We start from the raw sequence: 104,491 nt of genomic DNA on the forward strand, positions 1-104,491 counted from the left end.
ATGGCTGCCGAATTGCTCGGCAATTTGACTAGCTTCTTGGCACTAGCGTGGTAGAATTCTGCCAATGGCGATGGACATGGCAATCCAGTGAACAATTCAACCGGAGCTCGGTTGTCGAGCGATGGAACAGCAGTATGGTTCATGCTAGATTGCACTAGAGGTACTAGGTAAACACATTCCTTAGCAGAGATTTTGTACTCTAGAATCAAAGCACGGATCACCTGTAAGATGTCGCGGTTGACGCGCTCTACAGAGCCGTTGATCCAAGGGCTGTATGCCAATTTAAAAGTTTGCTGGCTTTTGAGTCTCTTGGAGAGCTCAGCCACAACTTCATTTTTGAAGTGGCTACCTTTATCGCTGGCCCATACTGATGGGACACCGAATCGGCTGTGCCAGTCCAGAATGGCTGCCGTAGCAACTGCACTGTCCGCAGTGTCGCACACTACTAGCTCGCGAAAGTGCGTGGCGTGGTCTTTGAGCACCAGCAAGTACTTGCTGGTACCAAACGTGTAACGGGGTTACACGTACAAGTGGCTGCAAGCCACTTGTGAATTTAACAGATAGGTTATCTGTTAAAAGTTTTGGATACTTCCTCACCTTGGTGTAAGACACACCAATGGATACATTGAAGTGGGCCACCGTAATTAGTGGTCCACACATACCCAAAGATCCTATTGGTAGAAAGCAGCATCTTTCTACCAATCAGAGACATGCATATTAGCGGGGCTCTGACAGCCAGCCGCTGTCAACACCTTTCATAGCTGATAAACAGTATTAGCAGATTTTAGAGGAAGATCAATTTACAAACAATACAGTTCTCATTTTACCTAATCTAAGTCACTTGGAATCCTTTTGTTACTTAACTTATATTTGTGTATTCAAATATAATTAACCTAAGTAATTACTAAGTACTTACGCTTCCTCATACACGTAGCGCAACGTGTAAGCTAAAGTAGTGAGTCAAGTTAGACCCACTACACCTGGTAGCACTTTGTAGTCCGTCCAACGACCGACTGCTTGACGTTCGTACGCGGCGTACGAACGCGGAGCCGAGAACCACATGAGCACGGAGGTGCCCATGGAGAGCTCCAACACGCCTGCAACGCATGTTGCACGCGCTGACTGCCCCCACCTGTCTGACCCAGAGTGGGAGGCCCTCCAACGACTGTCAACAGTCATTGGAGAAGCGGCGATAGCTACAATGCTGCGTACGCTATCGCCGACGGAGCAACATGGTGTTGCTCTGGGCTTCATCATGAAGGAGCAGCGTGATGCTGCTTCCTCAGTGACGGCGTCGTCAGGGACGACACCGCGTGCTCAACCATTAAAGTTGAGCGTAAGCAATTACGTGGGAAGAGAGGGCGAGCCTCTCCTCCGATGGCTTGTCGAGCTCGACACAGCCATAGCGGCTCGACGCATCGTCGACCCGCTGTCGAAGGTCGCGTTCGCCATGTCCTGCCTTGGCGGACGCGCAAGGAGTTGGGCGTATGGACGCCGACTCTCCGATCCTACGTGCTTCAGCACGTACGAAGTATTCAAGGAGGAGCTCAAACAAGCGTTTGAGCCGCCGCAAAACGAGTTCCGGTCGAGGGCGGAGTTCCTCGACCTTCAGCAGGGTAAGCATGACGTCCATGCTTACGCGCAGCGCGCACGATATTTGGTATCAAATATCGTGACTAACCCAATTGACGAGGCGACCAAGGTCGTCACGTTCATGAAGGGGCTTAGAGATGGGCCTGTGAAGACCTATCTCTTCCGAGAGTACCCGAGTACTCTCGAAGCTGCAATCACTCTTGCCATGCAAGAAGAGTTTAGCCTGCGGCAGGCTAAACTGCATGTGAACGTACCGAGGCCGCAACCGCGCCCGGTAGCGAGGACGGGAGGTCCGGAACCAATGGACCTCTCGAACGCAACAACTGCTGGTTACCAGCAGCAGGGAGGTAACGTGCGATGCTTCCGTTGCGGAAGGATCGGTCACTTTGCACGGGAGTGTACAGCTCCCATGCCCCGTGGAGGTGGCCGTCGTGGCGATGCTAGGCATCGCCGCGGACCAACAAAAAACGCGAACATCCAGTAGGCGCGGGGCGCCCTACTGGTAATGCAGTCGCGCGTGCCGACATCGGGCACGCGACACTGAGGACTGCAGCCCCCAGTGAGACCAGCTCTCACTGCAAGAAACAAGATGACAGGCCGAACCTAGTCATCTTGAAGGTTTACTCGAAGAGAGCGAATGACTCTCTTCGAGCTTTGGTAGATTCAGGCGCGTCGAACAACTTTGTTCGACTACGAAGCCTGCCGAGACTTGACTTTCGAGGAGGTAGATACCCCTCGAAATCTTCTGGAGGTACGACTGGCAACAGGTGCCATCGTAAAGACCGAGAAGCGCGTCGTGAACGTGCGCTTCTCGTACAAACAACGAGTGTTTGTCGAACACTTTATCGTCCTGGACCTGGACGATAAGTTCGACGCAGTAATGGGCATGCCGTGGCTTGCACGGCATGATCCGGTGATAGACTGGAAGAAGCGCACGCTCGTGCGCTTCGGCCGCGACAGCGGAACAGAGAGCGATGGCCCTGTTACCGCAGCGCACGCACCAACAGGTGCGCGCGGCTCACCAGTCGAGACAGCGCTTTATGCTGCTGTCCCGGAGTGCCCAAGAAGTGCGCGAGGGCGCGCACAAGTGAGACCCACGTCGGCAATACGGCCGACGTCAGAAGAAAAAGATGTGTTGGTTCCGGGAACCAACACCCACGTTCAAGCGTGTAAGGGACAGTCCCTGACCCGAAGAGGTCAGGTCGACAACGACGCGTCGACTCCCACAGTCGACGCACCCTTAATCATTAAGGACTCCGCCAATGAATGGCGTCGAGGTGACGAAGGCGTGTCAACTCCGGGGGTTGACGCTGCAAACAGTGCGGACGGTTGCAAACGTACCGCACTGACGCAATTTGCATGCTGTCGTGCAGCCGGGCTGCACGACGAAGCGCCATGCGGTCAAGCCGGGCTTGATACCGCGCGCCCGCGGACAGGGTCCGCCGGCGAACAACTGTCCACGACCGGGCCTGGACCAGAAGAACAACTGTGCGGAGCCGAGCTCCGCACAACAAGAAGACGGCGCAAGCGGAAAACGCTGCGCAAGTCTCGGTCCGGGACCGAGACGCAACAAGAACAGTCTGCTGGGCAGACTGGGGCGGTGACGCCGGACGTCGAGACGCTAAGCGTCTTGACGCGCACCGATACTGGATTCCAGTATCGCGAGATGAAACTCGCTAGTCCTCCGACGACGGCGTCGGAGTTGACTTCGCTTCCAGCCATGAGCTGGAAGCGCTTCACGCGCGACTTGCACGATGGACGCATCGAGCAAGTCTGCGTTCTTTCGGACAGCGAAAGAACGGAGAGCGAGAGCGAAGAGCTGAGGCAGCTCTTCATGGGGAGTACCACCGAGAGTGAAGACACTCTCAGTGCGAAGACGAAGCGAGAGCGCTTCGAGGATCAAGGTTGGGACTCGTTAAAGTCGAGTAGTCCCTATTACGAATTGTTGAGGGAGTACAAAGACGTACTCCCGGAAGAGATTCCTGCGGAGCTTCCGCAGGATAAGGGTATTCAGCACGAGATTGATCTCGTGCCGGGCACGAAGTACTGTGTCACGCGGCAGTGGCCACTGCCGCGAGAGCAAGTAAAAGCGATCGACGACTTCTTTGAAAGTCGTCGCAAAGCAGGACAAGTGCGGGAATCAAAGTCCCCGCACAGTGCTCCGACGTTCTGTGTCAAAAAGCCACAGGGCGGATGGCGCATCGTTCATGCGTATAACAAGCTGAACGATGCGACGGTACCGGCGCAGACGCCGATACCGCGAAAAGATGTTATCATCGATTCGATGGCCGGGAGCACCGTTTACAGTGCTCTCGACTTGCGATATGGATTTTACCAAATCCTAATGCGTGAGAGCGATATCCCCCTCACGGCCGTGAGCACGCCAAGCGGCATGCTCTGGGAATGGCTAGTAATGCCACAGGGGCTTAAGAATGCCCCTGCGACTTTCAACAGGTGCGTGACGCATTTGTTGCGCTCGGTGCGCGACTTCGCACCGAGCTACTTCGATGATGTATTCATCCACAGCCGGGCTGTGGACGGGAAGACCGACATTGAGATGCACAGGGTGCATCTCCGGAAGCTACTTGAGCTTATGCGAAAGCATAAGCTCTACGCGAACCTGAAGAAGTGTATCTTCGGGGCGAGCGAGATACCCGTCCTCGGGTGTCTCGTAGGAAAAAATGGTGTTCGCCCTGACCCAGAAAAGGTCAGAGTGATTAACGAATGGCCAACGCCTTCAAGTGTCAAGGAACTGAGGCAGTTCCTTGGCTTGGCCACGTACTTGTGCAAGTACGTGGAGGATTATGCGGGCAAGATCCGCCCGCTGTCACAGCTTCTTAAGAAAGAAGCTGTGTGGAATTGGACACCCGATTGCCAAAAGGCATTCGATGCAGTCAAGCGGGGCTTGACTGAGGCGCCGATCTTGGCAGTGGCTGACCAAGATCGCCCATTTCACGTAGTGTGTGACGCATCCGATTTCGCGATCGGATGCGCGTTAATGCAGCACGATCACGAGGGCCGTGATCGTGTCGTCTACCAATCGCGTCAGCTGAAGCCAGCTGAGCGCAACTATCCGGTGCATGACAAGGAACTCCTTGCCATGAAGTATGCACTCGCAAAGTTCCGAGTGTACTTGCTTGGGAGTAGACCATTTGTGGTCTACACCGACCATGCTTCACTGCGCACCGCAGTGAAGTCGCCACACATTTCACAAAGAATGGCGAGATGGCTCTCATTCTTTGCGGAGTATAACTTCCGGGTCGAATACAAACCCGGAAGATTGAACGTGGTGGCCGACGCGTTATCACGTCGGCCGGACTATGCAGAAGCTGTTGACGTCAATGCCATTGACGCCATGCGATCGAGCAAACCCACATCATCTCTGTTGGATGATGTGAAGGCCGCGTACGCGCACGACGCGGACACGAAGCTCTTGCTGGCCTATGGCACAACACCTTCTGACAAGGCTCGTCAGAAGTTGCCCAAGCACCTTCGAGCGCGTGCACACCGCTTTCGTGTGCACGACGGACTGCTACTCTACAACGCAGTCGACGACAACGCGGATCGCGTTGTCGTGCCAAATGACCATGACCTGCGACTCAGGATCATGTACGAGTATCATGATGCCCCGACTGCGGGACATCTCGGACGTGAGAAGACTTACGTCCTTCTCACGCGCGACTTCTACTGGCACCACCAGTATAAGTGGGTGCGCAAGTACATCCGTGCTTGCGAGGTATGCCAACGCGTGAAGCCTGCGCCATTCGCGCAGGCTCCGTTACAATCACTACCGACTCCGTCGGAGTGTTGGAAGTCCATGTCTTTGGACTTTATCTTTGGTCTTCCCCCGGACAGCGGAGGGAATACCGGTGTTGTGGTCTTCGTCGACCGTTTCAGCAAGATGGTACATCTTGCTGCGGTGCCGGCAGAGGTAACCGCGAAGCAGACGGCCCGTCTGCTCGTCGACATGGTGTTCAAACACCATGGCATGCCGTCCGACATCGTGTCGGACAGAGACCCGCGCTTCACAGCGCACCTGTGGCAAGAAGTGTTTGCACTTCTTGGGAGCCAGCTTTCCATGTCGACTGCGGATCATCCGCAGACGGACGGCCAAACCGAGCGCGTGAATCGCGTGCTCGTCGATATGTTGAAGAGCTACGCTCACTCGTTCCAATACTGGAGCGAGTGCCTATCGATGGCAGAGTTTGCCATCAATAACTCAGTGCATGCCTCAACAGGGCATACACCGTTCTACGTGAATGCCATGCGGCATCCACGCCTACCGAGTTTACTCGGAGTGATGGCTCCCACTTTAAGTGGGGGAGGATCTACGACTGCAATACAGCAGCCGCAGAAAACCGCTGACACTTACACAGTGTCAGCTGCAACAATGGACAAACCACATGAGTCTGCGCCCTGCGCAGACTCCTCCACCAACAAGGACAACGACCACGGGTCTGCGCACGGCGCAGACACCGCAAAGAACCACGCAGAGGCCGGGCCTCTAGCGGAGAGCGAGCTGAATGACTTCAGCTCGGATGCAATCAGTTTCATCACCAAAAGACAAGCCGTGATTCGGTTTGTCCAAGACACAATAGCAGCTTCTGTTGATCAACAGAAGCTGAACGCAGACAATGCGGGCAGAGGCAACACAAATGAATTTAAAGTTGGTTCATTAGTTTTGTTAGCTACACAACACCTGCCTAAACATGCAGTTTCGGTCTTCGGAGCAAGCTTGCTTGCTCCGCGCTTCATCGGGCCGTTCACTGTGTTGGCACGGCACGGCAACGCATACACGCTAGACATACCGTCTAGCATGCGCCTCCATCCGACCTTTTACGTCGGACGGCTGAAGCCATACCGGCAGCACGAGCCATCTAGCTCGGCTGACCCGAAGCCTCGGCAGGAGCCGAGGCAGAAGCGGAGGACTTGGCCTCGGCGACGAGCAACCTCTCCTCCAGCGCGCGGACGCGCTGGAGCAACCCCTTCATCTGGGTCCCCAGTTCGACCTGGATATTCGAGGCGGTCTGCGAGACCGCCGCGACTTGGGCCTTCTGGTTCGCCAGCTCCTGTTTCAGGGCGGCGAACTCAGCACCTGAAGACGCTCCACGACGGTCACCCGGTCGTGGAGAGGCGCATACTGATCAGCCCAGGGCTGATCATACCCGGGCGTGTTTCCACCCCCGCCACCGCCGATCCGTGACGCCCGCGGCTCAACCCGCTGGATTGTTGAGCGGATTGTTGACCATAGTATCCCGAAAACGAACCCTCAAGGGGCTCGTTTTCGTATTCGTTGGAGAGGATTTCCTCCCCATCGAGATACATGGGAGCCGCGGAACGTCTTGCTGGAGGACGTTCCGGAAATGGTGAGGGCGTACGAAGAGCAGTACGCGCTGGTGCAGCGGAAGTAACACGAGCGCTGCGATCATCGCCAGCGCCCGAACCCTCACGTGCTAAGAACTTAGCACGGAGCTCTTGAGACTTTCGGGCACACGGAACGACGTGTACCCGTTCAGGTCGCGGTCGCTCAAGCGGACCGCGCCTGAAGCACTTCGTGCACTGAAAGCCCTCGGGCACAGCGCACGGCACATTTGCCTCCTCAGCAGCAACATGAAGTTGCTCCAGCTTTCCACGCTTCGAGTACGTCTCGAAGCGATCACGCGCTTGCTTAATCCGATCACGGTAAGCACTCGGCCTCTTGTTGAAGTTTTCAACAAAGGCGTTCCAACTTTGACAAAGTGCCTGCCATTCGGGCACTTTGCTGCGAGAAGGTTTCTTCTTGCTTTGAAACCATCGGAGCTCATGAAAGAGTCCGATGTAGTAATCGCGCCTTTGATGCGGAAACGCATCAAAGTGCAGCTCGGCAGCTACAGCGTCATCTTTGATGGCGCTGCATACGTACAGCGGCACCTCATTCGGAGGTACCGAGTTCCCATACCGGTCCGTGATCTCGGACGCGGACGGCATCCATGGATCGCGCGCTGCAGGCGCAGCGCGCGGAGAGCCTTGAGCTTAGACATCACGCGCTGCAGCAACAGCGCGCGGAGTACTGAGAGCCCCAGCTGAAGCGAGTGGGGTATCACTCTCAGTACGCGAAAGCTTCGAACTCGAAGCGTCCGATTCGTCCCCTTCACGCGGACGAACGTTCTCGGCGTGAGGGTCGAGCGATTCGCTCGACACTGAGTCTTTGCGCTTTGGGGACGAGTCTTCCTCGCCCTCCATATCTTCATCGTCGTCGTCGAAGTCGACGACGTCGCCGTACTTCGCCTTCTGGCGTTCGAAGTAGTCGTCGATGGAGAGATGACTCCCCACCGACTTTGCGGTCTTCTTCGGAGGCGCGCTCATCGTTGAATGAGCGCGGATTTCTTCTCCAAACGCGGAGAATTGACGAATGGTCAATTCCAAAGATTGACGTGCGGGGACCCCGCGCGTCTAACCTTAAGGGGGGGATGGTGTAACGGGGTTACACGTACAAGTGGCTGCAAGCCACTTGTGAATTTAACAGATAGGTTATCTGTTAAAGGTTTTGGATACTTCCTCACATTGGTCTAAGACACACCGATGGATACATTGAAGTGGACCACCGTAATTAGTGGTCCACACATACCCAAAAGATCCTATTGGTAGAAAGCAGCATCTTTCTACCAATCAGAGACATGCATATTAGCGGGGCTCTGACAGCCAGCCGCTGCCAACCCTTTCATAGATGATAAACAGTTTTTAGCAGATTTTTAGAGGAAGATCAATTTACAAACAATACAGTTCTCATTTTACCTAATCTAAGTCACTTGGAATCCTTTTGTTACTTAACTTATATTTGTGTATTCAAATATAATTAACCTAAGTAATTACTAAGTACTTACGCTTCCTCATACACGTTGCGCAACGTGTAAGCTAAAGTAGTGAGTCAAGTTAGACCCACTACAATATTTGGTATCAAATATCGTGACTAACCCGATTGACGAGGCGACCAAGGTCGTCACATTCATGAAAGGACTTAGAGATGGGCCTGTGAAGACCTATCACTTCCGAGAGTACCCGAGTACTCTCGAAGCTGCGATTACTCTTGCCATGCAAGAAGAGTTTAGCCTGCGGCAGGCTAAACTGCATGTGAACGTACCGAGGCCGCAACCGCGCCCGGTAGCGAGGACGGGAGGTCCGGAACCAATGGACCTCTCGAACGCAACAACTGCTGGTTACCAGCAGCAGGGAGACAACGTGCGATGCTTCCGTTGCGGAAGGATCGGTCACTTTGCACGGGAGTGTACAGCTCCCATGCCCCGTGGAGGTGGCCGTCGTGGCGATGCTAGGCATCGCCGCGGACCAACAAAAAACGCGAACATCCAGTAGGCGCGGGGCGCCCTACTGGTAATGCAGTCGCGCGTGCCGACATCGGGTACGCGACACTGAGGACTGCAGCCCCCAGTGAGACCAGCTCTCACTGCAAGAAACAAGATGACAGGCCGAACCTAGTCATCTTGAAGGTTACTCGAAGAGAGCGAGTGACTCTCTTCGAGCTTTGGTAGATTCAGGCGCGTCGAACAACTTTGTTCGACTACGAAGCCTGCCGAGACTTGACTTTCGAGGAGGTAGATACCCCTCGAAATCTTCTGGAGGTACGACTGGCAACAGGTGCCATCGTGAAGACCGAGAAGCGCGTCGTGAACGTGCGCTTCTCGTACAAACAACGAGTGTTTGTCGAACACTTTATCGTCCTGGACCTGGACGATAAGTTCGACGCAGTAATGGGCATGCCGTGGCTTGCACGGCATGATCCGGTGATAGACTGGAAGAAGCGCACGCTCGTGCGCTTCGGCCGCGACAGCGGAACAGAGAGCGATGGCCCTGTTACCGCAGCGCACGCACCAACAGGTGCGCGCGGCCCACCAGTCGAGACAGCGCTTAACGCTGCTGTCCCGGAGTGCCCAAGAAGTGCGCGAGGGCGCGCACAAGTGAGACCCACGTCGGCAATACGGCCGACGTCAGAAGAAAAAGATGTGTTGGTTCCGGGAACCAACACCCACGTTCAAGCGTGTAAGGGACAGTCCCTGACCCGAAGAGGTCAGGTCGACAACGACGCGTCGGCTCCGGGAGCCGACGCACCCTCGGTCATGAGGGGCTCCGCCAATGAATGGCGTCGAGGTGACGAAGGCGTGTCAACTCCGGGAGTTGACGCTGCAAACAATGCGGACGGTTGCAAACGTACCGCACTGACGCAATTTGCATGCTGTCGTGCAGCCGGGCTGCACGACGAAGCGCCATGCGGTCAAGCCGGGCTTGATACCGCGCGCCCGCGGACAGGGTCCGCCGGCGAACAACTGTCCACGACCGGGCCTGGACCAGAAGAACAACTGTGCGGAGCCGAGCTCCGCACAACAAGAAGACGGCGCAAGCGGAAAACGCTGCGCAAGTCTCGGTCCGGGACCGAGACGCAACAAGAACAGTCTGCTGGGCAGACTGGGGCGGTGACGCCGGACGTCGAGACGCTAAGCGTCTTGACGCGCACCGATACTGGATTCCAGTATCGCGAGATGAAACTCGCTAGTCCTCCGACGACGGCGTCGGAGTTGACTTCGCTTCCAGCCATGAGCTGGAAGCGCTTCACACGCGACCTGCACGATGGACGCATCGAGCAAGTCTGCGTTCTTCGGACAGCGAAAGAACGGAGGGCGAGAGCGAAGAGCTGAGGCAGCTCTTCATGGGGAGTACCACCGAGAGTGAAGACACTCTCAGTGCGAAGACGAAGCGAGAGCGCTTCGAGGATCAAGGTTGGGACTCGTTAAAGTCGAGTAGTCCCTATTACGAATTGTTGAGGGAGTACAAAGACGTACTCCCGGAAGAGATTCCTGCGGAGCTTCCGCAGGATAAGGGTATTCAGCACGAGATTGATCTCGTGCCGGGCACGAAGTACTGTGTCACGCGGCAGTGGCCACTGCCGCGAGAGCAAGTAAAAGCGATCGACGACTTCTTTGAAAGTCGTCGCAAAGCAGGACAAGTGCGGGAATCAAAGTCCCCGCACAGTGCTCCGACGTTCTGTGTCAAAAAGCCACAGGGCGGATGGCGCATCGTTCATGCGTATAACAAGCTGAACGATGCGACGGTACCGGCGCAGACGCCGATACCGCGAAAAGATGTTATCATCGATTCGATGGCCGGGAGCACCGTTTACAGTGCTCTCGACTTGCGATATGGATTTTACCAAATCCTAATGCGTGAGAGCGATATCCCCCTCACGGCCGTGAGCACGCCAAGCGGCATGCTCTGGGAATGGCTAGTAATGCCACAGGGGCTCAAGAATGCCCCTGCGACTTTCAACAGGTGCGTGACGCATTTGTTGCGCTCGGTGCGCGACTTCGCACCGAGTTACTTCGATGATGTGTTCATCCACAGCCGGGCTGTGGACGGGAAGACCGACATTGAGATGCACAGGGTGCATCTCCGGAAGCTACTTGAGCTTATGCGAAAGCATAAGCTCTACGCGAACCTGAAGAAGTGTATCTTCGGGGCGAGCGAGATACCCGTCCTCGGGTGTCTCGTAGGAAAAAATGGTGTTCGCCCTGACCCAGAAAAGGTCAGAGTGATTAACGAATGGCCAACGCCTTCAAGTGTCAAGGAACTGAGGCAGTTCCTTGGCTTGGCCACGTACTTGTGCAAGTACGTGGAGGATTATGCGGGCAAGATCCGCCCGCTGTCATAGCTTCTTAAGAAAGAACCTGTGTGGAATTGGACTCCCGATTGCCAAAAGGCATTCGATGCAGTCAAGCGGGGCTTGACTGAGGCGCCGATCTTGGCAGTGGCTGACCAAGATCGCCCATTTCACGTAGTGTGTGACGCATCCGATTTCGCGATCGGATGCGCGTTGATGCAGCACGATCACGAGGGCCGTGATCGTGTCGTCTACTACCAATCGCGTCAGCTGAAGCCAGCTGAGCGCAACTATCCGGTGCATGACAAGGAACTCCTTGCCATGAAGTATGCACTCGCAAAGTTCCGAGTGTATTTGCTTGGAAGTAGACCATTTGTGGTCTACACCGACCACGCTTCACTGCGCACCGCAGTGAAGTCGCCACACATATCACAACGAATGGCGAGATGGCTCTCATTCTTTGCGGAGTATAACTTCCGGGTCGAATACAAACCCGGAAGATTGAATGTGGTGGCCGACGCGTTATCACGTCGGCCGGACTATGCAGAAGCTGCTGACGTCAATGCCATTGACGTCATGCGATCAAGCAAACCCACATCGTCCCTGTTGGATGATGTGAAGGCCGCGTTCGCGCACGACGCGGACGCGAAGCTCTTGTTGGCCTATGGCACAACACCTTCTGACAAGGCTCGTCAGAAGTTGCCCAAGCACCTTCGTGCACGTGCACACCGATATCGGATGCACGACGGACTGCTTCTTTACAATGCAGTCGACGACAACGCGGATCGCGTTGTCGTGCCAAATGACCATGACCTGCGACTCAGGATCATGTACGAATATCATGATGCCCCGACTGCGGGACATCTCGGACGTGAGAAGACTTACGTCCTTCTCACGCGCGACTTCTACTGGCACCACCAGTATAAGTGGGTGCGCAAGTACATCCGTGCTTGCGAGGTATGCCAACACGTAAAGCCTGCGCCATTCGCGCAGGCTCCGTTACAATCACTACCGACTCCGTCGGAGTGTTGGAAGTCCATGTCTTTGGACTTTATCTTTGGTCTTCCCCCGGACAGCGGAGGGAATACCGGTGTTGTGGTCTTCGTCGACCGCTTCAGCAAGATGGTACATCTTGCTGCGGTGCCGGCAGAAGTGACCGCGAAACAGACGGCCCGTCTGTTCGTCGGCATGGTGTTCAAACACCATGACATGCCGACCGACATCGTGTCGGACAGAGACCCGCGCTTCACAGCGCACCTGTGGCAAGAAGTGTTTGCACTTCTTGGGAGCCAGCTTTCCATGTCGACTGCGGATCATCCGCAGACGGACGGCCAAACCGAGCGCGTGAATCGCGTGCTCGTCGGTATGTTGAAGAGCTACGCTCACTCGTTCCAATACTGGAGCGAGTGCTTATCGATGGCAGAGTTTGCCATCAATAACTCAGTGCATGCCTCGACCGGGCATACACCGTTCTACGTGAATGCCATGCGGCATCCACGTCTACCGAGTTTACTCGGAGTGATGGCTCCCACTTTAAGTGGGGGAGGATCTACGACTGCAATACAGCAGCCGCAGAAAACCGCTGACACTTACACAGTGTCAGCTGCAACAATGGACAAACCACATGAGTCTGCGCAGGGCGCAGACTCCTCCACCAACAAGGACAACGACCACGGGACTGCGCAGGGCGCAGACACCGCAAAGAACCACGCAGAGGCAGGGCCTCTAGCGGAGAGCGAGCTGAATGACTTCAGCTCGGATGCAATCAGTTTCATCACCAAAAGACAAGCCGCAATTCGGTTTGTCCAAGACACAATAGCAGCTTCTGTTGATCAACAGAAGCTGAACGCAGACAATGCGGGCAGAGGCAACACAAATGAATTTAAAGTTGGTTCATTAGTTTTGTTAGCTACACAAAACCTGCCTAAACATGCAGTTTCGGTCTTCGGAGCAAGCTTGCTTGCTCCGCGCTTCATCGGGCCGTTCACTGTGTTGGCACGGCACGGCATCGCATACACGCTAGACATATCGTCCAGCGTGCGCCTCCATCCGACCTTTTACGTCGGACGGCTGAAGCCATACCTACAGCACGAGCCATCTACCTCGACTGACCCGATGTAGTGGGTCTAACTTGACTCACTACTTTTGCTTACACGTTGCGCAACGTGTATGAGGAAGCGTAAGTACTTAGTAATTACTTAGGTTAATTATATTTGAATACACAAATACAAGTTAAGTAAGATAGGACTCCTAGTGACTTAGATTAGGTAAAATAAGAACTGTATTGTTTGTAAATTGATCTTCCTCTAAAATCTGCTAAAAACTGTTTATCATCTATGAAAAGGTTGGCAGCGGCTGGCTGTCAGAGCCCCGCTAATATGCATGTCTCTGATTGGTAGAAAGATGCTGCTTTCTACCAATAGGATCTTTTGGGTATGTGTGGACCACTCACTGTGGTGGTCCACTTCAATGTATCCATCGGTGTGTCTTAGACCAATGTGAGGAAGTATCCAAAACCTTTAACAGATAACCTATCTGTTAAATTCACAAGTGGCTTGCAGCCACTTGTACGTGTAACCCCGTTACACCATCCCCCCCTTAAGGTTAGACGCGCGGGGTCTCCGCACGTCAATCTTTGGAATTGACCATTCGTCAATTCTCCGCGTTTGGAGAAGGAATCCGCGCTCATTCAACGATGAGCGCGCCTCCGAAGAAGACCGCAAAGTCGGTGGGGAGTCATCTCTCCATCGACGACTACTTCGAACGCCAGAAGGCGAAGTACGGCGACGTCGTCGACTTCGACGACGACGGTGAAGATATGGAGGGCGAGGGAGACTCGTCCCCAAAGCGCAAAGACTCAGTGTCGAGCGAATCACTCGACCCTCACGCCAAGAACGTTCGTCCGCGTGAAGGGGACGAATCGGACGCTTCGAGTTCGAAGCTTTCGCGTACTGAGAGCGATACCCCACTCGCTTCCGCTGGGGCTCTCAGTACTCCGCGCGCTGTTGCTGCAGCGCGTGATGTCTAAGCTCAAGGCTCTCCGCGCGCTGCGCCTGCAGCGCGCGATCCATGGATGCCGTCCGCGTCCGAGATCACGGACCGGTATGGGAACTCGGTACCTCCGAATGAGGTGCCGCTGTACGTATGCAGCGCCATCAAAGATGACGCTGTAGCTGCCGAGCTGCACTTTGATGCGTTTCCGCATCAAAGGCGCGATTACTACATCGGACTCTTTCATGAGCTCCGATGGTTTCAAAGCAAGAAGACATCTTCTCGCAGCAAAGTGCCCGAATGGCAGGCACTTTGTCAAAGTTGGAACGCCTTTGTTGAAAACTTCAACAAGAGGCCGAGTGCTTACCGTGATCGGATTAAGCAAGCGCGTGATCGCTTCGAGACGTACTCGAAGCGTGGAAAGCTGGAGCAACTTCATGTTGCTGCTGAGGAGGCAAATGTGCCGTGCGCTGTGCCCGAGGGCTTTCAGTGCACGAAGTGCTTTCCAGGCGCGGTCCGCTTGAGCGACCGCGACCTGAACGGGTACACGTCGTTCCGTGTGCCCGAAAGTCTCAAAGAGCTCCGTGCTAAGTTCTTAGCACGTGAGGGTTCGGGCGCTGGCGATGATCGCAGCGCTCGCACTACTTCCGCTGCACCAGCGCGTACTGCTCCTCGTACGCCCTCACCATTTCCGGAATGTCCTCCAGCAAGACGTTCCGCGGCTCCCATGTATCTCGATGGGGAGGAAATCCTCTCCAACGAATACGAAAACGAGCCCCTTGAGGGTTCGTTTTCGGGATACTATGGTCAACAATCCGCTCAACAATCCAGCGGGTTGAGCCGCGGGCGTCACGGATCGGCGGTGGCGGGGGTGGGAACACGCCCCGGGTATGATCAACCCTGGGCTGATCAGTATGCGCCTCTCCACGACCGGGTGACCGCCGTGGAGCGTCTTCAGGGCGCTGAGTTCGCCGCCCTGAAACAGGAGCTGGCGAACCAGAAGGCCCAGGTCGCGGCGGTCTCGCAGACCGCCTCGAATATCCAGGTCGAGCTGGGGACCCAGATGAAGGGGTTGCTCCAGCGCGTCCGCGCGCAGGAGGAGAGGCTGCTCGTCGCCGAGGCCAAGTCCTCCGCTTCTACCTCAGCTTCTCCCGAGGCTTCCGGTCAGCCGAGCTAGGTGGCTGGTGCTGCACGTACGGCTTCAGCCGTCCGACGTAAAAGGTCGGATGGAGGCGCATGCTAGACGGTATGTCTAGCGTGTATGCGTTGCCGTGCCGTGCCAACACAGTGAACGGCCCGATGAAGCGCGGAGCAAGCAAGCTTGCTCCGAAGACCGAAACTGCATGTTTAGGCAGGTGTTGTGTAGCTAACAAAACTAATGAACCAACTTTAAATTCATTTGTGTTGCCTCTGCCCGCATTGTCTGCGTTCAGCTTCTGTTGATCAACAGAAGCTGCTATTGTGTCTTGGACAAACCGAATTGCGGTTTGTCTTTTGGTGATGAAACTGATTGCATCCGAGCTGAAGTCATTCAGCTCGCTCTCCGCTAGAGGCCCTGCCTCTGCGTGGTTCTTTGCGGTGTCTGCGCCCTGCGCAGTCCCGTGGTCGTTGTCCTTGTTGGTGGAGGAGTCTGCGCAGGGCGCAGACTCATGTGGTTTGTCCATTGTTGCAGCTGACACTGTGTAAGTGTCAGCGGTTTTCTGCGGCTGCTGTATTGCAGTCGTAGATCCTCCCCCACTTAAAGTGGGAGCCATCACTCCGAGTAAACTCGGTAGGCGTGGATGCCGCATGGCATTCACGTAGAACGGTGTATGCCCGGTCGAGGCATGCACTGAGTTATTGATGGCAAACTCTGCCATCGATAAGCACTCGCTCCAGTATTGGAACGAGTGAGCGTAGCTCTTCAACATACCGACGAGCACGCGATTCACGCGCTCGGTTTGGCCGTCCGTCTGCGGATGATCCGCAGTCGACATGGAAAGCTGGCTCCCAAGAAGTGCAAACACTTCTTGCCACAGGTGCGCTGTGAAGCGCGGGTCTCTGTCCGACACGATGTCGGTCGGCATGTCATGGTGTTTGAACACCATGCCGACGAACAGACGGGCCGTCTGTTTCGCGGTCACTTCTGCCGGCACCGCAGCAAGATGTACCATCTTGCTGAAGCGGTCGACGAAGACCACAACACCGGTATTCCCTCCGCTGTCCGGGGAAGACCAAAGATAAAGTCCAAAGACATGGACTTCCAACACTCCGACGGAGTCGGTAGTGATTAACGGAGCCTGCGCGAATGGCGCAGGCTTTACGTGTTAGCATACCTCGCAAGCACGGATGTACTTGCGCACCCACTTATACTGGTGGTGCCAGTAGAAGTCGCGCGTGAGAAGGACGTATGTCTTCTCACGTCCGAGATGTCCCGCAGTCGGGGCATCATGATACTCGTACATGATCCTGAGTCGCAGGTCATGGTCATTTGGCACGACAACGCGATCCGCGTTGTCGTCGACTGCATTGTAAAGAAGCAGTCCGTCGTGCATCCGATATCGGTGTGCACGTGCACGAAGGTGCTTGGGCAACTTCTGACGAGCCTTGTCAGAAGGTGTTGTGCCATAGGCCAACAAGAGCTTCGCGTCCGCGTCGTGCGCGAACGCGGCCTTCACATCACCCAACAGGGACGATGTGGGTTTGCTTGATCGCATGACATCAATGGCATTGACGTCAGCAGCTTCTGCATAGTCCGGCCGACGTGATAACGCGTCGGCCACCACATTCAATCTTCCGGGTTTGTATTCGACCCGGAAGTTATACTCCGCAAAGAATGAGAGCCATCTCGCCATTCGTTGTGATATGTGTGGCGACTTCACTGCGGTGCGCAGTGAAGCGTGGTCGGTGTAGACCACAAATGGTCTACTTCCAAGCAAATACACTCGGAACTTTGCGAGTGCATACTTCATGGCAAGGAGTTCCTTGTCATGCACCGGATAGTTGCGCTCAGCTGGCTTCAGCTGACGCGATTGGTAGACGACACGATCACGGCCCTCGTGATCGTGCTGCATCAACGCGCATCCGATCGCGAAATCGGATGCGTCACACACTACGTGAAATGGGCGATCTTGGTCAGCCACTGCCAAGATCGGCGCCTCAGTCAAGCCCCGCTTTACTGCATCGAATGCCTTTTGGCAATCGGGAGTCCAATTCCACACAGCTTCTTTCTTAAGAAGCTATGACAGCGGGCGGATCTTGCCCGCATAATCCTCCACGTACTTGCACAAGTACGTGGCCAAGGAACTGCCTCAGTTCCTTGACACTTGAAGGCGTTGGCCATTCGTTAATCACTCTGACCTTTTCTGGGTCAGGGCGAACACCATTTTTCCTACGAGACACCCGAGGACGGGTATCTCGCTCGCCCCGAAGATACACTTCTTCAGGTTCGCGTAGAGCTTGTGCTTTCGCGTAAGCTCAAGTAGCTTCCGGAGATGCACCCTGTGCATCTCAATGTCGTCTTCCCGTCCACAGCCCGGCTGTGGATGAACACATCATCGAAGTAACTCGGTGCGAAGTCGCGCACCGAGCGCAACAAATGCGTCACGCACCTGTTGAAAGTCGCAGGGGCATTCTTAAGCCCCTGTGGCATTACTAGCCATTCCCAGAGCATGCCGCTTGGCGTGCTCACGGCCGTGAGGGGGATATCGCTCTCACGCATTAGGATTTGGTAAAATCCATATCGCAAGTCGAGAGCACTGTAAACGGTGCTCCCGGCCATCGAATCGATGATAACATCTTTTCGCGGTATCGGCGTCTGCGCCGGTACCGTCGCATCGTTCAGCTTGTTATACGCATGAACGATGCGCCATCCGCCCTGTGGCTTTTGACACAGAACGTCGGAGCACTGTGCGGGGACTTTGATTCCCGCACTTGTCCTGCTTTGCGACGACTTTCAAAGAAGTCGTCGATCGCTTTTACTTGCTCTCGCGGCAGTGGCCACTGCCGCGTGACACAGTACTTCGTGCCCGGCACGAGATCAATCTCGTGCTGAATACCCTTATCCTGCGGAAGCTCCGCAGGAATCTCTTCCGGGAGTACGTCTTTGTACTCCCTCAACAATTCGTAATAGGGACTACTCGACTTTAACGAGTCCCAACCTTGTTCCTCGAAGCGCTCTCGCTTCGTCTTCGCACTGAGAGTGTCTTCACTCTCGGTGGTACTCCCCATGAAGAGCTGCCTCAGCTCTTCGCTCTCGCTCTCCGTTCTTTCGCTGTCCGAAGAACGCAGACTTGCTCGATGCGTCCATCGTGCAAGTCGCGCGTGAAGCGCTTCCAGCTCATGGCTGGAAGCGAAGTCAACTCCGACGCCGTCGTCGGAGGACTAGCGAGTTTCATCTCGCGATACTGGAATCCAGTATCGGTGCGCGTCAAGACGCTTAGCGTCTTGACGTCCGGCGTCACCGCCCCAGTCTGCCCAGCAGACTGTTCTTGTTGCGTCTCGGTCCCGGACCGAGACTTGCGCAGCGTTTTCCGCTTGCGCCGTCTTCTTGTTGTGCGGAGCTCGGCTCCGCACAGTTGTTCTTCTGGTCCAGGCCCGGTCGTGGACAGTTGTTCGCCGGCGGACCCTGTCCGCGGGCGCGCGGTATCAAGCCCGGCTTGACCGCATGGCGCTTCGTCGTGCAGCCCGGCTGCACGACAGCATGCAAATTGCGTCAGTGCGGTACGTTTGCAACCGTCCGCATTGTTTGCAGCGTCAACTCCCGGAGTTGACACGCCTTCGTCACCTCGACTGTAGTGGGTCTAACTTGACTCACTACTTTTGCTTACACGTTGCGCAACGTGTATGAGGAAGCGTAAGTACTTAGTAATTACTTAGGTTAATTATATTTGAATACACAAATATAAGTTAAGTAACAAAAGGATTCCTAGTGACTTAGATTAGGTAAAATGAGAACTGTATTGTTTGTAAATTGATCTTCCTCTAAAATCTGCTAAAAACTGTTTATCATCTATGAAAGGGTTGGCAGCGGCTGGCTGTCAGAGCCCCGCTAATATGCATGTCTCTGATTGGTAGAAAGATGCTGCTTTCTACCAATAGGATCTTTTGGTATGTGTGGACCACTCACTGTGGTGGTCCACTTCAATGTATCCATCGGTGTGTCTTACACCAATGTGAGGAAGTATCCAAAACGTTTAACAGATAACCTATCTGTTAAATTCACAAGTGGCTTGCAGCCACTTGTACGTGTAACCCCGTTACACCATCCCCCCTATAAGGTTAGACGCGCGGGGTCCCGCACGTCAATCTTTGGAATTGACCATTCGTCAATTCTCCGCGTTTGGAGAAGAAACCCGCGCTCATTCAACGATGAGCGCGCCTCAGAAGAAGTCCGCTAAGTCGGTGGGGAGTCATCTCTCCATCGACGACTACTTCGAACGCCAGAAGGCGAAGTATGGCGACGTCGTCGACTTCGACGACGACGATGAAGACATGGAGGGCGAGGAGGACTCGCCCTCAAAGCGCAAAGACTCAGTGTCGAGCGAATCGCTCGACCCTCACGCTAAGAACGTTCGTCCGCGTGAAGGGGACGAATCGGACGCTTCGAGTTCGAAGCTTTCGCGTACTGAGAGCGATACCCCACTCGCTTCCGCTGGGGCTCTCAGTACTCCGCGCGCTGTTGCTGCAGCGCGTGATGTCTAAGCTCAAGGCTCTCCGCGCGCTGCGCCTGCAGCGCGCGATCCATGGATGCCGTCCGCGTCCGAGATCACGGACCGGTATGGGAACTCGGTACCTCCGAATGAGGTGCCGCTGTACGTATACAGTGCCGTCAAGGATGACGCCGTGGCTGCCGAGCTGCATTTTGATGCGTTTCCGCATCAAAGGCGCGATTACTACATCGGACTCTTTCATGAGCTCCGATGGTTTCAAAGCAAGAAGACATCTTCTCGCAGCAAAGTGCCCGAATGGCAGGCACTTTGTCAAAGTTGGAACGCCTTTGTTGAAAACTTCAACAAGAGGCCGAGTGCTTACCGTGATCGGATTAAGCAAGCGCGTGATCGCTTCGAGACGTACTCGAAGCGTGGAAAGCTGGAGCAACTTCATGTTGCTGCTGAGGAGGCGAATGTGCCGTGCGCTGTGCCCGAGGGCTTTCAGTGCACGAAGTGCTTTCCAGGCGCGGTCCGCTTGAGCGACCGCGACCTGAACGGGTACACGTCGTTTCGTGTGCCCGAGAGTCTCAAAGAGCTCCGTGCTAAGTTCTTAGCACGTGAGGGTTCGGGCGCTAGCGATGATCGCAGCGCTCGTGTTACTTCCGCTGCGCCAGCGCGTACTGCTCTTCGTACGCCCTCACCATTTCCGGAACGTCCTCCAGCAAGACGTTCCGCGGCTCCCATGTATCTCGATGGGGAGGAAATCCTCTCCAGCATGAATACGAAAACGAGCCCCTTGAGGGTTCGTTTTCGGGATATTATGGTCAACAATCCGCTCAACAATCCAGCGGGTTGAGCCGTGGGCGTCACGGATCGGCGGTGGCGGGGTGGAACACGCCCGGGTATGATCAGCCCCGGGCTGATCAGTATGCGCCTCTCCACGACCGGGTGACCGTCGTGGAGCGTCTGCAGGGTGCTGAGTTCGCCGCCCTAAAACAGGAGCTGGCGAACCAGAAGGCCCAAGTCGCGGCGGTCTCGCAGACCGCCTCGAATATCCAGGTCGAACTGGGGACCCAGATGAAGGGGTTGCTCCAGCGCGTCCGCGCGCTGGAGGAGAGGTTGCTCGTCGCCGAGGCCAAGTCCTCCGCTTCTGCCTCGGCTCCTGCCGAGGCTTCGGGTCAGCCGAGCTAGATGGCTCGTGCTGCCGGTATGGCTTCAGCCGTCCGACGTAAAAGGTCGGATGGAGGCGCATGCTAGACGGTATGTCTAGCGTGTATGCGTTGCCGTGCCGTGCCAACACAGTGAACGGCCCGATGAAGCGCGGAGCAAGCTTGCTTGCTCCGAAATCCGAAACTGCATGTCTAGGCAGGTTTTGTGTAGCTAACAAAACCAATGAACCAACTTTAAATTCATTTGTGTTGCCTCTGCCCGCATTGTCTGCGTTCAGCTTCTGTTGATCAACAGAAGCTGCTATTGTGTCTTGGACAAACCGAATCACGGCTTGTCTTTTGGTGATGAAACTGATTGCATCCGAGCTGAAGTCATTCAGCTCGCTCTCCGCTAGAGGCCCGGCCTCTGCGTGGTTCTTTGCGGTGTCTGCGCCCTGCGCAGACCCGTGTCTTTGTCCTTGTTGTTAGGGAGTCTGCGCCCTGCGCAGACTCATGCGGTTTGTCCATTGTTGCAGCTGACACTGTGCAAGTGTCAGCGGCTTTCTGCGGCTGCTGTATTGCAGTCGTAGATCCTCCCCACTTAAAGTGGGAGCCATCGATCCGAGTAAACTCGGTAGACGTGGATGCCGCATGGCATTCACGTAGAACGGTGTATGCCCGGTCGAAGCATGCACTGAGTTATTGATGGCAAACTCTGCCATCGATAAGCACTCGCTCCAGTATTGGAACGAGTGAGCGTAGCTCTTCAACATACCGACGAGCACGCGATTCACGCGCTCGGTTTGACCGTCCGTCTGCGGATGATCCGCGGTCGACATGGAAAGCTGGCTCCCAAGAAGTGTAAACACTTCTTGCCACAAGTGCGCTGTGAAGCGTGGGTCTCTGTCCGACACGATGTCGGACGGCATGCCATGGTGTTTGAACACCATGTCGACGAACAGACGGGCCGTCTGCTTCGCGGTCACCTCTGCTTGGCACCGCAGCAAGATGTACCATCTTGCTGAAACGGTCTACAAAGACCACAACACCGGTGTTCCCTCCGCTGTCCGGGGAAGACCAAAGATGAAGTCCAAAGACATGGACTTCCAGCACTCGACGGAGTCGGTAGTGATTGCAGTGGAGCCTGCGCGAATGGCGCAGGCTTTACGCGTTGGCATACCTCGCAAGCACGGATGTACTTGCGCACCCACTTATACTGGTGGTGCCAGTAGAAGTCGCGCGTGAGAAGGACGTAAGTCTTCACGTCCGAGATGTCCCGCAGTCGGGGCATCATGATACTCGTACATGATCCTGAGTCGCAGGTCATGGTCATTTGGCACGACAACGCGATCCGCGTTGTCGTCGACTGCGTTGTAAAGTAGCAGTCCTTCGTGCACACGAAAGCGGTGTGCACGCGCTCGAAGGTGCTTGGGCAGCTTCTGACGGGATTTGTCAGAAGGCGCTGTGCCATAGGCCAGCAGAGCTTCGCGTCCGCGTCGTGCGCGTACGCGGCCTTCACATCATCCAACAGAGATGATGTGGGTTTGCTCGATCGCATGGCGTCAATGGCATTGACGTCAACAGCTTCTGCATAGTCCGGCCGACGTGATAACGCGTCGGCCACCACATTCAATCTTCCGGGTTTGTATTCGACCCGGAAGTTATACTCCGCAAAGAATGAGAGCCATCTCGCCATTCTTTGTGAAATGTGTGGCGACTTCACTGCGGTGCGCAGTGAAGCATGGTCGGTGTAGACCACAAATGGTCTACTCCCAAGCAAGTACACTCGGAACTTTGCGAGTGCATACTTCATGGCAAGGAGTTCCTTGTCATGCACCGGATAGTTGCGCTCAGCTGGCTTCAGCTGACGCGATTGGTAGTAGACGACACGATCACGGCCCTCGTGATCGTGCTGCATCAACGCGCATCCGATCGCGAAATCGGATGCGTCACACACTACGTGAAATGGGCGATCTTGGTCAGCCACTGCCAAGATCGGCGCCTCAGTCAAGCCCCGCTTGACTGCATCGAATGCCTTTTGGCAATCGGGTGTCCAATTCCACACAGCTTCTTTCTTAAGAAGCTGTGACAGCGGGCGGATCTTGCCCGCATAATCCTCCACGTACTTGCACAAGTACGTGGCCAAGCCAAGGAACTGCCTCAGTTCCTTGACACTTGAAGGCGTTGGCCATTCGTTAATCACTCTGACCTTTTCTGGGTCAGGGCGAACACCATTTTTTCCTACGAGACACCCGAGGACGGGTATCTCGCTCGCCCCGAAGATACACTTCTTCAGGTTCGCGTAGAGCTTATGCTTTCGCATAAGCTCAAGTAGCTCCGGAGATGCACCCTGTGCATCTCAATGTCGGTCTTCCGTCCACAGCCCGGCTGTGGATGAATACATCATCGAAGTAGCTCGGTGCGAAGTCGCGCACCGAGCGCAACAAATGCGTCACGCACCTGTTGAAAGTCGCAGGGGCATTCTTGAGCCCCTGTGGCATTACTAGCCATTCCCAGAGCATGCCGCTTGGCGTGCTCACGGCCGTGAGGGGATATCGCTCTCACGCATTAGGATTTGGTAAAATCCATCTCGCAAGTCGAGAGCACTGTAAACGGTGCTCCCGGCCATCGAATCGATGATAACATCTTTTCGCGGTATCGGCGTCTGCGCCGGTACCGTCGCATCGTTCAGCTTGTTATAGGCATGAACGATGCGCCATCCGCCCTGTGGCTTTTGACACAGAACGTCGGAGCACTGTGCGGGGACTTTGATTCCCGCACTTGTCCTACTTTACGACGACTTTCAAAGAAGTCGTCGATCGCTTTTCACTTGCTCTCGCGGCAGTGGCCACTGCCGCGTGACACAGTACTTCGTGCCCGGCACGAGATCAATCTCGTGCTGAATGCCCTTATCCTGCGGAAGTTCCGCAGGAATGTCTTCCGGGAGTACGTCTTTGTACTCCCTCAACAATTCGTAATAGGGACTACTCGACTTTAACGAGTCCCAACCTTGATCCTCGAAGCGCTCTCGCTTCGTCTTCGCACTGAGAGTGTCTTCACTCTCAGTGGTACTCCCCATGAAGAGCTGCCTCAGCTCTTCGCTCTCGCTCTCCGTTCTTTCGCTGTCCGAAGAACGCAGACTCTGCTCGATGCGTCCATCGTGCAAGTCGCGCGTGAAGCGCTTCCAGCTCATGGCTGGAAGCGAAGTCAACTCCGACGCCGTCGTCGGAGGACTAGCGAGTTTCATCTCGCGATACTGGAATCCAGTATCGGTGCGCGTCAAGACGCTTAGCGTCTCGACGTCCGGCGTCACCGCCCCAGTCTGCCCAGCAGACTGTTCTTGTTGCGTCTCGGTCCCGGACCGAGACTTGCGCAGCGTTTTCCGCTTGCGCCGTCTTCTTGTTGTGCGGAGCTCGGCTCCGCACAGTTGTTCTTCTGGTCCAGGCCCGGTCGTGGACAGTTGTTCGCCGGCGGACCCTGTCCGCGGGCGCGCGGTATCAAGCCCGGCTTGACCGCATGGCGCTTCGTCGTGCAGCCCGGCTGCACGACAGCATGCAAATTGCGTCAGTGCGGTACGTTTGCAACCGTCCGCATTGTTTGCAGCGTCAACTCCCGGAGTTGACACGCCTTCGTCACCTCGACTGTAGTGGGTCTAACTTGACTCACTACTTTTGCTTACACGTTGCGCAACGTGTATGAGGAAGCGTAAGTACTTAGTAATTACTTAGGTTAATTATATTTGAATACACAAATATAAGTTAAGTAACAAAAGGATTCCAAGTGACTTAGATTAGGTAAAATGAGAACTGTATTGTTTGTAAATTGATCTTCCTCTAAAATCTGCTAAAAACTGTTTATCATCTATGAAAGGGTTGGCAGCGGCTGGCTGTCAGAGCCCCGCTAATATGCATGTCTCTGATTGGTAGAAAGATGCTGCTTTCTACCAATAGGATCTTTGGGTATGTGTGGACCACTCACTGTGGTGGTCCACTTCAATGTATCCATCGGTGTGTCTTACACCAATGTGAGGAAGTATCCAAAACGTTTAACAGATAACCTATCTGTTAAATTCACAAGTGGCTTGCAGCCACTTGTACGTGTAACCCGTTACACCATCCCCCCCATAAGGTTAGACGCGCGGGGTCCCCGCACGTCAATCTTTGGAATTGACCATTCGTCAATTCTCCGCGTTTGGAGAAGAAATCCGCGCTCATTCAACGATGAGCGCGCCTCGAAGAAGTCCGCTAAGTCGATGGGAGTCATCTCTCCATCGACGACTACTCGAACGCCAGAAGGCGAAGTACGGTGACGTCGTCGACTTCGACGACGACGATGAAGACATGGAGGGCGAGGAGGACTCGCCCTCAAAGCGTAAAGACTCAGTGTCGAGCGAATCACTCGACCCTCATGCCAAGAACGTTCGTCCGCGTGAAGGGGACGAATCGGACGCTTCGAGTTCGAAGCTTTCGCGTACTGAGAGCGAGACCCCACTCGCTTCCGCTGGGGCTCTCAGTACTCCGCGCGCTGTTGCTGCAGCGCGTGATGTCAAAGCTCAAGGCTCTCCGCGCGCTGCCCCTGCAGCGCGCGATCCGTGGATGCCGTCCGCATCCGAGATTGCGGACCGGTTTGGGAACTCGGTACCTCCGAATGAGGTACCGCTGTACGTATGCAGCGCCATCAAAGATGACGCTGTAGCTGCCGAGCTGCACTTTGATGCGGAAACCGCATCAAAGGCGCGATACTACATCGGACTCTTTCATGAGCTCCGATGGTTTCAAAGCAAGAAGACATGTTCTCGCAGCAAAGTGCCCGAATGGCAGGCACTTTGTCAAAGTTGGAACGCCTTTGTTGAAAACTTCAACAAGAGGTCGAGTGCTTACCGTGATCGGATTAAGCAAGCGCGTGATCGCTTCGAGACGTACTCGAAGCGTGGAAAGCTGGAGCAACTTCATGTTGCTGCTGAGGAGCAAATGTGCCGGGCGCTGTGCCCGAGGGCTTTCAGTGCACGAAGTGCTTTCAGGCGCGGTCCGCTTGAGCGACCGCGACCTGAACGGGTACACGTCGTTCCGTGTGCCCGAAAGTCTCAAAGAGCTCCGTGCTAAGTTCTTAGCACGTGAGGGTTCGGGCGCTAGCGATGATCGCAGCGCTCGTGTTACTTCCGCTGCGCCAGCGCGTACTGCTCTTCGTACGCCCTCACCATTTCCGGAACGTCCTCCAGCAAGACGTTCCGCGGCTCTATGTATCTCGATGGGGAGGAAATCCTCTCCAACGAATACGAAAACGAGCCCCTTGAGGGTTCGTTTTCGGGATATTATGGTCAACAATCCGCTCAACAATCCAGCGGGTTGGGCCGTGGGCGTCACGGATCGGCGGTGGCGGGGGTGGGAACACGCCCCGGGTATGATCAGCCCCGGGCTGATCAGTATGCGCCTCTCCACGACCGGGTGACCGTCGTGGAGCGTCTGCAGGGTGCTGAGTTCGCCGCCCTAAAACAGGAGCTGGCGAACCAGAAGGCCCAAGTCGCGGCGGTCTCGCAGACCGCCTCGAATATCCAGGTCGAACTGGGGACCCAGATGAAGGGGTTGCTCCAGCGCGTCCGCGCGCTGGAGGAGAGGTTGCTCGTCGCCGAGGCCAAGTCCTCCGCTTCTGCCTCGGCTCCTGCCGAGGCTTCGGGTCAGCCGAGCTAGATGGCTCGTGCTGCCGGTATGGCTTCAGCCGTCCGACGTAAAAGGTCGGATGGAGGCGCATGCTAGACGGTATGTCTAGCGTGTATGCGTTGCCGTGCCGTGCCAACACAGTGAACGGCCCGATGAAGCGCGGAGCAAGCTTGCTTGCTCCGAAATCCGAAACTGCATGTCTAGGCAGGTTTTGTGTAGCTAACAAAACTAATGAACCAACTTTAAATTCATTTGTGTTGCCTCTGCCCGCATTGTCTGCGTTCAGCTTCTGTTGATCAACAGAAGCTGCTATTGTGTCTTGGACAAACCGAATCACGGCTTGTCTTTTGGTGATGAAACTGATTGCATCCGAGCTGAAGTCATTCAGCTCGCTCTCTACTAGTGGCCCGGCCTCTGCGTGGTTCTTTGCGGTGTCTGCGCCCTGCGCAGTCCCGTGGTCTTGTCCTTGTTGTTGGGGAGTCTGCGCCCTGCGCAGACTCATGTGGTTTGTCCATTGTTGCAGCTGACACTGTGCAAGTGTCAGCGGTTTTCTGCGGCTGCTGTATCGCAGTCGTAGATCCTCCCCCACTTAAATTGGGAGCCATCACTCCGAGTAAACTCGGTAGACGTGGATGCCGCATGGCATTCACGTAGAACGGTGTATGCCCGGTCGAGGCATGCACTGAGTTATTGATGGCAAACTCTGCCATCGATAAGCACTCGCTCCAGTATTGGAACGAGTGAGCGTAGCTCTTCAACATATCGACGAGCACGCGATTCACGCGCTCGGTTTGACCGTCCGTCTGCGGATGATCCGCAGTCGACATGGAAAGCTGGCTCCCAAGAAGTGTAAACACTTCTTGCCACAGGTGCGCTGTGAAGCGCGGGTCTCTGTCCGACACGATGTCGGACGGCATGCCATGGTGTTTGAACACCATGTCGACGAGCAGACGGGCCGTCTGCTTCGCGGTCACCTCTGCTGGCACCGCAGCAAGATGTACCATCTTGCTGAAACGGTCGACGAAGACCACAACACCGGTATTCCCTCCGCTGTCCGGGGGAAGACCAAAGATGAAGTCCAAAGACATGGACTTCCAGCACTCCGACGGAGTCGGTAGTGATTGCAGTGGAGCCTGCGCGAATGGCGCAGGCTTTACGCGTTGGCATACCTCGCAAGCACGGATGTACTTGCGCACCCACTATACTGGTGGTGCCAGTAGAAGTCGCGCGTGAGAAGGACGTAAGTCTTCTCACGTCCGAGATGTCCCGCAGTCGGGGCATCATGATACTCGTACATGATCCTGAGTCGCAGGTCATGGTCATTTGGCACGACAACGCGATCCGCGTTGTCGTCGACTGCGTTGTAGAGTAGCAGTCCTTCGTGCACACGAAAGCGGTGTGCACGCGCTCGAAGGTGCTTGGGCAGCTTCTGACGGGACTTGTCAGAAGGCGCTGTGCCATAGGCCAGCAAGAGCTTCGCGTCCGCGTCGTGCGCGTACGCGGCCTTCACATCATCCAACAGAGATGATGTGGGTTTGCTCGATCGTATGGCGTCAATTGCATTGACGTCAACAGCTTCTGCATAGTCCGGCCGACGTGATAACGCGTCGGCCACCACGTTCAATCTTCCGGGTTTGTATTCGACCCGGAAGTTATACTCCGCAAAGAATGAGAGCCATCTCGCCATTCTTTGTGAAATGTGGCGACTTCACTGCGGTGCGCAGTGAAGCATGGTCGGTGTAGACCACAAATGGTCTACTCCCAAGCAAGTACACTCGGAACTTTGCGAGTGCATACTTCATGGCAAGGAGTTCCTTGTCATGCACCGGATAGTTGCGCTCAGCTGGCTTCAGCTGACGCGATTGGTAGTAGACGACACGATCACGGCCCTCGTGATCGTGCTGCATTAACGCGCATCCGATCGCGAAATCGGATGCGTCACACACTACGTGAAATGGGCGATCTTGGTCAGCCACTGCCAAGATCGGCGCCTCAATCAAGCCCCGCTTGACTGCATCGAATACCTTTTGGCAATCGGGTGTCCACTTCCACACAGCTTCTTTCTTAAGAAGCTGTGACAGCGGGCGGATCTTGCCCGCATAGTCCTCCACGTACTTGCACAAGTACGTGGCCAAGGAACTGCCTCAGTTCCTTGACACTTGAAGGCGTTGGCCATTCGTTGATCACTCTGACCTTTTCCGGGTCAGGGCGAACACCATTCTTCCCTACGAGACACCCGAGGACGGGTATCTCGCTCGCCCCGAAGATACACTTCTTCAGGTTCGCGTAGAGCTTATGTGTTCTCATAAGCTCAAGTAGTTTCCGGAGATGCACCCTGTGCATCTCTACGTCGGTCTTTCCGTCCACAGCTTGGCTGTGGATGAATACATCATCGAAGTAGCTCGGTGCGAAGTCGCGCACCGAGCGCAACAAGTGCGTCACGCACCTGTTGAAAGTCGCAGGGGCATTCTTGAGCCCCTGTGGCATTACTAGCCATTCCCAGAGCATGCCGCTTGGCGTGCTCACTGCCGTGAGAGGGATATCGCACTCCCGCATTAGGATTTGATAAAATCCATATCGCAAGTCGAGAGCACTGTAAACGGTGCTCCCGGCCATCGAATCGATGATAACATCTTTTCGTGGTATCGGCGTCTGCGCCGGTACCGTCGCATCGTTCAGCTTGTTGTAGGCATGAACGATGCGCCATCCGCCCTGTGGCTTCTTGACACAGAACGTCGGAGCACTGTGCGGGGACTTTGATTCCCGCACTTGTCCTGCTTTACGACGACTTTCAAAGAAGTCGTCGATCGCTTTCACTTGCTCTCGCGGCAGTGGCCACTGCCGCGTGACACAGTACTTCGTGCCCGGCACGAGATCAATCTCGTGCTGAATACCCTTATCCTGCGGAAGCTCCGCAGGAATCTCTTCCGGGAGTACGTCTTTGTACTCCCTCAACAATTCGTAATAGGGACTCGACTTCAGCGAGTCCCAACCTTATTCCTCGAAGCGCTCTCGCTTCGTCTTCGCACTGAGAGTGTCTTCACTCTCAGTGGTACTTCCATGAAGAGCTGCCTCAGCTCTTCGCTCTCGCTCGGCTTTCTTTCGCTGTCCGAGAAAGAACGCAGACTTGCTCGATGCGTCCATCGTGCAAGTCGCGCGTGAAAGCACTTCCAGCTCATGGCTGGAAGCGAAGTCAACTCCGACGCCGTCGTCGGAGGACTAGCGAGTTCCATGTCGCGATACTGGAATCCAGTATCGGTGCGCGTCAAGACGCTTAGCGTCTCGACGTCCGGCGTCACCGCCCCAGTCTGCCCAGCAGACTGTTCTTGTTGCGTCTCGGTCCCGGACCGAGACTTGCGCAGCGTTTTCCGCTTGCGCCGTCTTCTTGTTGTGCGGAGCCCGGCTCCGCACAGTTGTTCTTCTTGTCCAGGCCCGGCCGTGGACAGTCGTTCGCCGGCGGACCCTGTCCGCGGGCGCGCGGTATCAAGCCCGGCTTGACCGCATTTTCCTTCGTGCAGCCCGGCTGCACGGTAATGTGTCCCTTCGCCGGCTGACCCTGTCTGCGGGCGCGCGATATCAAGCCCGGCTTGATCGCATGGCGCTTCGTCGTGCAGCCCGGCTGCACGACAGCATGCAAATTGCGTCAGTGCGGTACGTTTGCAACCGTCCGCACTGTTTGCAGCGTCAACTCCCGGAGTTGACACGCCTTCGTCACCTCGACGCCATTCATTGGCGGAGCCCCTCATGACCGAGGGTGCGTCGGCTCCCGGAGCCGACGCGTCGTTGTCGACCTGACCGCTTCGGGTCAGGGACTGTCCCTTACACGCTTGAACGTGGGTGTTGGTTCCCGGAACCAACACATCTTTTTCTTCCGACGTCGGCAGCATTGCCGACGTGGGTCTCACTTGTGCGCGCCCTCGCGCACTTCTTGGGCACTCCGGGACAGCAGCATAAAGCGCTGTCTCGACTGGTGAGCCGCGCGCACCTGCTGGTGCGCGCGCTGCGGTAACAGGGCCATCGCTCTCTGTTCCGCTGTCGCGACCGAAGCGCACGAGCGTGCGCTTCTTCCAGTCTATCACCGGATCATGCCGTGCAAGCCACGGCATGCCCATTACCACGTCGAACTTATCGTCCAGGTCCAGGACGATAAAAGGATCGACAAACACTCGTTGTTTGTACGAAGAAGCGCACGTTCACGACGCGCGCGCTTCTCGGTCTTCACGATGGCACCTGTTGCTAGTCGCACTTCCAGAAGACTTTTAGGTACATTTACCTCCTCGAAGTCAAGTCTCGGCAGGCTTCGTAGTCGAACAAAGTTGTTCGACGCGCCTGAATCTACCAAAGCCCGAAGAGAGTCACTCGCTCTCTTCGAGTAAACCTTCAAGATGACTAGGTTTGGCCTGTCATCTTGTTTCTTGCAGTGAGAGCTGGTCTCACTGGGGGCTGCAGTCCTCAGTGTCGCGTACCCGATGTCGGCACGCGCGACTGCATTACCAGTAGGGCGCCCCGCGCCTACTGGATGTTCGCGTTTTTTGTTGGTCCGCGGCGATGCCTAGCATCGCCACGACGGCCACCTCCACGGGGCATGGGAGCTGTACACTTCCGTGCAAAGTGACCGATCCTTCCGCAACGGAAGCATCGCACGTTACCTCCCTGCTGCTGGTAACCAGCAGTTGTTGCGCTCGAGAGGTCCATTGGTTCCGGACCTCCCGTCCTCGCTACCGGGCGTGGTTGCGGCCTCGGCACGTTCACATGCAGTTTAGCCTGCCGCAGGCTAAACTCTTCTTGCATGGCAAGAGTGATCGCAGCTTCGAGAGTACTCGGGTACTCTCGGAAGAGATAGGTCTTCACAGGCCCATCTCTAAGTCCTTTCATGAACGTGACGACCTTGGTCGCCTCGTCAATCGGGAGTTAGTCACGATATTTGATACCAAATATCGTGCGCGCTGCGCGTAAGCATGGACATCATGCTTACCCTGCTGAAGGTCGAGGAACTCCGCCCTCGACCGGAACTCGTTTGCGGCGGCTCAAACGCTTGTTTGAGCTCCTCCTTGAATACTTCGTACGTGCTGAAGCACGTAGGATCGGAGAGTCGGCGTCCATACGCCCAACTCCTTGCGCGTCCGCCAAGGCAGGACATGGCGAACGCGACCTTCGACAGCGGGTCGACGATGCGTCGAGCCGCTATGGCTGTGTCGAGTTCGACAAGCCATCGGAGGAGAGGCTCGCCCTCTCTTCCCACGTAATTGCTTATGCTCAACTTTAATGGTTGAGCACGCGGTGTCGTCCCTGACGACGCCGTCACTGAGGAAGCAGCGTCACGCTGCTCCTTCATGATGAACCCCAGAGCAACACCATGTTGCTCCGTCGGCGATAGCGTACGCAGCATTGTAGCTATCGCCGCTTCTCCAATGACTGTTGACAGTCGTTGGAGGGCCTCCCACTCTGGGTCAGACAGGTGGGGGCAGTCAGCGCGTGCAACATGCGTTGCAGGCGTGTTGGAGCTCTCCATGGGCACCTCCGTGCTCATGTGGTTCTCGGCTCCGCGTTCGTACACCGCGTACGAACGTCAAGCAGTCGGTCGTTGGACGGACTACAAGTGCTACCAGGTGTAGTGGGTCTAACTTGACTCACTACTTTAGCTTACACGTTGCGCAACGTGTATGAGGAAGCGTAAGTACTTAGTAATTACTTAGGTTAATTATATTTGAATACACAAATATAAGTTAAGTAACAAAAGGATTCCAAGTGACTTAGATTAGGTAAAATGAGAACTGTATTGTTTGTAAATTGATCTTCCTCTAAAATCTGCTAAAAACTGTTTATCATCTATGAAAGGGTTGGCAGCGGCTGGCTGTCAGAGCCCCGCTAATATGCATGTCTCTGATTGGTAGAAAGATGCTGCTTTCTACCAATAGGATCTTTTGGGTATGTGTGGACCACTCACTGTGGTGGTCCACTTCAATGTATCCATCGGTGTGTCTTACACCAATGTGAGGAAGTATCCAAAACGTTTAACAGATAACCTATCTGTTAAATTCACAAGTGGCTTGCAGCCACTTGTACGTGTAACCCCGTTACATCGACGCCATTCATTGGCGGAGCCCCTCATGACCGAGGGTGCGTCGGCTCCCGGAGCCGACGCGTCGTTGTCGACCTGACCTCTTCGGGTCAGGGACTGTCCCTTACACGCTTGAACGTGGGTGTTGGTTCCCGGAACCAACACATCTTTTTCTTCTGACGTCGGCAGTATTGCCGACGTGGGTCTCACTTGTGCGCGCCCTCGCGCACTTCTTGGGCACTCCGGGACAGCAGCATTAAGCGCTGTCTCGACTGGTGAGCCGCGCGCACCTGTTGGTGCGTGCGCTGCGGTAACAGGGCCATCGCTCTCTGTTCCGCTGTCGCGGCCGAAGCGCACGAGCGTGCGCTTCTTCCAGTCTATCACCGGATCATGCCGTGCAAGCCACGGCATGCCCATTACTGCGTCGAACTTATCGTCCAGGTCCAGGACGATAAAGTGTTCGACAAACACTCGTTGTTTGTACGAGAAGCGCACGTTCACGACGCGCTTCTCGGTCTTTACGATGGCACCTGTTGCCAGTCGTACCTCCAGAAGACTTCGAGGGGTATCTACCTCCTCGAAAGTCAAGTCTCGGCAGGCTTCGTAGTCGAACAAAGTTGTTCGACGCGCCTGAATCTACCAAAGCTCGAAGAGAGTCACTCGCTCTCTTCGAGTAAACCTTCAAGATGACTAGGTTCGGCCTGTCATCTTGTTTCTTGCAGTGAGAGCTGGTCTCACTGGGGGCTGCAGTCCTCAGTGTCGCGTACCCGATGTCGGCACGCGCGACTGCATTACCAGTAGGGCGCCCCGCGCCTACTGGATGTTCGCGTTTTTTGTTGGTCCGCGGCGATGCCTAGCATCGCCACGACGGCCACCTCCACGGGGCATGGGAGCTGTACACTTCCGTGCAAAGTGACCGATCCTTCCGCAACGGAAGCATCGCACGTTACCTCCCTGCTGCTGGTAACCAGCAGTTGTTGCGTTCGAGAGGTCCATTGGTTCCGGACCTCCCGTCCTCGCTACCGGGCGCGGTTGCGGCCTCGGTACGTTCACATGCAGTTTAGCCTGCCGCAGGCTAAACTCTTCTTGCATGGCAAGAGTAATCGCAGCTTCGAGAGTACTCGGGTACTCTCGGAAGAGATAGGTCTTCACAGGCCCATCTCTAAGTCCTTTCATGAATGTGACGACCTTGGTCGCCTCGTCAATCGGGTTAGTCACGATATTTGATACCAAATATCGTGCGCGCTGCGCGTAAGCATGGACGTCATGCTTACCCTGCTGAAGGTCGAGGAACTCCGCCCTCGACCGGAACTCGTTTTGCGGCGGCTCAAACGCTTGTTTGAGCTCCTCTTTGAATATCTCGTACGTGCTGAAGCACGTAGGATCGGAGAGTCGGCGTCCATACGCCCAACTCCTTGCGCGTCCGCCAAGACAGGACATGGCGAACGCGACCTTCGACAGCGGGTCGACGATGCGTCGAGCCGCTATGGCTGTGTCGAGCTCGACAAGCCATCGGAGGAGAGGCTCGCCCTCTCTTCCCACGTAATTGCTTACGCTCAACTTTAATGGTTGAGCACGCGGTGTCGTCCCTGACGACGCCGTCATTGAGGAAGCAGCATCACGCTGCTCCTTCATGATGAACCCCAGAGCAACACCATGTTGCTCCGTCGGTGTAGTGGGTCTAACTTGACTCACTACTTTAGCTTACACGTTGCGCAACGTGTATGAGGAAGCGTAAGTACTTAGTAATTACTTAGGTTAATTATATTTGAATACACAAATACAAGTTAAGTAAGATAGGACTCCTAGTGACTTAGATTAGGTAAAATGAGAACTGTATTGTTTGTAAATTGATCTTCCTCTAAAATCTGCTAAAAACTGTTTATCATCTATGAAAAGGTTGGCAGCGGCTGGCTGTCAGAGCCCCGCTAATATGCATGTCTCTGATTGGTAGAAAGATGCTGCTTTCTACCAATAGGATCTTTGGGTATGTGTGGACCACTAATTGTGGTGGCCCACTTCAATGTATCCATTGGTGTGTCTTACACCAATGTGAGGAAGTATCCAAAACCTTTAACAGATAACCTATCTGTTAAATTCACAAGTGGCTTGCAGCCACTTGTACGTGTAACCCCGTTACACCATCCCCCCCTTAAGGTTAGACACGCGGGGTCTCCGCACGTCAATCTTCGGAATTGACCATTCGTCAATTCTCCGCGTTTGCGTGTAACCCCGTTACACCCGAAGCCTCGGCACGAGTCGAGGCAGAAGCGGAAGCCTTGGCCTCGGCGACGAGCAGCCTCTCCTCCAGCGCGCGGACGCGCTGGAGCAACCCCTTCATCTGGGTCCCCAGCTCGACCTGGATATTCGAGGCGGTCTGCGAGACCGCCGCGACCTGGGCCTTCTGGTTCGCCAGCTCCTGTTTCAGGGCGGCGAACTCAGCGCCCTGAAGACGCTCCACGGCGGTCACCCGGTCGTGGAGAGGCGCATACTGATCAGCCCGGGGTTGATCATACCCGGGGCGTGTTCCCACCCCCGCCACCGCCGATCCGTGACGCCCGCGGCTCAACCCGCTGGATTGTTGAGCGGATTGTTGACCATAGTATCCCGAAAACGAACCCTCAAGGGGCTCGTTTTCGTATTCGTTGGAGAGGATTTCCTCCCCATCGAGATACATGGGAGCCGCGGAACGTCTTGCTGGAGGACGTTCCGGAAATGGTGAGGGCGTACGAGGAGCAGTACGCGCTGGCGCAGCGGAAGTAACACGAGCCCTGCGATCATCGCCAGCGCCCGAACCCTCACGTGCTAAGAACTTAGCACGGAGCTCTTTGAGACTTTCGGGCACACGGAACGACGTGTACCCGTTCAGGTCGCGGTCGCTCAAGCGGACCGCGCCTGGGAAGCACTTCGTGCACTGAAAGCCCTCGGGCACAGCGCACGGCACATTTGCCTCCTCAGCAGCAACATGAAGTTGCTCCAGCTTTCCACGCTTCGAGTACGTCTCGAAGCGATCACGCGCTTGCTTAATCCGATCACGGTAAGCACTCGGCCTCTTGTTGAAGTTTTCAACAAAGGCGTTCCAACTTTGACAAAGTGCCTGCCATTCGGGCACTTTGCTGCGAGAACATGTCTTCTTGCTTTGAAACCATCGGAGCTCATGAAAGAGTCCGATGTAGTAATCGCGCCTTTGATGCGGAAACGCATCAAAGTGCAGCTCGGCAGCTACAGCGTCATCTTTGATGGCGCTGCATACGTACAGCGGCACCTCATTCGGAGGTACCGAGTTCCCATACCGGTCCGTGATCTCGGACGCGGACGGCATCCATGGATCGCGCGCTGCAGGCGCAGCGCGCGGAGAGCCTTGAGCTTAGACATCACGCGCTGCAGCAACAGCGCGCGGAGTACTGAGAGCCCCAGCGGAAGCGAGTGGGGTCTCGCTCTCAGTACGCGAAAGCTTCGAACTCGAAGCGTCCGATTCGTCCCCTTCACGCGGACGAACGTTCTTGGCATGAGGGTCGAGTGATTCGCTCGACACTGAGTCCTTGCGCTTTGAGGACGAGTCTTCCTCGCCCTCCATGTCTTCATCGTCGTCGTCGAAGTCGACGACGTCGCCATACTTCGCCTTCTGGCGTTCGAAGTAGTCGTCGATGGAGAGATGACTCCCCACCGACTTTGCGGTCTTCTTCGGAGGCGCGCTCATCGTTGAATGAGCGCAGATTCCTTCTCCAAACGCGGAGAATTGACGAATGGTCAATTCCGAAGATTGACGTGCGGAGACCCCGCGCGTCTAACCTTAAGGGGGGGATGGTGTAGCGGGATTACACGTACAAGTGGCTACAAGCCACTTGTGAATTTAACAGATAGGATATCTGTTAAAGGTTTTGGATACTTCCTCACCTTGGTGTAAGACACACCAAAGGATACATTGAAGTGGGCCACCACAATTAGTGGTCCACACATACCCAAAGATCCTATTGGTAGAAAGCAGCATCTTTCTACCAATTAGAGACGTGCATATTAGCGGGGCTCTGACAGCCAGCCGCTGCCAACCTTTTCATAGATGATAAACAGTTTTTAGCAGATTTTAGAGGAAGATCAATTACAAACAATACAGTTCTCATTTTACCTAATCTAAGTCACTAGGAGTCCTATCTTACTTAACTTGTATTTGTGTATTCAAATATAATTAACCTAAGTAATTACTAAGTACTTACGCTTCCTCATACACGTTGCGCAACGTGTAAGCTAAAGTAGTGAGTCAAGTTAGACCCACTACAAAACGACTCACCCATAGATAGAAAATCCCAATGTAGGACTCCGTTCCGCTCGTTACACTGGATCGTTTCACCCCATGGCCGGTGGATCGTTCGCGGACCTTTCACATGTGGACAGAGTAGACAGCTTGACACAAATGCGTGCACCACACTCCGGATGTTGGGGATGTGGAAGATGCGGCGTAGGTGATTTACCATTGCCGTTTCTCCTCGGTGGCCTTGGGCCCCACAGTGTGCAATGACACACATGCGTTGAGTCAACTCTGAGCTCGCTCGCGGTATCCGCACCCGCTGGTAAACCCGTAGGACGCCATCGCTGTCTCTGACGGACCCTACAGGAGCCTGCTTCTGCGGCTGTGCAGTTCGAATCTCGTCCAGTGAGGGCCAGACGAATCCTTCGTCGACTAGAGGCCGGAGGGCCTGCCTTGAGTGTGTTCGAGGGGCTGCTTGCTGCTTCTTGGTTCGCTTCTTAGTAAATCGCTTCAACTTGACCTTCATTGTTGGCTGCCCAGCCCACCTGGACAGAATGTCTGCCCACACATTCGCTACACCGTCGACATGTTCTATAATATAACGGTATGGCATAAGCTTCAACGCCCACCGCAGTAATTTGCCTCTAATGTGCTTCTTAATGCTCACGTGCGGAGCGAACACATGAATAAGGTTGCGGTGGTCGCAGAATAGGCGAAATTGCTGAGGTCGCATCAGTAGGTAGTCTAGTTTTTCACAGGCCACTACAATAGGATATGCCTCCATTTCAATCACCGTCCAATTCAACTGAGAACCTTTAAAAGTGCCGCTGAGGCACGTGAGCAACTTGTGCTGCTGTGCGGTGACAGGTATTTTAGCGTCGTAGTCCGACACTTGAGTCACAATCACTGACCAGCCATTATCAGACGCATCAGAGCACACAACTCTGGTGGCCGAGTCGTCTGGGAGTGCTAGAGTAGCCGACGTAGCCAATAGGTCCTTCACCTTGTCAAAAGTAACCCGCTCTGCATCGGTCAATGTGACCGAGATGCCAGCAGTGACGCGCTTTGTGCGCTTTCCACTCTTGAGAGCGGTATCAAGTCGCTGTTGCAATGGCTCTACAGCACGAGCATAGTCAACAATAGATTCCCGCATCGTGTTAGCAGCACACAGGAACTGGCCCGCTGTGGTCGAGTAAGGCATCGACCGTAGCACGTCAACGCGAGAGGGGTCGTGCGAAACACCATCACTGTTGATGATGCGCCCGCACCATTTGACAGACTGCTGGTAGATACTGCTTTTCTTCGCGATCAGTTTGAGCACATACATAGCCACCAAGTCGAAGAATTTCGCCAACTTGGCTACATAGGTGTCGATGTCATCGGAAAATAGGAGTAGATCATCAATCCAAATGACTATGTAGTTATTCAACAGCGAATCGAAGCATCGCTCCATCGTCTGCTGAAAATGCACGGCGGCATCACAGCATCCCTGAGGAACTCGACGCGGAGTGTAAATTTTGGTGTCCGTAATGTAGGACATTAACTCCTGGCTAAGTTCGTCTAGCGTTAGTTGCCAAAACCCTTTTAGTAGGTCGAACAAGCCAAAATGTTTCTTGCCTCGAGTATGTTCGAGCAATGTAGCCATAAGTGGCATCGTGCTGATGAGTGCCTCGATGAGGTCATTCACGACTCTGTAGTCGCATGTCTGGCGGTATTCATCGCTATTTTCATCGGGCTTACGCACCGGCAGCACTGGGCTGGCTCAGCGGCTGCTTGGGTTTTCATATACCCAGCCGAGCTCTACGAGCCTGTCGTTGAACTCGCGTAGAAACACGCGCACCGCGGAAGGGTACTGTCGCGGTTTACTTGTGACGGCGCCCGCACCATCTTTGAGTCGAATTTTCAGTGGGTCCACCTTTGCAAGTGGGTCGTTGCCCAACTCGAGCCTCCAGATGTCATGCTTCAGCACTATGGCACGGAGCTGCGGCTCCAACCTGCGTGGAAAGCCGTGATCCAGTGCCATGGTCACGAGCCGCTCGAGAGCCCCGCGGAGGTCGTTGTCGGCGCCCGAGGAGGGCAGGCTTGGCAGATCATCCTCTATCTCAAGTTCTTCATCCTCTTTGTCCTCCCCACGCACCGCCAACTGCTCCAGTTGCCGATCAATATCGATCCCGAGCGACTTTAGTACATCTTGCCCTAAAATAAATTCAGGTTTGTCGTCGTCGATAATAAGGCACTCTACTGGCTCATGGAGCGAGACAGGCCCGGCTGCCGCATCAAGCAGTACACGCAGGCGGACAGAGGTCATGCAGGTAACTTCATGGTCCCCCACGGTTACGTTCACTACTGGGGTATCAAGAGACCGTACAGTCACTGATGGGTCCAATTGTTGTAGTTGCTCGACATGCTGTCGTCTGACAGCAGTCCGATCCTCGCCGGTGTCAGCCCAGAATGGCACAGAAAGTACTCCATTTAGTAGGATCGACTTCTCTTCGGAGGGCAAACATTCACGCAGACGCTTGAGTCTGGCAACGGTTCGCTTATTTCCGTCGCTAGCTCGCTGAGCGCGAAGCTAGCGGCGTATTTCAGCTTTCTGATCATCGGATGCCTTCGGGCATTCCGATAGCCAATGTATATCGCTGCAGTGGGGGCATGGAGTGGGCGGCACCTTTGGCCGATCTGCAGCTGTTTTCGTAGGCGGCCGTGGGCTCGCGCTACGTGGTTCGCTGGTGAACCTTGGTTTCTTAACTGGTTGCTTGCTAGGGCCCCATTGGGTTGGACGCTCAGCGATACCATCGCCCCTATCGCGCTTTATGCGCTTCTGGCTCTGGTATGCACGCTCCTGGTCCAGTACCTTCTCTAGCACCAGGTCATGCAGCAGCACTTCGTCTTCCTTCGATTTGCGCGCTAAACGAGTCGCACGCTGCACTTCATCGAGTAAAGCCTTGGGCTCTAACGACGCGATCAAAATACGGCAAAGTTGTTGCCTGCCATCATAACCGGTGTAATATTGATTCCAACCGTGTTCATCGATGATGTCATGACACCGTTTGAAATATTGTATCACTCTTTCGCTCACGTCAGTTTCAGACATGTCCATGCGCAATTGTTCACGCATTTCCGCGTCGATGTCCGGGGCAAGGTAATTTTTCTCACTGGCGATAATTCTGTCAACATCAGCCGTGATATGGGTATCGGTGACGTCGTCAACGAAGGAGGCACCACATGCGCAGTAGCCCCTCGTCGAACGTGTTCTTGACCGGCGCGATGAGATCGCCCGTGCTTTCCTTGGCGCGGCTCCGGATCGTCTCTTCGTACTCTCGGCGCTCCCTACGCGACTTCACCAAGGCCGCATGGGAGGTGCTCGCGAGCCGAGGTGGTAGGATAGGCGTGAAAATCGAGGCGCCAGCACGGTCTTGTTCGTCAGCACTTGTGGTCGAATTCGTCGACCTGGTCTTGGCCATCTTCGTGGTTCGAGCAGAAAACTGCTGAAGAATTCTCTGTAGTGTCTGCAGGGAAATCGAAGACACGCTGGGGGAGTCGGCGAAACTCCCGGAAGTTTAGCCGTAGTGTATTGCCAAAGGTAAATAGCAAAGTGAATAAGACACGAGGTACTCCTAGTGCTGCGTCTCCTGCTAACCAGTGAAGCCGCAGCTACTGTAATTTAGGTTGTCGTTAGCTAGTCATCACGTTTGCCGTTATTGACTGCAACCAGTTGGTGTTGAAGCTGCTAGCTTGGACAAGCTGGAGATTTCCTCCACTACAAGTTGAACTCAGCCAGTTGTATCTAGTGACAGATAGTGAGTAGGTAAACACCCCGATCCTGACATCCGTTGCGATTGGTGTAAAACCTTGCAGTTTCAACCAGTTAGCGTCCACCTGCGCTGCAATACACAATTTCCATACTCCGAGACCACCACGAGCAACACAAGGGCCACCATGGGCATGAACTTCTGGCACTCGACGCACTAGTACGTGGGTCTTTGCGCGTGCAAGGCGCTGTCGACTTGTCAGAACTGACGTCCGTGTGTCTTGCTACGCCGTGTCCGCCTTGAGGTCTGTACTGGATGAAGGACGTGACCAAGTCCGACCTGCGCAAGAGGAACCCGCTGGACCGCAAGCACCTGACGGACGACGAGATCGACAGCATCCACCTGGCCAACATCTCGCGTGGGTAGTAAGCTGAGGGGAATCCGTAGAATGGACGGCGTCGAGGTGTGGATGCTACGTGTGGAGCAGTGCTGACAGCGTTTATGGTGTTGAACGCAGTGCTGGAGGAGATCGGGTCGCGCCTGCGTGTCCGCCAGATCATTATTTATACGGCAATCATCTTCTATCGGCGGTTCTACCAGACGTACGTCGGGGGTGTCTTTCTCGAGCCTACGGGGACAAAACTCTCATTGACAATTTGAATTATGTTGCTGCATTGCAGGCAAAGCTTCGTGAACTTTGATCCGCACTTTGTCGTCGGGACGGTGTTCTTCCTTGCTTCCAAGGTGGAAGAGAGTCAGCTATCACTCACTACTGTTGCTTCCATTCTACACCATTACACCACGAGTACGCTTACGTAGCTGCTACAGTAATATTGGCACAAAAGGATTTACTGGTCATTATGCTCGTTGCGAACTTGACAGCTAGTGTCGACGAAGACGAGTCCATGTACACTTTCCAAGACAAGGACATCCTAGAGTGCGAGTTCTACGTGATCGAGGCGCTACAATTCGACTTGATCCTGCATCACCCATTCCCATCGCTTCTTCAGTGCGTTAGCCACAAGCGGCGAGCTTGAACTACATTACTTGTTTCTCGGACTAATTCTTCTTTTGCCGTGTAGATTTTTGGATGAATTTGACATCCATGAAGAGTGTCTTCAACTCGCGTGGTAAGAACTCCGATGCAATACTCTAGTTGTTTGATGCGCACTTTGCTAAGCTAACTCCGACGTATTATATCTGCTTGTGATGGTTCGTTAGGCAACTGGTCCAATACTCGTACCGCACAGACATCGTTCTTCTGTACCCTCCCTTTATGGTGGCGTACGCGGCCGCGTACATTTCATGTCGCGATGCAGGATACGATGCCGCGCAGGTGTTTGCCACTGTGAACATCAAAAAGGACCTGCTGCTGAAAATCGTAGGAGAGTTTCAGGAAGCAGTCGAAGACGAGAAAAGACTGTATGCGGTGCAGGCGACAGCCTTAGAGCGGTTGGAGGAGATCATTCCAGATGCCTCCGCTACCGAGGCTGAAGCGACTCCCAGTGCGTCCGCGGAGAAATGAGATCGTATGGACTCTATGCTACGATGGTAGTGAGGTGGTGTGTTCTAGCTGAACAAATACATCGAGCCAAGTTGAGGCTAATAAATGGGCTCGGCCGGCAAAAGTTCTAAGTGTCTCAGACAAATAACGACCTTCATGTAGCTTCTGCTCTGGCGATACTTCCTCGACTTTTATCGCCCTTAAAAAATCACTGTCAGAGTACTTAGGCACCCTGAGCATTATCCGAGGAAAATAAAATGAAAAAATAGAGAATGCATGGTCATGATCGAGTAAAAAACGAGTGGATTGAACTAAACCTTGACTGTTTTTGGTAGCACGAAACTTTACAAAATAGGTATATTTCTCGATAAGAAAAACGTGCTTCGAAAGTGCAACGATTTGAAATTATCTAACGAATAACCCGGACAGTTCTGGTTCATCGTACGGCCCGCACGAGCCAACACGTCCGTATTATTGACATAAGCTTAGTTCCTTGTGTAGACCCATATGCGTGTCCAGTTTTATCTAGTAATATAGCGTCACTTTCAAGCAGTAATACAGTGCCAGTAGCAAGCAGTGCTCTCTCGGAGTGTGACTGGTAAAAGTGAAGGTGAACTTCCCATTCAGTATTGCAATGTAGTTCTGCTTTACATGCAGCTCCTACTATTAATACTGTACTAGATCCAATCGGGGCATTAGGGCAGTGGAAGCAACAACTAAACTTCCCATTTCCTGTTATTAAAGAAGAGATGAGAGGCACTACATCAAGAATCTATTCTATTGTTGCATGCGGTGCGGCCCGCAAATTAAAATCCAGAGCTGTTCCGGGCGAAGCACGGCTTTGTAAGGTAGTACAATGCAGCAGTTTTCGTTCCTGTGCCTTATACGATCGGGGTCATCGCCGTTCAAAATTATTGACCACCAAAGTCAGTCACCGGATGGCCGACTTAAATTGGCCGTTTGCCTTACAAGTGCAATTCGAGCTGGAGACACGTCATTTCAGCAGTGAAGCCACTGGCACGGCGCTGTAGTACAGAGGTTTCAGGATAGATGTGCATGTACTGGTGGTGGGGAGCACTTTTTGCGGCATAGTCGCTGTGATACGGAACCAGCGGGTCGAAACCGCGCCGATAGGGAAGGAACGCCCACCAAGCGGTTGGTGTTCGAACGCATGGCGCGCCATGAGCAGGGACGCTGTGAGATCCGTGGTGTCGGATCTCAGCCCGAGTCGATCACTTGTAGCCAGCGAGCGGAAACCAGCGTGTTGCCCCGTCGGCCACTTCGCTGACTTGATGTTGAGAATCAAGTTGAACCTCGCTTTCCTTCGCGATGTGCACTACCTCGCGAGGGTGGCCTGCCACGTCCGCTCGCTAGCATTGCGCTGCAATCTGCAGCGGCGACATACAGAAAGTGTCGCGCCCCCATCGGGTGCTCCGAATAGCCGAGTGCATGTACTGCCGTCGAACAGCAGGTAGTGCGGCTTGTCAGCCCCGGTGCTAGCTACATGTACCATACATAGGCTATCCCCGCGCCCTAGCAGCAGTATAAACAGGAGGACCACGGTGATGATGGTGGTGTCGGCGAGGGTGGCGTCCGCGAAAGCGATTTTCCTAGCCCCGTTGCCTGCCAATGTGGCAGGTACTGTAGGAAGCTATGCACCGCGTTGTACACTCGTGAGAGGATGAAGCTCGCACAGATCAGGCCTGCTTTCGTGCCCGTGCCTCGAGGCTTTGCGGCAGACGTGTGGGCCAGAGGCGCCTTCGCAGACAGCGCGGCGCCGAGGCCCGGCCGGGCTCCATCGGCCAGCAATGCCAGCCAAGCAGCAAGCGCACCGGCAGCGGAGGAAAGCGCCACAGCAAGCTCCTTGCAGACGAAGGCCAGCTTACTGGCGAAAGATCTCGCCTAAAAATACAACGAGAACCAAAAGTTCATCCTTTTGAACTTTTTGTGTGTTTTCAGGTTGAACCTGAGGGTGATGGACACGCAGTGTACCCGGGACTGCCGAGTCGCATATCCTACGCCAGAATCTAGTTTATCAGACCTCAGAACAATTAACTTCTTTATAACTTCACTAAAAACCTGTCTAATAAGGTTGTCTGCCGCAAACGTCTTATCCAGGTATAGTGTGTGGGAGGCGATGCCAAAGAAGTTTCTGGCGCGAACCGTCTTTCAGCCAGCACATGGCGCGGCCAGGGGAGTGTAAAGCGGCAGACGGAGGTCATTTCCTATTTGTATCGCCTCCACCGCAGTGGAACGCCTCGCCGTGGAAGTCAAGTCGCCTCGCTCACGCCGCAGCACCGCCAAGTTCAAGTTGCTCCGGGCCAGCCTGCGTCTCTGCCTCCATTTCCCGTTTTCCGGCGTGGTGGAGACGGACACCATAGGCTGGAGCAGCAGCGGCGGCCGCCATGGTCATGCAGAGCGCCCTCGCTGCGACGCCGCCGAGCGTGCTGCACACGTCCATCGCGCACGTGTCCAAGCCCTCGGCCTCCGGCGCGCACACGTACACGCAGTACCTGGTGCGCGTGTCGGACGAGCGCTCTCCGGGGCTCAACTGGACGGTCTACCGGCGCTACTCCGAGTTCCGCAACTTTAAGCTCGCGCTGGAGGGCGCCATCAAGCGCGGCGACATGTGCGCGCACTGCGCCATCATGTCCAAGCGCACGTGCTTCGTGCTGTTCCCGCACCGCCGCCTCTTTGGCAACCTGCGCGAGAAGACGCTCGAGGCGCGCCGCGTCGGGCTCAACGCCTTCCTGGACGCTGTCGCCAAGCACGCGCGCACGTGTCGAGAGAGCATGACGTGCCAGACGCGCCCGCTCATGGACAAGTTCCTCATGGTCAACGACATGCGCTACACGTACCTGAACGTCGACATGAGCGAGGCGGGCGGTGACCGGAGCGGCAGGTCCTCTGTGGACGAGAAGCGCATGCTCCTGGGCAGCGGGCTGGCGCACCGTTCTTCATCAATGGTGAGCCGCGCCGACCGCCTGAGCGGCTACTCGGACTACCGCGACGAGACCGTACGGAGCTGCACGGAGGAGTGGATTAGCGGCAGCAGCGAGCAGCGGGCAACTGATTCAAAGGCAGATCAGCCTCAGGTGGAGGCGCCCGCGGCCAAGACGACGACGGCAAATGACACTAGACAGGTGGAGACGAACAACCAGCAGCCGGAAGCGAACGGCCTCGCGGTCAGCCGCAACACCATGCCGAACCTACTGGCCTACTCGAACGAGCGGCGCTCGCGCACGCACTCGTGGAACGACAACCCGCAGCCAAACGCGGAGCGCTCTGCGTACAAGCAGGCGCCGAGCACGTCCACGTCGCGTCACTCGGACCCTGGGCTTGCTCGCAACGAGCTGCTGAACTTCGCTCGCGGCAGCTTTTCGGGAGGCGGGCGCCCGCACCGCGCCGAGGGCCGCCCGCGCTCGCGCAAAGTGCACTTGTCGTCGGCCGCCAAGCGCGTAAAAAAGCTCGAGGAAGCGGAAGCGCGCTTCTCTGTGCAGCAGCAGACTCGGAAGCCCAAGTGCCTGCCGAGACTCGCGACGATCCCCGAGTAGAGTTGTAATTCTAGCCGCGCTCCGTGCGCTCCGTTAGGCCTCCACCCAGCCAAGCCCGCCGGCATCGAAGGCGGGCAGTGTATCTATCGCAAACATAACTTACAAAACAGAGATCACCGTGACCTTGTACTGCGCATAGCGTGTGCCCTGTCGCCATGAATCGGTGCCAAGTTTCACGGGCTCATCTAGGAGAAACACCAGCGGAACGAGGATGCAATTGGAGCCAGCGGAACTTCCGGCGTTGCGAACACCGAGCGGTGGGTGCTTCGTTGGACTCGGTCGCTCTATCCCATCGGCGTTTCGCTGCACGCACCAAGAAAATGGCGAGGCAGCAGCGCAATCGCATAGCGCACAAAGTCGGCTAGGATTTCACATCTAAGTGTATTTTGTTGAGCAGCTATTCACGTTGAAGTCGTTCTGAGACTGCTTGCCTATCCATTCTTACCCTGTGATCACCCGCACGCCTCCGAGGGACGCGATGGTGTGGGCGAAGTCGTGGTTGGGCTGCTTGATGAACATGAGGTTCTTGGGCTGGCTGTACTTGCGCGAGACCCACTCGACCATGGCGGGCCCAAACGGGCCCTCGACGCTGAGAAAGTTGAGCTTGATCTTGAGATACACGTGGTCGAACATCGACACTGTCTCCTTGAAGCCCTCGGGGACGGGTGTGCCCCGCGGGTGGCAGTGCACAATGTATAGTGTGTGTGTCTGCTCGTTGGTACGCACGTACAGGATGGCCTTGTTGATGACGTTCAGGTTCGGCGTCTTGCAGAAGAAGAACACTGCCGGCTCATTGATCTCGCGGATGAACCGTGCGATGGTCTGACCACCGCGAGCGCCTGTGCGCAGCGAGTGGGTTTCGTCCTCGTCGATGCTGCGTTGAGACGGACATAGCTGCCGCATGCAGTACAGGCACATACGCAGCAGGAAGGTCCGCTCGAACATGATGTACACCAGCGACAGCACCGCGATGAAGTAGAGCGAAAAGTACGTGAGGATCGTCGGGTCGCCCAGCAGATTGCCCATGAACGTTGTCACCACCATCGACACGCCCAAGACGCAGCTCCACCAGGGCGCGATCACCGAGCGCGGAATCTCAGCGCGCTTGAACTTGAGCAGCATGCAGCCAATGCCGAAGAGCGTCATGAGCCCCAGGAAGGCATACGTGTACACGCCCGACAGTGTCTCCGTATCTCCGTGCAAGATGAGCACCAGACTCGTCGCCACCAGGAAATACCCGATAATAATGAAGTGGTTCGTCCCGCGCGCCTTGTTCACATGCAGAAGGAACTCCGGCACCACACGGTCGCTCGCTAGCCGACGCACCAGACCGACAACACCCACATATGCAGTCAGAACAGCGCCGGAGAGCACGATAAACGCGTCCAATGCCACCACCAGCTGCATGGTTTCGCCTGCAACCTTCAATCCCATCTCCGCCAGCACAGTGTTCTTCTTGTCCACAATTCCGCCGGGTCCATCCAGAGGTAACACGCCCAGCGACAGCAAAGAGATCATCGGGTTGAAGATTGCAACACCCCACCACATATTCTACATCGAGCAGACACCACAGATACTGGTCACTGACATGCTCACAAGATCCACACAACAGATAAGTTCTACGTACCCGTAGCGTCTTGGGGAAAACACCTTCAGCCTGCTCCTCCACGAACTGCGACGACGTCTCAAACCCTGAGATTCCAAGCATGGCAGTCGACGTGCCGAAAAAGATGGCTGTGAGGAAGTTGCCCGACATGATGTCACCTGCCAGGTTGATGTCCGGGAAGTCCGTAATGAAGTTCGCGTGTAGAGTCTGGAAACCATCCTTCCAGACGTACACGGCAGACAGCACGCACAGCACCGCGAGTGTGGTAGCGTGGGCGATGAAGATCACCAGCGCCACGACTGCACTCTCGGTGATACCGATGAGACTCAGCATCGCGAAGATGAAGAGCAGTCCGATCGTAGCCGGCACGATCTCCAGCGACGGCACGTGCGACGCCAAGTAGTTGCACGCCGACGTGCCTGAGACCACACCCGTGGCAATGTACGACAAGATCGCGAGCGACGCCGCCATGGCAGCCACGCGCTTGGACGTGGTGTTGAGCAGGACGTTGTACGAGCCTCCGTTGAGCGGCACGGCGTTCAGCACCTCGCCGTAGATGAAACGGTACAGGTACAGGATGCCGGCCACGATGGCAAGAGCCACGGGCGCCAGCTTGCCGGCCTTGGAGGCCACGAGGCCCGACACGTACAGGCAGCTAGACAGGATATCGTTCCCGCAGATGGCAGTGGCCAGCCACTCCGACAGCTTGGGGTGGTCCACGGACAGGTGCGCCTGGACCTCGTTGAGCTCGCTCTCGCTGGCCACGGCGGAGAGGTTGTCACCCCAGCCGGGGAACTCCCAGCCCTTGAGCGCGTTCGTGTTCTTGTCCACGTGCAGCATGAGCGGGCTCAGCGGCGGCGTGCTGGCGCCGATGCCCAGGCGCACGTGGCTCGGGATGGCCCCGTAGCCCGCGGGGCGCTGCTCCTTGTCGGCCATGAGTCTGGGTTGGATCGGATGCACGGGAGGCCTGCAGCAGGGCGGCAGCGGCTGGAGCGGCGCTTGGCAATTTCTGGAGTGCGACCGCAGCTGCAACTAACCGAAGATATGTTTTTTTTTGCAAAACTGAACATGAGTTCGATCAGGTATGAGAGGGAGGGAGCTCCGGTCAATCGTGGGGCCTTGGTGCGCTGACAACGATGTCGTCACACCGGTAAATGTTGGATGAAAGCTCATGCTCTTCATAGATGCAATCGGTCATGTGTGGATGCATCCTGTGGAAACTCGCTTGTAGTGCAAGGCTGTTGCTCTAATCGCCGAGCACTAAGTACATGTAGTGGCATTGGACGTGGTGATCAAGTATCACAAACCTCTGTTGCGCAGCTGAGTTGAAGCAAGCAAGTGCACTAGGTTTTATTCAAGCATATGCACCGTGCTCGTCTGCACAAACTTTTATTTTTTCGTGAAAGGCGCGCATATATCCAGGTGCGCCGCAGTTATCCGCGGCCTACAGGTCGTCCAGCTGCTTCACGTTGTTGCGCAACAGTTCCTCGTCCGCGCCGGAAAACTTCAGAATCATCGCAACCGCGCCGACGATCAGAGTCAGTCAAGTGACCTCCCAGCCATTTCAATTCACAGTTCTGCCTTACCGAGAGGGATTGCTGGAACTTGCCATCCTTGAAGTAGAAGAACGTAGGCATCGACTGCCAGTACACGAGCACGACAAGAAAACAGATATTCAGCACGAGGCAGACGCAGCCCCATACCAGCAAACGAAGAGCAAGACGTACGCGGACACCAGCCTTAGAGGTCGTGTCGTTCAGCTCGTCGACGTCCAGCTTGGCAAAGTCGATGCCTTCGTACTTGGCGCTGCCGTGGCATCAAGAAGCGAGCACCAAGGCGGAATCAGACTCGCTACAACGCCGATCCACTTAGAGCGGACGCCTACCTCAGCTCGTCGTAGATGGGCCCGATCATCTTGCAGGGCGGGCACCACTTGGCCGTGAAGTACACGATCGCCTTGCGGCCCGTTCCCTCCTAACGACAGCCAGCGACGATAGATCTAACAGTCAGGATCCGTTCCCAGCCCTCTGCGCAGCGATTCCACGTACCGTCGCGATCTGCGTGTATGCCTCGTCCGAGCCGATGATCTTCACGCGGCTCCGCGCGCTCGTGGACAAGGCGCGGCTGCTGCGCAGAGCGCGCAGGTTCACCCGGGGCGTCAACACCTTACGCATCATCTTGGCTCAAGCAGCTCTCCAAAGCGGAAGTGCGGCTGTAAAACCTGGTCTTTTTTTTTTAAATCACCCTTGTTAAAACAAGGGTGGGTGGTTGAGATTAACCTAGCCCTGATATGACAATCACAAGCCTATTTACTACCTTCATACCCTTAGTTAAGGGTGCACACAATTGTGGGTTATTTGAATAAAATCCTCTTGATTGCACCCACCCACATGGCTCATTCATATCTTGAATCATCTTCGAGGAGACCGATGGACAGCTCCGAGGCCGAGTCGAGCCGCGACGACCGCATGGCGACGCAGGAGGGGCGGCGCGCCGAGTTGCAGAAGCTGTCGAGCGAGGAAGGCGAGTGGGGGCTGTATCGCACGCTGTGCCAGTTCCGGCTGGGCTACTTCTCCTTCCTGGTGCTCATGTGCATCCTCATGTTCAGCGTCACGTTCCTCATGGAGATCTTCTTCGCCATCTTCCTGCCCAGCGCCCGCATGGACGCGTACTTCACCGTGCGGGCCCTCGTACTGCTGGCCTTCCTGCCGTTCGCGCTGATTTTCTTGTCCTACTGCTTCGAGGAGTCCAGTCGGCTGTTCATGGACGCCATCGACAGGAGGGAAGGCAGCCTGGCCAATTTCCGCCTCTCGCTGTGTGTCTGCATCCACTACATCCGTCACTGGCGCGAGATGCCCGACGACCGACTGGAGAGGGAAAGGTACGATGCTTTTCGGGGAGACGACGAAGACCAGGAAGCCTGGACACGCTTGGTGAGCTGCATCACTGCGGGGCCCAAGTATCTGCTGAGTACCATCTACACCAATGACCCGTTCGACGACAATAACAAGGAATCGGAAGACGAAATGAGATATGAACTGGAACTGTTGTTCAGGAGACAACAGTCCGAGGAGTCAGGTCACAAGCACAGCAGCAGCTTGCTTCGTCACCGAAGCAGTGACAGCAGCCACAGCAGCAACGACGAAAATGCGTCCCCCTCAGCGAGGTGGAAGCGTGCGTTTCAGGCTGCCAGCACGACGGTCAAGTTCAACACTACGCACTTTGATGGCCCACCTCTGGACTTCTCGACGCTTGTCATTACGGATGTGCTGTGCCCATTCGTTTTCGAAGTGATCACGATGTGGACCTTTGTAGTTTCACTGCTGGCGAACATGTCTCCCTTGGCAGCGTTCTTGGACTACATTCAATGCGGGTTCTACATGCAAGCGACTTACCTGGCTGTATGGATGATTTGCCATTTCTGCAGCGCTCGGAATCGCAAGATGCGCGAATTTGTGAGCAACTATCGACGACGTTATCGCGATATGGAGCGAGAGCTACTGGAGATGGAGAACGAGAAGCGCGCGGAGCATCTTTGGTTAGTAAGCATCGGTTTTCGTGCGATGGAGCAATTTCAAACCAGCTTTTTCACTTTTGTGGAAGCAGCTTTCGAGTTTGGTGGTCGCTGTCGAGACACCTGCTGTCCTTGGAGATCAGCGGCATCTTCTGAAGTGGCAGCATCGATAGAAGAGACGCAACCGCTGAATCCTGGTGACGAAACACAAAATATTCAAGCTGATACGGATGCAGAAAATATCCAGGATGCGAACGAGACCCAGGAGGCACTGGAAGGGAAGCAACGTATTCACAACATTGGAGAACACATCCACGAGATGAACCTTTGGGCAAAGTTTTCCTACGAACGTCGACTTCGAATCTTGTGGCCAATTGTGGTATTCAGTGCGATCATCTCGTTTTACACGTTTTATATCGGCTGGGGTATCATGGGAATTTGTCTGATTCTACTCGGCGACACAATTCAGGCCAAATTTCCTCAGGTACGGTTAGTTCTGCTCATATCTACGTGTATTCTATTTGCTGATTTTGTGGTGGTATTACCGGCAGATTTTTGGCCTTACCTTCAAGTCCTTCATCACCTTCTTTGTGATTTTATCGTTCGTGTTTTTCTCTTCTACGTGGGCGATTGGTACGTTCGTACATGGTGGTGATTTCTTCGTATATCCACCTTCCACCGAGTCCCTCGCTGCTTCCGCGACTCCGATTGCGAAGCACTCGACGCGATCATCAGGGCACTGGACAAAGGTCGCTGAGTATCCAGTATGTGCTCTCGACCTGCAGTCGCTAGATATCGTGGACTTTGCCTTAATAGCTGATGCTATCTACGGCTGGAACACTGCAGTCCAAGTCAAATCATTCAACCAACGCTTCAACGGCACAGAACTTGGCGACTGGGAGTACGTGGCTCGCAACAACGAAGACGCAGCCCATCAAGTATGGGCTGAACTATACTTTCCGACCATCAACATGACGGTTATTGCTGTTCGCGGCACTGCCACAGCAACCGACGCGCTCGAAGATCTGCACTATTGGTTTGGTGTGAGCGTCATGCAGGCTGCCAACATTTTCTTCCCATTCCTGAAGCAGCTACCCAGCGCGTTTGTCGTGGAGATGCTATCAATGAAGTTTCTCCGCACGATCATGCCCCCTCCGGTGTACTCCGAGCTGCTAGACCACGTGAATGTTGTGCGCAAGCGTGTTGGTGGCGATCACCTCGTCCTCACTGGCCACAGTCTAGGCGGCGCGATGGCAGCAATGGTCGGTGCGAAGACGCACACACCAGCCGTGTCGTTCTCGGGCCCCGGCTTACTCTATTCTCGAGGTCGATTTGATGTGGATGACGAGTCGATCCGCGACTACGTGCTGACCATCAAGCCTCGACGGGATATAGTACCGCAAGTGGACGAGCTTGGGGGCATGGTCCAGGAAATCGAGTGTCGAAGGGAGAACCCTCTTGCCTGCCACAGCACCGTCACGCACATGTGCGAGCTGTACGCTGCGTGCGGCGACAAGCGCAAGCGCGATTGGTCCAAGGCTTCCCAGTGTCAAGAATATTTCCACAGCAATTGAGTCGAGAGTGCCGACTGTCCTGGAAGCACTTCACGTGGTTCTCCATACGCGATCACTACATGTGCTGGGTGTGACGAGAATGCCGCATACATCGTACTGCGCCATTATAGTACGCCTTCGCTGGATCACTGGGAGCAACAAGAGACCTCAGACAATCGCGGGTCGCCGCAGCGAAGCTTAGTGTGAAAATACTCTTGGGACCACTTCAACTCGCGAGATAGACTGTCAATATACTAGTTTTTGTATTGCTTATAACTGCGACACTGCCATCCAGTACAGTGCGAAATTTGCTTACTGGAAGGCGATGAGCAGCGTAGCGCGCGAGGAGGTGGCAACGGAGGTGGTGGCGCCTCCCGCGCCCACCGACACAGCCCCGGTCTACCGCATGGAGCTGCAGCCGCGCCCCCACGTGACGTTCGACGAGAGCGTGGTGGACAACGAGCATCTTGGGCGCAAGCGTTCCAACAGTACGTTACGCACAACTCATGTCGGAATGAATATCCGAGACTTCTGTCGCTATGGACGTGTTGGCTCACTGCGGTGTGCGTTGCTGAGCTGCAGAGTGCTGCATCTTCCACAAGAAGAGGGAGTTCGGCGAGAGCTCGAGTGAGAGCGGCGAGGACTCGGACGACTCGAGCAGCGGCGGGGAGCATCAGCATCAGCACGCCCACGACTGCAAGCACAAGGCTCGTCGTCGTAGGACGAGGCCCAAGAAGCGCGTGCCATCTCCTTCCTCTTCCGACGAGGAGAAGACACCTGCACCGCCGCAGTAGAGAAGATTGCTGCTACACAAAACATAGTAGAAAAAGAACAAGGCGAAGGAGGAAGCACTTATGTATTCGAGCGTGGCACGCTGACTTGCCGAGAGCATTGGGGTCGGGTAGCCTTGTCACGCTGGCAGGGACGCTAGAAGTAGTAAAGACCGTTTGCACGAGTCGCATACTTCTGCTGTTGCTACACCGTGCTGAATTACTGGATCGCGCTTGTTGATGCTTCCACTTTCGCCTGCTCCGATTCCCCTTTCGCCTGCTCGGGCTCTGCTTTCGATTGGGCTTCCCCTTTCGCACCGTTTTCTGGTGCCGCCTCAGGTTCCTTTGCACGTGATGTTTAGATCGATCAATTAGCCACTACAAGCTTGGAAATATGTAAATACCACAAATTACCTTGTTCTGGTCGACAATCAGCATGCAGTCAATGATCGCGCGCGAGTTTAGCAACGAGTTGTCCCATAAATTAAGCAGATGGAGCAAAAAGTTGTGGCGCAGTCCGTGGTCCAAGAGCCTGTGTAAACGTACACGAAGACACTCGTCAGTCTTCGCTTTCCGCACTTGGTGAGCCCAATCAAACTGCAAGTACGAACCATTTTCCGTGGTCCCGGGCGAACTTGCGACAAGAAGACGCAACCATAAAGTCCGCGAGGATCCTACGCAGGGCGACGCACAAGAGTCAGATGTAACTTCTTCAACACCCCAACGAAACGCCAACACGTACTTAAACTCCTTGACGTGGCGATTCCACTTCTTCATAAATTCCTTCTCTTCCAGCGAAACATCTTCAAACTCGTCAAGTAACTACAATCCAATAACCACGAACATTAGATCAGATCAATATACAAATGTCTAGCTAGTAATCCCCGCGCATAGTTAATACGTACCCTCTCGCTTTGCTTCGTGATCCAAGTTTCATCCACATCGTCATCGCTGTCGTAATCTTTTTCGTGGTCCAAAACCACAGCTCCTGTTCGAGAGTGGAAGTATTGGCGCTGAAGAAGCGGCGCATAAAACTCCTGCGGTTGCTCTTGGGACAGCTCCATCTCATCAAATTCTTGCATCAGACCTTCGACAGCTTCCACACCTTGCGAGCCATGCGAGCCATACTTCTTTCCGGACACGTGCGTAAAGTGGTGCTCAAATCGACTAGGCTCCTCGTTCGGGAACATCTCAAGCTCAGAGAAAGCTGAGCGGCGCCCGGAGCTTCCTTTCTGCGATTGGTGATCTTGCATTACCATCACATAAATGTGGGGGATATTGTCGTGTCCAACCTGCAATTTGTAACATCAAAAAGTTAGTTTAACAACCTTGGAACCGGCTCAACCTACAAAAGCAACGCACCGTGGCTTGGAAGCGGAAGCGATCGTGGGAAGACACAAGGTGGGCTACAAGACCACGCAGCGACCCAGCAAACATGTTGCACCATGCGCATGAGTACTCGGAGCGTTTTTCGCTCATTCGACGGAGCATCGAATGGTAAAGGAAGTGGAACCAAACCTACACAGTGCACAGCATAATCCGAATCAGCTACAACACAAAATCATGAAAAACAAATAAGGGAAGCGTACCCCTGCACACGGTTTACGCTCGGCGCTCGCGATATCTCGTTTGGGGACAGCCAACGTGAAGCTCTCATCATTTTGCATATCGTCGACCTCCACCTTCAACTTCGTGTCACAAATCCTTGCAAGGCGTTGCATCTTTTTCGTCTTGGGCAAAGGATCCCATGTAAGACGGAACTCGCACTTGACGCCTGCAATGTAACAGTCAAACAGTGAGCAATGCCTCCTGTATCGCAAACCAGAGGTTTTGCTCCACTTACCACCATGAACCGAGGACGCGATAGCAGGCAGCTCAATGCTAACATATCCCACCCGACGTCGCGACACGTTAAGTCGCACGATGTTGCCAAACAGAGGCTCGCGGCCGTTGGTGCACGTCGCCAGCAGGTCCTTCCCGCTCACGGTAGTCGCCGCCGACGGCGCTGCAAACACGAACGCCGACTGGGCAGCAAGTTCCTCGGCGACATCACTGATCTCCACCACCTGGAAGGCCGCCACGCAGATGTCAGCGCTCGGGTGCAAGAACTGCTTGGGCAGCGACACGTCCTTGGAGAACGGCACGGGGATGAGGCACGTGGCGTGCAGCACGAACTGGTTGTCGTTGAACTTCTTCCCCTCGGCCGTGAACAGCGAGATGAGCACGCCCGGCCGCTGCTTCTGGCTCTTGAAGTCCTCCATCGTGTCGGGCGTCATGCCGATCTTGAAGTCCGAGAGGCTGGCGCCCGCCTGCGCCGTCCGCGGCTGCGTCTCGCTCTCTCCTTTCACCTCCGCCTTGTCCTTCTGCTGCCACGCCGGGTCCAGGCGGTAGCTCAGCGTGCGCGGCAGGAACAGGGGGCTCTGCAGGTGCTTGACCTCCAGCAGCTTGTAGAGCGCCGTGAGCCCGTGGTACGTCTCGGCGAACTCCTCCTCCATGTGCTCCTGGCGCACCTTGGTGCGGCGCTCCTTGGTGAGCGGCAGCTTGCGCTCGTGGCTCTCGTCGCGCTTGCGCTTGCTGCCCCCCTGCTCGGCCATGGCGCTCGTCCCCTTTGGCTCGGATGATGAAATGCGGGCAGCCAACCCCGACCGCCTGCTAGGCGGCATACCATGCTGTACAGTAGGTTATCAGATATGCTTCGTCGTAGGATTATCTTGTGTCATGGGGGAAATCGATCTGATTCCGGTCCCTTTGGCGAGGATCTTTTTCTTCAAGCAGTCGAAGAGCTGCCACAGCCATGACGGTGTCCAGCGGTAGCGGCAGCGAGGCGGCGAGCAACAGCGCTGCGGCGCTCTCCGCGACGGCCTCGACGTCTGTAGATGCAAGTGCGGACGCGTCCACGCTGCGCACGTTCGCCGTGATCCTGTGCAGCGACTGCCAGTACCTGGAGTTCCCCGGCTGCGACGTGCACGGCGCGCTCTACACGCAGCCGCTCGCGGACGCGGACGGCAAGCTGCACGCCAAGTGCCCGACCTGCACGGCGGCCACCAACAACGCGCGGCCGTTCCGGGACGGCTGTCGCCGCTGCAAGGCCGCCACGACAGTGGCCATGTGGGTCTGCTCGCTGCAGGAGATCCAGCAGGCCCTGGAGGCCTTCCCCGCCACGACGGAGGAGATCGAGCACACGGTCATCAGCTGCGAGTGCTGCCTCAGCGCCATCTTCCCTCGGGCCAGAGAGGTGCTCACCACGCGGACGGCGGCGGAGGCCCTGGCTGCTGCCACTGGGAAGCCGCTCAAGCTGGCGAACTTCCAGCTGAGCATGGCTCATGTGGACGGCTGTCTGCGCAAAGGCATGCCGCTGCAAGCGGTGCCCGTGCACTTGCCCAAGAGCGAGCTCAAGTTTGTGGTGGAGAGGATCTCGAGGTGTCCGTTGGCGCCGAGACTGACGGGCAAACCGCAGTACCGACCGAGAAAGCTGGAGCTCATCACTCAGCAGAACCATCTGCACCAGGTGAGCAGTAGAGTACGGGTTGTGAACATGTTCATGAAGGAGGTGGTGGCTAACGAAAGGAGTTGTTGCTACGTAGGTGGCTATTCGATTGTTGGCAACGGTTATTCGCGCTTTCGATCCCGATTCACCTGCTGCAGTGGGGCCTCTTCGGCAGGTTTGTGTTGGTAGCTGGAATCATTGTTGTGAAATGTATTTTTTTTGTCTAACGAAATAATCGTTGTGATCAGGTTGTGGCAATGTTAGGAAAGATGGAACCACTTGCTTTGTTTTCTGAATGGGCACCGCCTCGGCAACTATCCGATGGGAAGGTGACTCCGAAGGAAGTGGCGTCAAGCTCTGCGTTTGACGATCAGCATGCTGCCTCCAAGTAAGATATGAAGTGGGTTGAATGAACACTGATAGGTACTGACTTGTGCGGTTTTGGTGATGTGTGCAGCGTCTTCGATAATGGAGTCAGCTTTTGGAGATCAGCTAGCAAGACAGAAGAATCGTTATCCCAGTCCGACGAGTGGATTGTATGCCAATTCGATTCTGCAGTCACGCTCTCATCCATTGAGCTGAAGTGGCATGCAGATTTTGTACCGGAGCGCTTTTCCGTAAGTATTTCTAAAGACGGGATGTCGTACGAAGCGGTGGCTATTGTGATGGAGCGCACCACTGACAGCCGGATACTTATACCTAAGGTATGTAAGGATAACTGCGTTAGTTTTGCATTGATGTATTCAAACATTGTATGTGGTCGTGGTGACTGTAGGGGCATCTGGTGACTTCCTTCAAAATCACAATATGTTCTTCCAATATTGCTGGTGGGTTATGATGAACCTTAATACATTGTCTATACGACCCGGTGCTGACATGATTTCGATCCCAACAGGTGAATCATTTGGGCTTCAGTCTATTGTGTGCAAGGAGGCAGCCTTTGCCTCGGTGCATACTTCAGCCGGCGTGGTACTCCGGAATATTCAGCAGTGGCTTTTTGATGCTGCTGTTTCGACATTGCCTGAAGTCCGAAATCTCGCTGTCCAGGCTCTACAAAAGCTACTACTTGCGTCGGGATCCCTTTGTGGGCTCCTACAATTCGTAACATGTCTCGTACTCAATACTCGTGTGGCATCTAGCACTCCCACTGTCGACATCGACAGACAAGCTTGGAATCATCTCGACGAGCTGCCCAAAGACGCCCAAATTTCAGCACATTTGTTTCTGGTGGAACTAGCAACGACAATTCAGCGTGTTGTGATCGGAAATCACTTGCAGGTTGATCAAAAATCACATATCGACAAGCGCGTCGTTGAAAACCTGTTTACGTTGCATGAAGAGATCCATTCTCCAGAGAATACGTCATCCTATACGGTGAGCACTCTGAACTTGCTGAAGTCCCTTTTGCTCTAAAATAGTAGCTAACCGAAGCGATACTATGTTGCAGGATACTGGTGATGATTCTACATCGTCTTCTTCTCTCATCACCCTACTGGTTGGAAGGCAAACGTTTTTGGACTCTATCAAGCGTCGATCGCAGGTACTCTACTGAAGCTGGATGTAGCCCCATTCAAAGCTTCAAAGTCGCATCCGATCTAACTGGTTGTCGCCGTATTTGTAGCTGGGATTAATTATTATGCATATGCTGAGCGAGTTATCAGCATGGCAAATGAAGCGCATGCAGAAAGCCGAAGAGTTCACCGGGAAACGTGAGCTGGAGCTCATGCAGTTAGAAGAACCTTTCTCGATGGAGATCTGTCCTGAGTTTTTCACTATATCACATCAATTGCTAGTCACTGTACTGGCACGGTGGCTTCCCAGCGCGCCACAGCATGAGAAGGTTGCTCCTCAACCTGAAGAAGAAGAAGAAAAAGAAGGCGACGCTGCATTGAACGGAAATTATACGGTCCAAGACGTGTACAATGCGTTATCCATATCATTCGAGCAGTTGCGTGGCGATTTTGAAAAGCCAGGAGAGGCGAAGGAATTGAAATCGTCAAAAGAGAAGCTTAACGGTGGATACGGAGGTCATTCAAAACTCTCTCCTGATGGGCTGTGCGTTGCTGTACTCGAGATAGTTACATCCAACCTTCGCCGCTTGGTTCTCTCCAGGATTGATCCAGTCGAAATCGGTTTCAAACCCGCATTAGTTATAAGTGAGGACGATTTACTGTCGGCTCCACCAGCCTTGAACCCTATGGTGTCTTCTCTCGAGCAGTTGATATCACTGGGTACAAAACGGAGTGACACATTCTTTCCTGTATCCTTAAAAGCTGCTGCTGCAATGGAGGTTGGGACTGAAGCGTTCTATCCGTCGGCTCATCAACGGACGAAAGTGCTGGCTTCACGTATGGGGAAGGGTGCAACGCTGGAGGTGCAAGTACGTTGGCCTGTTCAGGAGCGCGATCAAGAAGACCCGCGTTATGAGAGGCTTATACTAATGCTTCAATTCGAATGCATCAAGCTGGGGATTCGACACGCAATTCGAGGAAGCTGGTATTTCTTTATGCATTTGGTGGTGGAGGTGCCTTCGACACGCGACACGGAGGAAGTGCTCACGCAACATTTTGCCCCATGCATTCAGCGCGCTGGTTTCTCGTCGTGGCAAGTGGCTGCAGGCGCTCAGGAGCTCTCGATTAATCTACAGCGACATCTTCACTGGAACCGTGTAGAGAAGATGTCACAAGATTCAGGGGCTGGCTGGATTCGCGTGTATCCTGCAGACGTTGCAGTCTATGACGAGGTACTTTCGGATGTTGAAGGATTTCTAACAGAGCACGGGAAGTATAAGACGACGCCGGTGCGTCCGTAGCGCTACGGAAATGCCATCCTCCAAATGAATAAAATAGACTTGTTGAATCCTTCTGCTTTCATTGCATTCGAACTATATACCTCGAGCAACAAGCGTCACAACAGCCTTATCGGTAACCGAGTAGGCAAACAGTGACGTAGCAACTTTCCCTACAACCTTTGGCGTGAATGTCACCATAACTTCGATAAACTTTCGCGGCTCGATTGTTGTCGTGGTATAAGCGCACGAAAAAGGCTCCTGCAGGTCCTGCAAGAAAACTGTCATCGGAGTTTTGGATCCGTTGCACACATACACTGGAACCTCGTGTGATTCACCAACATTGCAACAGCCGAATTCAACTGCTCTAGCGTGGAAATATAGCCCCCGCCGCTTTCCGCGTTTTGTGTAGTAAAAAGAATCCGTTTGCGAAGAAAGCTGGTGCCGAGATCGTGCAATCTCATCAAACGGAGGGAGTAGTTGGATCACTTCTCGATCCACAACGACGCTGACTTCTCGTAAATAAGCCTTACCGACTCGAACTGTCAGCGACCCGAACCAATCCTCCGCCCTTGGAGACGGACTGATACTGCTTGAGCCACCACCCGTTCGCTGCTGAACAAACGGCTGCGACATCGGTAGCACTGACACGACAACATCCGACGCTGGTTGAATCATACCAGTTGATGGACGAACCTTCAAGTTTTCCAGAGCGTGAATATTAAACGGTAACGTCCGGGCTGTGTTGTTGGACAGCCGAAGCTTGGCCTTCCGGATCACCAGTTCTCCGTTTTTGTTCCGGACTCGGTCAAACCGAATAAACATGGGGCTAACTTCCACTTGATCCCCAGACGAGCTGGCCTGTAGCTCTTGGACACGTTGGTTGATATCAGTTTCTTTACGAGATTCAGTGGATCTTGCGCTCCTCGGTGCCTCCAGCTCCGCGCGTCGCTTTACACTGGCTTCGATGACAACTTCATAAGGATGGAATAAGGCCTCGACGCCAACCCCTCTGAACTGGAAGATCCCCGATACGGCACCCGCATAGCGTGCGTTGAACGTCACGTGGAACGCACTCGAGGCCTTCGGACCTAACTCCAACACTGCTGGGGACACGCTGAATTGTTGGCAACCAGTACTTAGCGGCAGGAGAGAGACACAAATCCTTCCGACTGAGTTTGTTCCATTCGTGAAGACGATATGCTCCGTCATGATGTCACCGACAGAACACAGGAATCTGCGGCATCGGCGTGGCATCTACGTCGCAGCGAACATATTTCGTTAGAACGTTGAATAATAATGCATCAGTAAGCAGTACGTGCAGCAACATTGTTACCATTGCAGTTTCCATCGTCACATGAAGCTTATTGCGCTCAACCTACGTCGTAACATGGCAAACGCGACAAATAGGTAAGACTTTGAGTTGAAAATAACAGATGCAGTAACTTGTAAGAACGTACCATATCAAGAAATCTGTCGGAGGTCATCGGTTGCTTTTGTACCGCTGTTGATCTCGCCTCGAAAGTATTTATCGCCCAGCGTTGGCCATCAACAGGTTTCGTATCGGATACACCCTGCAACTTTGGGGCATTCTCTCCGTAACGAAGAACTACGCCATTCAGATCCGCGTCGCCTGGTTCTGACTCCGTATGTTGCTCCCGAGCTGTCTTACTTGGTCGATTGTAGGCATGGCTGTCGAAATGATTAGCACTATCACTAGCATCTCTGACATCGTGGCTGTCATCACCATCACTACCGTAGCCATCTCTCCGCGGGCAATACGCTTCATCACGGAACGGGTTTTGGGTGGCAGCTACGTCAGCCAACGATTGATCGAGCGTAACTGAAGTCGCACGGGATTTTAGACCTTCAGATCGCTTGGAGTTGATGCCGCTAAAACGCTTACCGGCGAATCGATCAACTTTGCTAGGATCCATGGAGGGGGCTAGCCCATTTTGTGGCTGGGAAGCTTTCGAAAACCGATTACGGGAATCAGTTGAGTGCTGGCTTCGAGATGCAGCAGAATCGGTGTTGGACGGGCATACAGGTACTTCACGTATCGTGTCAAGCTCAGGCGTATCTTGAGACCTACTTCGTCTCACGCCGTTCATGGGCTGTCGACCGGTATCTGTGCCACTAGAAAGCCGCTCGAGATCTCGACTCCGGCGACTAGTATCATCGTCAATCATAGACACGGAGGCATCTTCTCCCCAACTATCTGTTGTTCGTGATAACGGCAGCATCGATTCCAGTGGGCGCTCATAGTCACGAACAAACTCCCTCATGTCGTCAGACAGTTCGACGCCCAAGGGATCCTTTTCGGGAGGAGCCGAGGCCAGTCGAATGGAGTTGTCTATGAGAGCATCAATTTCATCCAACGACTCCTTGATGACACCGGGCCCTCGTTGCAAGTCGGCCACATATTCCGGCGATGGATCTTGCGCAACTTCTTGATCTGGTAGGGAAGGAGTCTTTTTTGTCACTGCCCTTGCTTCCCCAGTATGGTCTGTAGACTTTTCGTCAGGATCACTATCGCAACGCACTCGGTTAGCCCCCCTGAATCGACTTTTTTCCTGTAGGTCAGGAAAATGGTCAGTACAAGGCTACATCCTTTTCAACTACGTGCTCTCCACCAACCTGCAGGTACTTCAACGAATTCGGCGTGTACATTAGTTTCGCATGGTCGAAGTGGATATCGTAGCCCGACGAAAATGCTGTGCCCTACACAGCCACGTACACAAACACAATATTATCATCAATGGTCGAATTTCACAAACTGTCGTGCATAGTGCAACGCTCGCTATATAAACCCACCGATCCTGAAAGCCCGGAACTGCCGTTAAAGTGGTCGTGGTTTGACAAACCCGGTGTGGTATCAGTTGGGGACAGTTGCCTCTTTGGTGTACACACTCCTGGGTCTTCTACTTCGTCTTCTAGGGCATCACCTTCATACTGTTCAGCGCCAACAACAGCAGTCAGCCACAGTTCACAAAACCTGTCAACAACGCTGCAAATTTGTACCAATGGGTCGTCCACATTTCTGGGCGACGAAAGCTCGACATGGTCCAAGTTGCGCGATTTCCTTTCAAAGAAGTCGCTGGGTCGTCCGCTTGAGTTCACCTGGTCCCAGTTGTCCCCCGTTGTTGGTCCCACATCCTCGGAAAAGCTGTCGTCGCCACCGAGCTCATTTTTCTTCAAAAACGTGGCTAGTTCCATTGATTAAACCAACAAAGCACGCCCATAGTATAGTCAGCATCACTGTCAGCCACTTCTGGGGCTTCCTGCCCCTGCAATTGCAGCACAGAACGCACCCGCGTCCACGAACTCGTCGTCCGCGGGCATCTTCTGCTGCCCCGGTGCCTGTTCTGCGAACTCAGAGGCCGGGAACGCGTCCATCGCCGGCAGATCAAAGCTCTCGTCGCCTTCCTCTGCTAACTGGCCGCCCAGCGCGTCCGCGACCGCGTCGTAGCGCCCGTGCTGCGCCGTCTCGCGCTCGATGGCCGAGATGAAGCTGAGCTCGTCGCCCACGTCGCTGCTGCGGCGTCGCTGCTGGCGCTGGCGCTCGCGCCGGCTCTGCGCCTTCTGCTCCTCCCAGCGCTCCAGGTACGACGCCATCTGCGTGCGCGGCGGCGTCGGCATGGGCGTCTCGGCCAAGTCGAGCTTCGACGTCAGTTGCTGCTGGCGCTTTTGGCCGCGAGCACTCAATTTTGAGTGTTTGAACCCTAGTCGAGTTTTTTTGGGGGTGGACCTTTTTTTGGTCGGAGCAAATTCGCAGTTGACATCCGGCAACATTCGTGCAACAACAGCCTATTCGTTCCTTTGCATCAAAATATGTATAGATAAATGGATTTCGTCGTGCAAAGTGCACGCAGTCTATTTTAGAAAATATTTTGAGACTTCAAATCCAGTGAACAGTCGCACAACAGCATCATGGAGGCCCTGGACGCTCGAGTTGATGAAGTACTCGGCAACACCACCGCAGCGTCCACCAAATACGTGTATTGTCGTGCATTGATACAGCTTGTGGGGTGGTTATATGCCAACACAGATCGTGATCACCGTGAAGTCCTGTTTACAAGGCAATTTCTCGCACTGGAGTCCGTCAATGATGACAGCATATCTCAATGGTTCACACGTGAACCTTTGGAGAGCCCCATGGACCTGCAGGTGCTAACGACTAAGGATTGCATGCGCTATTTAACCTCGATGGAGCAGCGCGGTATAGGAGGGAAGTCCACGTTTGGCAATGTTCGTTCGGCTTTAGTGTATCTGTACGCTACGACTGAGCACTCACGTCCTCATGATTTTGACCGCCAAATGAAAAGATTTTTCAAGGGACTTCATCACACTGTTGCCCGCACTGCACAGCGAAACAACGAGCGACTTACTGAGGGTAAGGAGCCGTTCTCATTCGATGTACAAAGAGATTGCCAAAGCTATGCTGCGCTCAAGCAAGAAGAAAGATGTTTTGGTCACTATTTTTACTTATTTGTTGGAATTTAATGTGCCGCGCTAAGAATGCAGCAACCATTCGACATGCACATGTTTCGTGGCAAGAAGATGCCGTTACCATAAAATTTGCACACATGAAGAATGACCAAGACGGTAGTCGTCCTCGGGATCCTCGCCATATTTACGCCAACCCGACGATGCCAGAGATTTGTCCGATTTTGGGCTTGGGGATTTATTTTGCTGTTCTGGGCTTCGCCAGCGATGGAAAATTATTCAAGGGTGGAAATCAATATAGTCGATTTCTCAAGTTACTGAAACGCGTGCTAAGTGAAGACGTATTGCAAAATGTGTTATCAAAGTTAGGGATGACAGTTAAGGATTTTGGCACTCATTCGGCGAGGAAAGGAGCTTCTACATACGCTAGCAGTTGCTCAACATCAGGTCCGTCCGCTGCGTCAATATGCCTTCGCGCTGGCTGGACTCTTCCTGGGGTCCAGGACAAGTATGTGAGATTTGAGGCTGCTGGTGATATGATTGTTGGGCGCTATGTGTCTGGTCTGCCCTTTGATTCACCAAACTTTGCTTCATTACCTCCATTTTTAGCCCAGTAACCAGCTCTGAAGAAGATCGATTGGAGCTAGAAAAGCGTTTAAAGTTTGCCATGGATACCGTCTATTCTGGAGCACCACCAAGCTTGCGAATGGTGTGTCAGTTCGGTCTTGCTTCAATTCTGTATCACTTTGTGTTCTTACGCGAACACTTGCCCCATAATCACCTGCTGTTCACTACCTCTTTATTTACACCATGCAATCGATCGCATTTTGAGTGGCTTCGCCAACGAGTTGTTTGTCGTAATTTTCAAGTCGATGATCCCATCACTCCAAGTGGAATTCCTCCACATGTGGGAATAATGGTCAACTTGGCACAGTACAAAGCGGAAATTGATTCGTTAAAACAAGGTCTGACTAATTCCTTCGAGAATACTCTTAAACGGCACGTGCATGGTTCAATAATGACGATCGAGGCGTTGGAATCAGCTTTTGCTGCGGTTCTTGCTCGTTCACAACTTAGTTGTACCCATTTAGCTGGCGAACAACTGGATAGAAGGACTGTTGATGTCGTTTCCACGACGGAATCACCTCTCGAGCTACAGCAATGGGGTGGTGGCTTTCACCGAGTTGCAGAAGATTTTGTACTTCCTAACGGGACCCTCCGGCTAATATGGCAGCATTGGTGTGTTGGATCACCTGCACTACGGATGCTGTCAAAGCATGACATGGCTACCCGAGTTGGAAAGGTTCGGCTGGCTGAGCTCCAGCGACTGATGCATGTTATAGAAGGCTTACTATCAAACACCGAGCTGCGCCGAGCTAAAAGCTCTACCGACTGTGCTGGCCTTCTGTATGAGCAGATCAAATCTCGTCTTCCGTTTTCGTCTGTGTCTAGTAGGGGCAGAGAACGAAGATTAGATCACTTGTCGTGGAAAACACTAGCTAGAGAGATGAGCACCCAAAACTTACGCTGAAAAATGTATATTTTCTTTCTTTTTTCGAGCTGATCACGCATCGAGTCCCATCGTGCAAATTGCACGATGAATTCTAGTGAATGATTGCATTCTCGTGAAACCACTAGCTTTTTGTATGCCTGAAATAACTGCATTCGGTGAAATCTTCGTGCACAGTGCACGAAGAAATGCATAGAAACCACAAGTTTTACACGACGTTTTCCTGACAAGTATAGATAAATGGATTTCGTCGTGCAAAGTGCACGCAGTCTATTTTAGAAAATATTTTGAGACTTCAAATCTAGTGAACAGTCGCACAACAGCATCATGGAGGCCCTGGACGCTCGAGTTGATGAAGTACTCGGCAACACCACCGCAGCGTCCACCAAATACGTGTATTGTCGTGCATTGATACAGCTTGTGGGGTGGTTATATGCCAACACAGATCGTGATCACCGTGAAGTCCTGTTTACAAGGCAATTTCTCGCACTGGAGTCCGTCAATGATGACAGCATATCTCAATGGTTCACACGTGAACCTTTGGAGAGCCCCATGGACCTGCAGGTGCTAACGACTAAGGATTGCATGCGCTATTTAACCTCGATGGAGCAGCGCGGTATAGGAGGGAAGTCCACGTTTGGCAATGTTCGTTCGGCTTTAGTGTATCTGTACGCTACGACTGAGCACTCACGTCCTCATGATTTTGACCGCCAAATGAAAAGATTTTTCAAGGGACTTCATCACACTGTTGCCCGCACTGCACAGCGAAACAACGAGCGACTTACTGAGGGTAAGGAGCCGTTCTCATTCGATGTACAAAGAGATTGCCAAAGCTATGCTGCGCTCAAGCAAGAAGAAAGATGTTTTGGTCACTATTTTTACTTATTTGTTGGAATTTAATGTGCCGCGCTAAGAATGCAGCAACCATTCGACATGCACATGTTTCGTGGCAAGAAGATGCCGTTACCATAAAATTTGCACACATGAAGAATGACCAAGACGGTAGTCGTCCTCGGGATCCTCGCCATATTTACGCCAACCCGACGATGCCAGAGATTTGTCCGATTTTGGGCTTGGGGATTTATTTTGCTGTTCTGGGCTTCGCCAGCGATGGAAAATTATTCAAGGGTGGAAATCAATATAGTCGATTTCTCAAGTTACTGAAACGCGTGCTAAGTGAAGACGTATTGCAAAATGTGTTATCAAAGTTAGGGATGACAGTTAAGGATTTTGGCACTCATTCGGCGAGGAAAGGAGCTTCTACATACGCTAGCAGTTGCTCAACATCAGGTCCGTCCGCTGCGTCAATATGCCTTCGCGCTGGCTGGACTCTTCCTGGGGTCCAGGACAAGTATGTGAGATTTGAGGCTGCTGGTGATATGATTGTTGGGCGCTATGTGTCTGGTCTGCCCTTTGATTCACCAAACTTTGCTTCATTACCTCCATTTTTTAGCCCAGTAACCAGCTCTGAAGAAGATCGATTGGAGCTAGAAAAGCGTTTAAAGTTTGCCATGGATACCGTCTATTCTGGAGCACCACCAAGCTTGCGAATGGTGTGTCAGTTCGGTCTTGCTTCAATTCTGTATCACTTTGTGTTCTTACGCGAACACTTGCCCCATAATCACCTGCTGTTCACTACCTCTTTATTTACACCATGCAATCGATCGCATTTTGAGTGGCTTCGCCAACGAGTTGTTTGTCGTAATTTTCAAGTCGATGATCCCATCACTCCAAGTGGAATTCCTCCACATGTGGGAATAATGGTCAACTTGGCACAGTACAAAGCGGAAATTGATTCGTTAAAACAAGGTCTGACTAATTCCTTCGAGAATACTCTTAAACGGCACGTGCATGGTTCAATAATGACGATCGAGGCGTTGGAATCAGCTTTTGCTGCGGTTCTTGCTCGTTCACAACTTAGTTGTACCCATTTAGCTGGCGAACAACTGGATAGAAGGACTGTTGATGTCGTTTCCACGACGGAATCACCTCTCGAGCTACAGCAATGGGGTGGTGGCTTTCACCGAGTTGCAGAAGATTTTGTACTTCCTAACGGGACCCTCCGGCTAATATGGCAGCATTGGTGTGTTGGATCACCTGCACTACGGATGCTGTCAAAGCATGACATGGCTACCCGAGTTGGAAAGGTTCGGCTGGCTGAGCTCCAGCGACTGATGCATGTTATAGAAGGCTTACTATCAAACACCGAGCTGCGCCGAGCTAAAAGCTCTACCGACTGTGCTGGCCTTCTGTATGAGCAGATCAAATCTCGTCTTCCGTTTTCGTCTGTGTCTAGTAGGGGCAGAGAACGAAGATTAGATCACTTGTCGTGGAAAACACTAGCTAGAGAGATGAGCACCCAAAACTTACGCTGAAAAATGTATATTTTCTTTCTTTTTTCGAGCTGATCACGCATCGAGTCCCATCGTGCAAATTGCACGATGAATTCTAGTGAATGATTGCATTCTCGTGAAACCACTAGCTTTTTGTATGCCTGAAATAACTGCATTCGGTGAAATCTTCGTGCACAGTGCACGAAGAAATGCATAGAAACCACAAGTTTTACACGACGTTTTCCTGACAAGTTATTATTTTGCGGTTGACGTCGATTGCATTCGGGGCGAGCACTCCAAGCAGTGTCTAAAACAGCGCCAGTCGTCAATAACTGTTGCGAACGCGGCAAGTGAAGCATTCCAATGTCCAGGATCACTAGTGGAGTCAAGTGGAGTGCGTGGCGAATCTCCTGATGGTCATGCAAACACAATTTGTCTGAATCCACCAACATGTGCATCTTCGCTTGCTTTAGGATAAATTTGCCAATATTTTTGCTATACGTAAAGTCAGTGTGTGCGAGCACTAAATAGTTAGCAGCTGCCGGGCGGAGTCAACTCGACTCTAGTTTGTAAATTTCTGCACGAAGGCATTGTGGCCTGCTGGGGAATTGGTCGGCGTTTACGCGAAAGGAAATTCATTCGTGCAGATATCTACATGTAGAGGGGAAGAAGTACCCGCAGGAGATAGAAAATAGTGCCGGGAAAATACGTCCAGCACTTCGAGTTGGTTCGCTATCGACATGAGCCTTGATAGGCTTTTATCACCAGCACAAGGCTCAAGTTTTAGCTTTTGGTGAGGTGCATTGCAGTCATTTAGCCTAGGTAACGACAATGCCATGTTTACACGGGGAAGCTCTGGATTTTGTAGGAAGACGCCAGTCGAATAGTTAGTACATTGAAAAAGAAAACTAAAGTACTTAAGTATGTTGTTTAACATCGACTCCATCCCGCCCATCCAAACGCTCAAAAGTATCTCCGCATCATCCGTTAGTTTCTCCCTTCGGACCACATTCATGCGAACCTCTAATTACATGCATTCAATAGCATGACGTTCGTGATTGTTTTATATAGGCATGAAAATGCCGGATGTGGTGAACGTGTTCCTCATCCGGTTAAGAGGATAGATGAATCCGCTGAATGCAGACCGAAACAGCGACACCTGAGACCTCTCCGTTCGGGTACCCTAATAACATTACACCACTGGTACATGGACCTTCGCGTGTTTATCTTGAAATTGGGGCATACAAAGTCCAAGCGTAACACAAGTCGCAGATTCCTGTGGTGGATGGAGCAGCTACGCCACAAGTCAACGAGCGACCAGGAGCTCATGGCGACGGACGCAGCAGCTGCACCGACGGCGCCGGCCAGGCAGGTGCCCACGCCAGAGCCAGCCAAGGCGTCGGAGGCTGCGGCAGCCGCACAGCCGCCAGCTGCCGCGACCAGTGTGCGCGTGCCCAGCGGCAGCTTCACCTACAGACACTTCGTCGGCGGCGCGGTCGGCGGCATGACGGCCGCACTCATCACGTCGCCGCTGGAGGTCGTCAAGACGCGGCTGCAGATCCGCGGCGGGAGGTGCGTCCAGCAACCTCCGCTGCTCGTATTGAATGAGGCGCGGTGGATTGACTTGTAGCCGTTGGTACAGCGGATCCTTCGGCACCCAGACGACGTTCGGCGTCATGCGCTCGATCGGAAGATCCGGTACGGTTTACCGCTGCTTGTGTAGTCCCAGAGAGAAGAGTGTGGTGTGAGGTGGTTGCTGGTTGCTGATGATTTGCTGTGTGTGCGTTGGTGCAGAGTCGATATTCGGTCTGTGGAGAGGCATCACGCCCACGCTGATCGGCGTCATGCCGGCGCGCGCGATCTACTTCGGCGCGTACTCGACGTTCAAGGACAAGTTCTCGAACTACGGCTTGAATGGTCGTATCTACAACTTTCTGTCGGCTGCGGGAGCAGGATCCATCTCGGCCACCTTGTGCTGCCCCATCTGGGTCGTCAAGACGCGTCTGCAGCTCATGCCGGCGCACTCGATGTCGGCCGCTGCCGTTGCAACGCGCCAGAACGTAGTATCCGTGGGCTTTGCGGAAGTCGAGACGGCGGTTGCTGCCAAGGCTAGACCACAGTTCTCGAGCGTTCGCCAGGTCGCTTTGGACATGTACAGGAAGGAAGGCCCGCGAGCATTCTTCCGTGGCTTGTCGGCCTCGTACTGGGGCATCTCGGAAAGCGCAATCCAATTCGCCTTGTACGAGGAGTGCAAGAATCACATCGAGGAGCCGACGAACTTCAAGTACTTTTTGACAGCAGGCGCGTGCAAGCTGCTCGCGTCGTTGTGTACATATCCCCACGAGGTGCGTATCTCGATGAGGATGTAGTTGTCTCGAGTCAAATGTGGGTAACTTCCGGGTTGCTTTGCGAATTTAGGTCGTTCGAACACGAATGCGAGATCAGCGTGCGCCGCTGGGCTCGAAGGAGCTCAAGTACGTTAGCATGTTGCAGTAGCCTTTTGGATTCGTGCGCTTGACCTTGTTCTAACTTTATCCGCCCGTGTCTTGTATCGCAGGTATCGGTCCATGGTCCAGTCGATCATCAAGATTTACAAGGAGGAGGGAAGGCGCGGACTGTACGGCGGTCTGCCCGCGCATTTGATGCGTGTCGTCCCGAACGCTGCAATTTTGTTCATGGTGGTGGAGGTGATCGCCAACCAGGACTAAGTCGATCCAGCCAGGCATCTCCACTTTAGATCCCGCCCCGCTCTGCTCGACGTCGATTGCCGTAGTAGATAGAAGATGCAGCGGCGGGGCTCTGTAGGTAGGTAGTAGGAACCATTTAGCAGCGAATGCATTGCGTCAAGTTCAACTGTTCTTGAAGTATACCAGCTGCTGCTCACCAACTGATTCAAGTTATAAACAACGCGTTTTCATTGGCCAGCACTGCTGGCCAGTCATTCCAAAGGCCACACACACACGGAGCGGTCATTCCTGCACCTGTCCGCCCAAGGCAAGCATCGCAAGCTCCCGCAGACACGCACTGTAAGCAGCCATGGCGTCGCTGGAGGCCCAGATCAAGAAGCAAGTGGAGTTCTACTTCTCCGACAGCAACTTCCGCCGCGACCGCTTCTTGCGCGAGGAGACCAAGAAGCACGGGGACGGCTTCGTGCCCTTCAGCGTGCTCTTCACCTTCAAGAAGCTGGCGGCGCTCACCGTGGACGGCGCCGTGCTGCAGGCCGCCATCGCCGACTCGGACGTCGTGGAGCTCAACGAGGCCAAGAACGCGCTGCGCCGCAAGAACGCGCTGCCCGACAAGGACGACGCGGCGGAGCGCACCATCGTGCTGGCCGGTCTGGGCAAGGCGCTGCCCACCATCGACGAGATCAAGGAGGGCCTCAAGTCGCTGGACGTGGAGCTGCTCTACATCGACCGCAAGAGCTTCCGCCGCAACTTTTCCGGCGTGGCGCACGTGGAGCTCAAGGAGAAGGACGCCGTGCAGCGCGCCGTGGACTCGGCGGCGTCGCTGAGCATCAACGGCCACGTGCCCAACGTGATCTCGATGGTGGACTACCAGAAGCTCTCGAACGACGACAAGGTCGAGTTCGACAAGGCCACCAACGCCATGCTCGTGGCCAAGGACGTGCCGAGCAAGCCCGTCACGTTCTTCCTGGACGAGCTGCTGCCCGTGTGGAAGGACGACGCCAAGCTGCGTGCGCGCGTGCGCTACTTCGAGGAGTCGAACGAGCTCTACCTGCTTTTCTCGCAGGTGGCCTTCGCCGAGCAGGTGCAGAAGCAGCTGTCGGAGGACTCCCCGGTTGTGGTGGACGAGAAGAAGCTTTCCTTTGAGCTGGTTACGGACAAGGAGGCTATCAAGGCCCGCCCTCGTCGTCCGGACACCGAGAAGGACGCTAAGAACGCGGACAAGAAGCGCAAACGCGAGGATGAGAAGGTCATCCACATCTCGAACATTGGTCCCCGCACGCGCCTCGATGACATTAAGCAACTCCTCGCTACCGTTATTGATCCGTCTGCCCATTCACCGTACGTCCAGTACGATGGCCTCGACTGTGCGTCGTTCAAGGTGAGTGTCGCTGAAGCCACCCCGCTGTTCGAGAAGCTTTCAGCGCTATCGGAGCCGGAACTTGGCGGCAAGAAGGTTTCGTTCCACCTTCTCGATGTGGACGAGGAGCTGAAGGTTGACGTCCAGTACGATGAGGGTCTGATTGTGCACTTCGAAGAGGTGGATGGCGAGGTTTCGCGTGATGACATCAAGAACACCATCAACGAGAAGCTTGGAGACAAGGCTGCCGATGGAGAGGGTGTTGCGTTTATTAAGTACCAGATTAACGACAAGGATGGTTTCCTCCGTGTCACCACTGCCGAGCTGGCTAAGGAAGTCGTGGCCATGTTCGCGGACGGCGGGCTTGAGGTGAACGGCGTGAAGATTCCGAAGGCTAGCCTTGTTGAGGGCGAGGAGGAGAAGAACTTCTGGGAAGATGCTCGTTCGGCTCGCTACAAGCGCTTCAAGCAGGCGCGCTCGAACCGCAACCAGATGCAGCGCGGACGTGGCGGTCGCGGTGGCCGTGGTGGTCGTGGTGGCCGTGGTCGCCGCCACTAAGTGTAGACTGCAGGACTTCCCCGTGTGATGTGAATTTATCCAAGCGCAGCTAGGCAGCTGCTGCTGGGTAAAGTCCATGTATGTGCGTGGGGTAGAACTTCTCCAACGGTTTGGAGTGTGCAGCTCCAGCGGTTGTGGAGACAATCTGGGCCTTCTTAGATTCTCTCAATCGAAAAAATAAATATATTGCGGGGCCCAGCTCATCATGATCAAAACGTTTCTACTGCATTTAATGCCAAAGTTTACTTGTCACGGGCAATGAACGGCCCCCCATCGCTGATGCTGACGTTGTTGTCAACACCAGAGCTCAGCTGATGGATCAAAGCCTGGAGCTTCGCTTGTTTTCCAACCTCATTCATCTGTCCAGCCAGTCAAACAGAAAACAATGGTTTCAGTTAGATGAACGACACATGATAGATAGCAAGGCCGACACACATATACTAGTACTTACCAAGTGGCGAATTTCTTCTTCACATTTGCGGATGTGCTCGTCCTTTGATTCGACCACAAGACGTTGCTCTGCTGCCTGGATTTCAATCATGGCCATGTCGCTTTCGAGCTTGCGATGAGCTTTCCTGAGATCATCGAGATCACGACCGACAGCTCGGCGCTTTTCACGCTCGTCCTCTAATGCATTTCTGCTAACAGTTGCTGCGTCATCAAGTCGCGCCATCTGAATGCAAGTTCCAAGCGATAGTGAGCTCCTGGTAACTATTCGAAGAAAAGTATTGCTTGCCTACCTTTCGCTCCAGCTGATCCGCAAGTTCCTTCTTCTCTTGCAGTCTTGATTGTAGGGAAATATTCAGCGATTCAAGGTTTGCCATTTCATCTCGAATTGTATCCATCTCGCTCTCGATGCTCTTTTTTTCGTCAGTAAGAGCTTTGTGAGCCTTCGAAAGCAGCACCAGCTCCTTGTACGTATTCTCGTTTGACAGCTTTTGCTCGTTCAGTTCATCTTCTAGTCGCTGCAAAAAGCCATCAATTATGTGGGAGGGATGAGCAGCAAGTAGAATTATCAACCAATGTTACACAACACGTACCCTTGTCTCGTCGTGAGCCGCTTCGAGTTCTTCTCGTTGAGCAGTGTACTCTCCTGAAATTGTTGCGATCTCTTCTCGTACCTCCTCCAACTCCTTCTCGCGGAGCTTCATTTCTTCCATCGCAATTGAATGGGTCTGGGCAATTTCCTCGATCCGAATTTCTAGCACTTGTACTTTGCGCTTAAGCTCACTGTTCTCATCCTCCAACATGCCACGCTTCGCGCGGCTATCTTGAAGTAGCGACTCACGCTGTTGAAGAGCACTGATTTTTTTGTTCATGTGCTGTCCCATACTTTCGCATTGCATCGTAACCTCTCGCAGCTTTGCCTCGTATGCATCACGCATTTTTTGCATGGCATCATCTTTTTGCCGGATTTGTTCGGAAAACCTTACTCCAATATCCTTCAGTGCCTGGTCTTGCTGCGCCTTTAGTTGATCGTGTAGATGTAACATTTGCTGCATTTCAGCCTGGAGCTTTTCGACAGTTTTCGCACCAACATCGGCATTTGCCTGAAGCGAAGCAATTGTCGACTGCAAGCCATCGCTTGCGTCCCCAACTCGTTGACTAAAGCCCAAGATTCCTTCAGCTAGTCCAAAAGCATGGAATCGTTTGTTTCCGGAGACGATAAGCGACTGAGTTAGCAACAGCAGCGTTTCTACCACGATGTCTTTGTCATTGCGGTTAAACAAAGCCGCCCCAAGCACAGTGGATACTTCTGGAGTCTGGAAGAATTGGCTTAGCGTGCGCTTGTTTTTATCGGTCATGTTTTCGTCGGACATGAGGCTTGAGAGGAGACTCTGAGCAAGCACAAACACACACAGCAATAAATGTCAGGGGTACTATCGTAGACACAGCTCGTTATGCTGCTGCATCATTACCACGAGGTGAATTGACAATTGCGGATGAAAGCGTGTCAGCTCTTGTGGCTCGACAGAGCTGATTAGAGCAGACTCTACTTGTATCAAAGTTGCACTCTAATCCACAAATACCGACGCGTTAGTAAATAATACGATTCATACCCCCTAAAAACTGTGTACGTGACTCTATCATACCTGGTTTAAGCTGATAGTTTCAACGCACAAGGACCGTGTTGCGGTCAATTCGCTGAGCTTTGCGAGTAGATGGCACACCTCTACGCTGTGGAGATACTCGTCGGAGTTACTGAGTGTCTCGTTGTCTTCCGCACCCTGCACAACTGCTGTAGCATCGGTGATACAGCGGATCATTCCAGCGACCACAGGGCTCAATCTTTCTGCATTCGTCGGCGAGTCAAAAAGACTTCGAAGTGAGCGAATATCGTCTCCGATCACCTTCAAAATCAACTTTGCGTTGGTCGTAGCCGCCAACTTGGATGGGTGTAGCGTGGCTTGTAAAACACGATACAAAACATCTTGATCGGACAAGCTTTTTATGAGCATCTTCCTGAAAAGGTGGCTGAGCTGGACGATGGAGGAAAGGAAATGGGCAGCAACCAGAATCTGCTCTGCATCACCGTTTAGGTTGATCGTCATGAAGCTGTTGTCGATTGTTGGCGCAATCTTCGGGTATTTCTCTAGGAGCTCCAAAATCTCTTGGCTATCGGCGAGATCACACAGCAAATCTATACTCACAAGTTGTAGCAAGGAGCGACGATCTAGAATGGTAGTAGCGTCCGACATGCTCTCTCCAGCACTATCATGCCACGACCCGTCGAGTACCGAGAACACCAAAGCGAATGCCTGATCCACGTTCTTTTCGCTGAAGAGTTTGCTCCCCACGGACTCCGAAAGCACAAGACGCGCGAGAACAGCCATGCTAAACACCAAAAGCTCGGCGTCCTCCGTGCTATTGAGCAAAATCGTCAGCGAGCGGTAAAAGTCCTTGATCTTCTTCATCTCCTTAGCATAGATCCGAACACCAGCGCTGATCTTGATCAACTCAGCCAGCACAAGGAGCTGCAGCTTCAAGCCTGTATCGTTCTCGCAGCCATTGCGTAGCGCAGCCACAGAAACACTCTCCACGAGCCACTGCAGAAGCTTGCACAGTGCGTGCGACGGGTATCCGATGGCGGTTTTCCTCGCAAACAGGTAGCAGAGCTCCAGCAATTGCAGCGAGTCTTCTGGCGTCTGCTGGGTCTGTGTCGGCTGCGAGTACTGCGTCGCCTGCACCTCGTCCGCGTCGTCCTCCTCCTCGCGAGCTTCTTGGGGCTTCGTGGGCGCTACGACCGCCAGCAAATGCTCCGCCAACGTGTCCAGCAACTGCAGGCATAGCGTCGTGTGGTTGGCCGAGAAGAATTCGTTGTGTGCGGAGAGTTTTCGAGCCGATTTGTACAGGTCCGAGGCTGTGGCGGCACCAGGTGACGCCAAATAACTGTCCACCGCGACCACCAGAGCGGATCTGCCCGGCTTCTTGCTGCGCTTTTCCACAGTCGCTCGCCGGTTGTAGGCGCCAGAGATGGAGGAGGCGAAGGAGGTGAACGTCGCGTCGGCGTCCGAGTCTTCCATGGCGAACACCCAGGCGTCGAATTGAGTCCGTTACGAAAATTGATGCTACACTAATGTGTTTGGTCCTGTGGTGTACTATTTTTTGTGACGCAAAGTTGAAGTTATGACACATGTGTATGCTGCGTTTGTTCCTCCAGACGACACGGCAGCTTCCCACACTGGCGTCTCGAACGACGACGACTAAGAAGCCATCGATTTGACAGTTGCCGATTGGCTCGCTCGCAAGTCATTGATCGTGTCTTGTCTGGTGAAGAAGACGCCCTGTACGTTTTTAAAGCTTAAAAGCTTACTATGATACTGTATCATTGATACGGCAGAGCGGCGTTATCAGCACGTTCTCCATCGTGGAGAAGAGTAAAATATTCGCGAGGATACGATCGCAGTGAAATCCTAAACCCAGACGTAAGATTCTCGGACAGCAAGTGAAAAAGCTACCTGTGGGCGAATATTGAATTCTCGACGCAGTAGTAGGGGTTTCCGGGAGTGCTGACTGGATGCTTCTCGATCACCGCGTTCCATGACGTGCACAAGTTGGTGAGCGACAACCTTAGCGAGATGTGTCACGCATCAAAACTGATACCCCCGTCCCTAGTTCTTTTTTATTCGAAGGTTTCGATTTCAAAATATGTCGCGGTAAAGCTGCCATTATTACCGCCAAGCAGTCATTGTATTCAATTTTACGGGTATATTTATGTGCAACACGGTCTGCACGACTACGCAGACAACGGCTGCTGGCGCAGAAACCTTGCCAGCGGTTGTCTTCGGATACTTCTCTCGCGATGCGAAGCTCCATGGTTACGCGAAAGCTATCACGAAAAGGCGCTTGATCATTGACAATTCGATTCAAGATGTTCCTGACGAAATCGTTCAAGCGCGCGTGCGAGACAAATAGATCTCGAGTTGTATCGAACTATGTAGCTCATCGATCAATCCACGCCGAGCTTGTTAACGAAGCATTGCGCGCAACCGCCGGAATACAGCACTACTATGATATGGCTAGTACTTTGCGTTAGCGAATCATCTCCTAGGCAACGAACAGCTTTACGCTGCCGCTTGACTCGAGTTTGCAGAGGTCGTGAACACGCACAGCAGACACGTCAACGCAGTGCTCGCCCCACTTAGCAGTTTTGGGATTGCGGGAGTTCCACCAGAGTGGATTCCTTTGGGTGAAAACGCGTTGTACTAAACTAAACTAAGTATCGATCGGGCGGGTGACTACAACCACCATACAAACTACAAGTTTCTGAGGCTGTGAGCACTGCTCACTGAGCAGCACAGGCCTCATACTGCAACGCGGGCACTACAAGGCGATGCCGGTATTTCAAGAGATGCTCTCCTCGATCGACCCCCTTAAGTGGCACCAGCACTTATCCATCGTAGGAACAACGACGCTTATCGTATATTTGTATGCGATACTGTAGCCTGGAATTACTTCTTCTGCGCAACTCTGCCACGTCCAAAACCTTGGTCACTTGGTGCACGACTCAAACGGTACACCGGACTACGCGCAGCCGAGGAGCGTGGCCTTCCTGTTGCAAATCCAGCGCTCGTTTGTACCGCAAAGTTGAAAAAGATCTCGGGGTGGACCGTAAACAAAGGTCTTCGTACCCTCTTGCAGGTCGAGACCACGGAAGTCGAAGTTGTATGTATTCGCGTTGCGTTTCGAGCAAGCAAGCTCTGCAAGCTGGCCGAGCAGACGCTATAGCGAGCAATACACCCGCGAATGCAAAACAGAGGCTGCCTATGAATCATAGGCTATGATAGGCAAGCCCTGCAGCGCCGGTCACTGCGACACCTTCGATACTAAACAAACGGGTCTCAGCCAATCAGCGCTCGAGTTCAGGTTTCATCGGTTGATATAATCAGGCGCAAATTGCGGCCTGATTACCAAGCTAACCTTCTATCCGATCCACTTCGTTGTCGTCACTTTCGAATTCGCCGACTGAGCAGCAAGCGCCAAGACCCCAAGCACTCCCATCCAGGCCATGACCTCCAAGAACACCTGGGCCGTCTCCGAGAAGGGCACGTTCGTGCGCGACCCGAGCAAGTTCCGCAACTGGATCGAGCCCCGCGCCGACGCCGAGTTCCCCGCCGAGGCCAACCGCTACCACCTGTACATCTCGCTGGCCTGCCCGTGGGCGCACCGCTGCCTCATCACGCTCAACCTGAAGGGGCTGCAGGACATCATCGGCCTCTCGGTGGTGCACCCGGTCTTCCAGCGCACGCGGCCCAACGACCCCGAGGACAAGCACATGAGCTGGGCCTTCGCGGACCCGAAGAAGACCCCGTGGCTGCCCGGGCCGTCGGGCCTCGGCCAGTACTCGTCGGAGGGCGCGATCCCCGACACGGTGAACAACGCGGAGTACGTGCGCGACCTGTACGAGATGTGCTCCGAGGGCAACACGCGCTACACGGTGCCCGTGCTGTGGGACAAGGTCAAGAAGACCATCGTGTCCAACGAGTCCTCCGACATCATCCGCATGTTTAACTCGTCGTTCGACGCTCTTGTGCCGTCCAAGGTGGACCTGTACCCGGCGGAGTACCGCGAGGACATCAACGCTATTAACGAGTGGGTTTACAACGACATCAACAATGGCGTGTACAAGTGCGGCTTCTCGTCGACGCAGGTTGCGTACGACGAGGCCGTGACCAAGCTGTTCGAGAGCCTTGACCGCGTGGAGGACATCCTGTCCAAGCAGCGGTTCCTCATGGGTGACGTGTTCACCGAAGCGGATGTACGCCTGTTCACGACGCTCATCCGCTTTGACGAGGTCTACCACGTACACTTCAAGACCAACAAGAAGATGATCAAGGATTACCCGAACCTGCTCAACGTACGTGGCCACCAAAACTGCAGTGGTTATGATCCTTACTGACCAAAGAACATTTTGATGCTGTTATGTATTTACAGTACACGCGTGAGATCTACCAGTTCCCACCGGTTGCCAAGTCGGTCAACATGCAACATATCAAACTCCACTACTATGGGTCCCACACCCACCTCAACGCGTTCGGCATTGTCCCGGCTGGGCCGAACACTGACTACAACGTCAAGCACGATCGTGAACGCTTTGCAGCGATGCTTCCCGAGTTCCCGGTGAACAGCAACTAAGCTGGCAGCAGGAAGGAAGTAGTTGGTTTTAGCCGCGCAATTCATATGCATCGATTCTCACTACGTAATAGCCACAAACACGAACAATGAGGTTGAACATGTACTGCGAATAAGTTGATCTCCATTCGAATGTAAACTCCGTTTGTATTTCTTCAATAGAAAATACATGTAGCAGGTGATGTTGATGGTACAGGCAGAACGATATTGCAGCTTGAGTTGCGACGTCTTTAATGATCAAGAACATTTGACTATTTGTCGCTCGAGTAGACAGCAACCACCGAATCAGTAGCGCCTGCTGCCAGGAAAAGGCGGTGCGGATGGAATGCCAAACACGATACAGGACCAATGCGTTCGCCCAGAAAGCCTTCGTGGTAACGGATGAGGGCCAACTGCTCACCGTCGCTCCGGAACACCTTGATGAATTGATTGTGCGAGCCACTACAAATAAAAAAATGATAAGTATCGACACACATTTTCCGACGCAGTGTCGTAACGCACCTGGCGAAGATTGGAGCATAGTCGTGAACGGCAAGAGCGGTCATAGGTGATCGATGCGCTTCCAAAGACTTCACGCTGCTCTTGGGATACCGCAAGTCCCAGAACTTGAGCTCCCCAGTCACTGACCCCGTAAGCAATTCATTTCGGCCTGCATAAATGTGAGTTTGCACTACCCAAGAGGTGTGTTCCCGCATGATCGTCTTGACCGAATAGTCTGGTCTACTTCGCGAGTCAAAAATCCGCAATGTTCCATCTCCGAAGCCGGCGACAACCATTCCCGGAATGCTTTCATCACTCGCCATACTAGTGATGCACGAATCGGTTTGAGTTGGGAGGGCAACGGTACACTTTTCTTGGCGCAAATCCCACCCTCGAAGTATGCTCGAGTTGCCGCCAGCATACATAGCACCAGTCTGTTGTTGCCAGTTCATCACTAGGCCGGAGCCACGCGTTCCTGGTACAAGGTCAGGGACCGCAACGAAGGCGGACAGGAGCTTCGGACAGCCAATAGATGGGTGTGGGCAGTGTAAGCCGTGATAGATTTTAATCACGCCGTCATCCGATCCGCAAGTCAGCAGACTTTCTTCTGTTTCGTTAATCCAGCTAAGTGATGTCAACCGAGACCTGAGGGCATATAAAAGCATGACAAAGCGCATTAGCTATTCCACCAGTCGAGTAAACGCTTTTACAAGCAACTTACCCTGGCGGGTTCTTGTTTCCAAAGCTGAGCACTTTCGTCTCGGTTTCCTCGAAGTTGTAAAGTGAGATCTGGTCCTTTTCATCGGCGACGAGGAGCATTGTTTCGTATGGGTGAAACAGTAGCAATGACGTCATTTCGGCATCGTTATTGAGCACAGCGCGTTGACGAAGGTTCAAAGTGAAGTCTTTCACTTCTTCCTGGTCGCCTAAAGTCGTTGCGCGACGAGCAGACTCATAGTCCATTTGCGAATAAAGAGGAGGGTTATGCGGGCTAGCATCGCGCAAACCTAGAGCAGTCCTCTGCATCGCTGGAGACTTCGCGGAACTTCGCGGAGAAGCAAACCCAGGGGCCAGCTTCAGTGCTGCACCCCTGATTCGATTGTAACGTCGGGAACGCTCCCATCTTTCCGCGCCCTTTTCACTTAGAGGATCCTCGTCTTCGTGCAGGGGCTCCAAAATCGGATCGCTGAATTGAGCCTTGTGCCGTTCATAGCATGTGGATACAAGTGAAGACGGAAACTCTTCATGGCGGCCGTACTTCTCCATAGCAGGGGGTACATGTACAGGATAGCCCATAGTTCCGTCCACTGGAACTCCAGAACTCGCCATTCTGTATCCCCCAGCAAGACCTGAAGCATCGGATCCAGCATAGTGGCCTTGTACCATCGCTCCCGTGTTCGCTGGAGCAACGTGCGCCATCACATGATTATCTCCAACTGCAGGAGCTAAGATACCAGATCCTCGCTGAAACTTGTCCTGGTACTGCTGAAAGTTTCCCACTGACACAGCGGACCGCAATCCTTTTCCAGTTGTCGCCGGCATTTGCATATGGGTTTCAGGATGTCGGCCCATGTTACCTCTTTCCGAATTCGTCGACGGATGAGCATTGACGTTTTCCGCGGAACCACCAAATCGTAGCTCTCCCTGCTGAGCTTGGATGTGGCCCAATCCTGGCACCGACCCTTCTCGGCGAAGCTGCGCCACCAGGCCAGCACTTCTTTCATGGTGCATGGCAGAAAACTGTTCGGGGTTTACACTACGCGGAGGAGAAGCCAATACACTGCCTGTTTGACTGTTCTCGCGCAACTGATCTTGCTCAGATTCTAAGATGCTGGAGTTCACAAAACTCACAATTGCTTTGACGGCGTCAACAACATGGGGGAATGGGTCCCTTGATTGCATCTCCTTCAAAGCATGCCAAATCTCAGCGTAAAATTTGGCATCATCTCCAATCTCATCGAGCAGCTGTTCATCGATAAACACATCAGCGCCACTTTGAAAAGTTGTATCGTTACCACTTTCCAACGAATTTGGTGCTCCACCGCCCTTTTGGAAATCCAAGTCACTTGCAGGAGAGTTCCGATCTGTAGGAGAGGTAGTTGGGACACTCGCAGGCTGGTTTTTGAAGTGCTTTGCTACGGATTCGAAGCGTGGTTGGTGATAGTTATGCAAAATCACATTTGCCAAGCTGAGCACACTTTCCCGACGCACTAGTGGAGAACCATCCCGGCAGCCCCGTAGTAGTTCCATAGCTACGATAATATCGTCGTGTGCACGTTGACGAAGGAAATCCTCCAAACGGTTTAGATCGACCTGCTTTCCGCTAACGTTAGGGTCACACTGGAAACCAACCAACGTACCAAGCGCGTAGGCCGCGGCAGCACGAACTTCTGGCCGTTCATCACGAAGCTTCGCACCTAGCATTCGCGGCACCTGGTCATCGATTGCTACTCGCTTCGCGTCGTCGAAGTTCTCCCACAGCTTTGCCATGCACAGACAAACCCATATGCGCACTTCTTCGTCCGGGTCTTGAAGGAGATTAACGCAAATCTTGTGCAAATACTGCGGTAAACAACTCTTCTGGCCAGGTAAATAGTTGTTGCAGATCACTGAGATAATAAAGGCTGCCATGACTTTCTGCTCCGGTGGCATTAGGCTGCCCGCAGCACTGTATGCGCTTTGACTCCCGCCCCCGTTGTGGAGACCAGCAGCGAGGTGAGACATAAAGTACGAATGGCCATCATCTTTTACAAGATCCGTCTGGCAGCTTGAATCTAAAGCCAAGATTTTTGCCCAAATAAATACGAGAACCTGACGAAGCTCGCTAGCGGGGGATTGTAGAAGTTTCAGTACGTACGGGAATATTCCAACAGAAAGTGCGAGGTTGACTGCCCATGGTCCCAAGTCGAGAAACTTTTTCAACAATACGAGAGCCCGAAGGCGGTGAACCTGACTTAAAAGCACCTGGAGAACCATTGGTAATTGCTGCGGCGGCGCTTTTTCCGAAGAACCAAACTGTAACCACACCTCGAAAGCTGTAAGCTGCTCGGCAAAAAACCGTGACGGCTGAAAGCTCATATCTACGTTCGGGTACGGGTTCGATAATTTGTAAAGTTGGTTCAAGCATACCTCAGCAGCCAAGTCCCACGAGCGCCACAGAGAATGGTGATTTGTCGGTGGTAGGGCTGGAAGTGAGCACGGAGAGCAGCCTTCAGACTTCATAATCCGCTCGGCCAGCAGGAAATTTCGAAATAGTGATGCCACAAGTAGATCCTGTCGGAATAATTTCTGGAATAACTCTCGCGGCAGCATATTCCACGCGATCGTATCAGTAATAGCAGTGAATATCCAATTCAGCTCTCCCAATGGAGTCTTTCTATCTGTCAGCTTTCCGGGGATTCGCTCAATAAAACTGGCATCGAGATGCGCCATCGACAGTTCGTTCTGTGAGATGAACCAGCGTAAGGCAACGGTAATTGGGGTCGTCAAACAGGATGTAAATACGTCTGCACAAAGCTCCGGGTTCATAGGTAGTAATTCGTCAGCAGCACAAGCAGCAAGCACAATTGCTTCATTGGCAGACGGGCTTGCATTTCGTCCATGGGCTTGCGCTGGAGTCGTCGGGGGCGACGAAAAATGACTGAGCAGCACTCCTGCCGCTGAGCAATCAAACACGTAGATGGATGGCGTCCCCACCCACGACTGTAGATCGTACACCAGCAGCGGGATATACTGCGTGTAGCTCTTGTTGAACACCCACACTTCCCCATTTTGAGTTGGTCGGGGTACACCATGTCCGTTGTAGTGGAAGAGCACGCGATCGTGCTTGGCTAGTCTCCTTCTGTTCACACATAGCTCTCTGATCTTCTCCACCGTCGGGTCTAGACTCTGCTTGTACCGTGCACGAGGCTGCCAACGCTCGTACTGGGACTGCAGCGTGTTGCCGATCGTCTCGATGGCTTTCTTCGCCGGCATGGAGAACGGGTCCACCCAGCATTCTTTGCGTGCACAGGGTGTAGACTTCTCCACGTCTGGCGGGTCCGTGCCAATGTTGAGACACAGCACCAGGGCCACGTCCATCGTCTTCATGCGCTCACGCATGCGCCAGGGCACAATCTCCACGGACTGGGGCAGTTCGTCCCCCTTGTCCGTGGGCTTGCGCTTCTCCGCATCTTGGGCGAAGCGCAACCCGCCCGCTCGCTCGCTTGGTCGACTCCCGTGTACGTTGAGCGCATCGTAACCGTTGGCGGCGGTCGTAACCCGCGGCGTCGCGAACGCGGGCGACTGCGACGTCACTGTCATGCTTTAAACTGCTCTCCTGGCGGCCCCAGAGCAGCCACAAGCGCTCGGCCGGTGTCACTCGATGCGCAGCAACTAGACGAAGAAGGTGGCGCCACTCGTTCTCGCCGTGGGGCGCTGGGACGGACGCTGTAGACTCGAACGCGACGCGGCTGCAGGGCGCGAGCTTGCCGCCTTCTCTGTGGCCAAAGTGAGCGGCTCAGGTTATGAGATCGGACTTTAGTGGGAACATACTGACTTTTGTATGTCCGACAGCCCAGCGAGTGCATGAATAGCGATCGGCCCCGCAAGCGTCGGAAGATCAGCATGGAGAACGCTGCGGTGCGTGTCCCGCACGGCGAGCTGCCGGCGGCTAGAGGGGGTATATTGCTGTGTAGTCAACTGACTGTCGTGTGCCGCGGGAATCGGTGCAGTACGAGTTCCACCAGATCCAGGACGAGGTCAAGAAGATCGCCCAAGAGGTCCGATCCCTGTCGAGGCGAGAGCTCGGAGAAGCTGGAGCTAACTGGAGACGTTGTGCGCAGATTCCCGAGAAGATTCTGGCGGGGAACAGCTACCACGCGGCGGACGTGCACCAGTGGACGACGGAGATCTCGTCGCAGTGTCTGAAGGAGCTCAAGGGCGTGGCTAACGGCTCGGCGGGATTCAAATACATCGGTGCGTTTGATGCCAGGAAGGCGAAGACAAGGCGGTGGCTGCTGTTGCAATGACGTTAAATAGTTACGGGCAAAACTCAGTACAAACACAAGCTAACGAATGCCCGTGCGGGGGGCGTTGTCACAGTGAACTGCACGATCCTGCAGAAGCGGAACGCCGGCTTCCACACCAACTCGTCGTGCTTCTGGGACGCGGAGCGTGACGGTGAGTTCCGACTTGTGGAGAAGAGTGGTCAAGTGACTGACACACGGATCTTCGTCCCTTCTGAATTTGCAGGCAGTGTGTCGATTCGATGGGAGAACGCGACCATGACCTGCGTGTTGACGGTCTACTGCGTCAGTCTCCAGTAGTCGAGGTCAATCGACAACAGTGGCATATTCTGCTCCGTGTGTGGGTGTGGAGAGGAGGTTGGTGAACGAGAAGGGCCTATATCTCCATGGAGATGTTTGACGTATCCATTGACAGGTTTGCGATGTCCATAGAGAAATTCACGTCCATGGACATGCTTGTAAAGTCCACCATAATCGACTCCCCTTGCTGTTTCTCTGGAATGCGTCTCTTAGAGCCCAGGCGGCGACCGAAGATAACAGTGTCAATCACGTTTCGGCGGAATCGATCCGCATACGGGATGGGCTTCATGACCGAAATGCCCTTAGCGTCGCGGCATTGCAATCGAACACGCACCCAGCGCTCCAGGCTCTTCTTGAAAGACCAAGGCGTCAAAATGTCAATGATTCCCATATTCACGACACACGCATCGGCAGCAAAAGGAGCCACGTTGCCTCTAGGGCGGCTGAGACCTTGCAAGGTTGCCCCGTTCGGGCTCAGCGACTCCAAGTAGCCTGCCTCGTCACTGCTATTGCCACCGACAAACAATTTTCCTTTCACAGTAGGCCCTCCGCTGCGCGAAAGCACTGCACCACCGCCACTTGAAGTTGAAAAGGACTTGTGCCGACTCAATCCAATTACCAGGCTGTAATCCATCGAGTTCATGCGCTGTAAAAATTCCGTATCGGCGTACAGCTGACTGCCGAGTTGCTCGGCTACGTCAGTAGGAAGTCCCAGCCGACGACAGGACCAGTTCAGATCTTTTCCCACAACGAATTCCGCATGACCAAAACCAGCATTGGGGTTCAGAGAGCATGACTCCTCGGACATACCAACCACGAAATCATGACCACAAAACTTGCAAACTCGTTGAGTACCGCTCGGCGAGTCACCACGGTGGCGACCAACCCACGCGCCCTTGAGATCGTACAACTCGTCGATGTTCACACTTGGGTTGTTCAAAATATTCGTCAGCACAATGAACAGAACCGAGTGGTGCTCCATGACCAACTCGTGGCACCCCACGTAACGACAGAGATAGCTGTTCGGGTTGCGACGGAGGTGCGCCATGTACTGAGGTAAAATATACAGGAGATACTTCTGCTCACCTGGGGTGCACGTCTTTAGGATATAGGTCTGGTCACCAGTGTAGTAGAGGAAAGAACCGCTCTTGCCCTCGCTGAAACGTTCTCGAGTGCTCCCCTTGAAAGATTGAATGTAGCTTTCACGGGAGATACCAGACATGCGCCGGATTTCATGGAAGACCTCCGGCTCGAAGTCTCGGAAAATTGCTTTCTGGCCGGATGTGGCACCGTCAAGCTCGAAAGACAGCACACTCGGAGCCTGCGATACAACACCAAGGCGTAGCTGCCACGGGAAAATGCCCGACCGCTGCGTAAAGGAGAAGATGGACTCCACGTTCGGGTTGACGCTCTCGTTCTCTGGGATGCCCTTCGCGTTGCTAGCACCCAACTGAATACCCTTGGTGGCAAAGTACAGAATCTCGCGACGCAGAACCCACGACGCATCGTACACCTTAAAGTAGTCATCCCAGTTCCGCTGTCGCCACAGCTTGAACGTTTTCAGTATGCCCATCGATTTAGTCCACAGTACAGCGCTCCCAGTACCTAAGAAGGCGATCGCCACCCGTCCCAAAAATCGCAGCGCCTTCTCCGCCGCTGAATTGGCAGCCACTACGTTTCGATGGCGCACGATGTACGGGATCGTCACGACCATCCACAGCGAGAAGCTCCAAAACAAAAAGCTGCGCATCGAGTCCAAGTTCGTGCGGGTTTTGGCACTCCCGCCCATAGTGAGCCGGACTCGCTTGGTGGCTAGGATATAGCAGCCAATACTCACGCAGTACCCAGCGCAGATAGGGATGAAGAAGATCTCCAGTAGGATAAACTCGCCGTCGTCACTGTCGCCGTCGTACTTGGCTGAGTACCAGCAGTAGCCGTAGGAGCTGACTCGTCCTGTGCCTAGCTGCCAGGCCACGATGGCCACCGCGATGCTGATCGCCCAGACGGTCACGTGGTAGATAGGGTTCAGCCACCGCGACGACCGGAACGGGTACTTGGTCGTGAAGTAGAAGTTGAAAGCGAGCGCGAAGAAGTACAGCTCGTGCGAGAGCAGCGCCAGCTGCACCACGGGCGCCGTGGTGCAGCAGTTGCCGTAGGTTGCGGACGTCTGGGCCAGCACGGTGCCGTGGAAGAGCATGCCCATGAGCGCCACCCACACGAGCAGCGACGAGTGCTGCTTGCGCACGGGCGGGAAGAGCAGGTACGTGGTGAGGATGAAGGCGAAGCCCAGCAAGGACAGCGCGTTCACGACCGTGGAGATGGCCACAGCGCCCGGGAACTCGTTCTCGAGCTGCACGTAGCCGTCATCGGAGCTGGCGCTGGCGCCGGCCAGTTGCGCCAGCCGCCGGCCTAACAAGTTCGCGCTGTCGGTCGCGCTCGTCACGCTCGAGGACGCCGCCGCGCTCTGCGTCGCGTCGGGGATGCACACCACCATTGGCCGGTCCGTTCGCGCCGCCGCCGCGTGCGTCGTCTACGGTAGCAGCAAGTCGCTCGCTCGGCGGAGCTGCTCGCTCGGGACGCTGTCGTGCGGCCGGAGCAACGTCGTGTGGCTCGGTGGGGGGGCTGGCTTGGCGAAAGTGTCAATGTTGGTCCGGTCTCTGTTGAGAGACGGTCGCAGGGATTTGCGGCGTAGAAGGGGCGTCCAGACCCGTTTCGACCAGTGATACGCCGCCAAAAGCTCGCTCGGCCCTCGGATTGGCGCGAAATGCGCATTACTAGCAGAAGAAGGCCTAGCCCCCAGGCGATATCTCGGCGAGCGCCTTCACTCGGTCTCTGTATGGAGACCGCTTCGAATTTTGGTCGGTGCCAACAAGCACAGCGCTTGGCGCCAAGCAAGCCGGCGTGTTCGCTCCGCCCTCCCCGTGGTGACGGCCACGCAGGGGCCGCCCGGCTGAGAGATTGCGGCAGGCTGTGTGGCGCTGCCTCCAGCTGGCCGGGCGCTGCGCACTCGACCCGCGGAGCCGCATCTCGCTATCTGAACAGCGCCGAAGCGGCCGGCGACGCGGTGAAGGAGAACTTCAGCACCGCGTCGACGAAGAGGGCCGCAAAGCAGACGAGTGCGGCGGCGTGAGTCAGAGAGGGAGCGCTGCAATGCTGCCGGCCTGTTTTGGTAGAAGTGCCATTAGAAGGGCAGGGCGCTGTCCCCTCTAGGAGTCTTGAAGGGGACAGCCCCTGCGTCCTCCGCCACCTCCGTGTGCACGCACTTCCATCGCCCCGCAAAGCTCGCCAGAACCGACCGCGCCGCAACTGCGGGGCAATAGAGCGTTTGCAATGCTGCCATCGGAGACTGCAGCGATCGGTCTAATCGACAAGCGGACAACTGGGCCTTCTTCAACGTCGCTTCGACCAGCAGAACGTCGTGTGGCGCACACCACAAAACCGGCAAATCGCCTGCGGCACAGCAGAAACGTGCAGCGATCTCCCCCACGACCGCAGCAGGCATGAGCGCGCTGGTGACCGTGGCCACGTGCAACCTGAACCAGTGGGCGCTGGACTTCGATGGCAACCTGGAGCGCATCCTCGAGTCCATCCGCGTGGCCAAGGCGCGCGGCGCTCGCTACCGCGTGGGCCCGGAGCTGGAGGTGTGCGGCTACGGCTGCGAGGACCACTTCCTGGAGCAGGACACGTTCTACCACTGCTGGCAGTCGCTCGAGACGATCCTGCGCTCGGACGTGACCAACGACATCCTGTGCGACATCGGAATGCCCGTGATGCACAACGGCGTGCGCTACAACTGCCGCGTCTTCTGCCTCAACCAGCGCATCGTGTTCATCCGCCCCAAGCTCTTCCTGGCCGACGACGGCAACTACCGCGAGAAGCGCTGGTTCACCACCTGGAAGCCCAACTTCGACACGGGCAAGCCCCGTGGCCTCGACAAGTTTGTGCTGCCCGCCAGTCTGCAGAAGCTCACGGGCGCGGTGCACGTGCCCTTCGGCTCCGGCGCCGTGTCCACGCTCGACACGTCGTGCGCCTCCGAGACGTGTGAAGAGCTCTTCACGCCCGACAGCCCTCACATCAACCTCAGTCTGGCGGGTGTGGAGATCATCGGCAACGGCTCGGGCTCCCACCACCAGTTGCGCAAGCTGGACCAGCGCATGGACCTGATCCGCGGAGCGACGACCAAGAGCGGCGGCGTGTATCTGTACGCCAACCAGCAGGGTTGCGATGGCGGTCGGCTGTATTTCGATGGCTGCGCTGTCATTGTGGTGAACGGCCAGGTGGTTGCACAGGGATCGCAGTTCTCGGTCAAGGATGTCGAGGTGGTTACGGCTACTGTCGACTTGGACGACGTGCGCTCGTACCGCGGCTCCGTCAGCAGTCGCAGCGAGCAGGCTAGCTCCCTGGACACCGTGATCCCCAAGATCGATGTCGACTTCAGCTTGTGCCACGACGAGGCGTCGTTTGTGCACCCCACGTCTGCTATTGAGGTGCGCTACCATGTTCCGGAGGAGGAAATTGCTCTGGGACCTGCCTGTTGGATGTGGGATTACCTCCGTCGCAGTGGAGGCAGCGGCTTCTTCTTGCCTCTTTCTGGAGGTGCGGACTCGTCGTCTGTGGCATGCATTGTCGGTGTCATGTGTCATCTCGTGGTTGAAGCCGCCAACAAGGGCGACGAGCAGGTTATCAAGGACGTTCAGCGTATTATGGGCACGACAGGCCAGGAGTACACGCCTTTGAAGCCTGCGGATCTGGCCTCACACGTCCTTCACACCACCTACATGGGCACGAAGAACAGCTCGGCTGCCACTAAGAAGCGCGCTGCGACGCTCGCAAGCGAGATTGGATGCTACCACCTCAACATGGGCATGGACATGATGGTGGATGCCGTTGTCAAGACCTTCGAACTGTTGACTGGTAAGACGCCTCAGTACCTGTCGCGTGGAGGCACCTTGCAGGAGGACCTGGCGCTCCAGAACATCCAGGCACGCCTTCGCATGGTGATGGCTTACCTTCTTGCCCAGCTGTTGCCGTGGGTGCGCTCCAAGACTGGTTTCCTACTCGTTCTCAGTTCTGGCAATGTTGACGAAGCCCTTCGCGGATACATGACCAAGTACGACTGCAGCAGTGGTGACTTGAATCCTATTGGTGCGGTCTCGAAGGGCGATCTGAAGAAGCTGCTTCGTTGGGCAGCTGTCAAATACAACTATCCAGCCTTGCAGACTGTTGAGGAGGCTCCTCCGACCGCAGAGCTGCGTCCCACCGATGAGGATGCTGGCGAGGATGCTGACCATTCTCAGCTGGATGAGGAGGACATGGGCATGACGTACGATGAGCTGGGATTTTTCGGTCGTCTGCGCAAGATCGATCGATGTGGTCCTTACTGGATGTTCCGCAAGCTAACGAACCTGTGGAGTCACCTGGCACCTACCGTTGTGGCAACGAAGGTCAAGCGATTCTTCTTCTATTACTCGGTTAACCGGCACAAGATGACCACTCTGACCCCGTCCTACCATGCTGAGAATTACTCGCCGGATGACAACCGGTTCGACCTGCGTCCGTTCCTCTACAACTCGCGCTGGACTCGCCAGTTCAAGTCCATCGATACGCTCGCAACGAAGCTTGAGGAGAAGAAGGAGCAGTAGTCCCGTCGTTCAGGTCAAAATTGCCGACTGCTTACTGGCTGCTGTCGCGATAGCGTTATTGATATCATTGATATCGTCGCCATCGATGACTAGACTTGCAATAGTTGGTAGTAGCGTGGTGTTGATCGGAGACTGGGGGTTTGAGATGACCTCCTTAAGGCTATCTTGACGGCAAAATGAAAATCCTCGAAAAAGGTTGTTGTGCTCCTCAATCACAGCATCGCACATTAGGTCAGAAGCCGGCATTGACGTGAACTTGGTGTCAAAATTGCTAGTGTCCACATCGTCAGCAACACTGGGTACTTTAGGCGGAGGAACGCGAAGAGTTTCCATCTTCTCCCAGTCCACCCTCTTCAAAAGTACAACGAATTGTAACAATTTGTTAGCCATCTTCATCACCGTAGATGCTATACAACAAAAATACCTTGAAAAACGGGTGGCGTTTTATCGCCTGCACTCCTTTCACCACAAACATCGACGACTTGCCGCCACCGAGTCTTTTGCTCACATTGCGCTCCAGAAGCGACTTGATCAATGAATGAGCTTCACCTGAAAGCCACCGCGGTAGTTGCACCTGGGTAGCCAGCCACCAGAGTGTCGTTAGCTGAATATTAGCTCATCCTACATGGCTGGCAATCACTGTGATACCTTGGCGGAAAGGATTTTCTTGTGCAAGTCTGCTGCATTTTTCGATCTAAACGGCGGGTTCCCGGTCAGCATCTCATATGCAAGAGCGCCGAGAGACCACCAGTCTACAGCCTAAAGCAAAAGCAGACGTGAAACCATATCAGCACCAATAATTTCGCAGTCTTCCAATGTAAAACTGTTTACCGAATCATATCCTTTGCCAAGTAGCATCTCCGGGGCCATGTACTCTTTCGTACCGCATACTGTCAGGAGCTCCTGCCCGTCCACGTATTCCTTTGCCAAACCAAAGTCTGTCAGCTTGATGTGACCTTCGGCTGAGATCAGGACGTTTTCAGGTTTCAAATCGCTAGAATATTTTGCAGACATCATCTATCAGCGCTAGTTGTATCGGTCCAAGTACAAACACAAAATATACCGGTGTATAATGCCGTGAGCGTGGAGGTGCTCCAGCGCTAGGATCATCTCCGCCAGATAGAAACGTACGACATCCTACAGCCACAATAAAGTACCAAATTGTTAGTATCAACCCCATAAACAACACAATATTGTTGCGCACCTCGGTGAACGTGCCTTCCTCTTTCAAATACGAAAACAGCTCCCCTCCAGATTGGTACTCCATCACAAGATAAACCTACGCAGAGCAGCACCAGGCCTCAGAATACCCAATAGACCCAGCAAAAAAAAATACCCAGTGGCAATCTGACCTTGGATTTGGTTTGGAAAGCATAGTTCAGCCCGATCACAAAAGGGTGGCGGATCTAACAACCATCACAAACGGTGGAACAAGTTAATAAGTAACGTGGCGAGTAGCTCAAAGAATACTCTCTCTTCCTCTCAATCCCACCTTGGTCATGACGTCACGCTCAGTTTTCATATAGTGCACGCTGTCCATATCAATAACGAACTGCTTGCTGATGATCTACCGTACACCCCAAAGCACGAGTTCGGTAAAATAAAAAGAAGCTCGAGGTGGAGATCATTTCAACAATACCTTCATCGCGTGGACTTTTCCCGTTGTAGAGTGGCGCACGAGAAGCACCTGCACACGCCAAACGAACGACGCGACATCGATCAAACTTCTCCTACATTATTGGTACTTGGTCACTACTTACCTTTCCGAAAGCCCCCTGTCCGATGACACTCAGGAGCTGGAAATCCGCCAGCGACGCCGTCTTCTTGTCGCCTGGAGTTCGGATCCTGCGTAGACTCCCCATCAGTATTCTGCAATTTTCCTGCAACGGCATAGCACTGCTGCCACGTACGGCAGCGCTTCGGGCTCGCCACCGAGGTCCACAGGTTCCTTCCCAGTGCGAAAGCATTCCTTGCACACTGGACGCGGCAGATGGCGCTGTCCGCCGTGGAACCTGCTCAAGTCGGGCAGACAAAACGGGGAAAATCAGAACTGCGGTGGTTGTACTACAGCGAGGCGTACAGCACGTACTTGTTAAAGCCCTTGGTGACGCAGCAAGCGGCGCAGAGCGGCATCGTCGCCAGGTTCAAGTCGGCAACAGCGCTCTTTGATACATGGACGTGCAGGTCGTCTACATCCCGTTTTAGCCAATACGAGAGGTATTTCTCCCCCATTGGTCAAAATTCGTCTCCGCTATTTTTGCGCTTCTATAGTCGATGGCTATCTATATGACTGCTACGACCTGGGGACGATGCGAAACGCCCGACGCGACGCTAAAACGGAAACCTCCGCGGGGCCGGCAGCGCCGCGACGACGACGGCAGGGACAACGCACTCCTTTTGGCGCTGGCTGTCGATACCTGGACCAGTGGGTCACCAGATGCACCGTCGCTAAAGCTCTGGTTTGTCTTTCGTCTTCTCCGGTGATTCTGGAGCGCTGTCGAAGAAGAATCGCTTTGAAAAAGTATTTAGCATTTTGACTCGGCCATCGGTTGCACGTTGGCGAATAGCTTTGTTCGTACTATGCCTGACCTCACGTCGGTCCAACCGCTCCCGTCGTCACCAGCGAAGTCCCGTCGGAGCAACAACCAAACCACTGCAACATCCAGTATTAGTAAGGTCGCGCCGTCATCGCCCTATGGCATCACACTCGAGGAGATTCGGAAGCTCAACCAGGACCAAATGACAGAGGCGAACCTCGTGGAGCTCGCACGGATAGGAGGCGTAACAACACTGGCGACCCTTTTGTGCGTGAATTTGGAACATGGTTTGCCTCGCAGCGAGATCAACACAAACTTCATGGTGCGGCGCGAGCTGTTTGGCCGGAATGTCTTTGTCGACGCACCTATGAAGGGACTATTTCGGCTTTTCGTCGAAAGCTTACAAGACACTACTCTGATCATCTTGATCATTGCTGCTATTGCATCCATGGTTACAGGCTACATGGAACACCCAGCGACAGGTTGGAGTGAGGGAGTTGCAATTTTATTTGGCGTAACGTTGGTGGCTGTCGTAACTTCGATCAACAACTACACTAAAGAAAAGCAGTTCCGTGCTCTGAGTGCCAAGCATGATGATGTGCTGGTAAAAGTACTGCGAGACGGCAAACCCGACCAGGTTTCAGTCGGAGAAATCTCGGTAGGCGACGTGATAATTCTTGAAACAGGTGACAAAATACCTGCCGATGCTGTACTCATTCACGGCAGTGATCTCAAATGCAACGAATCCAGTCTTACGGGTGAGCCCGACGATGTCAGTAAGGTCCCAAAGAACGACCCTTTCTTGCTATCTAGCTGTCTCGTAGCTAGTGGCCGTGCCGAGTGCCTCGTAATTGCTGTTGGAGCTGAGAGTCGCTGGGGCAAAATCAAATCCAAGCTCGTTCGGGAACAGAAAGCTACACCGTTGATGGAAAAGCTAGAGGATATGGCTAAGCAGATTGGCTACGTTGGGATGTCGTTCGCTATCGCGACAATCATAGCGATGATCATCATTTACTCCATGTCGGACGACAAGAAGCTGGAATATTCTTGGCCCACCTATATTTTGCACACATTTTTGATTGGTGTCACGATCATCGTGGTTGCAATTCCGGAAGGGTTACCGCTTGCGGTAACGATATCACTTTCTTACTCAACGAAGAAAATGCTGCGAGATAACAATCTCATTCGTGTGTTAGCGGCCTGTGAGACTATGGGTAACGTTACAAGTATTTGCTCCGATAAGACCGGAACACTCACAGAAAACAAAATGACCGTTGTTCAAGGATGGGTCCTGGGCAAGTTTTATAAGGATGAGTTCACTGACTCAAACCGAACGCAATTTCGCGTGGATGCGAAAGCGCTTGAAGAACTCGCAGCCAACATAGCAGTAAATACGAGTGCATTTCTTAAGGATGTGAATGGTGCAGCTGAAGTACAAGGAAACAAGACAGAAGGCGCTGTGCTTTTGTGGATGACTAAACTCAATTTTCCTATAATGGACATCCGCCGAGAAAAATTCCAACTTGCGCGTGGCGACAGGCTGTTTCCCTTTTCATCAGAAAAGAAATCTATGGCCGCGATTGTTAAGCGTAGTGATGGAAGCTGTCGCCTTTACTCAAAGGGGGCTGCGGAGGTCATTTTGACACGAGCGACAAAATTTATCGACATCGACGGTAACGTCCAGGATTTGACCTCGAAAAATCGCGACGAGTTGAATCGTATCATCAGGCAAATGGCCGAGTCTGCGCTACGCACGATTTGCGTTGGGCATCGGGATTTTGCGAGTGGCGAACTCCCAAATGACTTGCAGTCGCTTGCTGACGCGCCGGATCAGGATTTAGTCGTAAACGCAATTTTTGGTATTCAAGATCCGCTTCGCCCGGACGTGACTGATGCTATCAGGGATTGCAAGCGCGCCGGGATTATGGTACGCATGGTCACAGGTGACAATATTCACACAGCCTCAGCGATTGCAAAACAATGTGGAATTATGACCGAAGATGGCGTCGCGCTTGAAGGCCCTGTGTTTCGGACAATGAGTATGGAAGAGGTGAGCAAGGTTATTCCCCGGCTACAAGTGCTGGCCCGATCATCCCCAGATGACAAATTCCGCCTCGTCAACTTGTTAAAAGACCGTTCAGAAGTGGTTGGTGTGACTGGTGATGGAACCAACGACGCACCGGCACTGCGTACTGCTGACGTTGGTATGGCAATGGGAATTACTGGCACTGACCTTGCCAAAGAAGCATCAGACATCATCATCATGGATGACAAATTTTCATCTATCCGGAAAGCTGTACTGTGGGGTCGTTGTGTGTACGACAACATTCGGAAATTCTTGCAATTTCAGCTCACTGTCAATATTGTGGCATTGGTTGTCACATTTGTCAGCGCCGTAGCAGGAAAAGAACCACCGCTGAACTCAGTTATGATGCTCTGGATTAACCTTATCATGGATACCATGGGTGCGTTGGCACTTGGTACAGAAGCTCCCACTGAAGCGCTACTTGATCGACGCCCTTATAAGAAAACCGCGAAGTTGTTAGGAAGGTGTATGTTGAAGAACATCGTCGTGCAGTCAGTTTTCCAGTTACTACTCGTATTCTTTCTTCTCGTTTATGGTGCGGAGAAATTTGGTTACCATAACGGGAATGCATGCGTCAAATGGGACTACACGATTAAATCCAGCTTTCCCACTCTCAGCAATGATACTTGTGTTACCGCCGGCGGGGGCGATTGCTGGAGTTTATCTTGCGATGACTACTCCAGTAATTCTTCAGCTTTCGATTATCCCACAGATTGTTTGGACGAGGACTGTGCAAGTTACGACTACCGACATTACACTATCATCTTCAACACTTTCGTATTTTGTCAGGTATTCAACGAGTTCAACGCACGTCGAACGAATAACGACTGGCGCGTCTTCAATGATATTGTGGCCAATCCGCTTTTCATAATGATCATAGTGACCACGCTATTCGTTCAAGTGCTACTTGCCGAGCTTGGCGGTGATTTTACAAAAACGAGTGGGATTTCATTCACGCACTGGCTCATCTGTCTCGGCTTCGGAGCTCTCTCACTTCCTGTTGGTACGAATCCTCCTCAAAGAAAATATTAGTGCCTTATTAACCTTCTCGTTCTTGCCCTACGCGTATTCCAGGTGTAGTAATGCGCTTGATCCCCGTAACAGAATCCCCTGATGCATTTGCTAATCCAAACGGGATCTAGCAATGTTGAAGAGCAAATATGGTACTTGTATCTACTCTTCGCAGTCAACCGGACTACAAACTGACGGCTTATCCATGACGTAGCCTATTGATCTAATTGTCAAACTCAAGCACTTTTAATGACAAGAAGACTATTGCCGTCAGAGGCTTCATTGCAAGATGAACCTGGGATCTGTGATCGTTACTCCACTGACCGTGAAAGCAAGATGACGAGCGATGTAGTTTATTTCAAAAATATTAGTATACCCGATCAACACTGACAAAAGCGTACCCATTGTCCATTGAGGCTAAAGGAAAGCTCGCAAGCTGCTGTTGGGCGTTCCTTGTTGCTGGTTGGAGTTTCCGTCATTTTCATCGTGCGATAGCACATGATTTAGTGGTACGTTTTCCTTTCCTCCATCTGATCCAGCTCTCTCCGATTTGACATAGAAAAACATATAGCACGATTCCTGGCTTCGGTATGCTTGTAGTGCATATTCTTCCGAGATCTAAGTAAACGTGCAGAAGACTGTTAGAATGTGGCGATAATCGAGTGGGGAAGGCACCAGCTGTGCATACCATAGACTCATGCGTGTCATTTCGTCGAATCCACTGGCCTTCAGCATCACAAATGTCGGCAACGTAGTGCCCCTCATCGATGTTCTTACCAAGGTGATGGATGACACTCTGCGTCAGATACAGTCATTAATTAGCAAGGCAAAATAGGCTGGGTTCCGAAGAATACGTACTTTCAGCACATATCGCGATTCACTGCTCGATGGAGATGTATTGTTGATTGAGTGGGCTGGGTCAATCGCGGCGGGCGGTACAACTGGATCGCATCGCTTGAACAAAGCACCACTGTGAGGGTTTACCTCGAAGCGCTTAAGGTGGAAAACGAGAATGGACGGCAGAGACTTGATCTGGTACGCCGACTCAGCTTCCTTGCCCACTTTGCACTTCTCGCAAGTCAACTCCAACACCTCCGTCTCAAATTGTTTCTGAACCAATGCCTCCAGTTCAATCGGTGATGGTCGTGCTGGCCAATTCGACGCAGGAGTCTGAGGCGATAAACTTGGCTTCATCGTTACGCCCGGTTTAGCAGGAGAACTTGATGACACTGGGTTCTCAATCAATTTCTCACGATAGCTACAGGACGATTTGGGGCAGCAATAGAAGCGTTCACTGCCTTCACCAGAAACCACAGGAGAGAAGTTGCAAAAGCACTGGCGTCCTGGTGGCGGTGATGCTTGAGGCTCTTGCTCCGCCGTGGGTTCTGGCTCTGGAATCGGGTAGTATGGTAGATCCAACGAGAAGTCATAAAATGTTTCAGCCTGCTTTCGACTGTAGCCACAGTTCCGGCAGGTCAACGTGCGATACAGTTCCGCCCGAAAACACTTCGCAGGAGGCAATTGGCAGATCAGTTCAAGTTCTGCATCAGAGGATTTCTCCTTTCCGGTGTGGGTTCCGTTTAATTTGGCGCTGTTCCGGAAGAAGCTGAGCAGACTGCTTTTTTGTGCTTGAGGAGACGATTTAGCCTCTGCTTGGATTTTCTCCGTGATTTCATGAACCATTTGCACCAGCTCTTTTTCGTATTCTGTCACAAGGTTGAGCAAAAACTCGTGAGCATCTTGCTGAAAGTGTCTATAACAGTCATGACACAGTGAAGAAATAGTTAGAATCAGTACTCGTGCGCCTCAGACGAACTGAACTGCACCTACGTTGCGAAGATGGAGTTTTTCTTTCCCATCACATTCTTGAGCGGTTCTGGATTGATCGATGCCTCGCTTCCATCGATAACGAGCTGAAGCAACTGGCTCAAAGCATACTGCAGTGGAAGATGTTTGGTATCACTGCTGGTTCGCCAAGAGTCGAAAATGGTCTTGAGCTGCTCCATTGTCTTGGCCTGAACACTTGGCTGAGGTTGTTTCCGGATAATTTTGAGAATATTGTTTTCGTCTTGAATAGTACTCACAAATTCAGGAAGGGCCGCCAACGCTTGCACAATGGCGTTCATGTAGCAGTAGTTCCCCAGATTCAACAATCCGTGCGTGCTCCTTTGAATTCCTTCTTGTGGCGACTCGCTCGCACTTGGATTAGATGCATCTGTCTTGTCGTCATTCTCATCGGTAGCTGCAGAATCCATCGACAGATCCAACGCTCGAGCAGTGTTGTCGTGAGTAGTGCTACTAGGCGGGTCCTTCTTGAAAAAATGCGAAGTGATCTTCCGCTGAGCTTGCGCTTCGGAGTCCTTCGCAGCTGACTCGTCGTCAAGCATCAACTGGAGAGAACGAACCCGCTTGTTGATCGATCCCGTGATCGATTTACGACGAGACTTCTCACCAGAGCTACCAGCAGATCCGCCGTCATTCCCCGTAGTCTGACTTTGGGGGGTATGGCTGCTGTGGTGCTTCAAATCTGGCGGAGTTGGTCCACTGCGTAACTTCAGTGATCGGACTGGACTAAGCCATTCACGAACTGGAGACCGCGATGACGGCGTCTTCGAATCTGCCGGCGGCTTTCCTCCACTCGATGGACTCAGCGAGAGGCGCGCTTTCTTGCGGAAAGGGGATCGAAATGGTGATCTCAACGGCGAGGCCAGAGACGAGGAAGATCCTTTTGCGGTCACTGGCAACGGCGGTGGGAGCGTCAACTGGGGTGTCCTTTGTGGCGTCCCAATGTCGGCCAGAGGACTACGCTTGGGCGTCATGGGCGGCCTTTTAGCAGGACTATTAAGCACCGGCGGGGGGCTTCTGAGGGGGCTCTTGAGCGTGTTGACGGGCGTGAAGCCCATGACTTTGCTCAGCTGCTTGCGGATCTTGCGCTTCTTCTTGCGGATCTCCACGCCGGTCTTGCCGTCCACCTGGTCCTTCAGGTCGGCGTAGAACTGCTTGCTGGCTGCGTCCAAGGCCACAGTGAACACGAAGCGACGCTTGCCGTTCTCCACGCGCACCGTGCGGGTGGGCACCGAGTCCAGCGTCGAGTCCTTGTGGGACAGCACGCCCTTGCCCACCCACAGCACCGCGTCGCCGCTCACGAGCCGCGCGTTGCCGACCTCCTTGCGCAGCACCAGGTCGGTTTGCAGCGTGCTGCGGTCGATCTCGCCGTCGTCGCGCGTCACCTCCAGCACCACATTCTTCACGCACTGTTGGGGGCAGACAGGGGGGAGGTTAGTCCTACAGGAGGTGTATGAAGTCACAGAGCGGAGGCGTGCGGCCGCTCACCTGGATTGGAACGTCCGTCGCCATGGCCAGCGTCGCACCCAGGCGGAACAAACTGAAGTCAAAGTGAGGCGGCGGACTGCTTGACGCGTTGGCGGGAATGAGCGGGATTTTGGCGGCAAAGAGGAGGATGGGATCAGATGTTTTTAAGCCAATCAAGACACCCCCTTTTCCGGGGTTTCGACCAATCAAAAGGGGATAAACTCACTTCAACGTGTTCAACTTCAAAACTAAGCAGTCACAGCACTACGGCAAAGATTCCTGGTATCGATGCCCAAGACGGATAGGTGACGAGAAGCGGAGAACTAAAACGTGATATGCTCCGCCTTTTCGACCGTTGACACTCTTCCGGCCCCGTGGCCGCGGCAGTACCCTCCACCTTGACTGCTCTTGGTACATCCGTCCGCTCGGCACCTCTTACCACCTAACAATCAAAGTGAGATGCAGGCGCGCCAACCTTTTTCTTGGATAGTTTATACGACTTACCACCATGCGTTTTGCAGAGTCCGCGAGACTGAGCAGAGTTCTTGCAGCCTTCCGTGGCGCACCGCTTGCCTGCTCGACGTTTTCAACGAAACAAAAAAGTCGGAATATAGCTCAAGACCATGAATGTTTGGGCATACCTCCACCGTGTGCAATACAGTATCCGCCTCCTTGGTCGCTACGAGTGCACTCTGGGTATGTGCACCGCTTTCCGCCGCCGTGTCGCTTGCACAGTCCTCTCGAGCGAGCACCTTTCGAGCAGCCAGGGATCATGCATTCTTTAGACTTTCTCGCCGACTTGCATTGTCGTCGGGCCGGGACTGGGGTGGAGGCGGCACGGGCAGATCGCCCGCTCCACGATGCACGTTTGTGTCGGGTGGCCGGCTTCGGTCGTTGTGGTGCTTCAAACTTGAGAGATCTGCTGGCGGACCGGGGCACCGAACCTGTCTTGCTACTCTTCGCGACCGAGCCGTTGCGTCTGGTGCGTTTCTTCGCTTCAGCCAGATCTTCGCCAACGACGAAGTAATTTCGCGGATAATGAGCCTGCTCCGTCCGCGGCTGCTGGCGGGGGAACTTCTCCCGAAGGCCAGGACGCCTCGGCACATTGCCTTCACAAATCAAGCGCCACTGCGTTAGATGAACTTGCCGGTGGTTTTGACTACGAGTGATGCGTACGCTGGGGTCGAGAAATCGGCTTTAATATTGTTGGACGCTCCGCTGAAAAGGTGTTCAGCGGCGGCAGCGCCTTTGGTATCGCTGGACTGTCGATAAACTCCCGGCCTGTCAGATCGAGCTCCTGATTTCCTTCTATCCGGCCTTGCCTCTCGATGCACTCCTCAACGTCAGGACTGACGTAATCCAGACACTCCGTTTGCTCTAGCAGTTCCACCCACTCAAGTGGGTCAAGTCTTCAACAGCAGCAATAAAAGAAGTTAGCGACATATATCATCAATCGTGTTCTCAATGAAGATCCCCTCGTACCTGCGCTCACTGTAGGTGGGGACCGGTGTTTCAGGTAAAACGGGCTGATCAAGAGGGAATGGGATCCACGGACGAAAGTAGTCGTGGCCGCTCGGGGTCATACCAGTCCTGGTCTGCAGGGTATCCACGCGCTGTTGGGTCTCCGTCGCCTCAGACACCAGCTCTCCTTCGTCACGTGGGGTGAACAGTGGCGGATAGGTCGGATGTTGCATTTTATTTGCCTGTTCCTTGGTGTAAGCCCTGACCGCTTAGGAATGTCGAAGAGCAGGAGCTGGTGTCTGTCTTCTTACGGCGAAAACTGACAGTGAGAGCACGCGGTTTCCATCCTCGCCTTCCTCACCCCGACCTTCTTCGACAGCCGAGAAAGGCTGCCCCCGACTCAGACCCAGAGTTTTGTCGTATTTTCTCGAGTTGGAGCTGTTGTCCCAACGCACGCGCTTCAATCAGGACGCAACCAGGTGAGAACAAGCTGTAGAAGCCTGCGAGAAGGCTAACATGTTGTCTGCAACCACGTGAGGCCACCGGATGAAGCAGGTGCGGCGTCAACCAGCGTGGCGTAGTGTGCAGGGCGACCCGGAGACCTCGACACTGACGCACTTTCGGAGGAGTGATGGTCTTCAGAAGTTGAAGTTGTGTGCACCACACCAATTAATGTGGGGGCGACTGCTCGTGAGTAGCAATGATGAAGCGAATGCAGCGTGGGAGCCTGCGATGGCGACTTGCATTCTTGGTGTTTGTTCTGTGTGTGGCCCGCGTTGCCGGCGATGGTGAGAATTTGTTCTCGGTTAGTCGTGGGTGGACGATTGTGCTAAGGTCGCGCGTTTATTTGTACATCTAGCTGGCACGTTTGGTTTTGCTGCTCAGAACTACACATTCATTGAGAATATTGGCAAGGCTCAAGTGACAATTGTCCGAACTGGCGGATCGAGTGGGAGTGTCGTGGTTAAATATGCACTTGCAAACCCCATGGATGCTACTGCTACAGCTAACAAGAATTTTCGACTTACGGACCCAGTCTACGAAGTGAACTTCGAGGACAATCAGCTCGAAGGCAACATCAGCATTGAGATCATTAACGATGACGTTTACGAAGCAAACGAGTACTTCTACCTCAAGATTGCTAGTGTGAGCTCTCCAGCCACAATCGGTGCAAATCAACTCGTGGTTGTTTTCATTGCGGACGATGGCGACGCAGGGCAGTTTAACTTCGCAGTTCCGTATATTTTCTGCCGGGAAGACAGTGGCAATGCGGTTGTGTCCATTGAAAGAAGCATAGGCTTTTCGTCTGCTTCTTACGTTCCAGTCACCCTCGTTGTTTCAACGGTTACCGCAGACGGCAACGCCACCAGTGGTGGCAGTAAAGCGTTTGACTACTTGAGCGTCTCTCAACCGCTAACTTGGGCGACAAATGAAGTGAGCAAGACCTTTGCAGTGAAGGTCTTCAACAACGACAAGTACCAGTCTCAATCACGATCTATTAAAGTTCATATGGACTCAGTTGAAGGTGGTGCAAGCATTGGAAATATGTCGGGTATGTGGATTTATATCATTGACGATCGGGATGCCGGGACTTTGTCGTTTTCTTTATCCCATTACGAAGTTATGGAGAACGGTGGAAAAGTGACGGTTAATGTTACACGTTCGGGAATTCCTGATCCCACAAACGTGAATACTTATACCGATGGCGCAGTGGGAGTCGATATTGCAACGTACGGCGGCACAATTGTTCCAGATAAATCCAAGTACGAAGTGGACTACGATTATGGTGTCGTGAAAGCTCGAGGATGCACGCATATCAGCCCATGTACCGCTAACGAATCGGTTGCATATACACCTGTTCAGACAACAAGGCTCAGCTTCTTAGATAAGGAAGCCTGGAAAACCATTGACATTGTTATTTTAGATGACGATCTTTTCGAGGCGCCTGACCAAGTTTTTAAAGTAGCGCTGACAAATGTGGACGGTGGTGCTCATTTAGGGGTAGATTTTGAACACCCGATCGAATGGACCTGGTATCATGACGAGTTCTTAGCCCTAGAGCCACATCCCGATCAATTGCTAGACAATATCGGCACGATTGTAACAATTGAGGACGACGGTGATGCCGCTGTGATTGTATCGAAAGCAAGTCTATCAGTATCTGAAATTGGGCAGATTGATACTTTTCGAGTTCGCCTGAACTCGAATCCAACGTCTGAGGTCACAATTCAGTTGAGTGTTAGCTCCTCAGAGCTGAAAATTTCTGTAGCCTCGTTAACGTTTACGTCGACTAATGGGACGCAGTATCAAACGGTTATTGTCGAAGCAATCCCCGATGATGCCGCTGATGGTATCCACAGCAGCTTAATTTCTATTTCGGCCTCCAGTAATGATGCATCCTATGCATCCCCTTTGAAGACAATGGCAGGTTCGGTTGGGTACACGCTTGCGCTTGGAATATACACACAGAAATGGGGGACATACGATACAGGAAACACCGAGCAAGCCTTCCCGTGGGATGATAGTGATGGTGTATTGACATCTCCCACCCAGCAATCTTCGATCAAGGCATTTATTCTTGATGATGACCAACCGATAGTCAATATGGTTCCGGAGGCCGCTCGTTATCAGCAAACAGGTGACAAGCCACTAGAGTTCGTGTGCGTTCGAGAAAATGGGTATGATGCATCAGTTGCGATTGCACTATCGAGTGAGCCTCACGCTGTCGTAGACATTTCCTTTGTGGTTGATGGGGATTCCAAGCTTCAAGTTGATCCTGACGTGATTCACGTCGCGCCTTCCTCATGGAAGGACATCCAATACATTAAAATATCCGCTACCATCCCAGCAAGTCCTGACAAATCCAACGAAGTGAACTACTCTAAGCTCGTAGCTTATTCTGCCAGTTCCGGTGATGCAATGTACGATCAAGGTAACAGGCCGGTGGGGACGATATTCGTCCAGCGATTTCCTACCGCTGTGGTTCTGTTGGACTCAGCTCGTGCGACTACCCGAGAGAATGGTGGAGATAGTGCGATTGTGGGATATGATGTACAGTTGGGTAGTGAGCCCATGCACTGGCAGCCGGACAAAGGTAAATATGAGCCATTCAAGCTTACACTTCACCCAAACGCAGACACTACTCTTGTTTTCTCTGTTGACTCGCTTGGATCCCAAGGGACGTCTAAATCCCTTGTTGCAGCGAGCAATTCCTCCAACAGTACAACCACAACGTCCGTAAAATCAGTGGCTGTGGTTCGTTTTGGTACACATCCGATTATTCAATCGGAAACTGGTAGCTCACAGGTAGGCTTGGCGATTTTTCGATTATATCGCTTGTCTGGGGGAGAAAATGGTGGGCTAGGTGGAGTTGTAGTCGGCGTTACCGCTGCTAACATGGAGACGTCGGACGCTTGGAGTGAAGCTTTGCTTGAAACTCAATGCACTGAAAAAAGTGCCGGTCTTGTCCCAGAATGCTCCTTAGCTGAAAATGGATCGGTAGTGCCATCCCTTTTCCCAGATACGACTACATTTGAAAATCTCAGCGTACAAACCGATGGCGAAACACTTATCAATCAGAGTCGGGAGGTTGACTTGGACACCAACAAATTCGTACCGTCATCCGGATGGAT

The 104,491-nt window shown here is 53.7% G+C and overlaps 28 protein-coding genes across 28 annotated transcripts; 14 read left to right on the plus strand and 14 right to left on the minus strand.

The window, feature by feature from the left end:
• Positions 1-1,060: 1,060 nt before the first annotated feature.
• IUM83_04410 (reverse transcriptase) lies at positions 1,061-10,280 on the plus strand (the record flags this gene model as incomplete). The annotated part of the gene is made up of 5 exons (XM_067928489.1): positions 1,061-1,940; positions 2,361-2,600; positions 2,967-5,329; positions 9,120-9,465; positions 9,832-10,280. 5 exons carry the CDS (start codon positions 1,061-1,063, stop codon positions 10,278-10,280), a joined length of 4,278 nt encoding a protein of 1,425 aa, XP_067792788.1.
• Positions 10,281-11,740: 1,460 nt separating this feature from the next.
• IUM83_04411 (reverse transcriptase) lies at positions 11,741-14,267 on the plus strand (the record flags this gene model as incomplete). The annotated part of the gene is made up of 2 exons (XM_067928490.1): positions 11,741-12,602; positions 13,915-14,267. 2 exons carry the CDS (start codon positions 11,741-11,743, stop codon positions 14,265-14,267), a joined length of 1,215 nt encoding a protein of 404 aa, XP_067792630.1.
• Positions 14,268-14,312: 45 nt separating this feature from the next.
• IUM83_04412 (uncharacterized protein) lies at positions 14,313-15,407 on the plus strand (the record flags this gene model as incomplete). The annotated part of the gene is made up of 1 exon (XM_067928491.1): positions 14,313-15,407. The coding sequence occupies one exon, from the start codon at positions 14,313-14,315 to the stop codon at positions 15,405-15,407; it is 1,095 nt and encodes a 364-aa protein (XP_067792633.1).
• A 24,771-nt stretch (positions 15,408-40,178) lies between these two features.
• Positions 40,179-40,436, minus strand: IUM83_04413 (uncharacterized protein; the record flags this gene model as incomplete). The annotated part of the gene is made up of 1 exon (XM_067928492.1): positions 40,179-40,436. One exon carries the CDS (start codon positions 40,434-40,436, stop codon positions 40,179-40,181), a length of 258 nt encoding a protein of 85 aa, XP_067792632.1.
• Positions 40,437-41,039: 603 nt separating this feature from the next.
• Positions 41,040-42,249, plus strand: IUM83_04414 (putative cyclin-C; the record flags this gene model as incomplete). The annotated part of the gene is made up of 6 exons (XM_067928493.1): positions 41,040-41,142; positions 41,242-41,326; positions 41,405-41,529; positions 41,607-41,733; positions 41,807-41,854; positions 41,946-42,249. 6 exons carry the CDS (start codon positions 41,040-41,042, stop codon positions 42,247-42,249), a joined length of 792 nt encoding a protein of 263 aa, XP_067792631.1.
• Positions 42,250-44,633: 2,384 nt separating this feature from the next.
• IUM83_04415 (phox-domain containing) lies at positions 44,634-45,782 on the plus strand (the record flags this gene model as incomplete). Its single annotated transcript, XM_067928494.1, has 1 exon — positions 44,634-45,782. One exon carries the CDS (start codon positions 44,634-44,636, stop codon positions 45,780-45,782), a length of 1,149 nt encoding a protein of 382 aa, XP_067792843.1.
• Positions 45,783-46,223: 441 nt separating this feature from the next.
• IUM83_04416 (Transmembrane protein) lies at positions 46,224-48,324 on the minus strand (the record flags this gene model as incomplete). The annotated part of the gene is made up of 2 exons (XM_067928495.1): positions 46,224-47,333; positions 47,410-48,324. 2 exons carry the CDS (start codon positions 48,322-48,324, stop codon positions 46,224-46,226), a joined length of 2,025 nt encoding a protein of 674 aa, XP_067792849.1.
• A 508-nt stretch (positions 48,325-48,832) lies between these two features.
• IUM83_04417 (zz-type zinc finger-containing protein) lies at positions 48,833-49,565 on the minus strand (the record flags this gene model as incomplete). Its single annotated transcript, XM_067928496.1, has 5 exons — positions 48,833-48,892; positions 48,975-49,028; positions 49,116-49,194; positions 49,274-49,362; positions 49,437-49,565. The coding sequence occupies 5 exons, from the start codon at positions 49,563-49,565 to the stop codon at positions 48,833-48,835; spliced, it is 411 nt and encodes a 136-aa protein (XP_067792844.1).
• A 252-nt stretch (positions 49,566-49,817) lies between these two features.
• Positions 49,818-52,476, plus strand: IUM83_04418 (54S ribosomal protein L51; the record flags this gene model as incomplete). Its single annotated transcript, XM_067928497.1, has 3 exons — positions 49,818-50,926; positions 51,290-51,386; positions 51,454-52,476. The coding sequence occupies 3 exons, from the start codon at positions 49,818-49,820 to the stop codon at positions 52,474-52,476; spliced, it is 2,229 nt and encodes a 742-aa protein (XP_067792789.1).
• Positions 52,477-52,780: 304 nt separating this feature from the next.
• On the plus strand, positions 52,781-53,249 carry IUM83_04419 (uncharacterized protein; the record flags this gene model as incomplete). The annotated part of the gene is made up of 2 exons (XM_067928498.1): positions 52,781-52,943; positions 53,038-53,249. 2 exons carry the CDS (start codon positions 52,781-52,783, stop codon positions 53,247-53,249), a joined length of 375 nt encoding a protein of 124 aa, XP_067792634.1.
• A 354-nt stretch (positions 53,250-53,603) lies between these two features.
• On the minus strand, positions 53,604-55,819 carry IUM83_04420 (putative polycomb protein; the record flags this gene model as incomplete). The annotated part of the gene is made up of 7 exons (XM_067928499.1): positions 53,604-53,757; positions 53,837-53,899; positions 53,968-54,047; positions 54,131-54,517; positions 54,588-54,743; positions 54,815-54,999; positions 55,069-55,819. 7 exons carry the CDS (start codon positions 55,817-55,819, stop codon positions 53,604-53,606), a joined length of 1,776 nt encoding a protein of 591 aa, XP_067792614.1.
• Positions 55,820-56,019: 200 nt separating this feature from the next.
• IUM83_04421 (Galactose-binding domain-like) lies at positions 56,020-58,604 on the plus strand (the record flags this gene model as incomplete). Its single annotated transcript, XM_067928500.1, has 10 exons — positions 56,020-56,733; positions 56,810-56,887; positions 56,961-57,100; positions 57,170-57,416; positions 57,488-57,539; positions 57,608-57,782; positions 57,852-58,086; positions 58,160-58,252; positions 58,334-58,469; positions 58,534-58,604. The coding sequence occupies 10 exons, from the start codon at positions 56,020-56,022 to the stop codon at positions 58,602-58,604; spliced, it is 1,941 nt and encodes a 646-aa protein (XP_067792700.1).
• A 1,425-nt stretch (positions 58,605-60,029) lies between these two features.
• IUM83_04422 (uncharacterized protein) lies at positions 60,030-60,963 on the minus strand (the record flags this gene model as incomplete). The annotated part of the gene is made up of 4 exons (XM_067928501.1): positions 60,030-60,144; positions 60,255-60,757; positions 60,837-60,878; positions 60,961-60,963. 4 exons carry the CDS (start codon positions 60,961-60,963, stop codon positions 60,030-60,032), a joined length of 663 nt encoding a protein of 220 aa, XP_067792701.1.
• An 890-nt stretch (positions 60,964-61,853) lies between these two features.
• IUM83_04423 (uncharacterized protein) lies at positions 61,854-63,139 on the minus strand (the record flags this gene model as incomplete). The annotated part of the gene is made up of 6 exons (XM_067928502.1): positions 61,854-61,955; positions 62,044-62,073; positions 62,138-62,221; positions 62,315-62,452; positions 62,522-62,706; positions 62,812-63,139. 6 exons carry the CDS (start codon positions 63,137-63,139, stop codon positions 61,854-61,856), a joined length of 867 nt encoding a protein of 288 aa, XP_067792782.1.
• Positions 63,140-69,116: 5,977 nt separating this feature from the next.
• On the plus strand, positions 69,117-70,497 carry IUM83_04424 (Mitochondrial Carrier (MC) Family; the record flags this gene model as incomplete). The annotated part of the gene is made up of 5 exons (XM_067928503.1): positions 69,117-69,361; positions 69,432-69,487; positions 69,584-70,134; positions 70,208-70,263; positions 70,347-70,497. 5 exons carry the CDS (start codon positions 69,117-69,119, stop codon positions 70,495-70,497), a joined length of 1,059 nt encoding a protein of 352 aa, XP_067792775.1.
• Positions 70,498-70,825: 328 nt separating this feature from the next.
• IUM83_04425 (Lupus La protein) lies at positions 70,826-72,391 on the plus strand (the record flags this gene model as incomplete). Its single annotated transcript, XM_067928504.1, has 1 exon — positions 70,826-72,391. The coding sequence occupies one exon, from the start codon at positions 70,826-70,828 to the stop codon at positions 72,389-72,391; it is 1,566 nt and encodes a 521-aa protein (XP_067792702.1).
• A 242-nt stretch (positions 72,392-72,633) lies between these two features.
• On the minus strand, positions 72,634-73,641 carry IUM83_04426 (Microtubule-associated protein; the record flags this gene model as incomplete). The annotated part of the gene is made up of 4 exons (XM_067928505.1): positions 72,634-72,750; positions 72,843-73,064; positions 73,132-73,356; positions 73,432-73,641. 4 exons carry the CDS (start codon positions 73,639-73,641, stop codon positions 72,634-72,636), a joined length of 774 nt encoding a protein of 257 aa, XP_067792703.1.
• A 752-nt stretch (positions 73,642-74,393) lies between these two features.
• On the minus strand, positions 74,394-75,915 carry IUM83_04427 (CIP2A protein; the record flags this gene model as incomplete). The annotated part of the gene is made up of 3 exons (XM_067928506.1): positions 74,394-74,406; positions 74,519-74,619; positions 75,043-75,915. The coding sequence occupies 3 exons, from the start codon at positions 75,913-75,915 to the stop codon at positions 74,394-74,396; spliced, it is 987 nt and encodes a 328-aa protein (XP_067792783.1).
• Positions 75,916-77,900: 1,985 nt separating this feature from the next.
• On the plus strand, positions 77,901-79,027 carry IUM83_04428 (Glutathione S-transferase omega protein; the record flags this gene model as incomplete). Its single annotated transcript, XM_067928507.1, has 2 exons — positions 77,901-78,749; positions 78,827-79,027. 2 exons carry the CDS (start codon positions 77,901-77,903, stop codon positions 79,025-79,027), a joined length of 1,050 nt encoding a protein of 349 aa, XP_067792784.1.
• A 248-nt stretch (positions 79,028-79,275) lies between these two features.
• IUM83_04429 (Regulatory-associated protein of mTOR) lies at positions 79,276-80,323 on the minus strand (the record flags this gene model as incomplete). The annotated part of the gene is made up of 3 exons (XM_067928508.1): positions 79,276-79,465; positions 79,526-80,149; positions 80,226-80,323. 3 exons carry the CDS (start codon positions 80,321-80,323, stop codon positions 79,276-79,278), a joined length of 912 nt encoding a protein of 303 aa, XP_067792785.1.
• Positions 80,324-83,028: 2,705 nt separating this feature from the next.
• IUM83_04430 (Regulatory-associated protein of mTOR) lies at positions 83,029-83,806 on the minus strand (the record flags this gene model as incomplete). Its single annotated transcript, XM_067928509.1, has 2 exons — positions 83,029-83,115; positions 83,201-83,806. 2 exons carry the CDS (start codon positions 83,804-83,806, stop codon positions 83,029-83,031), a joined length of 693 nt encoding a protein of 230 aa, XP_067792742.1.
• A 303-nt stretch (positions 83,807-84,109) lies between these two features.
• Positions 84,110-84,810, plus strand: IUM83_04431 (Dynein light chain Tctex-type 1; the record flags this gene model as incomplete). Its single annotated transcript, XM_067928510.1, has 5 exons — positions 84,110-84,124; positions 84,217-84,264; positions 84,328-84,460; positions 84,587-84,664; positions 84,737-84,810. 5 exons carry the CDS (start codon positions 84,110-84,112, stop codon positions 84,808-84,810), a joined length of 348 nt encoding a protein of 115 aa, XP_067792873.1.
• A 76-nt stretch (positions 84,811-84,886) lies between these two features.
• Positions 84,887-87,304, minus strand: IUM83_04432 (Phosphatidylinositol 4-phosphate 5-kinase D3 (PIPK-D3/GPCR-PIPK); the record flags this gene model as incomplete). The annotated part of the gene is made up of 1 exon (XM_067928511.1): positions 84,887-87,304. One exon carries the CDS (start codon positions 87,302-87,304, stop codon positions 84,887-84,889), a length of 2,418 nt encoding a protein of 805 aa, XP_067792621.1.
• Positions 87,305-88,310: 1,006 nt separating this feature from the next.
• On the plus strand, positions 88,311-90,452 carry IUM83_04433 (NAD+ synthetase; the record flags this gene model as incomplete). The annotated part of the gene is made up of 1 exon (XM_067928512.1): positions 88,311-90,452. The coding sequence occupies one exon, from the start codon at positions 88,311-88,313 to the stop codon at positions 90,450-90,452; it is 2,142 nt and encodes a 713-aa protein (XP_067792872.1).
• A 9-nt stretch (positions 90,453-90,461) lies between these two features.
• On the minus strand, positions 90,462-92,585 carry IUM83_04434 (AGC protein kinase; the record flags this gene model as incomplete). The annotated part of the gene is made up of 12 exons (XM_067928513.1): positions 90,462-90,803; positions 90,877-91,026; positions 91,101-91,211; positions 91,284-91,446; positions 91,516-91,589; positions 91,657-91,731; positions 91,805-91,858; positions 91,957-92,019; positions 92,092-92,139; positions 92,213-92,297; positions 92,363-92,464; positions 92,542-92,585. The coding sequence occupies 12 exons, from the start codon at positions 92,583-92,585 to the stop codon at positions 90,462-90,464; spliced, it is 1,311 nt and encodes a 436-aa protein (XP_067792745.1).
• Positions 92,586-95,945: 3,360 nt separating this feature from the next.
• IUM83_04435 (calcium-translocating P-type ATPase, PMCA-type) lies at positions 95,946-96,217 on the plus strand (the record flags this gene model as incomplete). Its single annotated transcript, XM_067928514.1, has 2 exons — positions 95,946-96,078; positions 96,150-96,217. The coding sequence occupies 2 exons, from the start codon at positions 95,946-95,948 to the stop codon at positions 96,215-96,217; spliced, it is 201 nt and encodes a 66-aa protein (XP_067792744.1).
• A 286-nt stretch (positions 96,218-96,503) lies between these two features.
• On the minus strand, positions 96,504-99,443 carry IUM83_04436 (Ubiquitin-specific protease; the record flags this gene model as incomplete). The annotated part of the gene is made up of 5 exons (XM_067928515.1): positions 96,504-96,704; positions 96,775-96,882; positions 96,945-97,839; positions 97,917-99,340; positions 99,420-99,443. The coding sequence occupies 5 exons, from the start codon at positions 99,441-99,443 to the stop codon at positions 96,504-96,506; spliced, it is 2,652 nt and encodes an 883-aa protein (XP_067792790.1).
• Positions 99,444-99,721: 278 nt separating this feature from the next.
• IUM83_04437 (Ubiquitin-specific protease) lies at positions 99,722-101,092 on the minus strand (the record flags this gene model as incomplete). The annotated part of the gene is made up of 5 exons (XM_067928516.1): positions 99,722-99,840; positions 99,903-99,971; positions 100,040-100,507; positions 100,575-100,807; positions 100,881-101,092. 5 exons carry the CDS (start codon positions 101,090-101,092, stop codon positions 99,722-99,724), a joined length of 1,101 nt encoding a protein of 366 aa, XP_067792874.1.
• Positions 101,093-104,491: the final 3,399 nt, after the last annotated feature.

This window comes from Phytophthora cinnamomi (assembly GCF_018691715.1).
Source record: "Phytophthora cinnamomi strain GKB4 chromosome Unknown Contig33, whole genome shotgun sequence".
Classification (NCBI taxonomy): domain Eukaryota; phylum Oomycota; class Peronosporomycetes; order Peronosporales; family Peronosporaceae; genus Phytophthora; species Phytophthora cinnamomi.